General features: G+C 42.8%; 2 protein-coding genes and 1 non-coding gene across 7 annotated transcripts; 2 read left to right on the top strand and 1 right to left on the bottom strand.

The window, feature by feature from the left end:
• The first annotated feature begins 68956 nt into the window (after nt 1-68956).
• Nucleotides 68957-121026, top strand: Nhsl2 (NHS like 2). 4 transcript variants are annotated; one of them, XM_027920161.2, is made up of 8 exons: nt 68975-69024; nt 103588-103743; nt 105809-105936; nt 106227-106419; nt 108735-108866; nt 110369-112681; nt 115290-115422; nt 116217-121026. In XM_027920161.2, exons 1-8 carry the CDS (start codon nt 68997-68999, stop codon nt 116536-116538), a joined length of 3405 nt encoding a protein of 1134 aa, XP_027775962.2. In that variant the 5' UTR covers nt 68975-68996; the 3' UTR covers nt 116539-121026. The 4 variants fall into 4 exon arrangements, with proteins under 4 accessions (XP_071462750.1, XP_027775962.2, XP_071462748.1 ...); XM_071606647.1 differs by lacking the exon at nt 108735-108866; XM_071606648.1 differs by lacking the exons at nt 105809-105936; nt 106227-106419; nt 108735-108866.
• On the top strand, nt 80779-80850 carry Trnav-aac (transfer RNA valine (anticodon AAC)). Its single transcript has one exon. It is a non-coding gene; the product is annotated as a tRNA-Val (tRNA).
• Nucleotides 98456-103477, bottom strand: Rtl5 (retrotransposon Gag like 5). 2 transcript variants are annotated; one of them, XM_071606004.1, is made up of 2 exons: nt 99473-103477; nt 98456-99042 (listed from the first exon to the last, which is right to left on the bottom strand). In XM_071606004.1, the coding sequence occupies exon 1, from the start codon at nt 103048-103050 to the stop codon at nt 101074-101076; it is 1977 nt and encodes a 658-aa protein (XP_071462105.1). In that variant the 5' UTR covers nt 103051-103477; the 3' UTR covers nt 98456-99042; nt 99473-101073. The 2 variants fall into 2 exon arrangements, with proteins under 2 accessions (XP_071462105.1, XP_071462104.1); XM_071606003.1 differs by having other exon boundaries at nt 99499-103477.
• Nucleotides 121027-144179: the final 23153 nt, after the last annotated feature.

Here is a 144179-nt window from a genome sequence, read left to right as displayed (position 1 = left end):
CCAGCCCAAGTATCCATACTTTTGGATTGCAGTTTCACATTTCATTGGCCATACCCATTCACTCACATACATACATACTCCTATGAACCCAGTGTAACAAAGGGCCTAAACACTTATTAACATCTGGAACATGTCACTTAACCTAGAGGTACCTTGTTTAATACGCATTCCCACCCTGCCACCAAGTATTATTATTTCCATTTTTCAGGTTTGGATGTTGAACCTCAAAGAGATTAAGTCACTTGCCCTTTGTCCTAGACCTAGGATGTGCTAAAAATCAGCATTCCTAACCACAGTGACATGGTGTGATTCCCTGGAGCCCTCCAACCCAAAGATCAGTGGTCAGATGGACTTTGTTCTCTTATTCTATGAGTATCCCCTGAGTTCCTGGAGTGGGCCAATCTCTGTGACAAGCAGTTAGTGCTGAAAGGGATGGACTGCACAGAGCTGTCACTTCAGGGAAATTAGAACTGCTCTGGTACCACCCAACTTGCTTCTGGTCCCCATCAAGGAACAGTCACTATGTATATTGAGTATACATAGTGCAACCCTTATTCAGTCATTCCATCTTTTATTCAAAAATCATTCAAGTGTCCTTCATGTGCCAGGCCTTGTTCAAGAAGCTGCAGATTCAAGGATGAGGAAAACCCAGTCTCTGCCCTCAAAAAAACATGCAGTTTAGGAATAGAAACATACGCACATGATTTAATACAATGGGTAAATGACAATGATGGAGCACTGGATAGTTGCAGTGACAATCTAGAGGATAAAGTTCCTGATTCTGCTTGCATGAGTTAGGGAGCTTCCATAGGATTCAGGTGGGTCTTAATGAATGGATAGATGTTTTCCAAGTGGGCTGTTGGTGGCATTCCATGCAGAGAATAGAACAAAATCAAATAAGGGGGTGTTTAGGGAACTGTAAGCAGCTGGGTGTAAATCAGGGATCCACACAGAATGCTGAGAGGGTCCAGAAGTTCACATAATGAGTGAAGCAGATCATTTATGAAGACCCACATGAGCATGACCAGCAGCCCTCCACACCTGAATTACCCGGTAGAAGTACAGGGACCAGGGTAAACTGGAAAAATCTGTGTCCTGACTAAGGGAACAGCTGCTTCTAAGCCCTGCCACTAGTTGTCACATGGAATTACTGCCCCAGTGTTGCCCATTTGCCAGTTTTTCAAGAGATGCCAGAAACCCAGATTTTTTTAAATGTAAAATATTTCCACTTTTCAACATTGCCAACCATTTCAAAATTGTAAGGTCTGCCATCACAGGTCTGCCTGTCATTCCTCTGCAGCCTGTAGCATGGAGTGCAGAAGGGGTTGGAATGGCGGAGATAGGAAGGTCGCCCTGTCCTTCTACTTGGGCAGACAGCCCAAGCTGTGGGAGGTACAGAATTCATTTACCGGACTTTCAGAACATGCTTTAAAACAGAGCCAGATGTGGTGGTGAACTCCTGTAATCCTAGCGGCTCAGGAGGCTGAAGCAGGAAGATCACAAGTTCAAAGCCAGCCTCAGCAACTTAGCAAGGCCCTGAGTAACTTAACAAGACTAAATGAAAAATAAAAAGGGCTGGGGATGTGGCTCAGCTGGTGGCACACCTATAATCCCAGTTACTGGGGAGGCAGGAGAATTACAAGTTTAAGGCAGTCTAGGCAACTTAGAAGGACCTCATATCAAAATAAAAAGGAATGGAGATGTAGCTACATTCGATCCTGTACAGAAAAGAAACAAACCAAACAGAAGACAACACAAATAAGATCCAAGAAGTTGAAGAAGAAAACTGGGAAAGGGTTTTGTGGTACGTCCTTCTTTCCCTTTCTGTGTCCCAAATTTTCTTGTGTAGCTTATTCATACATCTGATTCTGGCCCCCCAGCTATTGGTTTTCAGACAGCCAGGCCTGGGCTAGGATGAAAAACAAAAAGGATCATACGAAGGGTATGTCAGGGTTGTCCTCTGGGGAGCTGCCCATGCTGAATACTGCTCACTCACACAAGGTCTGCCAGCCCAGACAGAAAGAGCTGTTATGGATCCCAAGTAGTTTCTTTAGGGGATAAACTGACCTGAGTGGAGTAGAGAGTGGAATAGTCTAAAGATTTGCCTGAGGACAAGGGCCTTTTAGGAATCCTGGATGAAGCCACCCTTTCAGGCCCTATTGCTGAGAGTTCTAATCTCCTCTCCCAATCTCTGTCTTTTTCTTTCTTTCTCTTTCTTTCTTCCTCTTTTTCCCCCCACCTTTCCTGTGATTTAACCATAAAATATCTAGAATGTGTTTAAACCACAGTATCACTAGTCTTTTGAAACAAAAGCCTGAGGCTCTGCTTACTAGGCTATAAGTTCAGGTGGTGAAGCAGCAGTGGGCAGTTCATGGCACTGCATCAGTGGAATATTGCCACTTACAATTCACACCCAATAGGACTGGACAGTTACCAGCTGACTTGCTATACTCACTGTTTCTCAATTCCTTATTCTGCCCCCATCCACTTCCTCCTTGAAAACCAGGCTTCATTATTCTCAGTTTTGTTTTTTTTTTTTTACTTGTAGACTGGTCCTAACTACCCCTGCTTTTGTTGGACCAGTAGATGCCTGGGCTGTTGGGTCCTGGAGCTAGAAGGAGAAGTTAGAAAAAACTGGACCATTAGGAATCAGTCATAGGAGGAGGCTTGAAAGGGAAAATTTAAGAGGCAGAATCTTGGGAAGAGGCTGAAATTAAAGCTAAACAGTTTCCAGCTGAGAAGACAGTCCCTGAGCCAACAAAAGGAGCTGCAAGGAATTTGTAGAGTAAGTGGGAAGTCTTAGGCCTGGGTTGGGGTATAGATCTATTGTGTACATGGTAGGTGCTCTATTAAATAAATGAAGGAAAGAAGAAACGTACTGGATATAAACATGTAATTCAAGGCTTCAACAGATCCATGTCAGGTAGCTCTCCAGGTCCAAATTCTTTGGTTATCCTCTGACCCTGACTCCTCCATTCTGGGCCATGTTTGGGATAGGTACACAGGGAAATGAGGTGAAGGACAGGGGAGCTGGGACTCAGTAATGCTGCTAGAGTACCCACAGTTGACTTGGGGAAAGTGGGCCTGAACCCAACATGATATTTCCCTACTTAAGTGGTTCTTAACCCCATCATACCAATACCCTTTATAAACCCAATTGACTCTATTTGCTATCCTAAAATGAAATTCCCAGAAATTATAACCCTCCCCCACACAAAATTTCCCCTAGAAGACATTCCTCAAATTCAGCAAATTCAACTAGATTAAACTTTGGGTATCAGGATCAATCACATCTCAAATGATATTAATTATATTATTAATATTCATATATGCCATTTATTGAAGATGTTGGGTTTTTTTATTTTTAATCTTTGTCCTAACTCCTTGATGTGGGCAATGTTACCATCCTTGTTTCACACATGAGGAAATTAAAACTTTCTTTAGGAAATTGCTCAAAGTCACACAGTAATTGACAAAGTTGGGATTTGATCCTAGAAACTCAGGCTTCAACCCATCCTCTTTTCATTACATTTTACTTGTTTAGAAACAACTTCTAGGCAGCTGATCATGGTGGTGCATGTAATCCCACAGCTCAGGAGGCTGAGGCAGGAGGATTGAGAATTCATAAGCCAGCCTCAGCAACTTGGCAAGGCCCTAAGCAACTCAGCAAGACTCTGTCTCAAAATAAAAATAAAAAGGGATGGGGATGTGGCTCAGTATTTGAGTGCCCCTGGGTTCAATCCCTGATACCAAAAGAAAAACTTTAGTGTAGCCCTTTTCTCAGGTCCTGCCATGCATTAAAATCCCCTGTGGCCTCCTCTTGGTTCACTGTGGCCCCTGTCCCTTTTAGGCCACACACAGTTGATTATTTTGGCAAATATTTACTCTGTTTAACCTGGGACCTACTTCTTAAGCCTTTGTCCCTCCCCGACTCCAGGAAAACACAAATCCAAGTTTTATGTAGGCTCTTTCTTGGAGAGGAACTGAGATTCTATGAGAACAAAATAAACTGGCCAAGCAGTATGGAAACCAGGTTGGTTCTCATCTTGGACCTTAGTGGATGTATTTGCTTTGTCAACACTTAACATAACTTCTTTTGTGTTACAAACTCCATATATGATGCTGGTGATATAGAGATGAATGAAACCCAGACCCTGTTCTTAAGGGGCTACCAGACAATAATTGAGAGTGTTGTTGGGAGTGGATTTCAGAGAGAAATGACTGGTGCTATGGTCATGGAAGATAAAAGGTCAGAGCTAAGGAAACAGTTTTATCTTAGGCCCAGTAGACTGAAACTGAAGGCAGGGCTACTGGCATAGTAAGCAAAGTGAGTGCAAATGAGGAATCCTAAGGAGCAGAAGTGCATATTCAGGGCCAACACGGTAGCATTAGAGGACATTTTGGCTTTCTGGATTCTAACATATTTGGGGCTCACCTGAAATAAGAAGAGACCATAATTTAAGACAGCTGACTAAATCCAAATTCTACCCATTTTTTTAAAAATTTTCCTCCAATCAAGTGATAGGCAGGGTCCTGCTCCCTAAATAAGAACTCAAGTCCTCCTTGGCATTAACATCAGCCCTTATCCTTGGCAGGTTCTTCTTCCTGCCTCCCCACTCCCAGCATGATTTGGGCTCCACAAAACTCTGGAGATTGCTTAAGAAGAATGGCACAGAGGAATTTCCTATCTAATGTTAGGAAATGGCTTACACAGCATGCTGGAAAGCTCCCATATAGAGGTATGAGACCACAAAGGTCCCAGCTGCACTGAGCAGAGAGGCCAGGGATAAATATGACCTAGGAAACTTCATAGCATCTAGCACACAGTAGGTGCCAAAATTAAATCACCCAAGTCAGGGCACTAGTCTAGGGGTGTAGCTCAGTGATAGAGCACTTGCCTATCATATTTGAAGGCCTGGATTCCTCCCCAGCACTGAAAAAGAAAAAATAAATATAATGTCAAGAAGTCAAGAGTTGGGCTGGGGATGTGGCTCAAGCGGTAGCGCGCTCGCCTGGCATGCGTGCGGCCCAGGTTCGATCCTCAGCACCACATACAAACAAAGATGTTGTGTCTGCCGAAAACTGAAAAATAAATATTAAAAAATTCTCTCTCTCTCTCTCTCTCTCTCTCTCTCTCTCTCTCTCTCTTAAAAAAAAAAAAAGAAGTAGTCAAGAGTTAAAGGGCTATGGGAAAAACTCAGGGCCAATTTGGTAAAGATGGCATTACATGAGGAGTACAGGAGAGAAGGGTGCAATCGCAGTCCTTGGCCTAGAAAGGAATCTAGTAGCTTATTCCACAGGTGCACACATTATCTGGGATGGGGATGATAAGCAGAGTCCCAATGCTTACGGGTAGAAAGGATAGAAATCTGCCAACCTGGCTTTCCAATTGCCAGCTGAGACTCAGGACCATGTGACAGGTCCTTCATGGGTGGAGAGACCAAAGACCCACATGCTGTTCAGGAAAATGGAGTCAGTGGCAGGGATGGAGCATTGGTGGGAAGTAGAATCCCCTCCCCAATGTGGCCAGCTTGTTTCCAACCTCAGATGTAGCATGCCCAGGATAGTAGAGGCCACTCAAGCCCTCCTTTTATACTCCTTCCTGAGGAGGGCACCCCCCCCCCAAATGCCCCACAAGGCTGGATTTCCCATTGATTCCAGAGCTGGGCCAGGTTGAGCAGGAAGAAGGTCTTTCACCATCCCTGCTAACTAGAACATGCCTGGGACAGGCAGGGACTGACATATAACCAGATTTTTTGTTCCTTCAGGAGTTTAAGATGATCTTGTTATCTTCTTTACATATGACCATGATATGCCTGTGGCCTGTACAATTTGGATTTGCAAATGTCTGCTAAACTGCTTTAGTTTTCCTGATGTGACAGAACTTCCTAATGCCAAAGGCCCAATTGGGAGCTCCTCAACTTTTCTAAGACCCTTTCAAGGACAGGTATAAACACCTAAACAGAGCTGCAGGCACTGTTCACCCTCCTCCCCTTTCAGGGAGACAGCCTCGTGTTCATAGCCAATGAGAATCAAGACTGCCTCATGGCAACAGAGGGGTTCGCCTTTCATTGGTCCTGAGATGTTGCCAAGCACTTTCATTGGACCTTTCTCCTAACTTCTGGATCCTGCATTCCTAACCTTTTAAGGTTCCGGAGGGTTTTTTTTTTTTTTTTTCCCCTGCTAGGCCTGCCCACAGTCTCATCTGATAGGTAAAGGACAGAGTCTCTCAGACAACACCAGATAGCCTGTCTTCCTGGGCAAACATTGAATGGCACTAGACTCTGAAAATCCATCTTTAAAATTCTAATAGCTGTAGGCCACTGCATATACCTAGAAGAGGGATCCACCAGGCCAAGTGCTGGAAATGGCAGAAAGCTTTGTTTCCCAATTCTTCCATCTTTAAAACAAGGAGAAAAATACTCCTTGTGCCTCCTGAGGGTTGATGTGAGAACTAACTAATCAGAGTGATCACAATGCACTTGCCAATGTAAAAGCAAGCTAGCAGTACTCATTATTGCCAAGGAATCTGGCCCATTTCCTCCTCTTCCTGTGGTTATGATTGCAGAAAGCTTATTAAAGTTGAGAGTCTGGTGGTGCTGATAAATGATGGGCCATGCCATCTGGACTCTGGGTTCCAAATCCTGGGCTGAAGATTATGCTGTCTTCTCTGGGAACATTTCAAGGGCAGAAACTGCAGAACAAGTGTTCAAGGATCACCTTTGCTCTGTGTTTCTGCTTCTTAGTGTGTTTGCATTGTTAAATCCCTGCTGTTGGCCTATTGTAAGATTCAGATGCAACAAACAAATGCGTGCTTCTGTGTCAGACCCTGAGCTAGTTTTGTTTCTTCTTTCTTTCTTCAGCACTGGGGATTGAACCCAGGGTCTTGGTCATGCTAGATGGTCTAATTTTTAAATATATATATATATATATATATATATATATATATATATATATATATATATATATATATATATTTCATTTCAGCTCCAAAACATTGCTAATTTGGTATAGTCATTACTATTACCAGCATTGCACAGGTGGGAAGACTGAGATTCAGAGACGTTAAGTGACTGTCCAACGTCACACAGCTAATAAGTGGCAGAGTTGGGATTTAAAACCCCAGTTTGGGGACTGGGGTTGTAGCTCAGTGGTAGATCACTTACCTTATGTGCATGAGGCACTAGATTTGAAACTCAACACCACACAAAAATAAATAAATAAAGATATTGTGTCCATCTACAACTTAAAAATAAATAAATAAATAAATAGAACCTCGGTTTTCTTTCATTCAAAATCAAGTGTGGGGCTGGGGATGCATCTCAGTTGGTAAAGTGTTTGCCAGGCATGTATGAGGCCATTGGTGATATGCACACACAATAGCTCTCATTCACCTTGAAGGGGGTGAAGTTGAAAATATGGTCCCATACTTAGCTCCCCCAAGTCCTTCCCTGCACCTCAATACCTCACTTCATTATCCTCTTCACCCACTGTTCTGAAACCATACCCAGGAGCCTAGTGCCATCATACTTTTCTCCAAAGTGTTGCCACAATTATGCTCCCTTTACTTGTGTTTGTGTCTTTCTTTCTCAGTAGTTGTTGATGGTGGGTGGGAGGAGCAAGAGGAGAAGAGTTGGTACCTGTTGTGTTTTCATTTTTTAAAAAAGTGACTTTATTCTGTAAATTGTTCCACCCAGCCATCAACATCGGAGACTGACTCCCTGTGTTCCCATTCTCAGGGTCTGTGCATTCTCAGAGGGAACAACGTTTCAATGGTGGAACTTTTGGCAACAGCCACTGGATGACAGAGAACACACTTTAGGGTCTTTTTATTTCAGTATTAGGAATGGAACTCAGATCTTGCACATGCCAGGCAAGCACAATACTGCTGAGCTAGATGCCAAGTCTCTCTGATTTCTCTCTTGCCCCCCAAATCCTATCTTCCTATCTCAGTATTTTTCTCTCAGTAGTTGTCTGTGCAAATTGAGTTCTAGAGTATCCATACAAACATCCCAGGATGAAAACCATTTGTAGATTTCTCCTAGTGTGCTGGGCTGGGTATGGAGAAGGTCAGCCTTTCAGAAGCCAGCTGTTAATGCCAGCAGACCTTGGGACCACCCAGTCAGTTCGGATGGGTGGAGCAAGTCTAAATAGGGGAAAGGGGAAGGAAGATGGGAAGCAAAGAGTATCAGGATGCAAGGGTTGCCAACTCTGCATTGCAGAAGGATATACTCTGAGGAGTATAGGAGCCAGCCTGGCTGTATCCAGAAGTCTTCTTGAGAGGGCCTCCATCCTGGGACAAACTCTGGTTTCACAAATATACAACCCAGACCTGGTTGTTCAGACTGATTTTGTGCCATTAACAGTTTATTACCCTTCACATTCATGATGATAATAATGGTTTACATTTATTGAGTGCCTACTATGTGGTAAGCACTAAACATTTTATATTGATTAACTGACTCAGTCCTCATGACAGCTCTTTTAGGAAGATACTATTTTCCCCATAATATAGATAAGGAAGTTGAGGCGAGAGACATTAAGTGACTTTCTCACCATTGGATTCAAGGGAAAGATAGTTATCAGGACGGAAAATGATCCAGAGTGGGGATGAATAAGGGCAGCCTCTAGAAAAGATGAAGGACCTGCCATCTTGAGAGAGAGGAGGTCATGAAGGGGCAGGTGCAGATAACTTTGTTGTGGGGGGGGGCGGTGGCAGAGTGACAGGGCTCTTGTCCAAAGATCCTCCCCATATTCTTAGAATTAGGAGGCTTCATTCTCTTTCTTGAGAAAAGGTGATACGATGCCACAGGGATCCTAAGGAGGGTTCTGATTTTTGTATTCCCACTGTTGATAATGCATGTGCCCCAGCAGACTTGAAAACACACCCTGGGATGGAGAGAAAGGCTTTCATTTCTCCTCCATAATGACAGAAAAATGTCCTCAACATTTCCTTTAAGCAACACCAGGGGGTGCAGCAGCTTGTTTCTGGCTTCTAGCTTCTTGAATTTTACTTGACCTGTTGGGGACCGTAGGCAAGCCTCCCTGCTCTGTAGAACAGAGTCTTTGCACATATTAGTCATAATTCACCCAAGAACTGATGATTGTCTGTTGGTTCAATCGATCTTCCTGTTAGAGACAGTCCTGCTGTTGTCCAGGGCAAGGTGGACTGGCAAGAGCTGTGAAGGAGGGATGGCAGGGTGGTGGCAGTGCTCCCAGCAGGTGATGATGGGCTGCCAATGATGGTGGGCTAGATGGAACCTGGTTGTCCAGAATGCCAATCTGGGGGTCAGGGCTGCTGTGTACAATTGTGCAAGTTGTGCTCTGTGCAAAGCCACACAAGTGACTGGGGGACTAAGGTCCAGCCCAGTATCCAATAACCAAGCCCTATGTCCTGGGGCCACTTTTCCCTAATTCTTTCTAAAGCATTATAATTTTCTAAGCTATACAGCTAGCACCTTATGAGCCAGCTGGACCCAGTGGGGACAGGACCCCATCTCTCTTTTTCACTTTGCTTAAAAAAAACCCACCCGTATTAGAATTCAGGGCTTTGGGGGAGGGGCCACTGGGGATTGAATGCAGGGCTTCAGGCATACTAAGCAAGGGCTCTACCACTGACCTACACACCCAACCCCCGAGAATATTCAGTTTTTGAGGAGCTTTTTGTTCTTCCTAGAGCCTCACCTCTCTATAGTTCTATCATCCTCTTTTTCTTTTTTTGCTTTATTTTTTACAGTACTGGTAATGAAACCCAGGACCTAATGAATGCTAAGCAAGTGCTGCCACTGAGTTACACCACTCATCCAGCCCTTTTTGAAATGTTATTTATTTTTTTATGCAATACTGGGGATTGAATCCAAGGGGTGCTATACCACTGAGATATTTTATTCCCACTTTTTTTTTTTAAGAGGGACTCTGTGTGTGTGTGTGTGTGTGTGTGTGTGTGTGTGTGTGTGTAGTACTGGGGATTGAACACAGGAATACTCTACCACTAAACTACATCCCAGCACTTTTTGAAATTTTATCTTGAGACAGGATCTCACTAAATTGCCCAGGCTGGCCTTGAACTTCCTCTTGCCTCTACCTCCAGAATAGCTGGGATTACCGGTGTGAGCCACCATGCCCAGCCATCACCCTTTCTTCTGCCAATATCTCAATTCCAGTTCCTAGCTTGTACCCAGGCAACAACAGAAATTCACTAGTAACATGTGAGTGCTTATTTTGTACATTTGAAATATAATCTTGAGCAATCAAGATGACAGAGTTGGGGACAGTGAAGCCTCCTTCCTTCTACTCTGTGCTATTCACTGCTCCCTTTCATTCACTCAACATATTTATAGAGCATCTATTCTGTGCTGGGCACTGTTCTAGGTGCTGGGAACACAACAAAATAGACGGGGGGGGGGGGAAGGAAGAGGGATGGGAATGGGAAAGACAGAAAGAATCAGACATAACTTCCCTATGTTCATATATAAATACATAACCAGCATAACTCCACATCATGTACAACCACAAGAATGGGAAGTTATATTCCATATATGTATGATACGTCAAAATACATTCTACTGTCATGTATAACTAAAAAAGAACAAATAGAAAAGAGTCAAGAATTTAAAAACAACTAAAAATGTAAACATGCATGGAAAAAGTTAATTTCTCAGTAAATTGCTCTATTTTGAAGATAGCTATTAAATATATGAATAAATATCTCAAATTTTAAAAAAATTAACAAAATAGCCACAAATCCTCCCAGAGATTATGTTGTAATTCTAGTGAGTTCCATGCTCTCTTCAGTTTCATCATCCTCCTTTCTTGGTCTGATGCCCTGAAAGCCCTCCTCCTTCCCCTCCCTTCCTGATGGCACCCCCTGGACCCTGGTGAAAACTGGACCTGCCACTTTGGCTGTTCTTGGACACCCTGCAGGAATGAGTGGTTTCTTGTGGGGAACATATGTGTAAATTTTGCTCTCCAAGTGCCTTTGCATCCGGATTTGGCAAGAGCTCCAAATCATTGTTCTCCTCCTTGGGTCACTTTCGTGCACTATTTATTTATTGTTTTCTTGATTAAGCCAGTAAAGTTGGTAGGGGCCAAGGGTGGCACTGAGCCCAGGCTCTAAGATATGGCATTTAATAAGAATTGCAGGGTCATTTTTCCTGTTATTTTTCCTGCTGTGACTGTGGTGTCATTCAGTAAGGGTCTGTGGGCTTCTCTCTGCTAGATGCGGTAGCACTCAACTCTGTCTTTCATTCCTCCCTTCTTTTCTTTTTTGCCTAAAAAATGCTCAGAAGCTGGGCATGGTAGTACATACCTGTAATCTCAGCAACTCAGGAGACTGAGGAAGGAGGCACAAGTTCAAGGCCAGCTTCAGCAACTTAGTGAGACTGTGTTCCAAAATAATAAGGGCTGGGAATGTAGCTCAGTGATAGAGCACCCCTGGGTTCAATCCCTAATATATAAAAAATGCTGGGCTGGGGTTGTGGCTCAGTAGCAGAGCACTTGCCTTGTACATGTGAGGCACTAGGTTCGATCCTCAGCACTAAATAAAAGTAAACAAAATAAAGATATTGTGTTCATCTGTAACTAAATAATTTTTTTAAAAAATGCTAAGAAACTTGACATCAAAAAAAGTCCTGAGGAAAACATTCAGAAGATAATATAGCAAATGCCCATGTATTGTCCAACTAAAATGAACAAATGTTAATTAACATTTCTATCGTGTTTGCCTGCATTTTTTTCTAGGAAAGTAAAACATTGCAGCTAACATTGAAGTCCCTGTGCTCCCCTCCCCAGTCCTATTCTATATTCTTTGGCCCTGATACATGTCCACATCATGTTTATGTGTCTGTGAATGGTGTGTAGTATTCATTTTTTTTCTATTTAAAACTTGTCATGTGCTGTGTGGAACAGCTTTCCAAGATTTGCTTTCTTCACTCAGCATCATATTATTTGGTATCTATTTCTTTTACATCTATTGATGTAGTTTGCTGATATTAACTGCTATGTAGTATAGATAAATAATAAAAATCTGTTTCTTGGAGCTGAGGATATAACTCAGTGGTAGAACACTTGCCTAGCATGGGTTCTACAACAGAAGATAAAATAAAATAAATAAAAATAAAATCTCTCTAACCTCTTATTGATAAAAATTAAAACAGTTTCTACTTTTTATCATTACCAATTATGCTGAAATGAACATTCTGGTAAATATTTCCTATTATGTGTAAAAATTTCAACTTTTTATAGATGGAAATCAATTTGCTAGATTGTGGGTGTGTATACATAACTGAAAAATTGCTCTTTAAAATGGTCATACAAAGGCCAAGCTCAGTGGCACAGACCCATAATCCCAGCCACTCTGGAGGATGAAGCAGGAGGATTGCAAATTTGAGGCCAACCTCAGTAATTTAGCAAGACTCCATCTAAAAGTAAGATAAAATAAGGTCTCAGTGATGGAGCCTCCTGAGTTCAATCCCAGAATCCCCAGTACCTTAAAAACAAACAACAACAAAACTTGTCTGAATGACACTTTCTCTGAAAGTCTCCCCAGATACCTCCAGGCACCCCCAGCTTCCACTGTACTATATCTCTTCATTATAGTATTTATCCCAACAGCTTATACAAATTAGACATGAAGCCTCTTGACTGTATTGCTTGGAAAGCAAGTTTGGCCAACACAGATCTTGTTTTCCCTTGTTGCTTAAAATTCTTTCAACAAACTAAACAAATATGCATTGCATGCTACTCTCTGCCAGGTGCTGAGCAGTGACAGTCAAATAAGGTCTCTGCTTTTGTTGCACTTCTGGTGTGATGGGATGAGGAGCAACAGGCATGGCTATCATTCCTAGAAAAAGTTGGACACCTTGGTCCACCAGGACTGTCTGGATGCTCAATTCCTAGTTTTTCCCCAGTGCCTGGCACCAAGCAAGGGCGAGGCTTAGCTTGCTTACATAGCAGGTGGAGCACTGAAAAACCTGGGAAGTTAAGGAAGGAGAGCCATGCTTCAGTGAGGTCCTAGAGGTGCCAGGAGGCCAAGTGATTATGATCTTCAAGCCAACTGCCCCTAGAGATGCCTGGGAGACCACACAATTTCTGGAACAAGGTCAGGGGTCTGAACTGAGGGAGATGGGCTTGGGAGTGAGGGAAAGGATGAGACAGGCACCTAGATACTCTCCAGTCTTCCCTACCTATTCCTTTCCCATGTCAGCTTCCCCTTTGTGCCTTTCCCATTCCTCTCAGAGCCCAAGACACTGTCACCTGGGCCTAACCCACTTGGTTTTCAGATGTGTCATTTCCTGTCTGTGAGGAGGAAAGGCTCCCCTCCAGATTGCAAATGGAAAAGGCAAGTGGGGGCCTCTCCCTGTCCACCTTCTCCAGGCTTTCTTTCCACATTACTTCAGCAAAAGAGCTCAGTGAACATGGCTAGCTCCTCCCCCAGCCCCTCTGTTGACACCTTCTGCAGGCTGCTAGCTGAAAAGGAGGATTTTCTCTCTTATTTGCACCTGTTGAAGGTTCCTCCTCCTACAGAGGATTTCCATTTGCAAAAGGCAAAGGGAATCTGATGGGAGCCTGTTGTGGAAAAGTTTCCTGCCATTTCCCAATCGGATTGGCACCTTATTTAAATAGACAACAATAAATTCCCAGTGGGGGAGTATGGAAAACAGTATCCCTCCGTGTTGAGAATAATGTAGTGCCAGAAGTGAGTGTGACCCCTCCTTCATGAGGATTTGAGAACTGCAAACCAGGAATTAGGAACTGGATCTCAAATCTAATTGGCTGCTTCTTCCCCAGGCACCTCAGGCTTCTACCCCATTTCTTCCAAGCTGAGGGCCTCATTCCCTCTCATTGGATTCTCAACATAGTCTCCTGAACAGTTTGCCTGCCTCCATTCTCCCCGCTGCCTCCATTCTCTCCACTTGAGTCTTCCCCCTTCCAGGGATAGAGCTCTTGGTGGCTCGTTATTACCTTTGATAGTTTCCTAAAATGTGGAACCAGCACCACACAAATTAAAATGTCATCAAAAGGCATGGTTAAACTTTTATTTTTATTTGGATGTTTACATATTTGTTTCCATATATATATTAGAGAAAAGTATAACCAACATATCAAAACTATGATTTTGCAGAGGCATTATTTCTGAGGATGAGGCCAAAGTTAAGAATCATAGGCACAGCTGAAAAGAGCCTAAGAGATTATTTCCCTACACACCTATTTTCCTTCATTTCCAATTTTCATGCCTTTCCTGATTACATCTCTGCCTCCTGAACTATTCTCACCCTTCAAAGTCCATCTCAAAAGCTGCTTTTTTTCAAAAGTGGCAGATTATTTCCCTCAATAGACTGGAAACTCTTTGTAACAAGCTCCTCATTTGTAGTCCACTCCTCCACCCCCGTCTCATTCCCAGGACATAATGGGTCTCAAGCAATGTTTGTGGGAAAAATTAATTAATCATGCAACAAAACAAAATAAATCTGCTTCCCATTCCTAGAACCTAAACTTGGATAGACAGTCATAATGGGTTCCCAGTGAGGACTCTGAGAAGTTGAGTCCCTTGAAGGCTGCTTGGGAACAGGGACTCCACCTAAGGACTTGGTCATCATGAAGAGACCCTCAGACTCTTCAACAATCCCTCACTGAGCATCTGCTTATGCTGGGCCAGGCTCTACAGTAGGTTCTGGCAAGACTCCATGATCCTTTCCCCAAGGAAATTCTCGTATTCCTCTCTCTACACTATAGGGGAAGTAGAGGCCTTCTGCTTGCACATGTCAATGGCAAGTTCCAGTACCATTTTTGAGAGCTTGTTCTAAAGTGATTGCTTTTAGATTAGTGCAATAATATTTAGGAACCCCTCTATTCCCCTCTTCCCAGTGAAATAAGCAGAACATTTTCAAAATTATTCCTTTCCTGGGTCATGTTTTATCTCTTTTAATTTTATTTGGTGGGGGTGGGAGAGTACTGGGGATTGAACCCAGGTCCCCCAGCTTGCTAATAAGCAAGCACTGTATCACTGAGCATAACTTCCTGGCCCTCTGAGCTATTTCTGAATTTGTCTGAACTAATTCACATTTTGTAGTGCTTAATAGCTTCCCTTTCTATTCTCCTCCTCTCTTTTTCTTAAACAGATTTGTGTTCCTGATTAGAAAGTAAAACATTTATCTTTTTATTTATTGGTGTAGAGCTCATTACTTAAAGCTTGTTATATAATAAAGATATTAATCTTTTTCCATCCCTTACTGCAGATATCTTTTTCTTTCCTAGTTGGTGTTTTGAATTTGATTTCTGGTTTATTATGTTTTGGGATGAGCTAACATGTTTTACAAATCTGCCAAATATATTGACATTTTCCTTTGTGATTTTTATGCCTAGAAAGTCTTGCCTCCTTCCAGATAAATACTCATCTATATTCTTCCCAAGTGATGAGGGTGACATGCATTGACCTCACCCTATTCTTTGGGATTCCTCTTTTTTAGCCTCCAAGCAGCCCTTCCCCCTGCAATTAACACAAACTTTCTTCATTGGTGGCACAAAACAATCAATTAGGCTGGAGCTTTAACTATGCTAATAAGGTCAAACACACACACACACACACACACACACACACACACCCTTTAGTTTGTCCCCAGTAACTACCTCTTTGAAAAAGGACATCTTGAGCACTAGTGTAGAACACTTGCCTAGTGTGCACAAGGCCCTGGGTTTCATCATCCCCAGCATTAATAAATAAATAAATAACAGATTGGAGTGAATCCCTTCTCCTATTTTCTTATAGTAGGTTGGTGGGGGGTGCCGGGGATACAAACTAATTTCAATTATCAGTGATTGCATAGCATCACCCTATTTCCATTATACACTTTTCATCTCTTCTCAACAACTTTAGTGACGTCCAAATCCTGAACTCCCAGTTAATGGAAAGTCCCCAAGCATCTAAAATCTCAGACTTGAGCAAAGTCACGAGGCCAGCAGCCCGAGTTCCCCCAGCAACGGCCAGGCCAGCCCCTGCATCTTCTCCATCCAGCCGGCACTGTTGCCATGGGAACACAAGCGCTAAATTGCCTTGTGTGTTCAGAAGCTGAAGACCTCAGCACTGACGCACATAGTCCAGAAATCGATTGACCTCCAATTAGGTTTCCGTTGTTTTCTTGAGGCGTCTTTCTGCTTGTGTCTTGCCTGTGCCTCTTGAGATTCAATCATTTAGCTCAACTTTTGTTAAAAAAAATACACACACACACACACACATTAATACATTGACTTATTCCAAAAAGATGTTAAGGTGGCTTACGAAGATAGACCAGATGCTTGGAGAGAGCCAAAATTAGATATAAGGGAGAAAGATCAGGCAAAGAAAAAACATGGATAACTGGTGAAGAAGTAATAACAAAAGGTGAATGTCAGGAAGTCCGCACTTGGTAAATGTGGGTCCCAAATGTGGCTTTAACCTGTCATGGCAGATAATAAAAAAGGGAAGGAATAATCAATTATATGAGTCACAGATAGGGCTGGGGGTAGCTCAGTGGTAAAGCACTTGCCTAGCATGCTTGAGGCCCTGGGTTCAATCCCCAGCACTGAAAAAAAAAAAAAAAGTCACAGATAAAAGCAAAACAACTGCTTAATAGAAGTGTTCCCAACCTTGAAACTAAAATTCTGCTTTTATTCTGGTCTCTAAAAATGATGTCGTCTTACTATTCCTATCTTTAAAAAAAAAAAAATTACTGTTGCTTTTAAATGATTAATACACATTTTTAGTGATGGCAAAATGTTAGAATACTATGCAGCTTTAATATAAGGTGACCATATTAAATGAAAAATGTTAGGTGCAGAATAGTGTTACAGTATGATGCCACCACTGAATTTCCTGCACAGAACATTTCTGGCAGGATGCCCAAGATAAAGGACTAGGGGTCAAGGAGATTTTCTTTTCCCTGAATTCCCTTTTGTTCTCCGAATACCATACATATGCATTAATTATTCAAAAATATTTAAAATGAGTAACACATATACACTAGAATGATTAGAATAGAAAGATAAAAATATAGAAAAGAAAAATCTTGATAGAATTTTTAACATCTAGATCTGAATACTGTTAACCCTCCCTATTTTTAGGCAGCCTATTTCCCATATAAGTCAGTACAAACTTTCTTCAGGGCAGTTTCGCAGTATGTTTGAAAGACTTAAAACTGTGTATATTCTTTGACCTGGCAATTCTACTTTTAGAAATGCCTACTGAGGAGGCTGGATGTGGTGCTGCATGGCTGTTATCTGAGCAGCTCCAGAGGCTGAGGCAGGAAGATTGTGAGCTCAAAGTCACCCTCAGCAAGGGCAAGGTGCTAAGCAACTCAGTGAGAGCCTGCCTCTAAATAAAATACAAAATAGGGCTGGGGATGGGGCTCAGTGTTCAAGTGCCCCTTAGTTCAATCCCCAGTACCAAAACAAGAAAAAAAGCATACTAAAGAAATAATCAGACAAATGCCCAAAGATGCATATACAAAAATGTATATCAAAATGTTGGTTGTATCTGGTTGCAGTGGCACATACCAATAATCCCAGAAACTCAGGAGACTGAGGCAAGAGGATTGCAAGTTTGAGGCCAGCCTGGGCAACTTAGCAGGACCCAATCTCAAAATAGAAATAGAAAGTTCTGGGAATATTGGTCAGTGGTAGAGCACCTACAGAATGCAGAACATTCTACATACCCTCTAATAGGGGGTTGGCTCAATAAATTATCATCTGTCATGACATAGTGGAGCATTGTGCAGCTATTGAAAGCAAGGATGGAAATTTCTGTTTACCAACAGGCCTTTCAGACTATATTAGTAGTAGTCTTGTTGGTATACTTTCTCAGGGTCCTATACCCCTATTTCATTGCAGTTATTATGGTTTAACTATATATGTATTTGTGTGTTTATTTATTTATTTATTTTTGGTATTGGGGATTGAACCCAGGGATGCTTAACCACTAAGCCACATCCCCAGCCCTTTTTTATATTTCATTTAGAGATAGGGTCTCACTAAATTGCTTAGGGCCTAAGTGGCTGAGGCTGGCTTTGAACTTGTGATCCTTCTGCCTCAGCCTCCCAAGCTGCTGGGATTACATGCGTGCACCACCCAAGCCCAGATGTGTGCTTATTTAATATCTACACACACACACACACACAGATGGGCAGGTCCATGAAGCCACCTTGAAAATTACACCATGGGCATTACAACTGTTGTGGTAGTCATTATATTCATCACCACTACTCACTCTCAGAAGAAGAGCTACCAGTCTTACTGAAGAGTAATTTGTGGTTTTTTTTTTTTTTTTGGTCGGGGGGAGTTACTATGTACTAGGGATTGAACCCAGGGGTGCTTTACCGATGAATTACATTCCCAGTCCTTTTTATTTTTGATTTTGAGACAGAGTCTTGCTAAGTTGCCCAGGCTGGCCTCAAACTTGATATCCTGCTGCTTCACCCCCCAACTCACCCAGTAGCTGGGATCATAGGCTTGTAACACTGCACCCAGCTTGAAGACTAGTTTTGACAGAGCGGTGAAAATTGTTAATGTTATTAAATCTTGATCCTTGATTTCATGCCTTTTTAATATCCTGTGTGACCAAACAGGAAGAACACATAAAGCACTTTTGCTACATGCTGAGTATGGTCATCTCTGGAAAAGCACTGAGCCATTGTTTGAGGTGTGAGCTCAATGGGCCTCTTTTTTTCATGGCATATTTTTAGTTGAAAGAATGACTGAAAGGCAAACTGCAGTTAGTCAGACTTGGGTATTTAGCAGACATTTTTCTCCAAGATGAATGAAGTGAGTCTGTGCTTCAAAGAAAAGAGCTGACCCTATTTGTTACCAATGAAAATTTGAACTTGCAAATGAAAACTTGAATTTTAGAAAATGTATTTCTGCTACTAGGGGCTTGACATTTTTCCAGTATTAAGGCTATCTCTGCCTGCCCCTTCATTCTCAAGGACCTCTTGGGATTCTCAAGTCCCTATTCCAGAAAATCCAGAATTCCAAGACTGCTCCCTGGCCTGCCTTGCTAGGACTCCACTCAGGAGAGAGTGCATGCACCACCTTTGTCCACCACAGATCTCCTTGGTCTGCACCTCAGGGAGCTTCACAAATGTTGTACTGATGCATCGGGAAATCTGCCATCATGGAGCAAGGCAGACACACAAAAAGTCATAACAAAAACCTTTCATATCATTGCTCTCCTTTCTTCCCATTTTCCTCACTCAATCTGGACCATCTTATCTGCCCATGGGTTTCATACATAGTTCTGAGAACTGATGACAACTCCATTTAAATGTCAATCTCTGACCTCCTCTGAGCTTCCAATCATGGAATGCCACTGCCTCCTGGATACACGCACCATGTCCAAGCCAAGCTCTGACCTCACCATCCCAACAATGCTCTTCCAGGGCTTCCTAACTTGGAGAGTGACACCATTAGTTTAGTGGCACACCATTAGTTTAGTGGCACAATCTGTTCTTTCTCTCCAGCCACCCACTTCACACCAGGGCAGGCCCTCATTAATTCTCAACGAATCCCTTCCACAGCCTCCTGACTTCTCTCCTGGCCCCTCTCTAGTCAGTCTTCCACACTGTAGCTCCCATGTGGATTTTTAAGTCACTCCCTCACCTGGCAGCTTCCATGACTCCCTAACTCCTTCAAGATAAAATCCTAACTCTTACAGTATTTAGGGTCTTCGTAGTATAATCTCATCTGCCTCTTTTTCTGCCTGATTACATCAAATTGCTTCTTTTCTCCCCAAACACCAGCAACTTTCATAATTTACATTCTTGATCAAAATGACCTCTGCCTAGAATGTCCTCTCTCCAGTCCTCATTTTATTGGCAAATGTCATTTCATTTTTTAAAAACTGGTTTCAAGGGGCTGGGGTTGTGGCTCAGAGGTAGAGTGCTTGCCTAGCAAGTGTGAGGCACTTGGTTCAATCCTCAGCACCACATTAAAAAAAATAAAAGTAAAGGTATTGTGTCCATCTACAACTAAAAAATAAATATTTTTTAAAAAACAAACTAGTTTCACATCATCTTTGTTTTTTTTTCTTTTTGTTCTATTAGGGATTGAGCACAGGGACTCAAGCATGTACATACTAGGCAATCACTTTACCACTAAGCCTCATTCCCACCACTTTTTAAAATTTTTACTTTGAGACAGATCTTGCTAAGTTTTCCAGGCTGTCCTTGAATTTGTGATCGTCCTGCCTCAGCCTCTGGAATGGCTGGGATCATCAGCATACACTACAGTGTCCTTCCCCTATCAACTTTTCTTAATGCCCTCCCTTTCCTCTGATAGAAGAAATTCAACTCTGGGTACTGGCAACCAGCAATGAATGGATTCGGATGGCTGGGAAATGAAACCGAATTGCATCAAATGAGGACTGGAGCCCTTGAGGTTTCAGAATTGGAGCTGATGCCTAAAGGGAATCATCTTAAAAGTAACTAACATGGGCTAGGGATGTAGCTCAGAGATAGAGTAATTGCCTAGCATGCACAAGGCCCTGGGTTTGATCCCCAGTACCGCAAAAAAACCATCAAAAGTAACTAAGACTTACTAAGCATTTACTATGTACCAGACCTTGCTATATGCAAATTATATGCTTTCTCCTCTCATCCCTCTAGCAATTCTAATCAGCATTATGCTCCCTTTGGAGATGAAGGGGCTGGGACCCAGAGTCACATCAGTGCTTTCTGGTCTTCACGTAATGGCAGTTTGTCAATCTGCTGCAGAATACTTTCTTGATATAAATGGCAGAATAGGGACAGCGTCTAATATCCTTTGCAATTATGTCTCTTCTTCCCACAAAGGGAAAACAAGTACATTTGGCTTTGGAAGCATGAGGCCAAGTGGTTAGGCACAAAGGCAGTAACACCAACTCAAGTCTAGCTGTGAGATCTTGAGCCAAATCTGTAACCTCTCTGAGCTTCAACTTCCTAATGCATGCAGTGGGGATAATAATAGCTCCTTTGCTGGTTTGTGGTACAGATAAGATATGAGAAATGTAAAAGAATCCAGAACAGCTTAGGTACATAAGAGGGGCTTAGAGCATGATTCACTTTCCTGCCTCCCTAGTGCCCATAGAAATAAGTGTGGTATGATGGTATTCATGATACATCAGAAGTCAAGAGAGCTGTGCTCTGACCCTGGCGCCACTAAGGCTGTGCAAATTTCAGCAAGTCACTTTCCCTCTCTGGTCTTTTGTTTTTTTCCTACACTTGTTATGGAAAGGAGTTTTGTTTTACAACAGTTCAATGTTTCTATTTTTTCTTACTAGCTAGCTACTTCAAAATGAAAACAGGAGGGACTGGGGGTGAAGCTCATGGCAGAGCACTTGCATGGCATGTGCAAGGCCCTGGGTTCCATCACCAACACTGAAAAAAAAAAATAGAGGGAAAAAAACCTACCCGGGAAGAACCTGGAAAAAAGTCAGTCATGCCAACCTGTAGTGCTGTGTTTTGTGGCATTTAGGCGTCTGAGGAAATAGTTACTGAAGACACAGGCTTTGGAGTCTGGTGACCTGGAAGGGAACTCAGGGCTGCTTATCAACAGACACAAAACCAGCTACTCCCTCCCACCCAGCCTGTGGGGGCATCCCCACAGGCTTGGGCCTCTCTGCCAAGACAGGCCTTGAGCTGATTCAGAGGCCCAGCTGCCTGTTGCCATGGCAACATTCCAGTGCGCTTTGCATAGTGACAGGGATGCTAGGCTTTGCTAACAAAGTGCTCTGTAAAGAACTTCATGTCTTTGGCAGGGACAATTCCGCCTTCTTTTTCACATGAATAACTCTGGGGGCTGTGAGGAGGGATTTGGCAAGTTATTTCCCCTGTCTTGGCCTGCACCCTTGGGCTTTCCTTGAAGGCACAAATTGGCAGCTCTTTTTCTATTTCCAAATATACCATCATCACCCTCCTTCTGTCCACTCCCCCTCCAAAGAAAGAATGGTTTTCCCTTATCTAGAACTAGGCTGAACTCGAATATTTATGAAAATGGGAGGAATGGATGGTGCTAATCACTTATATACCCTTGGCTTATCACAGGGTCAAATAGTCCTCCATCCCTTTTCCTTTGTTGGGAATGCCCAGGGATTTTTCAGGATTGAAACAGGAAGACCCTGTAGTGTCCTGGTGAATGATTCCTTGGAGCAGGAAATGGAATTCAAATTCTGAGAATGCTGGGAAGGAAGCCAGGGGCCCTGGGTGAATCCTGCTTTCATCATTTACAAGCTATGTGATCTTAGGCAAGTTTATTGAACCTTGGCCTTGGTTTCCTCATATGGGCAATGGGGAGGATAATAGAGACTTTGCATTACTAGAGGATTGTGATGAGGTTTAAATATGTATCTTGCTTGCCTTTTTCTCCATTTTTCCTTTGCTCTGATCCTAGTCTGTCATGCCAATATAATAACTTCCTGACTTTGCCATTTCTATTGGATTACCCTCCATCCCATCATCCTCAAAGAAGACATATAGAACATGTAGAACATTTAAGTCATACCCTAGGGCTAGGGCTGTAGTCCAGTGATAGAGCACCTACCTAGTGTGGGCAAGGACCTGGATTCCATCCCCAACACAGTTAAAAAAAATCACATCCTGTCACTCCTTAGCTTTAAAATTCTCTAATGGCTTCCTATTGCACTTCAAATAAAGCCCACCCTTCCCCCCTCAACTTCCTCCGCTCTAGACATGCTGGCCACCTTTCCATTTCTCAAAGATACTGATGTTCTGCTTCTCGACTCATGGACTTTACACTTTCTGTTCTCGCTGCTGGCTCCTTCTGCTCAGTTTTCACTCAGAGATACCTTCTCCAACCAGTCAACCAAACTTGTTCCTCACACCTCCTTGTCCCTCAATAGCATATCACCATGCTGATTTCCTTCCTAGCACTTCTCACACTTATTTCCTTTCTAGCATTTCTCACTTGCTTTGCTTACCCCAGCCTACTTCCTATTTCCCAAATGGCCCTGCCCTTCCTGACCTTTGGAGGCATGTGCATTACCAAACCTGGGAGGGTTTCCTTTGCAAGTCTCTAGCCCTGCCTTGATTGTTTGCATATTTGGTTACAGTTTGTCTCCTCTGCTTGGATTGTAAATTCTGTACTTCTGCTTCATTTATCTTTTTACACTTCCCAGTGCCAAGCACAGTGCCTAGGTATAATAGGATCAATAAAATCTGTTGAATGAATAAATGAGACAGGCAGAGCATTGAGAATAAAGCCTGAAAGATAATAGAGCACAATATATGTTTATCCCTTTCTTTTTGACTCCTATCATTTGGCTATAATGCACTGGGATTTTTTTCTGGACCTGTGGCCTCCAAAGCAAAAGATGCATCATTTACCAGGGTGCAGGAAAAAAAAATATTAGAATTTCTATTAACACTCATTTTTATCACGTCTTATTTTCATGTTTGTGTTTTATAATTTATAAAACTGATAGCACATTATTCCATGTCTCTACTTTATTTATAAATACACATATCTTAGAATATAGGCTCAAAAAATACTTGGAGACCAGAGGCAAACAGGAAGACTGTTGGCAAAATGTAGCCTCCAGGTAGATTGATTTGGGCTAGCAAAGAGATTTCTTGGATTGGCAGTTGAGTGCCTTGGGAACTGAGTTGGGGCTGGGTAGTAGGCAGATTCCACATCTCCCCAACTCCTTATTGCTACCTTGACCTACTTCATAAATTCTCTGTTGTTCCTGACCTTCAGAGGCATGTGCATTTCCAAACACGGGAGGGTCTCTTGTGCAGACATCTAGAGAACCTTCTACACTGGACCGTGGTGCTGGTCTGTCTCCAGGGGCAAGTGTGTGGTAAACACTGAAACCTGGAAGCTTGAGGTAACCAGAAAGGTGCCTGGAATAAAATGGGGCTCAGATCACCTGAGAATGCACTTGTTGACTCATTTCAGTTCATTAGAAAACCCTTGAGCCAAGAGGAGCCTCAGGGAGCAATTGGATTCATAAGTTTCACTGCCCAGATAGAAACTAAATGGAGCTTGGAGAGGCCAGGATCCACCCAAGGTTATGAAGCATCCAGCAAGCAGTCTTTCCCCTCTGCCTGCCTCTGCTTAGCCTCTGGGATAGATGCTTGTTTATGATCTAGACCTTGGCGGGTTACACCCCCTTGGCTTTGAACTTGGCTTGCTACTCATAGTGCCAGCTCTCAGAAGGTACTCTTTCTTAGTAAGAAAAGAGCCAAAAAAATAAAATATGTCCCAATTCTATATCACAATTCTATAACCTCCTGCCTCTTGCAAACCCACTTTATACATATCTGCACCTACCCCTTCTCTGGATATTAATAACATCAGTGCCCTTCTCATCACTTTGGTTTCAAATACAAAATGTTCAACTTCTCTTGAGTGAAGATTTCTAGGTGTCAGACATCTTTTTAAATGTAATTATTTTGTGTGTGTGTGTGTGTGTGTGGTACCAAGGATCAAACCCAAGGGCACTTAACCATTGAGCCACATCCCCAGCCCTTTATTTTATTTTAAAAAAATGTTTTTAGTTGTAGATGGACACAATAACTTTATTTTTTTTATTTTTTTAATTTTTTTTAGTTTTCGGCGGACACAACATCTTTGTATGTGGTGCTGAGGATCGAACCCGGGGCCGCATGCATGCCAGGCAAGCGCACTACCGCTTGAGCCACATCCCCAGCCCCAATAACTTTATTTTATTTATTTGTTTTGATGTGGTGCTGAGGATCGAACCCAGTGCCTCACATGTGCTAGGCAAGTGCTCTACCACTGAGTCACAACCCCAGCATCCCCATCCCTTTATTTTTTAATTTTTTAAAATATTTTTTAGTTCTCAATGGATCTTTTATGTAATATATTTATTTACATGTAGTGCTGAGGATCAAACCCAGGGCCTCACACATACCAGACAAGTGCGCTACCACTGAGCCCCAACACCAGCCCGTATTCTTTATTTTGAGACAAGATTTCAATAAGTTGCTTAGGGGAAGTTGCTGAGGCTGGCTTTGAACTTGTCATCTTCCTGCGTCAACCTTCCAAACCACTGGGATTACAGGGGTGCATCACTGTGCCCAGAAATTTTAAATGTACTTTTTATGGGCAAATGATATATATACCAAAAAGGGCACACAATGATGAATGATCAGAATCTACACGTCCATCTACTGCCCCCCCCCCCCGCCAGGTCAAAGAACGACCATGACCAACTGGGATGACAGAAGCCCTTTTCAAAGCAGTTTTTAACCACCATTGCAGCTCTTCCCTCCAATAGTCCTATAACAAAAGACAAACATAGTGTAATCCAATTTACACATACCAAATTATTTTTCTTTAAACCAACTCATTTAATTCTGCCTCAAATATTCAAGAAATTAAAACTTTTCATGCACTTGGTTTTTTCTTCTAGTTGTGATTATAGTCTAATATGCATTAGAATAAATATATAACTGTAAAGCTTAAAATTATCATCTAGTATCTCTAAAGTTCTTCCTCATACTGTCAGCTAGTACCACTAGCAAAATGTATACCACATTTTGGGAAACACTGTACTGTGAGAATTGGCACAAGAGGTAGGCCATTTGCTTTTAGGAATATATAAAAGACTTTGAGCCAGACCCGGAGGCATATGCAGTAGACCTGAAATCAGTGGAGAGGATATGACCATGTAGAGATGAGTTCAGTTCTGGCTCCAAGGCTCCAAAAAAGCATCATAGAGAAAGGGATATTTGGGAGAGTCTTTTTTATTTTTATCTTTTGCAGTATTAAGAATTGAACCCAGGATCTCTACCACTGAGCTATATCCCCCACCCTTTTCTTAAATATTTTTATTTTTAAAATTTATTTTATTTTTAATGTTTTCATTAGTGCATTATAGTATACATAATAGTGGAATTCATTTTTACATAATTAAACATGCATGGAATATAATTTGCTCCTCTTGAATCCCTAGCATTTTTCCCTTCCTTCCTCCCTCCCCCTGTTTATGTTTTTAATTGGAATTTTATACACATACACACATATACACACATAAAGATGGAATTCACAGTGATATATTCACATGTGTAAATAGCATAATTTAGTCAGTTTCATTCCACAATTCCTCTCTTTTCCCATTCCTCTGCCCTCCCACTCTAACCCTTTCCACTAATCCACTGTTTTCCTTTCTGGTCTCATGATTCCCCCCCGCCCCCCCCCCTTTTTAACCTTACCTCTAGCTTTCACATATGAGAGAAAACAGTCAACCTTGACTTTGAATCTGGTTTATTAAATATTTTATTTAGAGGGTCTTGCTAACTTGTTTAGAGCCTTGCTAAATTGCTGAGGCTGGCTTTGAATTTACAGTCCTCCTACCTTGGCCTCCAGAGCCTCTGGGATTACAGGCATGTGCCACCATACCTGGCTGTTTTGGGTTTTGTTGCTGTTGTTTTTTGCTAAAACTTTTTGGAAAAACATTATAATCAAAAGTTGTAGCTGAGCTGGGCGCAGTGGTACATGCCTGTAATCCCAGTGGCTCAGGAGGTTGAGGCAGGATGATTGCGAGTTCAAAAACAGCGTTGGCAATCGTGAGGCACTAAGCAAATCAGTGAGACCCTGTCTCTAAATAAAATACAAAATAGAGCTGGGGATGTGGCTCAGTAGTCGAATGCCCCTTAGTTCATTATCAGGTACCCTCCCCCAAAAAGTTTTAGACCACATATTTTATGCCCTGGTGTCTCTTTGCACTTTTATGAATGTAGGTTCACTTGGACATCTTTTTCCAAAAGAGTCCAGCTTCACCACAGTGGAAGACTTTCTTTGAATGGGATTCTTTCTTCTGAATCAATTTCTACAACTCTGCCCAGAAGTGGCAGCAGCTTCTTCATTGGCAGACACAGCCTTTCCAGCAATTTTTATACTTTTTAGTCCAAAACTATTCCTGAATCTGTGTAACCATCCCTTACTTGCAATAAATGGCTTGGTGTTACACTTTTCAGGAGATCCCTTGCTGAAGTCTTCATATAAGCTCAATGCTTTCTGGCACTACATATACAGAAATTAGAACATATTTTCTGTTCATGATTTCTACCCACAAATTTAATTCCTTTCACATGAATTTCTTCTTACTCTGTGGCCATGGAGCACACACCTGTAATCCCAGATATTCAGGAGGCTGAGGCAAGATAAATTCAAAGTCAATCTCAGTAATTTAGCAAGGCCCTAAGCAACTTAGAAAGACCTTATCTCAAAATAAAATTAAACAAACAAATAAATAAATAAATAAAGGGACTGAAGATGTGGTTCAGTGGTTGAATGCCCCTGGATTAAATCCCTAGCACCAAAAAAATAATTTCTTCTTCTTCATTTACAATTTTATGGATAAATTTGTTATTATTGTAGGTCTTAGCAACCTCGGCCTTCAACAAACTTTTTACCTTTTCACTTAAAGGAAGCACTTTCAGTTTCTCTTTAACATTTTCAAATTGCCAACATTTTCAAATTACCAACATTACTACTCTTGTGCTTTGGGGCCATTATTAAGTAAAATGAGAATTACTTGAACATGAGCTCTGTGATACTATGACAGTTGATCTGATAACTGAGATGGCTAATAGGTGACTAACAGAGCATACAACCTGGATACATTGGACTTATGTCACTGATGCAGTGGATTAGGATAGTGTAAGATTTCATTATGCTACTCAGAATCTGAGGTACAATCTAAAATTTATGAATAGCTTATTTCTAGATTTTTCCACCTAATCTTTCTGAACCTTGGTTGATCACAGGTAACAAAAACTTCACAAAGCAAGACTATAGATGGTGCAGGGGAAACTACTGTAGCTTACAAGTTATGCATTTTTATCCCACTCTTAGTATACAGAGGAAGGAAAATTGAGGCTGGGGATGTTAAGTAATTAGTGCAAAAGTTTCCACAGGAAGAAATGGCAGAATGAGGATCTGAATTCAGGTTTCTCTGACTACAAAGCCTTTCCCTGATCACTTTACCATAATGATAAATCACAGGGATGAGATAAGAATAGAATGGGGAGCCCAGATTGAGTGGGCAGAGGAATATGTTTCCAGGAAAAGAGAGAAGGTTAGGAGGTAAAATGGTGCTGGTTCTGAGTATGGGCTAGAGATCATGGCCTTGACAATTTAGACAATAGATCAGTGTAAGGTTCCAAATAGTAGGGTGATGATTTAGTTTAAGTTTGTAGAGCTGGCTGCTATGTGATGAACAGATTATAGGATGAAGGAATAGAAGCAAGGAGTCCATTTAAGAAGATGTTCATTGCGTAGTCCAGGGGAGAGAAAATGGTGGCTGGGACCAGGGTGACAGAAGTGGAAGTGAAAGTAAGAAGTGCTCATATTTGATAGTTCTAAAGGACAATTTTCAGGGCTCACTGAATGGATGGGGAGGGGGCAAAGACAGTGTTAAAGATGTCTCAAAGCATTCCCTGTCTACTTCAGATGATAAAGAGGGATGTGCTGGAAGAAAGAACTGAATTTGGAAGTAGGTAGACAGTGGTCCTGTGTCCCCAGCTTTCTGTTACTATAATGGCATACCTGAGATAATTAACATATAAAGAGAAACAGTTTATTTCATCTCTCAGTTTAGGAGATTCTAGTCCATGATTTAGTATCTCCATTGCTTTTGGACCTGTGACAAGGCAGAACACTTCATGGCAGGAGGAGTGCATGGTAGAGCAAAACCACTCACCTCATGGCCAGAAGGTGAAATAAAGAGAAGGAGATAAGGTTTCTGCAATCCTCTTTAAGGACATGTGTCCAATGACTTGAGGACCTCCCACTAGGTCCCACTTTCAGAAGGTTCCATTACCTCAGAAGCTTTTGACACATGGAGATCAATCATTTAACACATGGGCCTTGGTGGGTGGTGGACATTTGAGATCCAAAATAGCAGGTTCAAATGCTGTCTGCCTCATGTACTAGTTGGGTTCATTTAGTCAAGAAGGGGCTTGTGTGACCCCCATTGACAAACAAAGCACAGAGTTGAGAAAAACTGCTAAAGCATTTACTGACATTGATGCTTGAGAGAAGAAAGCTCCAGGGGCAAGGAGAGGGGTTATCAGGGCTCCAGTATGGCTTATAGAAAGGAAGAGGCAAGGATGTGGGAAATGGAGTACCAACTCCCTATATGAGAAGAGGAGAGAGAGGAATGATGAGGTAGAGAGGAGGCAGGGAGAAAAACCTGCTATTCTCTTGGTTTTTTTCTCAGCAAACAACTTGCGCATATGTAAAAGACCAATGATAGAAGCCAATGGGGACCTTGGCTAATCTGCCTCCCCTTTCTTAGCCTCTATTTGGGTATCTGTAGAGTGGATTTGACTAATATCTGTTGAACAGGGCTGTTGAAAGAAGGATCTGCAATGAAGGTTTTAAAAGTGTTTTGAAGGTCTGGAGGTGTAGCTCAGTGCTTATCTTGCATGTACAAGGCCCTGGGTTCAATTCCCATCATTGAAAAAAAAAAAAAAAACTTTGAGGATGTCTTCTGTTGTAGTAGTCCTGGTCATGCGTTCAACTTCTTCTTTTTTTTTTTTTTTTTTCTGCATATGAGATGAGGAATGAGCTAATGGTCACAACCTGAATATACCTGGGCACTGAGTATACATGTATATTCAGGTTGTAACCATTCACTCATTCCTCATCTCTGCCCACCCATCTCCTTACTCCCCAAACACTTCCATTATCTGCCTATTCCTATTCAAGCTTCCTCACCTGGTCCCTGTAAATATAATCCAGGGTCCCAACTGTACATCCTCATTGAATGTGATTCTGTTTTGACTTTCAGGATGTCTTACACATTCTATATTCATCGTAGGATGTCATAGCTCTGTCTTTTCCAGTAATTGTAAGCTTTTTTTCAGTCTATGTTTATAACTTTAAACCTACCAAGACACATAATCTGTTCATCCTATAATTTGTTCATCACATAGGACCTATCACAAGTGGATAAGAGTACAAGGACCAAATAATCCCCAAACTTCAGTTATTCGTTTGTCACCTTTGAGGTTTTTGCCATGTTCACTAATCTATGATTTTTACCACATTCATAAATCTCTTTTTCCTAAGACTTCACTCCTAGCCTTTCCCATTTCCTCAGAGATTGTTATTTCCTAAGTCCTCTTTTCTGGCCTCAAGTTGGTCTCCTTAGAGGCATCCTGCCATATTCCACAGTGAGCTAAAAAGCCCATGTGAAGGTCACGCCATCCTGTGATTTCTGTATATAATTATGTCTCTTTTGCTAGGCTAGGAGAGCTTGACGTAATAGTTTGACGGTCGGTCGTTTGTAGAATTGTTGAAAGAAAGTGAAGAGACCCTTGAAAGCTAGGGGCTCAGCAGGAGGGTTCCTAGTAAGAGTAGCATTCTCTGTAGTTACTATTATGCCCTTCCCCTTTCTGTTTCTGGCTAACTCTTCTCCATTCTGCATGACTCAGTCCCAAGTGTCACTTCCTCTGGGAAGTATCTCCAGCCCATTCAGACTGAAGAAGTTTTTCTCTGATACTCCCTGAACATTGTTGATCCTCCTCTGAATTGTCATGATCTGTGGATGTGTTGGTCACCCCTCCTAGATGGTAACTTACATCTCTTGTCCCCAACACTAGTACAGAGCCTGGCTAAGAAGATCCCTGGGAACTGTTGACAGAATTACTACATGACTGGGTGGGTGAGCTTGTGGATGGATGGATGGCCAGATGGATCTCACTTTAGATCTCTTGCCCCAAAGTCAGAAAGCTCTGCTTCAGTCTGCCAGGCTGAAGTTCTAGCTGGACACACAGCTGTGTTTTGTGGCTATGACTATGACAGACATATCCCCTGTCCTCATGAGTGCGAGTCTGATGACATCAGCACTGAGCAGTGCCAGACTCGCCTGAGTAAATGAAGTCACTTAAGGCTGTCTAGCTTGGGCAGAGTTGATTCCAAGAGCTGTAGCTCTTGTTCACTGCCATGTTGTTGGAGCTGGAACAGGCTGCTGAGCCAGCACCACCTGCCCCTTGTCACTTATCCTGCAGGGCTGCAGCACGAGTGGCAAGCAGCTGCGTGTGCGCGAGAACGAGAGTGCGCGTGCGCATGGATTTACTGTGGGACTTGGAAGAAGCCCTCTCATTGGCTGTGGAGGGTCCCAGTTTCAGTCTGTGAATCTCTGGGCTGCTAGCTCTTCCCTCCCCTGGGAAGGCAAGGCAGGCAAGGGAGGGGAGAGTGGAGTGAGGCTTCAGGTGTGTCTGACAAGAAAGCAGGTACGCGCATTGGGCGTTCCTGAGGCATTTGGCTGTGCAAGTTCCAAACCTGCAGCCTGGCAGCCTCGTGCTCTGCCCAAATTTCTCCAGGTTTCTGTCAGGACCAGAGCCCAGAGCCCATTGGCAGCTGTCACTTACAGAACTGGATCCGTCCCCCAGTGGAACAGGGAGCTGTGTCACTTAGAATTCCTGGGTAGCACATTCCTTCACTGGTCCCTGTCACACTCCCGGATTAGGCTCTGTTATTGGCCCCTCGCTCCTCCAAGCTTCTGCAGACCGAGCGAGGGAGCGGCGGCAGGAATGACAGCGCTGAGAACAGAGGCAGCCAGGGACGGTGAGGGCGGGCAACTCAGATCGTGGAGGGTGCCCAGGCTGGCTCTGCATGCAGAGGCATATGAAGAGGGGGCTACACTCGGGGCTCGCTAGGGTTCTTTTTGGAACCTAGGCTGCTCGACCTGAGTGAAGCACTGAGCAGGGGGGAGGGGAAAAGGGAGGGGAAGAGAGAAAGAGGGGGGAGAGAGAGAGAGACTGACTGAGAGACTGACTGAATGACTGACTGAGAGAAGCTCCTAGCAGGCTTTAGTCCAAGGGAGAGGGTCAGGTCTGGACAATTCTGAGGCAGTGGCACAAGTAGGATTTAGAAGAGCCATGTGTGAGAAAAGCAAAGCTGAGGTGATGTAAGCACCTGGGGAGGAGCACAGGCGGAGGAGGAGGAGGAGGAGGAGGAGGAGGAGGAGGAGGAGGAGGAGGAGGAAAAAGAGGAGGAGGAGGAGGAGGAGGAGGAGGAGGAGGTGGTGGTGGCGCCGGCGGCAGCCGCGGTAGCTGCCAGTCCAGAACAGAATGATGGGCAACTCTCACCACAAGCAACCGAGGAGTAAGAGCCAAAGCAGGATGCATTCAGCAACAGGTACTCTCTTCCTTTCCCTCCTTTTTTCTGGGGCTCCTTCAGCCAGGGCCTCCCCCAACCCACCTCGCTGCTGCCGCGCTGCAGGGCCCCTGACCCTCGGCGCGACTTGCAGGGGCTGGCAGGGGGCGGGGAGAAAGTCTGAGGGAGATGCGGTGAACTCCCAGCTCCCCTGCTCCTGTGCCAGGCTGAATTGCATAAGTCTGAGCTCCCTGAGCTGGCAGGAGCTGGCTCCTTCTCCAGCAACCCCGTGTAGCCTCTGGAGGGTGGCTGGAGTATCTGGGAAGTGAGCAACGTGCCAATGACTGAAGTTTATTGCTAGGACTGTGATTTCTCGCTGGATCCAGTAGGCAGAGTCTTCGAACCATGCATGGCTTATCCTTTACAAGCCTCCTTTGTTATTCAAACCTTCGCCTCCCCGCAGCCCCCATGCTCGCCCCGCACTTATACACCTACACCTCTCCTGGCTCTTTATGTCCTATGCTGCATGCACAGAATGATCCAGACAAATTCGTTTCTTGCTGTGTAATGCCCTGCCCCCCATCTCCCTACCCCAGCCCTGGCAGAGCTCTTCTCACTGCATGGACAAGAGCATTGGCCAGCCTTGAGTTTTTTGCCCTCCTACCCCTTGATATATTCTGCTTTGCCCCTTGGGCCCCTTCAGACATGGGCTCAAGGGTGCTGACATAGTTTTCCCCAACAACTTCTTCCTGGATGCTCACAGTATGGAAATTGGGGTCTGAAGACAACTTTTCTTAGTTCACCTTTGCAAGGTGGTGCAAGAAGGACATGGTAGCAACTTCACTTGTTCCATTCACCCTGGCACCTACCCCTTGGCCACTCAGAAGCACCTTTGATTGCTACCTGGGGTCAGGCCTCATGTACTAGGACCAGTGCACTTTCTCTTCATGCTCTCCTTCCTCTTCCATGGTGTTCTCTCTTCCTTCTCAGAGGCCCTCCTCACACAGAGTCCTGGAGAAGCCCAGAATTCCCTTTCTGATCATTTGGGAAATTCTCATTCACCACTGAGGCCAGTGGAAAGGAAGGAAAAGTTTTGCCAAGTTTAACTCAAGTTTACCACAAGAAAGCAATAAATGAATTGGTGTTTTGCTGAAAGCATTCCATGCTCAGGTCCCAAGGGTTGCCTCTGCTTCTTCTTGGGGACTCAGCTGGACATGCACTTGAGAGCAGTTGTCTAGAGCCAACCAGTCCTGGGGTAGGGGGCATCACATGGTGTCAGGGAGAAGGAAACTACAGGAAATTCACTTTGGGATGTGCTGGCAGACTGGGTAACAACTGCTGGGGGTCCACCTGTCAGAACACAGCTTTGTTTGGCTTCCTGAGTGGGCTGAATTTGGGTTCCTGTGGTAGACTGAGCCAAGGACAGATTCTGTTGAAGTTTCTTTGGACTCTTGGGGGAACACACTCCTCTAAGGCCAATATTAGTAGATGAATGTTACCTCATAACATCCTGCTTCTCTGCCAGGGAACTGGAGGCTTCAAGCCTTACTGGTGTTACACAGCGATGCTCTTTGCAGCCTTATCTGGGAACTTGAGGATAACTTTCCACATACTTGCTGGTGTGACAGGTTGGGACAGTCATTGGCTGCTGCCATTTCTTAGATGTTGCTTTGTATCTTCAATGGCAGCTCCAGTCCAGAGTCATCCTGGAGGCAGCAGCTATGGGAACAGTCTCTGGTAGCAGGAAGAAGTGGCCTCATGACCACTTCTCCTTCCCTCTCCCTTCCATCTCCTGGCCTTCACCCCCAACACAATGTCTTCTCTATCACATCCCTAGGCAGTCTCAGAGTCCCTAGTAGAGCACTCACTCCCACTGGACTAACTTAGAGAAAAACAATGGTTATCCTTCTACCTACCAACTGCCCATAGGATGGTCAAAGATGGAAGACAAACCAGGTATGGTGGCACATGTCTGTAATTCAGCTAATCAGGATTCTGAAACAGGAGGATATTGAGTTCTATGCCAGCCTGAGCAACTTAGACCTTGTCTAAAAATAAAAATAAAATAAAATAAAAAGTGCTAAAGATGCAACTCAATGGTAGAGTGCCTGCCTAGTGTGCACAAGGCTCTGGGTTTGATCTCCAGCACCAGGAGCAGGGGCTGGGGGTGGAAGGGAGGGGCAACCACTGGAAATAATCAGCTCATGGTCTCAAGGAGAGAGTGACCCTGACTATAGGATATATTTCTGTCCTGCAGTAACTAGGAAAGGCTTTGTGGATGAAGAAGCATTTCTTCCTTTGCCCACCCTTTTATGCAAATATCCTTTCCTCAGAGTTCTCTTAGGCTTGTGACTTTTCTCTATACCCTCTCCCTTAGCAGTGCAGGCCACACCTGAGGAGACCACCTCTATAGGCATGGCCTCCAGATCTCTCTTTGCTGCTCAGACTAACTAACATGGCCAACTTCTCCATCTCCACCTGAATGCCCCACAAGTATCTCCCACTAAACTGAGCATATCCTGTCCCCTTTCTCTCTTCCATTTTCTTTTAATAGCACTACTATTTTTCTAGTAACCCAGACTAGGAACTTGGGAATCATGTTCACTTCTCTCTCTCCCTCACCTCACACCTACAGTTTTAACTCATTCCTTCACCCAGCCATTCATTCATTATTGAGACTCCCTCTGAGACACAGTTACTCCTCCTCTTATTCCACTGCCAGCATCTGAGTTGAGACCTTTATCCACACTTGCTTATTCTTAAACTGGCTCCTTGCCTCCACATTTGTCCTAGCCATGCCTAATGCAGCAACCAATGATCTCCCCGGCACTCTCTTGCTGTGAACCCAAGCCCTGTTAATTTGGGTCTAGTGGGTCAAGTTTGTTTCCCAGGTATGGAGTGGATCCCAGGAGGCCCAGAAGATCACTGTATGTGGTAGAGAGAAAACTCTTCTTACCTTTTAAGGTTCTGTTATATTAATACATATTTTAAAAATACAGCTAGTATATCAAATATACAGATTCTCATATATATTTTTTATTGGGAAAAGGTTAAGTGTTTTTAAAGTCTTTTTGAATAAAATAATTAGATAGTAGTACATGTGGTGCATGAGAATGGCAAAGGTTGAGAAACTGAAACAACAGTGCTTGAGGTTTGAGAAGCACCAATTACTAAGGTAAAGTGGGTGTTCCTTAATCATTTTTAGAGACCTGTGACCAGACTCTGCCTAATTCTCCAGCCTCACTTGCTATCACATCTCACCTTGAACTGGATGGTCTAGCCATATTGAATGACTTGTGGTTCTCCAAAATTCCCCATTCTATATTTCCATGCCTGAAGCACCTCCCCCAAACCCCATCTCCTCCTGGCAATTTCCTATTCATTCTTTAAAACCCTTATCCAATGTCACATCTTCTCTTCCATAACTGACCTCCTTCCTCCATACAAAATTAATGAACAGAGTCCATCACTCCTTCTTCTGTTCTAATCTGGTACCTTTTATATAATTTTATCAGTGCTGATATTGTCATTTTTGTAGTTATTATTGAATGTTTATCTCCTCTAGGAAAACATGAGCTTTTCAAAGACTGCAACTTGAAAGGGTGGGGAAGATGAAAGAGTTGGAAAGAGCCTTTAACCAGAACTCAGAAGGCTTGGCTTCTGGTCTCTCTTGCCTGTGAACCTGCAGGGAGAATCTTAGGCAAGTCATTTACCTGTTTGACCTCCATCCTTTGGCTATAAAAAGCTAGGAATCCTTAGGCGGGTTCCTTAGCATGATTGCAGAATGTTAGGAGAATGTAGTGTGAGCTAGCTAGGAAGAAAGTTGAAATTACTTTTCAAGTGAAGAAGAGTGATGATGATTGCAGATGGGGGAAACACTGTGGACCTTTGCCCTGTGGTCTGGAGCCAGAAGTGGGCCTGGCATGTTTGAAAAACCACAGGGAGCAGCCACGTGAGCTGAGCCTAGTAATGGTGCAGCTGGATGGGGTAAACAGCTGCAAACAGCAGGAGGGGGTGGGGGAGGAGGTGGGACAGTTATAGCATGTGAAATCCCATCAGGGCGACCTTAGAGCACAGGTTGCTTTAAGGCTGGAAAGCCTTATCTGCCAGGCTTAGAAATTGGAATTGATTTCTCACTCACTCCCATAGCCCCTTTTACCTCTTGGGTATGTAAATGTAGCCTTGTCGCCCTGTGAATCTGTATGTATTATGGAAGGGGATGTGTGCTAATGTCATTGCCACTATCCAGCATGTGCATAGTTGTGCATATAGGAGCCATCTATTTGAACTAGTATTCCACAGAGAAGAAAAAGGGAACCAATATTCGTCACACACCCACACCTATTGCATACCCACACTTTTTTTTTTTTAGTACCAGATTGAACTCAGGGCCCCTCAACCACTGAGCCACATCCCCAGCTTTATTTTGTATTTTGTTTAGAGACAGGGTCTCACTGAGTTGCTTAGCACCTCGCCATTGCTGAGGCTGGCTTTGAACTCGATAGCCTCCTGTCTCAGCCTCCTGAGCTGCTGGGATTATAGGTATGCACCACTGTGCCCAGCACATACCCACACTTTTCATCCGCCACTTCACTTACCACTCAGAACAGCCACCAGACAGGGACTATAAATGCCATTTTACAATTGAGAAAACTAAGACTCAGAGGGAGAGCTGCCCCATGATCTGATAACAAGAAAGTTGTGGAGCCAAGATTTGAAGCCTAAATCTGTCTGCCTTCCAAGCCTGTGCCTATTGCACCATGCCATGTGCTTTTCAGCATCTTTGCAGCTGTGGAAGGAGTTAGTAACACTGGAGACAGGGTGTGGTGGAAGTAGGGGACCATGACTCTGTTCTGGTATGTTGAGCAAATCTCTATAGCAACTGGGAATGTGATCCCCAGCTTAGTAGAAGTCCCACATATGTCTGTTTGATGGCATATTTGTATTGTTGGAATAATTGAATTCATTGGAGGCTCTGTGTTGAGTCCAGAAGCTAGAGTGGGGGATGCCTGAGCTAGTGAGAAAGTGGAGGGTTCTTGTATTTAAGCCTAAACCTGGTGTTATCAGAGGCTTCAGATCCAGAGAGAACTGGTATCATGCTGATTTCCAACTTCCTCCTCCCCCCAAGCAGATGCACCAGCACTGTGAGCAAGGTGACCTGTGCTTCAGTATGAAAATGAGTCCCCAGTCTCTTACCCATGTCTAAATAAAATGAAAGAATCACCTCATTGCATTTGCAAGGCATTTTGACAATTGACCTGGCCCTGTCATTGAATTTCTCACCAACTCTTTTTTTTTTTCTGCAGTACTGGGGATTGAAACCAGTACTCTACTACTGAGCTACATCTACCCAGTCCTTTTTATTTTATCTTTATTTATTTTTATTTAGGTAAGTAATGGAGATTTTTTAAAATTATTTTATTTTTTAGTTATAGATGGACAATATTATTATTATTATTATTATTATTATTATTATTATTTTACATGGTGCTGAGGATCGAACCCAATGCCTCACATGTCCTAAGTGAGTGCTCTACTACTGAGCCACAACCCCAGTCCCTGTAGTAACGGAGATTGAACCCAGAGGTATACTACCACAGAACTACATTTGCAGACATTTAAAATTTTATTTTGGAGATAAGATCTTTCTAAGTTGTCCAGGCTGGAATTGAACTTGTAATCCTCCTACCTCAGCCTCCTGAGTCACTGAGATTACAGACATGTGCCAACTGTACCTGATAATTTCATTTTTAATAGCAATATAATGGAAGCTGAAATGACAGAGAGAAGGAAGTCATTTGGCCCCTATTCTTCTGGGGGCTTTCTTCCTAAAGATATAGCTACTAATCAGATTTAATGAGTCTATTGGAAGTTATGGAAGAAGTTAAAATTCTAAGCCCCCAAATTATTTCCTAGTGTTCCTTACCTCCCACAACTGTCAGTCATGCAGTTAATTGTCCCTGTTCCCCAGGGAACATGTCTTTTTCCTAAAGACATATTTCCTAACCAAACTTAATGAGTCCATTGGAAGGTATAGAAGAAGATAAAATTCTAGACCACCAAACATCCTAAGGGTTGGGGTCAGTCATGATACCCCTATATTTTTTAGGCCAGAACTAGAAGGAGGCTAACAGTGGGTGTACAAAAAATGGAATGGTCACCCTAATGTCAAATTACAGTGGTATGGCTAAGTAAATATGATATATACAACCTCACTGAAATATGGTGAATGTGCTGAGGATGTGGTTCAGTGGTAGAGCACTCACCTAGCCTGTACAAGGCCCTGGGTTTGATCCCCAGCCACAAAAATCATGAAATATTGATGGAGCCATGTGAGAGCTAGTTATGAAGACTATTGATCAACATGGACAATGCTTATAAGAAAGTATAACATACAAAAGCATAATATAAAACTGTCCCTATGCTGAGCTATACAAATCCTGCATATAGTCAAGAATGGGAAGAGAATTGTGATGAAATGAACTTGATTGATTATGGGTTGCAGGTTTGGTGGGTTTTTCTTTCCCTTATATTTCTCTTAATGTTATAATGTTGTTTGTGCAAATAATAATAAAATAATTAACACAGAATAATTTCACTGGCAAATCATTTTATCAAACAAGCCATATCATTTGCTTGAATCAGGAAATATATTTGAAAGACCTCAATAAAAATTAGGTGTCTTTCAGCCAGGTGCAGTGATGGACCCCTGTAATCCCAGCAACTTGGGAGGCTAAGACAGGAGGATCGCAAATTCAAAGTCAGCATCAGCGATGGCAAGGCATTGAGCAACTCAGTGAGACCCTGTCTCTAAATAAAAAATACAGAATAGGGCTGGAGATGTGGCTCAGTAGTTGAGTACCCCCAAGTTCAAAAACAAAAACAAAAAAAAATTAGGTGTCTTACTTTGTGGAAAGAGGGAGCCACAAAGAATGGGGAGATGTGGTGAAATGAGTATAGGGTCTTTGGAGGAAGTTATTTCATTCTTTGTATCCTCAGTTTTCTCATCTGCAGTGTGAGGGTGATAATAACCACAACCACCTTAACAGAGCTATGTCAGGAAGAAATGCTCTAGAATACCTACTTTGTTTGTTCGTTTGTTATTGAGGTGGGGTCACACTATGTTACTTAGGTTGGTCTTTAACTCCTGGGCTGAAGCTATTCTCCCATCTCAGCTTTTCAAGTTCTGGGACTACAGGTGCACAATACTGCACCTGGCTTGATCCAGGGTATTCTAAAGGAACTTGCAAGGTGTAAAATGCTCCATAGCATAAAGCCTTACTGTAATGTGTATACAAGTACTTTGAAACAAAAGTGCCAGATACTGCTATGGTTTGAATATGGTTTGAGTGTATACCTCAAAGTTTCATGTGCTAAAAGGTCAGTGTGGAGGTGTTGAGGTGGCAGAACCTGTAAGAGGTGAGACCTAGTGGAAGGTGGTGAAGTCACTGGAGAGACACACCCTCAGAAGGGATTAATGTACCTCTCATGAGACCCTAGTTAGTTCCTATGAGAATCAGTTGTTACAAAAGAGCAAGCCTGGACCCTGAATCCCTCTGGTTTCCTGTCTTGCCATGTGATTTATTCCTATCGCACATGTTGCCACCATAACAACATCTGCCATGTTGTGATGTAGCTAAGGAGACCCTCACCAGAGGCCAAGCAGATGGGGCCACCCAATCTTGGACTTTCAGCCTCCAAAACTGTGAGCTAAATAAACCTCTTTTTCTATACATTACTCAGCCTTGAGTATTTGGTATTTGCAACAGCAAAAATGGACTAATGCTGGTAATGTTCAGCACTGCTCCCCCATAGATAACAAAACCAGCCTGAGCCTGTGCTACCAGGTGGCTTCAGGTAGCAGCCACCCTGTCTTCTCTGAGTGTAGGTGCCATTGAAATTTGATGAAGCAAGTGAAGCTTTCTACTTCTAGTCTTGGCTGGGGAATAATCAAGAAAATATTATGTTTACCTCCTCCTCTGAAATGCTTAACCTCTGTGGAGAGATCAGAATGACTTATTAAGAACATGGTGAAGGGGCTGAGGATGTGGCTCAAGCGGTAGCGCGCTCGCCTGGCATGCGCACGGCCCAGGTTCGATCCTCAGCACCACATACAAACAAAGATGTTGTGTCCGCCGAAAACTAAAAAATAAATATTAAAATTCTCTCTCTCTCTCTCTCTCTCTCTCTCTCTCAAAAAAAAAAATTAAAAAAAAAGAACATGGTGAAGACTTCCACTGCTGCTCTGGTTCTCAGTGACTTGGACCACTTATAAGTCATGTGTTTCTTTAGACAACTGGCCTAAGAAACTCTTAAAGCTTCCATTGCCTCCTTGGTCAGCATAGGACGATTGTGAGGATGAAAATGCTGCATGTGAAGCATCTGCTATGTAGTAAGCAAGGGGCACTTGTCTTGTGAGCTGCCATGTTATGCCTTAAGACTATCAGAATAGAAGTGTCTCTAGGGATCACTTGATCTCAACAGGAGTTGAGGAGGATGTGGAGGGACCCTTGGAGGAGCACAGTGTGTTTATATGACCATGACTATCATTATTTTTGTGTCAGCATTGAAAAATCTTCAATGTAAAAAGCAGACTTTTTGTCTCTATCATGTTGGAACCTAGGTATTTGATTTATTTTATGTGGGGCTGGGGAACCCAGATATTTTAATAAAGGTGAGGCATATGCTTAGAAATCATGAACCTCATTTTATAGCCACACAGAGAAGATGTGATATTCCCAAGATCACCCAGCTACAGAGATTAATGTGGGCAACATTTTAGTTGCTGTCCTACAACTACTGCCACCAATGACCCAGAGTTGTCCTTGTAACTTTTGGGATTTTCTCATTACTGTGGTAGAAACCCCCTGGACCACATGGCCATGACTGTGACCGTTACCAACCTGGGAGAAACGGACAGGGTTCTGACATTGCAAAGAGGCCACGATATGCTTGAAATGACAAAAAATATATCCCTAGTAGGAAGTCCTACACAATAACGGGTGAGTTCCTCATCACCTGTAGGTAGTACCTCCAAATGATCTGAGCTTGTATGACCTCCTAAATGCCATCTGCAGCCCTGAGGAGTAAATGAGCTTAGATGAAACCTTCATTTCTCTCAACAACAGATTTTCTATTCCAAAAATCAGTCTCCTGTCAAGTTCTCCCAGAACACAGATGGAGGGAGGTGTATGGAGTCCCAGGAGCAGGATGAGACTCCCACTTGCCCCTTGCCATTTGGTTGAAGTGTTTTTTGAGTTCTGTTTCTGGCATTGGGGAGGGTGGGCCAGAGCTGCCTCTTTAAATTCCTTCTGTGGCCAGGACAGAGGGGTTGGGTGGTGCTATTCAGGCCTTTTAAGCTTATCTCAAAGATGTGCTGTGACCCCCTTGCCATATAAGAGATAAAAGGCACGTGCCATCCCTAGCACAGTGCTCCTTTGAAATATTCCTACCCATCTGCTATGTAAAGCACCTGCTATGTACAAGCAAGGATTGCATGTGAGCTACCTTCATTATCACTGAAGACTCTTAGAGCATTTGGGACTTAGCTCCTGCTTCCAGGACCTGGCTTTGGGATTTTCTGGCTTCCTAGCCTCACTCTTCACACTTCTGCCCCTGGCCCATGGCAGAACACTGCTGCTGCTTCTATTCGTTCCCCTACCAGACTCAATAAATCTACCCCTGCATCATGATTATCTTCCTGGATATCTGCCCCAAACTTTAATTCTGTCACCAGTCCCCTCCTCTTCCCTGGGCGGTCCATGGCCTAGCTTGAAGAACAGGTGCTGTCTACTTAGGACAAGGAGCAAAGTTGAAAAGGTTAAGATCTCTTTTGGTGGCCAACCACAGAGCTAAAGGTCACACTGCTGGGTCTAAGGATCATTCCCACCATCATCTGGCCTCCAACCTCCCCAATAATCAAGTCCATGAAACTTACACCAACTCTTTCTACACCTAGGGACAGTAGTTTACCCAGAGATCAGTAAAAAGAACCCCAAAACTTGAGTTTGAGTGATAAAAGACAAATATTGACTGAGAATCTAATTTGTAGAGTCTTCAAGTCTCAAATAATGTGACTCTGGCTATAAACAATGACAGTTCCCATTACAGTAATAGCAGCCAGCCCCAACCCAGGGGAATCTGGAGTGAGAAGTGACCTGGGAGAAGGATGACAAACTCAGGCCTAGATGAAGCAGACCAGAGGGCAGAGCCAGTGGGAGACCCAAGCTAAGGATAAGGCCAGCAACATTTTATAATGGAGGCCCTCCTGAGCCCTAGGTGGAGGCCCAAGATATTGGTCAGAGAGGCAATAGGAGGGACACTAGAAAATGCAGATATTTCGTAGGTATGAACTCATTCAGTCCATACAACAACTTTATGTTATATGTTATATGTACTTTTATTGTCTCCTAAAAGGGATATATAGATTAGAAACTGTAGATTATATAACTGCTGTATAGCTCATGAAGGCTAAGTAGCTTGCCCAAGGGTACACAAGCAGTAAATGGTAAGGCTGGGATTTGAGCCCAGGCAGTAGGATTCCCAAGGCTGTTGTTTTAGCTTCCATGTTAATCTGACAATGGCAAGAGGTAAAACATTCAGGCTGTCTTTGCCCTCTGCACTATCTGGGCTTTATACTAGATTTCAGTCCCTCCCAAGAATTAGGAATTAGCATAATGATTCTCAACCAGGGGAGATTTAGAATAATATATATCAATGCCTGTGCCCCACCCTTCAGGAATTTTGGTTTCACTGGTCTGAGATGAAGTCCAACATGCAAGGAGCACAGAGAATAGGGTGGAATAGCAGTTTTCACAGAAGTTCCTCAACTTGAAAAAATGCACCATCTCTCCCATTCTGACAAACATCTAACTCCCATCTGCAGCTCTGCCTCTCCCTCCAGCTATGGCTCTTTCCTCTCTAACCACAACCAGATTTCCTGAGAGGTGTCTCCAATCCCCTCCCATTTCCCTCCTTAACCTGCTGCAGAATGGCCCCTGTGAAGCCATCTTTGCCAAGGTCACACCCCCACCCCACCCCATCCCTATGTTGCTAAAGTCATTGCTCAGGATCCAGCCTACTACTAACATTCTTGAATGTGATAGGTGATGTTAACTATTTGTTGCCCCTAGAAACTCACCCTATCCTAACCTCAGAAACACAATACATTCTCCTTGTCAGGAGATTTCACCTCAGTCTTTTTCTGATGGATTTTATATTGTGTCTACAAATGCATTCTAAAGGTGAAAGATCCATATGCCCTAGCCCTGTCCTCAAATAATTGAAAGTCTTATTAATACAGGTGGTTTCCCCCAGGGGAACCCTCAGATTCCTTCCCTCAAGCTGCTTCCCTATCTATCTGTGCCCTGGCAGAGACAGAAAAGAGCAAAGCTCATGCTGAATCTCTTTCCATTCTGTTAGCAAGAACCAGCAATACCTCCCTTCTTATTAGAAGATGGTTACTGGAACACAGGCTCAGCCCCTTGGCCATGCTCATTTCACCAGTATAGTCATTTAGTACTGAGTAACAAAGATTCTGGCATACATAACTTGTTTCTTGGGTCCTTGTCCATCTAAACATACAGAAACAAATTTGAACAAGATATATTTTCAGTGTTTTAAAGCCAGTGATTCTCTCATGCTTTGTGCCCTAACAAATAGACTTTGCTAGAATCTGCAATCCACTGACCAGGGTAGGGGTGAGAGAAGCAGTTGAGGAAGGTCAGCAGGTTGCTTCTCATGTACTGCAGAGCTAGGTTGGACTCCAAGACTCATTGTTTTCTAGCTGTTGGGTCTTGCAAGGACCCTCCCATTCCTTTATGGGCCGCAGTTTTCTCCCCTGTTAAATGGGACCAGTTGTCTTGGCCCATGGCTAGCATGATAGGAATGAGATGACCTCTACATGCTGTCAAAAGGCCCTCTCTGAGTGCTGGAGAAATGAAATTGAATTGCATCCAGCCATAGTTCACAGACTTGTCCCAGGCTAAGAGAGAAAGTGTATATGCAAGAGAGACTTGCAAAAAACAAGGCCTATCTCTGTGCACGTCTCTCCTCTGGGAAGGAAGGGGCCTGTGCCATGACAATAGACTAGGGGCGCTGACTCAGACGGCCAGTTCCTGTTCATTTCCCCTCCCTGCAGGACAGCAGCTGAGCAGGAGGTCAGCCCTCTGTGTGCTGCTCTGACTAGGGCCTTTGGCTGAGAACTTTACCTAGAAAAAGATAAGCCCAACTCACAGATAGCTCCCCTCACTGGTCCCGCTGTAACCAGGGACACAGGAGCAGCGTGGCCGTGGGTGTAGAGTGGGGGGAATCTTACTTTTTTAATTAGGTCTTGCTGGGCTGCCCAGGGACAACTTCATCAGGCAGAGGAGCATGTGATTGATGGGATCAAACTGACCCGGCCGGGGTGCTGGGAAACAGACTTCAGGAAGAGTCCCTAGGCACCCCACTGAGGACCCCAGGGACAGGGTTTGGAACAGCGTAGAGCCCTGTCTCCAGTGTGGACCGGCAACATACTTTTCTGTTGCATGAGGATTGACTGGAAGTGGATTCTTGGTTATCCACACTGCTAGGATGGAGAGAGCCGAATCTCTCACCCTCTTCTGGAGTCGGGGAGGTGAGTGTTTGTGGAAGAAGGGTTTCGTGCTCAGCAGAGGGAAGAAGGGAGGAATTGGAGTTCGAGGTAGAGGTGCTTTCTGCAGTCAGAGCTGTGGGGCAGCAGCCTGGGCTGTCTTGGGAGGGAGTGGGTCCCTTAGAATTAGAGATATAGTGTATAAAGAGGACAAGGAGGCCACTTGGCAAAGATGCTGTACAGGAGGTTCACAGCTGGGTGGCTGTGGAGGTAGAGAGGGTGGATATGTTCACATCCCAACACAAATATTCTGGGTCCCTAAAGGGATAATAAAAGTGACTGAGGAATTGTTTGTATATGCATGCATGTGACTATCTCTTACTTTCTATAAGTCAACAAGAATTCTGTGGCCTTGTCCCACAAATGGATCTTGGTCTGTCTTGGGGTTTTACCTATCTCCTGAACTCCTGCAAATATGCTAAATGTTTTTGCAATCCAGAGGCACAGGAGTAAGGAGTGGCCAGAATGGGGTGCCTATTCATGGTCGTCTCTGCACACAGGTTACTTCCAAGGAACCAAGTGCTTTCTAGTCACAGTTCAAGCCAGACATTCTGGTACTAAGATAGAATGGAGTTCGGGGTCTTCTGCCATACCATGACCCCTCTCTGGATTCTTGTGAAGAGGATAAGCCAGGTTGGGGGAGATAATGACTCAGTTATGTTCCTGGAAATGTGCAGGAAGCTATTATGGTGGCAGAAATAGCCATCAGGACATATTATGAGTCCATGCAGTGTCTCTGGGTTTCTAGGTGGTCCTTTATGGCAAGAATATGTTCAAAAGGCAGCTAAAGCCATTAGAAAAGCTGAGTGATGAGATCAAAAACAAAGTCCTGTGATGAGCATATACTGCGTGGCATGGAGAAGAATCAGGGGAAAGAAGTATTTAGTCTTCAGGTCTTTGAGATGCTGTCACAAGGTGAAGTGAGTAGATGAAGTGAGTGGAGCCTCCCGTGGCAGAGCTGGGGCCTTTACACAAGGAAGAACTTTCTAACAGACTCTACAGGGATTCAGTGGGTGGCCTTCAATAGAATGAAAGCTGTGGGTACCTTTGGGCACATTGTCTTTAGTAAAAAGAGCCCGTGAGAAGATAGGGGCATGTGTAAGCCAGCCTTTCTCTTCTGAAGGAGAGGGAGACAGAGAGAGGGAAGAAGAGGTAACCCTCACCTGGAATGAAGGCCCAGCCTCACCCTCCATTTCCTCCTTCTACCTTCACAGCTTCTCCTTTGGTTCAGAGATCCTAATCCCTCTCCCTTTCAATGGGCCCCCTGTTCCCACTCTCCAGCACATTCTCCACTATGCAACCAGAGTGAATCTTTAAAAAAACAGACCTGACTGCTCAAAACCCTTTACTGGCCTCCCATCACCCACTGTTAAAAGTCCCAATTTATTTCTCTTCTCTATTGCCTCCTTTCTACTCTAAAAACAGAGCAGAGATAAGATCGTTTCTCACTCTAATACAACTCTGACATTTCATAAATCTATGTCCCAGACAACTGGAAAGGGCTATATTTAACCTTCCGTCTTGTAGCTTTTAATGGAGGGACTTGCTGAAGGCACTGCCTTCTAATGCTACAGGAGACTAGAGTCTTGTCCTTGTTGTCTGCCAGCCGAGCCCAGCCACACCTGAAGAGGCCAAACCTGACCTCTCCCTTCAATGTCGTGGTCAGGCTTCTTGGCCAGCCTTCTGTCTCTAGGTGAAGCGGGTCACTGTTCCACACTCCAGAGCATGTCCTCTTAGCTTTCTTTTTTAAAATATTTTTTAGATGTAGATGGACACAATGCCTTTATTTTTATTTATTTATTTTTATGTGGTGCTGAGGATCGAACTCAGTGCCTCACACATGCTAGGCAAGTGCTCTACAACTGAGCTACAGCCCCAACTCTTAGCTTTCTTATCTACAGATACTTGAAAGTCTTTCAAGTCTTCATTGACACCATAGCTGGGATTAGTGGGTAACTTGTGAGCACAAGGATAGGATGGACAGGGCCTGCAGGTATGACAGGGCCAGGGAGCAGAGAGAGAAGAAAATGTGTTAAGAGTCTGGTCATGCCACAGGAGGGGGAGAGGAAGTGATGCTGACTGAGGTGGCAGGCCCTGTATGAGAAGTATTGAATATATTGCCCTATGTGACCCTCACAACAATACTATGAGGTAGATACCAGCATTACTCATATTATATTCCAGTGGGAGGCTGGGGTTCAGAGCAATTAAGTGACTTATCCAAAGTCATTCTAGCTAGAAAGTGATAGAACTGAGATAGAACTCAGGCCTGTCATACTACAGAGTCTACTTGTTTGCCAAGGCCTAGGATGTCCCTGGCTAAATTGATACTGCCCTTTGGAACAATTATTATGTGCTAGCCTCCCTTCTTTCCTTGGGTTTCTTTTGTAAACAGGAGTGCTCCTGGCATGCTCTTAACATACTGCCCCTAACCTAGGGCCCTGGCCTACCTCAACCTTTGCTAAGGAGCCAGCCCAGTAGTTTGAACTTCTTGATGATGTTTCTGCTTTCAGAACCCATGGGCTTGTTTCTCCTGTATTCTGTTCTTTTCAGACTTGCAGATACAGCTACTAGTACCAGCACTAAAGCAATGAGCTATATTATCCTTTTTTTCCATATTGGTCTCCCTAGACTGCTAACACTAATCCCTGCTTCTAATGGCCTGGGGCAAATTGTGTTCCAGCTGTAAAATGGCAAAATTGGAGATTCTCTAAGGGCCCTTCCAGTTCCTAAAGATAGGATTTTCAAGGTTCTGCATCTTTTCCCAGCCCTGTCCTTATTGGCTTCTCACCTACAGTGTTGGGGTGAGAGTCACAACAGGCACAGAGTCGGAAACCTTCATTGAGCCAAGCAATTCCTCCAGGGCCAGTGGGCAAAGCAAGTGACAGAATAGTGATAACAGCCATAAATGCAGGGCTCTTTATTATTTACCAACTTTTCACAGTAGGCAGTGGTAGGCAGAGGGACTCCAAGGTGATTTCAATGGTACATGCTACAGCTGTAAAGAACATTGAATTGTATAGTGAGAAAATGATTCTCTTTCCAGCTTTCTGATTACATCAAGGAAAAATGCTCAGTATGGTGCTATTCTTCAACCTCTCTAATGCTTCCTTAATCTTCCCTAACCAAACCAGAACAGGTGTCAGGCTCAAAGATATGGACAATTGACAATATTACATAGAATTTGATTATTCTTTTATGTTTCCATTGTATTTCCTTTTACATTTATTTTCTTTCTTTTTTGGGAGGAGGGGTTACTAGGGATTGAACTCAGAGGCACTCAACCACTGAACCACATCACCAGCCCTATTTTGTATTTGTATCACTGAGTTGCTTAGTGCCTCGCTGTTGCTGAGGCAGGCTTTGTACTTGCACTCCTCCTGCCTCAGCCTCCCAACCCGCTGGGATTACAGGAATGCGCCACTGTACCCAGCTCCTTTTACATTTATTTTCTAGATGTGACAAGTGATAGTTCTTTTGCTGTTGTTGTTTGGGTAGTGCTGGGGATTGAACTGGGGGCCTTAGCCTTTGCATATATTCTATCACAGAGCTAAATTCCTAGTCCTTTGTTTTAGTTTTTGATTGCCAAGTAAAATTCCTTTTTTTAAAAAAAAACATTTTTAAAAATGTCTTTTGTTGTAGTTGGACACAATACCTTTATTTTATTTATTTATTTTTATATGGTGCTGAGGATTGATCCCAGCACCTTGCATGTGCTAGGTGAGTGCTCTACTGCTGAGCCACAACCCCAGCCCAAATTTCTTTTAATATAAATGTATTTAATCGGAAAAAAAAAGAGATTCATTTAGAGAACAAGATTAAGTGAATAGTAAATAAAACCATTAGGGCCTAACCACGACAAAACTTGTTGAAGTGGAACCAAAATGGCTGAAGTTTGGCCAACACTGGAATGTGCCATTCATTTCACAGATGCTTCCTAAGCACCAAGTTGCTCAGCATGGTATAGAAAGCCCTACATTGTCTGCCCCTACTACTGTCCCAGACTTTGTTGCCTCCTACTCTCACTGAAACCCAACACACTTTTTTGCTTTCCAGCATACTGTACTCTCTGTCTAGAAAGTTTCTTCCACATCCCTTGGCAGACCATCAAACCCCATCTCATCTTTCAGGACTTACTGGCTCCTCCTCTAGGAAGCCTTCCTTCAATGCTCAGGTGGAGCTCAGTTTAGCAATAGTTCCTTATATCTGTTATAGCATGTCTCAAATTGCTGTAATTATTTGTTTATAGGCACATATCTTCTACACTTTTAGCTCCAGAACCATTTTGTAGGAAAAACTTAGAGAATAGGGTAGGGATAAAAGTGTAACTCTGAGTGAGACCCATGACAGGACTGGGCCATGAGGATAGTCTCAACTCCTGGGATCACTTGGAATAGTCTTCCTAAATGCCATGCCAGAGCCTTCTTAGGTCACAAACCCAGCTTGGGGACTGCCTTTGAATGATTCTTGCAGGTCACATATAAGAAGTTGATTAGGGTGACTTTGGCATCAACATCTTGAGTCTAATGGAAAGATGCAGTATAGGTTTCAGGGAGAAGTTGAGCTGAAGTGCCACTCTAATGACACAGTTTGGCCCAACCCCTTGAGTAACTTTGGAACTAGGTTGAGCTTTCCCATGAGGGGACCAGTTCTTAGATGTAGATTATATCCCAGGAGGAAGCACAACTTGGGCAAGGAAGCTCTGTCTGAGCAGGGGGCTAGACATTTCCCAAGGAGGGTTTTCAGCTAGCAGCATTCATTACTGGCTAAGGGAATAAGGCCTCCAATCCTGAAGAGGAACCTGGGTGACACATCACAGTGTTGCCCACAGGGATCTGGTCAGAGCCCTAGGAGCTTTAGTGCTAGGGAGGTGGTGAGAAGAGAACAACAGTTTGAGGAGGGCAGAGTGTGGCTATCAAGCGTATTGGTGGCTGGCAAGGCCTACTAAATGTAATAATGGCTGGGTATGATATTCCAGTCACTGTGCTTAGAGGATACAGTGGCAAACAATTCGCCAGGAACTTCTGGTATAACTGGGGCAATAGATATAGAGAAAGACTATTCTAGAACAATATAATAAGTGCTACACCTATGAAGTGTACCAAAGACCAGATTTCCTCAGTATTTTGTTCTTGCTTCTCCCTTGGAGGCTTTATCATCTGAGCCTTCCCACAACCCTCTAAGGTACAATTTATTGTCTCCAACCTACACACGTGAAAAGTAAGATCCAGAGATTTGCTTTAGACCTCACTGCAGGTCAGATTCCCCCAAGCTGGGATGACCCCCAGCAAGGTCTAACTTCATAGCCCGTGCTCTCTCCCCTATACCACCAGCCCCCCTCAAAGACACATGCAGTCCTTTGTAGTTTGCAAAACGCTTATTATATTATATATATTTCATCTTGACACAGCTCTGCAAGATAACAAAATAAGGGTGTCAAAAGAAAGAAGGTTTTTACCTTTATTTTCTTAACCTGCCTGGCATGCTTTCAGAAATAGATATATTCAGATCAGATTTGTATCAGTGACATTTTTATACTGGTTTTCTTTTTCCTACACATTCTTAACCACCTGTGAAATTCTGCCTTTGCACTCATCTGTTCTTCCATATTTTGTCTCAAAAGTGAGAAAATTGTGAACAAAATCCAGTTAGTTCCTTTGGAGCTGTGAGGGGGGAAATAGAGGTTTTTGTAATTTTTCAGCCTTACTCAAAAAGCAAAACATTCTTGGTTTGAAACATGAAAAATTTATGAAACCAAGAATATGTCTGATTTTATGTGTTATTACTACTCTAGGAGGTATATTTTGTTGTTGTTGTTGAGGGGGTGGAGGTATAGTCTGAAGAAAAGGCCACTTAGAGACAATTCACTCTCAGGCAGGGCAGCTGTTCCCAGTTCCTACTCCACCACCCATCAGCTATGTCCTCTCCCCCACCTTTGTGCCCACCGTCTTCCTCAAATCTAGGCCACATCCTTTTTACCCCTTCTTCATTTCCTACTTAAAAGATCCCTCAAGGCCTCCTTTACTGTTAAATGCCAATAAAGGTGCATTTTTAGGTGGAACAAAAAGAATTCTACTGTCTCTCCCAATAGGTTTCATTGTGGTCTGCCTGGTCTCAGATTTGGCCTAAAGCAAAGCATTTCTCTAGAGTTTTCATAGCAGAAGCTATCACACTGTAGAGATCTAACAGTTGTTCTGTGTTGTGTTCCAGAGGAGAAAAGTCTTCATACATTCTTAGCAAAAGCAAAGGTACACATGTTCTGTGACCACACCTGATCCTCACATGACTTCATTTCCCATCACTATCACAGGACCATAATTAAAATTCTCTTTCTATTTGGAACTACCAAAATGCCATGCTGGCTTTATCTATTCAGCAAGGGGACCTTAATTTCTACTGATTTCCTTTACTTCCTTATAGGGAGTATGAAATAAGTAATGGGGGCTAAAGTAGAGAGCAGTAGTCAACTTTAGGCTTTAGAGATTAGCAAAGTAATCACCCTTATCAAAATATAGTTTTCAGGTATTGAAAACATGACTCTCATTCAAATATACAGTGATCACTCTATGTATGTATGATATGTCAAAATATATTATAGTGTCATTGTATAACTAAAAAGAACAAATTTTAAAAATTTTAAAAAGAAATGTATATAGTGATCAGATGTTAAAGAATTTTTAAACTCATTGATGAGGGAAACACTATTATAGTAAAACTGGTTTTAAGAAAGATATGAGGGTCTGGGGATGTGGCTCAAGTGGTAGCGTGCTCGCCTGGCATGTGTGCAGCCCGAGTTCGATCCTCAGCACCATATACAAACAAAGATGTTGTGTCCGCCGAAAACTAAAAAATAAATATTAAAAAATTCTCTCTCTCTCTCTCTTTAAAAAAAAGAAAGATATGAGAGTTAAACATGGAATTACCTCAAAAAGTTAAAAATAGAATAACCATAGAGCCCAGTAATTCCACTTCTAGGTATATACTCAAAAAAAGTGAAAACAGGGACTTGGAAAGATACCTATGCATGAATGTTCATAGCAGCATTGTTCACAATAGCCAAAAGGTGGAAACAACCCAGATACACTTTATCCATACAAAGGGATATTTTTCAGTCATAAAAAGGAATGAAGTTCCGACACATGCTACAATGTGGATGAGTCTTGAAAACCTTATGCTAACTAAAAGAAGGCAGACATGAAAGAACAAATTTTGTATGATTCCATTTACATGACTATCTAGAATATGCAAATTTATAGGGGCAGAAAGTAGATTAGAAATTACCAAGGGCTAGAAGAAGAGAGGATGGGAAATTACTGCTTAATGGGTATAGTTTCTGTTTGGAGTAATGGAAAGTTTTGGATCTAAACAGTAATGATGGTTATACAACATTGTGGGTCTCATTAATGCCAGTGATTTTTATACTTAAAAGTGCTTAAAATGGGGGCTGAAGGTTTAGCTCAGTGATAGAGGGCATGGCTAACATACTTGAGGCTTTGGGTTCAATCCCCAACACCCTCACCAAACATGCTTAACATGGTAAATTTTTGTTACATATATTTTACCTCAACAAAAATATTAAAAACAAAAAAAGATATGAGAGACTTCAAAAGAATTCTAAAATAAGATTTAAAAGTTGAATACAAAACTGGATTGTACTGTGGGGTAATAGAACTGTAACTTTGGGGCTATCTTTCCCACTGAAAATAATTAATTTTAATCTCTATTAGACAAAAATCATTTGCAACTAATCAGTCTTCTACAAGTGAACTTCTGACTTCAAAATCTGGGCCTTAATCAGTAATGACTGGTAAGTTCAGCATGGAAGAAGCTCTCATGTTTCTTCAAGTGTGCTCAGTGGTCTTTTGTGCCTTGTTGTCAAGCCTCAGATATTTTTCTTAACACCTTAAATAATACATGACAAAGAGCAACTCTTGTGGGTCTCCATGAAAGAGCCTTAACTTTAGTTTCAAGTCCTGACTCTTATGGGCATTAGCATCTTGATGATCTGAGACTGCTTTGCAGGGACACTTAGGTCCATATTGCACTTCATCACCAGACTGACCTTTCAAAGCACCATTTTCATTGTGTTCCTTCCACACACAAAAACAAAAATGACTCCTGATCTTGCCCCTACTTTCTAGACAAGCTCTCAGAAAGAAGCATCTGGAATCTAGCCTGGCTAGAGATTTGGAAAGGAGCTCTCAAGTGTCCTTCCTCTGGCTGTGCCTCCCCTGTTTCCACACCTTTGCTCAAGTGAGTGATAATGTCCCCCCTGTGAATGCCCCTAGCCCATCTCTTAGACTGACTGGCCTATGGCTACGGTTCCTAAATTTCAATCATCTATGTGCCACAGCCACAAATTTTGCTTATTAACTGTACTATATTATAACTTAAAAAAAATTCTTCTAAAATTTCTTGCCCCAGGCTGCTGAGTTGATATGCTAGTTAAAAAAAATTATCTGTGTACTACCTCACATGACCTTCATTTCCTACTGATTGTGTTCTAATAGTTTGGTATATCTGGCCACCCAGGAAAATGGTGGCCTTTTTCTACCTGCAACATGCAGCCCTGACCTAAGCACTTGACAAGATCTCACTACAAACCCTTTGGTTGATTGACTGTCCTGTCTTCTTTAGCTTCCCATCAGAGTGCTAATGGCTTTCACTTTGCCCCTCTTGTGTGCACAGAAACATTGAAAACATAATTCCTGTCCTCCAGGAACTTATGTCTTGGCTGGGGAACAAAAGCAGGTGTTCTAGACAAGCCAAGCCTAGGTCCCTCTTGGCCACTTTCTTCTCAAATCACCATTAACAAGAAGCTTCTCTACCCCTCATTTTCCTCATCAGTGAAATAACAATAATGCCTGCTTTGCTACATAGCAAAGGGATATTAGAATGATGCCATAGTTGTGCAAGTACTTTGTAAACAAGAAAGTCATATCCACATTTTAGCTAAATAATTCCCTGAAAGTTAAATAACAAAACAAGATTGTCAAATAAAGTATGCCACAAAGCAGTTTTAAATGAATCCTTATGATACTCCAGGCAAAAGGATTCCAGACAGCTAGGTCATGAGACATGAGTGCAAATTCAGCAATTTGGGTGAGGTATGGGGAGGACCTAGAAGCATGAAGGAAGCAAAATGAATAATGGGGAGACATTATTTAATTTGCCACCCATTGCTCAAGGCTGGTAAGGCAGCTAGTTGGGCTCTAACAGAGGAAAAGTATGAACAGGCAGTGGGAAAGAAGGCCATGTGAGCCCAACCTCTGGAAGCATCTAGTGCCAAACCTAGTTGGCCTTTCTATTGGAAGAAACTACTGAAGGATTTTTTTTTAGTACTGGAAATTAAATCCAGAGCCTCACACATTATAGGCAAGCACCTGCCATATTTATTTTCTTTTGAGATAGGGTCTCGCTAACTTTCTCAGGCCAGCCTAGAACTTGCTCTCATTTTGCTTCCCTAGTAGCTAAGATTACAGATGTGTGCCACTGTTACTGGCTCACTGCAAGCTCTTGAATAGAGAAATATGTGAAGAAACCATTTTTTAAAAATATTTTTAGTTGACAATGACTATTTATTTATTTATTTATATGTGGTGCTAAGGATCAAAGCCAGGGCTTCACACATGCCAAGCAAGTGCTCTACCACTGAGCCACAACTCCAGCCCCGAAGAAACCAAATTTTAGAATGCAGATTCCTCCAAGACCAGAGCTGCTTTTTCTACTCATAATTTAATTATCAATTAAGTGCTTTATTACAAAATAAAATATAGTCACTCCTCAATATCCTCAGGGGATTGGTTTCAGGAACTTCCCCAGATACCAAAATTTGCATATGCCCAAAAATGGTGTAGTATTTGATATAACCTGCACAATCCTCCTAAGTACTTTGTCATCTCTAGATTACTTATAATAGCTAATGCAACATAAATGCTATATGAATAGTTGTTATACAAAGTAATTCTCCCACTTAACCCTAATCCTCCATCCCTACTAAAAGTTCCCCTCTCAAGAGGCAACCACAGATACCCATTTCTTATGTGTCCTTCCACAAATGATCTCTGTATATGCAAGTGGGTGTGTGGGGGAAAGAAAGAGAGTAAACATAACTGGTAACAACTCTACATAACATTCAGTGTCTTGCTCTTTTCACCTAACACTATATCTTGGAGAACATTCTCACATATTTTAGCTATATAATTCTTCTAAATTGTTTCAGAGTATTCCATGACATGGCAGAACCACAATTTATCTAACCTGTCCTCTATTGAAGGGGTGTCGTTGCCAGTATTTTACTATTACACATAGTACTTCAATGTATATCTTTGTTCATATGTTTTTCTTTTTTTTTGTGGTGCTGGGGATTGAACCCAGGGCCTTGTGCAGGCAAGTCAAGCACTCTACCAACTGAGCTATATCCCCAGCCCTATTCATGTGTTTTTCTATGTAGTATGTCTATAGTGTAATCTCTAAAAGTGGAATTGGTGAGTATAAACAGGAATGTGCATTTGAATCATTTATAAATTTGTTTATTTATAATGTAGTAGATAATGATTTATATATTTATGGGTGTTTTATATATGATAATTTGATAAGTGATTACATTGTATAATGATCAACTCAGGATATTTAGGATATCCATCAGCTCAAGTGTTTGTAGTTTTGTTTTGTTGTTTTGTTTTTTGTTTGTTTGTTTTGCAATGACAACATTCGAAATACTCCCTTTTAGCTCTTTTGACTTTTATTATACAATATTTTGTTTTATTTTGTACAATGCTCCTAGGTATCTAATCCAGGGACTTGCATATGCTAGGCAAGCACCCTACTACTTAGCTACAGTACCCCAGCCCATATGATACAATATTATTAACTATAATCATCCTTCTATGTAATAGCACACTAGACTTTATTCCTCTTATCTAGTTGTGTCTTTGTATTCCTTAACCAATCTCTCTCCATACCTCTTTCCTCTATCCTCCTCAGCCTCCAGTAAACACTGTTCTACTCTCTACTTCTATGAGCTCAGCCTTTTTAGATTCTACATCCAGGTTAAATCACACAGTATTTGTCTTTGTATGATTGGCTTATTTCACTTATAATCTCTAAGTTTGTTCATGTTACCACAAATGGCAGTAATTCCTTCTTTTGTAAAGTTGAATGATACTCCATTGTGTGTATATACCACGTTTTCTTTATCCATTCATCAGATGATGGACACTTCAGTTGGCTTCACACCTTAGCCATTGTGAATAGTGCTATAATAAATATAGGCATCAGTGTACTGATTTTATATTATTTGGATATAAACCCAGTAGAGGGACTCCTGGATCATAAAATAGTTCTTTTCTTTTTTTTTTTTTGGGGGGGGGTACTAGGGATTGAACTCAGGGGCCCTCAACCACTGAGCCACATCCCCAGCCCTATCTTGTATTTTATTTAGAGACAAGGTCTCACTGAGTTGTTTAGTGCCTCACTTTTGCTGAGGCTGGCTTTGAACTCATGATCTTCTTGCCTCAGCCTTCCAAACCATTGGGATTACAAGCATGTGCTACTGTGCCCGGCCAGATAGTTCTGATTTTCATTTTTGTGAGGAACCTCTATACTGTCTTCCAAAATGGCTCTACTAATGAACATTCCCACCAATAATGTGCAAACATTTCCTTTCCTCCACATCTTCACCAGGATTTTGTTCAGTTTTTATTTTGAGACAGGGTCTTGCTAAGTTACTGAAACTGGCCTCAAACTTGCCCTTCTCCTGCCTCAGTCCTCCCCAGTTACAGGAACTGCAGGCATGCACCACTATATCAGGCTTCATTGTGATTTTAATGTGCATCTCCCTGATGATTAATGATGTTGAACATTTTTTTTTCATGTATGTGTTGGCTGTTTGTATGTCTTTTTGGAGGTGCCTATTCAGTATTTTTACCTTTTTTTCCTCTAGTGCTAAGGATGGAAACCAAGGCTTCTTGAATGCCAGGCAATTACTCTACCTATGTGCTATATCTCCAGTCCCCTTTTTCTTTTTTTGAGACAGAGTCTCACTAAGTTGCCCAGACTGGCCATGAGTTTGTGATCATACTGCTTTAGCCTCCTGAGTAGCTAGGATTACAGGTGTGTACCACCAAGCCCAGCTTCTGTCCATTTTAAAATCAGGTAATTTTGTTTTTCAGGTGTTGAATTATTTTGAGTTCCTTGTATATCCTGGATATCAACCCCTTGTAAGATGTGTAGTTTGTGAATATTTTATCACATTCTGTAGGTTGTCTCTTTTCTCTGTTGATGATTTACTTTGCTGGGCAGAGGCTTTTTGTTTGATGGAAACCCATTTGTCATACATCTTTGACAGATAATGCCAAATTGCCCTCCAAAGAAATTTCTTAGTGACGTTCCAACCAGCCATGTAGGAAAGTGCCTGTTCCTCTATATCCCCTCTCTCCATCACAGTCTATAATAAACCTTTTAAATCTGTGCCTAGATAACAGGATGGGAACCCAAGGTGGTGGATGTACATACCAGGGCAGGTAGAGGTCATATGGTTGCTCTCCATGGGTCTGGCTGTGGATATAGCCCAGAAGCCTTGTGTCCTCAACACCTTAGGTAGCTGGTGGCACTCAGGAGTACCCACAATCAACAAACTCACATAGGTAAAGTCTTGACAGCCAGAAGAGCTTCTTTTGGTCTTGCCACCCTCTTCCAGCTTATGCAGAACTATTTCTGGACCTCTTTATGTGCACTGAAAGCCAGGACCAGGAAACTTAGGTGGCATTCTGTTGGCAGAGCAGAACCTCCAGCAAAACATATTTTTATCCATTGTCCCCACATTCACACACACACATACACACACACATACACACACACACACTCACCAAGAAAACCAAATATAGATTCTAAGTCCCAGGTTCAGGACTGGGATTGCAGTTCAGTGGTAGAGCACCCACCTAGCAAGTTCAAGGCACTGGGTTCGATCCTTAGTACCACATAAAAATAAATAAATAAATAAAATAAAGTTATTGTGTCCATCTACAACTAATTTTTTTTTCAAAAAGAACCTAGGGGCCTGAGGTTATGGCTCAGTGGTAGAGTGCTTGCCTAGCATGTGTGAGGCATTGGGTTCAATTCTCAGTACTAAATATAAATAAATAAAATAAAGGTCCATCAACAACTAAAAAAAAAATTTTTTAAAAACCTAGATTCAGAAGTACAAGCCCATGTCTGTGAAGCACAGCTCTGTGTGGTCTGGGTCTCCAGGGGGCTGTGATGGCCTCTTTCAGTTGCAAGAACAGGGCTATGCTACAGTTTCCTTGCATAGCAGGGTATGAATGTAAGGATTCATGCTGTCACCAGCAGCCACTTCTCTTCACAACTGATGCCTCAGTAGTGCTGAACAAGACAAGCACATCATTGATCACTTCTACCCTTCACCCCCTCTTTGTCACAGCCTCTCCTGTTGCTCTCCCACGATCTGGCTTTCCCTACTCCCTGTGGCTTCCTTGCATCTGGTCTCCCTCACATCTCCTGGCTTCTGGGCCACCTCACGGCACATGTTCCTTTGTATGTGTCATATCCATGTTCCCTAAGAGAGGGACTCTCATTCAGTCAACTGGTCACTTTGTAATCGAGAACATCCTTATCAGCCTGTATTCTCAGTGCAGAGCACCTCATAGTCCACTGGGTACCCTCAAAAACAATTGAAAGATGGCTACCCTTGACTTAGATATAGGCTCTCTGGTCTGTTCATTTGTGACCTGAAAAATAATGTCTGAGGGCTGGTGTTGTGGCACAGTGGCAGAGTACTTGCCTTGTACATGTGAGGCACTGGGTTCAATCCTTAGCACCACATGAAAATAAATAAACAAAGATATTGGGTCCGTCAATAACTAAAAATATTTTTTAAAAAAATAATGCCTGAGTTGGGTGCAGTGATGCAACCTGTAATCCCAGCTACTTGGGAGGTTGAGGCAAGAAGATCTCAAGTTCAAGGCTAGCCTTGGCAACTTGAAGACCCTGTCTCAAAACAATTTTTAAAAGGTCTAGAGATATAGGTCAATGGTAGTACCCCTGAGTTTAATCCCCAGAACTACAAAAAAAGCAAACACAAATAAAAGACTTGTGCACAGCACAGAGCATAGTGCCTGCCACAAAGCAGTCACTCAATAAAATACTTACTGAATAAGTAAATAGTAATCCAGAATTAAGGAGTCAATTCTGTCCATTTTGTTCAGAAGGGAACTATGGGTGAGATAGGTACTTAGAACATTATAGGATTCCTCTATGATAAATTAGGCTGGCAGCCAAATTCAGCAAATTAGGTAACTGGGTTTCTGTTATTTTTCCATCTCCAAATTGAGGGGTGCAGTATTCAGAACACAGGCTTTGTCACCAGACAGATCTGAGTTCAAATTCTGACTATCACTAACTATTCAGCCTTGTCCAAGTTCCTTGACCTCTCCACTTTTGTTTTAGTTAACTTCTGCATTTCTGCGATCAAAATACCTGACAACACAAACTAAAAAGTTTTTTTCTCAGCAAAAGAAACAATAAGAGAGGTAAATAGGGAGCCTACATCCTGGGAACAAATCTTTACTCCTCACACTTCAGATAGAGCCCTAATATCCAGAGTATACAAAGAACTCAAAAAATTAGACAATAAGATAACAAATAACCCAATCAACAAATGGGCCAAGGACCTGAACAGACACTTCTCAGAGGAGGACATACAATCAATCAACAAGTACATGAAAAAATGCTCACCATCTCTAGCAATCAGAGAAATGCAAATCAAAACCACCCTAAGATACCATCTCACTCCAGTAAGATTGGCAGCCATTATGAAGTCAAACAACAACAAGTGCTGGCGAGGATGTGGGGAAAAGGATACACTTGTACATTACTGGTGGGACTGCAAATTGGTGCAGCCAATTTGGAAAGCAGTATGGAGATTTCTTGGAAAGCTGGGAATGGAACCACCATTTGACCCAGCTATTCCCCTTCTAGGTCTATTCCCTAAAGACCTAAAAATAGCATGCTACAGGGACACTGCTACATCGATGTTCATAGCAGCACAATTCACAATAGCAAGACTGTGGAACCAACCTAGATGCCCTTCAATAGACAAATGGATAAAAAAAAAATGTGGCATTTATACACAATGGAGTATTACTTTGCATTAAAAAATGACAAAATCATAGAATTTGCAGGGAAATGGATGGCATTAGAGCAGATTATGCTAAGTGAAGCTAGCCAATCCCTAAAAAACAAATGCCAAATGTCTTCTTTGATATAAGGAGAGTAACTAAGAACAGAGTAGGGAGGAAGAGTATGAGAAGAAGATTAACATTAAACAGGGTTGAGAGGTGGGAGGGAAAGGGAGAGAGAAGGGAAATTGCATGGAAATGGAAGGAGACCCTCAGGGTTATACAAAATTTCATACAAGAGGAAGTGAGGGGAAAATAATACAAGGGTGAGAAATGAATGACAGTAGAGGGGGTAGAGAGAGAAGAGGGGAGGGGAGGGGAGGGGAGGGGAGGGGGGATACTAGAGGATAGGAAAGGCAGCAGAATACAACAGACACTAGTATGGCAATATGTAAATCAATGGATGTGTAACTGATGTGATTCTGCAATTTGTATACGGGGTAAAAATGGGAGTTCATAACCCACTTGAATCAAAGTGTGAAATATGATATATCAAGAACTATGTAATGTTTTGAACAACCAACAATAAAAAAAATTTAAAAAAATACCTGACAACAACAACTTAGAGTAAGAAAAGTTATTTGGAGCTCACGGTTTTAGAGCTTTCAGTACATTGATGGCTGAATCCATTGCTCTGGACCCAAGGTGAGGCAGCACATCATGGCTGAAGGGTGTGGCAAGGAAAACCATTCACCTCCTGGTGGACAGGAAACAGAGAGTGGGGAGGGAAGGAACCTCAGGGAAGATGAACCCTTCCAGGGCATCATCTTCCTCAGGTACCACCTCCTCCAGCCATGCCCACCTGCATACAGTTCGCACCCAGTCATTCAAACTAGGATGGATTGAATAGTTATAGCTCTCACAATCCAATCACTTTGCCTCTAAACATTCCTGCATTAACCCAGGAGCTTTTGGGGGACACCTCACATCCAATCTACAATAATTTACCAATAAAGTGAAGTTTATAATATGTACTTTGTAGTGTTGTGAAAATCAGTCTAGACAAAGTGCCCACTGCAGCACTTAATGCATAAAACATCCAAAAGCTATTATCTTTTGTGATTTTTTTTTTAACTAGGGATTGAACTCAGAGGGACTTTTTACCACTGAGCCACATCCTCATCCCTATTTATTTTTTATTTTGAGACAGGGTCTCAGTAAGTTGCTGAAGCTGGCTTTGAACTTGTGATTCTCCTGCCTCAGCTCCCAAGCTGCTGGGATTACAGGCATCTGCTACCATGCCCAGATCTATTGTGATACTTAAAGTAATCTTTTACGTTAAACCTTTTGGTTTGTGTTCATTAAGGTCCCAGTAAATGGAATTAAGGAGTCAATTCTGTTCTATTGCTTGCATCTCTAGAGGTAAATTTGGATTTCTTGAGTCAATATACAGCCAAGTACCACAAACACTTCCACTTATTGATGTTCATGACTAAAGGGAAAAGCTTTTCCTTTCTGCTTGTTGTGTAGCTTTGAGACAAGCCAGACATCTCAACAATTTCCTAATGTTTCTCTCAAATAGTCACCAATTCTTTCTCCCTCTGATAGTTCTTTTTTAATATTTATTTTTTAGTTATAGGTGAACACAATATCTTTATTTTGTTTTTATGTGGTGCTGAGGATCCAACCCAGTACCTCACACATACTAGGTGAGTGCTCTACCACTGAGCTACAACCCCAGCCACCCCCCATCCCCGATAGTTCTTTAACCTGAGTTTTATTCTATTCTCTGGACTATTTCCCCATTTTTCTATGAGTCATTTGCCAATAAAGGTGCCTTCCCCACATCTGTAGGGCTCTGACCAGGTCCCCACTTGAGTGTATTGAGAGTATCTCCATCTAATACACAGGCAGTTATGAGTCACCTCCTGGGTACCAGATCTTATTCTGTAAGCAACATTATTTCTTCAGTCCAGTAGCAAAGGAGGTAGCTGAGAAAAGACCTGCTTTAACACTGCTTGCTCCCAAAGTCTATGGTATTCTATGGGGCAGGTGGTCCACAGGTTATTTGTCTGCCCCAATCACCATTGATCAACATTGGGGACGATACCAGTTTCACCCTATTATGAACAAGGGGGCACTGAACATTAGCATACATTTATTTGTGTGTGCATATATGAATATTCCCCAGTATAGCTTTATGAAAGTGGAAGATACTGGGTTAAATAGTGTATGTAGAGTTACTTTCAGTAAGTCCCAGAATATTGCCCTCAATAAAAAAGGCTTAAAAGCTTACACTTCCAGGGCTGGGGATGTGGCTCAAGTGGTAGCGCGCTTGCCTGGCATGTGTGTGGCCCAGGTTTGATCCTCAGCACCACATACAAACAAAGATGTTGTGTCCGCCGAAAACTAAAAAAATAAATAAATATTAAAATTCTCTCTCTTTCTCTCAAAAAGAAAATATTTAAAAAAAAGCTTACACTTCCAGCCAGGCATGGTGACACAGGCCTGTAATCCCAGAAGCTCAGGAGGTTAAGGCGGGAGGATTGCAAGTTCATAGTCAGCCTCAGCAACTTAGCAAGGCCCTAAGCAACTTAGCAAGACCAGGTCTCTAAATAAAAAAAATAAAAATGACTGGAGATATGACTCAGTGACTAAGCACCCCAGTTCAATCACCAAAAAAAAAAAAAGAAAGAAAGAAAGAAAAGGTCACACTTCCACCCTTACTTCAACTATTGCACGCCCACATGTATACCATAGAGAAACTAATGTGGTTGAACAATGGTGGCACATACCCATGAATATTGTTTTGTTTTTAGTGCTGGGGATTGAAACCATGGGAAATCTGCTACTGAGCTTCATCTTCAGCCCTTTTTATTTTTGTTATTTTGAGACAGAGCCTTGCTAAATTGCTGAGGCTAGCCTCAAACTTGCAATCCTCTTGCCATAACTTCCAGAGTTGCTGGGATTACAGGAGTACGCCACCATGCTCAGTTGAATATTGTTTTTAAAAGCCAAAAAAATGAGAAACATGAATGGATAAATAAAATTGTTGTAGATTCAAACAATGGAACACTACCTAATATCAACATGTCTAAAACACAGCTACCTATAGCAACATATTTCTCACAAACCTAATGTGGAGCAAAGAAAGCAAATTGCAGAAAGATATGTCCAGTTTAGCTGGGCACAGTGGTGCACACCTGTAATCCCAGCTGCTTGGAGGCTGAGGCAGTAAGATCATGAGTTCAAAGCCAGCCTTAGCAAAAGTGAGGCACTAAGCAACTCAGCGAGACCCTGTCTCTAAATAAAATACAAAATAGGGCTGGGGATGTGGCTCAGTGTGCTCCTGTGTTCAATCCCTGGTAATCCTCCCCCCCCAAAAGATAGATTCAGTTTGATGCTTTGATGCAATTTACAGTTTAAGAACATGGAAACCAATACTATATACCTTTTTATTTATGAGCACATGCACAACACATTCTAAAACATTGAGGTGGTTCCAAGACACCCAATTCAGGGTGAGTGTAAAAGAAAATTTGCTATTTTCCCACACTACTTGTCCCCTTCCTCTGTGGGGTAGGAGAACGTGAATGGGGAGATACAGAAGCTTCAACTGAATCTGGAATATTTTCTTTTTTTAGTAAAAAAGTTCAGGGGCAAATATGGCAAAATGTTCCTGATACTTCTTTGTATGCTTACAATAGTCCATCATCTAAAAATAGAAAAGAAAAGCAGGGCAAAGATTGCTGCTGCTCCTTCTTTGTAGATGAGGAAACTGAGTTTCTGACAGGTTCACAGCTCCATGGGGGCCCACCCTTTTGCTCAGGAGCACCTGGTACATTCAAGAGATACATAACATCCATAGAAAGAGACTTTACACCCCAGTTCATTAAAAGCCTCTTCTCTCCCAGACTCTGGAATAGACACTTGGGTTGGATTGATTGGGTAAAATAATTCTTGGCTTCTAGGTCTGCAAAGATGACAACTGAATTTTTGCTGTGAAGCAACAATGTTGCAAAGCTCTTTCTGGAACCAGAATTTGGCCATGATGCTTACTGCAAGCAGTGTTGCCCGATTAGATGACACAATGGGAACATCAGGCCTTATCAGCACCACTTGGTCTGAAACAGAAACTAGGAAGGGTAGGAAGGGCTGTCTCTCAGTGCTTGGCCCTGTTGCCATGGCCCCTGTTGCCATGGTCCCCAAACACTTTTGCCTATGATTTCTCTCAACTGATTCTAGCATCCATCAGCAAGCAGGACCTAGAAGCTCTCTCAGGCAGACTGGGAAGAAGGCTGCTAACAGAAAAGATAGGAGTGAATAAGGGAAGTAATTAAACAAACACATAAAAAGAGTAGGTAGAAAGAATTTGGTGTGAGGCCCAGAAAACAGTTTGGTGATTTTTTTAGGAATCTTCTTAAGATGTGATTGAAGTGAGGTGGCTGGGTCAGAATTTGCTGAGAAGGCCTATTATGTAGCTGCCATCTGGTACAGGTAGGACAACTCTATGCCCTGGATTTTTCAGAAAAGTCCCAGTTTCAAGTATACTATTTTATTGGTCAGACCAAGAATCCTGATTTGCAAATCAGAAAATAAGGTCACTGTAGTTAGAGTAGCTCTCTAAGTCATCCAGGAAAGCCTGATTTAGAATCCACCCCCTCACTGGTTGGCAAGGAATTCCCACAGTGCCTGCCCTTAGGCCCCAAAGGCCTGAGTGAAATGGCCCTTTACACAGCCAAGAAATAACAAAGTACTTCTAGATTCATCATTCCTTTTGCACTTCTGTAGCTGATAGCAGAGTATAGTCACAAAGGCATGAGATTTTGACCTTCGCAGACCTGGATTTCAATATGCACAGGCAATACTCTGAGCTTCAATTTTCCCCATCTGTAAAATGAGAACAATAATACAATAATAACAGGGTTATTCTGATCAACAAGTGAGGTATTCATTATCGTTGAAGCACTATAGGAATGTGTGCTGTCAAAAATCAACTACTTCACTCAATAAATACCACGTCTACTATATGCTAGGCACAAGGGCAGGCTTGGGGACACAGAGATGAGCAAAACAGACAGGGTCACTGTTGGCATGGAGTGTTCACAGCTAAATAATCATCCCATGCCAGGTCCAAGCAGGAGAGGAATATAGCAGAATTACTTTTTTTTTTTTTTTAAATAAAACCTGACTATTCAGGCTCAGGGCTTAGCTCAGTAGTAAAGTGCTTGCCTAGCACTCATGAGGCCTCAGGTTCCATCCCCAGTATTGCAAAGCAAATAAACTTACTGGATGCTGTATGGAGACAAAAAGGGCAGGAGAGGGGGCTGGGAAGCCACTTAGGAGGCTTCTGTCAATGATAGCAGCTTAGATTAGGGTGGTATTGCCAGTGGCAAAAAAAAGTTAGATTCTGGAAAGATTTTAGAAGTAGAATCAATGGAACTTGGTAATGGTCTGGATTTTGGGAGTAAGAAAGAGGCAAGGAAGAATCTTAGCTAGCTGAGTCTAGGACTTGGGTCACTTGGAGCCACAAAGACAATTCAAAGACTGCCAAAGGTCACTGAGTGGAGGGTTTCTATTTCTCCCTTCTCTCTTCTGTACAACAGTGTGAAGTCAGCACCACATCCAGAAATAAGTTGTTAGACTTGATTGGGTTTTTATTTTTTATTTTTTTTTGTAGTTGTAGATAGACAGAATGCCTTTATTTTATTTGTTTTATTTTTGTGTGGTGCTGAGGATTAAACCCAGTGCCTCACGCATGCTAGGCAAGCGCTCTACTACTGAGCTACAGCCTTAGCCCTAGACTTGATTGTTTTGTTCTGTTTGTGGCACTGGGGATTGAACACAGGGTTGCTGTATCTCAGAGATACATCCCCAGAATATTTTATTTTATTTGCATCAAGGCCTTGCTAAGTTACCCAGCTGGTCTTAAACTTGAGATCTTCCTGCCTCAGCTTCCCAAGTAATTAGAATTACAGGTGTGCACCACTGCACCCAATTTAGACTTGATCATAAGTAACCATTTTGTATTTAAAAATTTTGCTTTTGTGTAGAAAAATAAAGCTAACTACACAGCATTCTGGTTTTATATTGAGTGCAGATTTCTCCTTAAAGGTAAATCCTTTGTTTCCAAATATTGAACAGGATGTTACTTTAAAAATAATAGTTTTCATTAACTTAGGATGCTGGAAATATTCTTCAGTCTGTGTGATCTGGGGACTAGTGCATGTTCTTTGAATTGGATTCTTTTCAAACCTTTAACCCAGTAGTTTTTAATCCAAGAAACCAGAAGAGAAGAGGGCCTGAATTAAAGGGGAAGAGGGGAAGGCCAAAGACAAACTTGAGTTTCATAACAATTAATCATGCTTAACCCCAGTAAACCATGCTTTATGGTTTCCAAGAGAATTTTATACAAATTATTTGTTGTCATATTTTGCAAGTTCAGAACTACAGTCATCCCCTGACTCCCAGTCCAGTGTTTTTGCTCCTTCTTAAACTGCTGGGTCCTTAAAACTTTCTTTTTTTGGAGAGAGGAGGGGGCAGGTTTTTGTAATCAACAAAAAAAGTTCCAAGAGACATTCAAGTCCCTTCTTTATTTGAAACAATTTATTCCATGTGCATTGAGAATGAGTGTAAAAGAAAATTTGCTATTTTCCCACACTACTTGTCCCCTACGCACATCAACAGGGCTTTCATTTCTCAATCCTTCCAGGCCCACCCTTCAGAAACTATTATCTACTTGACAATTGGCTGAGCCCTCTTGTCTTTTTTATTCTCTCAATTAAATTCTAAGGACTGAGGTTCCCATCTGCCTTAGAGCAAACAAATCTCTTGTTTTACCTGTTTCCCAGAAGCTAGAAAGCTCTTTTTCCTTTCTCCAACCTCTATAGTTTTCTTTTTCAGAACCCTTGAACCTCTTAGTGATTTTTAACTGCAGGTGGCAATTAAATTGGTTTCCCCAACTTGGACCAAGTCATTTCTCCAAAGCTCATTGCATATACCCTGCCCCCACTCACCCCTGAACCAAGAAAGAAAAAAAATCACATACTCATACCCACTTTCCTGAGCTATTTTTCTCTCTCTAAGCAGGCCTGTGTTGGCTGGGGATATAGCTCAGTTGGTAGAGTGCTTGCCTCACGTGCACAAGGCTTTGTGTTCAATCCCCAGCACCACAAAAAAAAAAAAGGAAAAGAAAAAAAAGCAGCAGACCTATGTTAACATGAATGTGGCAAAACTGCTAGGGAGAAATGATAGCACTGGGTAGGTAGATCTCTCTACTGTTGATAGGGCTAACATGGCCGTCTATGATAGTGATCTATAATTGAGTATTAGATGGCAACATGGCACCCTTCCCCAAGCACTCCTATAGGAAGACTGAGGTAGTAGAAATTCCAAAGCCTTGGGGAAGCAAGGAGTGAACAAAAGGGAATTGGTCCCTGATTCACAGATACTTGTGAGTTTTTTTTTTCCTTTTTTCTTTTTCTGTATCAGGGATTGTACCCCTGTGTACAGTCCCTTACACTGAGCCACATGCCCAGCCCTTTTTTATATCTTCTTTAGACACAGGGTCTGGCTGAGTTGCTTAGGGCCTTGCTAAGTTGCTGAGGCTGGCTTTGAACTCATGATCCTTCTGCCTCAGCCTCCCCAGCTACTGGGATTACAGGCGTGCTCCACCATGCCTTGCTTGCTTATGAGTTTTGAAGGTGAGAGGAAAGAGAAGGAGAGAGAACAGAAAATGGGTAATAAAGAGGAAAATGAGAACAATGTTTGCAAGTGGAGGAATAGAAATAAAGCTTTAGACCAAACATCATGATGCATCCACACAATAGAATGATATGCAATTATTAGGATGAATGAAGGAGATCTCTATGAGTAGAAATGGGAAAACTTTAGAGAGTTAATGGTAAGTTTAAAAAAAATGGCAGGGGCTGGGCATAGTGTGCACACCTGTAATCTTAGATACTCAGAAGGTAGGTAAAATAGAAAGTCTAGCATCACATTTTCAATAAAAGTATTATGTGAGGTACAGGAATGAAGCACATATAAAATTTTGCATTTTCTAGTGGTAGCCACATATTCCTCCCCACTGATTTGAAATGCCACCTTTATTATACCCTAAATTCCCATATATACATGAGATTGTTTGTTTGGGATTATGTATTTTATTTCATTCATATATTTGCCAATTCTGGCACCAGTATCCCCCATTTCTAGTAGCCACACTAAAAAAGTAAAAAGAAGGCTAGGGGTTTAGCTCAGTGTTAAGAGCACTTGTCTAGCATGCATATACCCTGGGTTCAAGCCCTAGCACTGAAAAAAAAAAGTAAAAAGAAAGAGGTGAGATCTAATTTTAATAGCATTTTATTTAATACAATATATAAAAACATTTCCACATATATTCAATAATAAAAATTATTAGTGATATATCTTATGTTCTTTGTCCATGTTAAGTCATTGAAATCTGGTATATATCTTACACTTCTAGCACATTTCAATTCAGAATGGCCAATTTCAAGTTCTTGAGAGTCACATGTGTCTGGTGGCTACTATAGTGGACAGTGGAGGTGGAGCAGGCTGAGTTTAAAATGTCACCTGGACTGTGAGACTCTATGGTTGGTGAATTAGGAAGTCATGTTGAATTAGGAGGTCAGATGCTGAGGATTAAAAAAAAACTCAACTTCACCATTAGGGGCAACTCCTGAGGCCTCTTGAGGTGTGTGGATTTGTTGACCCCAGTAAACATAATGTGCTGGTAGGTGCAGAGCAGAACAGCCAACTCAAGTACAAAAAAGGCCCTAACTCTCCATGTGCCCTAGTTCTACTGGCCACAGAGATGAGGAAAGAGCCTGGAGGTTCAGGAGATGATTATCTGAGGCCTGTCACAGATTCCGCTTTCTCTGCCTTCTAAGTGCCTCTTTCACAGCTTCTTCATGCACTTCTCATTGTACTCAAGACCCAATGCCCATTTCCTTTTTTTCAAAAGCAGTGCAGTGTGGCAATGAGGCTCTGAGGAAAGCCCTGGTCGGGGAGGGTGTGGTGGGAGGAACCCACATCACAGCTTACTCAACTGTGAGATCTTAACTAGGTCGGCTCCACAGCCACTGTGGTCCTGGGCAACAGTGGTGACAGCCATGGAGACACAGCCTAGAGCCTGGAATGGTGAGCATGGGCATAATTGCATACTGTGAGGGGATTTGATCTTGGGGTTTGGCGTCTGATGGGTGCTGGCAGTGTGGGAGGAGGCAGGTGTCTGGAGAACCCTGGAGACAGGGCAGCCAGCTTTGCCCTGAGCTGAGCCAGCCAGGCCAAGTTTGAGAAGCATTTGGACTCCACAGCAGGCTTGAGGGCTTGGCCCCCAGGGGGCTGGCAGGAAGCTGAGAAATGTCATTATCCCCTGCAGGGCCACATGCTGTCTCTGACCAAAAGCAGTGGCCTCATGCCCACTGCTTGATGATTTCCAAACCAGCTGTCCCCCAGCCCGCCCTCCACATCTGGCCAGCTACCAGAACTGAGCTGGTGGAGCAGCCAGAGACCAGCCAGGGATTTGGAGCAGCTATGCTGCAAGAAAAATGAATTTCTTCTTGTGGAAGCCTTGGAGAGCTCTTTTGTCAGCAGCCCCACCCGCAGTTTCCCCCATTGCCTCCGCAGTGCCTAAGGGTGGGGCACCAGCATTCCTTTTTTCATTCCTACTGCTGCCTCCTCCAGCCTACAGCCTAAAAATTCTCAGTGGTACCAGACTTCTGAAGCCCAGGCAACAACTAACTGGCTTCCTTTTACCTGGTCATATAAGTTGTGGCCTCCCAAAGAATCAAGCTGGAGCTCAGAAGTTAGAGCAGTTTCACAATTACTCAAAATCTCATGCACATGGCAGCCTCACCCCACCTTCTGCTGCTCTAGCCCCCCTCTTTCCAGCTGGCCAAGGGGCAGAAATACTGCTGATTAAAACACTGCCCTGCATGTTGGTAGGTAGCTAAAAATCTAGTGTAGAGCCTGGCAGGTACATGAGAGCTTGCCAGTAGAGTTCTCTTAGATGGATGGATATATGCATGCATGCCTGAATGCATAGATTAACATGCTCTGGATACTGTCTTTACTCCTAAACCTCTAAAACTAAAACTTATTACCTCATCACTTTCTACAGCAGGCATATATGCACCCATTGATCTCCACTGGACTAAGAAAAAGTCACAAGTAAAGCCAGCCAGAACCATTCCTGAGGCTAGGTTAAGAAAATGGTCACCCAGCTTTATCGCTCTTCACATTATTGCGTTTAGGATCTGGAAGGCTGAATCATCCTACATTAAGAATCAAGGGTATGTAGGTTGGCATCAAATGGGCTCAGTTCAACTAAAGTCATTATTTCTTATTTACATAACCTTAATCAAAAGTCATTTTACCTCACCATGATTTAGTATTTTACTCTGTAAAATGGGGCTAAAATTTTCCACCAAGGAGTATGGCAAGGAATAAATGAGGAAATGTATTAGGTTGAACCCTATTAAATTGCTCAAAGTAATTGGATACCAGCAATTTCATATGGCTCAACCTAATATAAAAAGCGCCTTTATAGAGTTTAAAGTACTGTTATAACTAGCCCTAAGTAAGTATTCATTATTCTTAGGAGATATAATTTGAAAGTCACATAATTTTTTTTTCAATAAGCAACTAATCCCTTTCATATGAATGCAGGTGAAACTAACATAAGAAGCTGCTTCTCCACTAACTACAGACTATAGGTATTACCTGGAGCATTTTGACCTGAGAAATGGGGACCAGGTATTTTTAGGAGACTAGACCAGTTCACAGAAAGCAAAGGAGGTGAGCAGCAGGATGGCTCATGATTGCTCCTACCTAAAAATGGCTTTTTCACCAAAGCACAGGAGGAGTTAGCACATTCTCCTGCCCCAGGTGGGAGTTCTCATTCCCTGATTCTGGTTACAAGGCAAAGGCTGCCCAGGTCAGGCCTTCCTTGTTGGGGGCCGAATTACAAGGGTCCCAGGCTACCATGCACTTGGAGGAAATTGAAAACATTTGGCTCTCAAGGTGACTACTCTCCCTGGTGGCAGTAGCAGGTACAGGTAGCTCCTCTTGACCTAGAAAAGGCTCAAGTCTGACAAAGCTTAGATTCAGAACTGATAGATATAGTGGCCACAGTAGTGGGGGGACACTTCCCCATCCTATACATCTGCTACTCAGTCCAATGCTAGCTATAAAAGTCATTGGGATTTCAGGCCAGAGAAGACTGAGAGGGGTTGAGAAAAATGCCCACCAATTGGCCCTGACTTGGGTGCCAGCATCCCAAGCTAACGAGGACAGCTGAGGCACTAAGCAAACATCTAGAGTGTCTGTTACTCAGTGTTCCCACCAAGGGCACATTGTCAATTTGAGAAGACAGTCCTACAGGGGCTGGGGTTGTGGCTCCATGGTAGACTGCTTGCCTAGCATGTGTGAGGTGCTGGGTTCGATCCTCAGCACCACATAAAAATAAATAAATAAATAAATGTCCATCAACAACTAAAAATAAAATGAATAAAATAAAGGTATTGTATCCAACTACAACTAAAATTAAACATTAAAAAATTTAAAAGATAGTCCTACATTATATATGACTGTCCTATGAATTACAGGATATTTTACATTTCATAGCAAGATAAGGGTAGAGAGTAGCCTGTGAGCCTGAGAGATAGAATATCCCCAACTCCCCAACTGCCAAGGATCAGGAGAAGAGACTGAGCAGAGTGGTGGCTTCTCCATAGCTCCAAATGGCTTCTTGGAGGAGACTGCTTCAACTAGATGCTCCATAAAAAGCTGGATGGTCATGGGCCTGATGCCTGGGTAATCTTGATTTGGTCAGTGGAGATAAGTAAAGTCACTTTGGCCTGGGACCAAAGATAGAAAGGCCAAGGAAGACACCTTCTGGGCCCAAATGTGTTCTGCTTGGGGCAGGCAGTTAGTGAGATCTGCTGATCTGGGCCCCCAAACCTGGACAACCTGTGGCAAAAGATCTATAAGGAAAGTGGGGTCAACTTGGCCAGATGCCAAAATGCTGGTTTCCCAGCATCCATCAAAATGGGCATAGGATGTATAATATTTATTTAGGGAAATACAAATATCCAATCAGAGCTACAGTATAGATTGCCCATAGCAAAGAGGTGCTTGGCCAGGATTTTGTATACTTGGATTGGGAGGAAAAAAAAAATGGCTTTATCTCTGCTAACCTCTAATTAGAGTTTAGTTTTCCTTTCCATTATGAACTCAGGCAGGGCGCCACAGTAGCATTAGCAGTTCTGTGACTTTTTCTCCAATAGGAACCACAGATATTTTTATATCTCATTACTGCTGCTGCAGGTATCTTGAAATCCTTTTCTACCCACGACTCTTCAAAATTGTGACAGTTATTGGACATGCCACTAGATCCTGTTACCTAATGTGTTAATAATGAAACATGTTACTATGTCACAAATTTAAAGACAACTTTAAATCTAACTGATGTTCTTTGTAATCTTTTGTGTTTTATTTATGCTTAGAAACACATTTCGAGAAGGAGGTCAATAGGTTTCATCAGACCCTTGAATGAATCCAAGTAATAAAATTGTTAAGAAATCCTGGTTTAGAGGTTTGGCAGGAAATCCGGCTGATGTGGGGTTCAACAGGGAAGGCCTTGAATGCAAAGAGAGGAAGCATGTACTTGCATTCTGTAAGCACTGAGGAGATGCTGAGAGATTCTGAGCAGGAGGGTGCCCAAGATGACGGATTACAGAGATGGCAATAGCATTAACAGAAATAGAAGAGTTGAGAGGGCTAGGGTATTAAGAGAGAGTTGTCTTAAATATGTTAAATTTGAGACTAAAAAATAAAGACACCCAGGTAAAGATGTCCCCTGGGCTCTGGGAAATGCAAGTGAGCAGACTGAGAGTGCAGCCATAGCAACAGGAATGATTTGGGAGTTATTCTTTGAGATGATCATGGAAGAATTTGGAGTAATTGTAGGGCAGTAAGAGAAAAGAAGCCAAGGCAGGGGACTGCCATAGACGAGCTTCTCCAGGAAAAGGATTCCTAGACAGAGACTTGCATGCTGGAGGTTTGTTGGACAGTGCTTTCTAGATCAGTCCTTGTGCGGGAGCAAGAGAGACTGAAGCAGGAGTTGAATTGTGATGTGTTTGCACCGTAGACCTCAGCCTAACCTGCAGGGTGCTGTGGAGCTGAAATGATCCTTTGGATGGTCCTAATTGTGACCAGGCAGCTGGGCCTTTCTTCTGTCTCCCCTACAATCTGTTGACTAGATTTTGGATGCAAGCTGGTCTCCAGGAGAGGGGTGTCACCTTATAGAGAGACTCAACTATAAGTCCCACCCTGCCACCTATATCCAGTAATAGGAGTCTTGGGGTCAGGGAGCGGGTGCTAAAAGGAATTTGAGTCTTTAATACCCATAATTCAGAGTTCTTAGCATCTCCTCCAACCTCTACTATTTGGGGCTAAGCTAGGTGGGATGGGGAGAGGAGAAGTTAGAAGGAACTAAGCTGTTGCCATCTTCTGCACAGTGTGTTTACAAGAGGTTACCAAGCTAAGCAAGCCAACCACCACAGAAATGCTCTGTGGCCTCTGTGGCCCTCCCTTTCTGGGATGTCCCCCATCTCAAAGAGAGGATGTCACCACATTGTGGTTAGAGCCCTGCTTTCAGGGCCTGTGGGTTGCCCAGGAAACCTGATATTGTTAGAGCCACCAAGTAAAAGGAGGTTGGGCTTCATTTTCAAAGAGAGAACTGTAAAAACTTGGCTTTTGATTTTGAATTTCATGTCCCTACACCAAATAGCAACTGAACTAATTAGGCATAAACTTCCCCCAACCTTTGAAATATAGGAAGCTTGCATCCAGAAAATTTCATTTGTTTGTTCATTCATTCATTCATTCATTCATTCATTCATTTCACCCACTCATAAAATGATAAGCAGAAAGACTAAGTGTTGCTTGAAGGCCAGTTTTTGTTGTTGTTGTTTAGATTAAAATATAAATTTAAAGATCCGGGTGGTGTCTCTCAGTGGTAGAGTATGTGCTTAGCATCAAAATAATCAAAATAAAAATAATTTTATTTGCCAATGCCTTTTACTTTGTTTGGTTTGGTTTGGTTCGGTTTTTGTAGTGCTAGGGAAGCCAATGTACTTTTTTAAAAATCTGCAAGATCTGGCCACAAAGGAGGCATCAGCTAAAACTGAGGCATGCTGCCCTCTTGTGGGTGGGCATGAGGTTCACCTTGGGGCCCCATTCAGCCTGTATCTCTCCTTAGGGTTACCTGCCTGGGCCCTGTCAGCTTTGGCGCTCAGGAGCCTAGACTTATTTGAGCTGGATGCTGGGGCTACAATGATGCACCATTGTTATCATTCTGCTCACAAGACTGTCTCTTTTACCCTCTTGGGATCACTGTGTAGTATGGGATAAGAACCTATGTGCAGGCTGGGGATGTGACTCAAGCGGTAGCGCGCTCGCCTGGCATGCGTGCGGCCCGAGTTCGATCCTCAGCACCACATACAAACAAAGATGTTGTGTCCGCCGAAAACTAAAAAATAAATATTAAAAAAATTCTCTCTCTCTCTCCTCTCTCTTTAAAAAAATAAAAGAACCTATGTGCATCCATAAACAGAAGACAGTGTTATGGGTAAAGGAGGAGCAAACATAGTCAAGCAAGCAAAGTTGGGAAAACTTTACAGAGATGTTAGGAGGATGGATAGACTGCTACTAGGTGCAGGAGGTGGCAGGGGTGGGAAAAGGAGGCATTCCAGTGCAAAGGAATAGTTAGAGACAGGAAAATGGTGCTTCTAAAAGTGGCATGTGTAAAGTGGAAATGCAGGAAAAAGGCTAGATTGGGGAAGCCTTATCTGCCAGGCCGAGGAACTGGCATTTTACCCTAGTGATCTTTTTTTTTTCTTTTTGCAGTACTGGGGGTTGAACCCAAGGGGGCTCTACCACTAAGCTACATTCCCCCTTTATATATCTTATTTTGAGGTAGTATCTTGCTGAGTTGCCAAGGCTGGCCTCGAACTTGTGATCCCCCTGCCTCAGCCTCCCAAGTAGCTAAGATTACAAGTGGGTGCCACAGCACCCAGCAACCCTGGTAGTCTTGAGGCAGAGAGTGAACCGATCTGATTTGTATGTCTAGAGGATGACTCTGGTGGCCTCATGGAGGCTGGGCTGCAAGAGAGCAAGATTCTAAGGAAAAGCAGCAGGTAGGAGATTCTTGCAAATGTTTAGATAAAAAGTAATGAGGCTTTGATTTGGGAAAGTGCTAATGAGTGGAGGAAGAAATGGATTCTAAGGGGATTTCAGAGTTCAGATTTATAGCTCTTGGTGATTCCTCTAGGTGGAAGGGGAAAATCTGCATGCCATGCTACATGAACACTCATGTAGCATGAGTTCTGTGATCCTAGCCACAGCAGTAGCTGCCCTGTTTTCAGGTTTATGTGACATTGATAGCACTTATTTATCCATTAACTCACCACAATCTCAAAGCCAAAGATAGCCCACCTGGCCAGGCACAGTGGTGCATTCCTGTAATCTCAGCAGCTTGAGAGGCTGAGGCAGGAGGATTTCAAGTTCAAAGCCAGCCTCAGCAACTTAGTGAGGTCCTAAGCAACTTAGCAGGACCCTGTATCTAAATAAAATATAAAAAAGGGCTGGGGATTTGGCTCAGTGGTTAAGCTCTCCTGAGTCCAATCCCTGGTACAAAAAAAAAAAAAAAGATATCCCACTACTTCTTGTCTACAAGATATCTTGCAGGGCTCACTAGGTGCCAGGTGGAGGCCTAAAACATTTCCCTCAGTGTCATGCATAGAATAGTCACAACTGCCCTGGGAAATAGATACCATTCTTTTTTTATACCAGGAATTGTGCACAGGGGCACTTAACTACACAGCCATATCCCCAACCCTTTTTATTTTATTTTTTATTTTAAGACTGTCTCATGAAATTGCTTAACTGGCCTTGAACTTGCAATCTTCCTGCCTCAACCTCTTGAGTCACTGGGATTATAGGTGTGCACCACCACACCTGGCTAGATACTGTTCTTACACTGTTTTATGAATGAGGAAACTGAGGCCCATAGAGAGGTGATGTGATTTTCCCAGAATCACACAGCTTATAAGTGATACAGCAAGAATTTGAATCCATGTAGTTTCCTTCAGAGCCTTCCATGTAGGCCAAAAGAGGGGCTACAGAGCACACAGACCTTGGGCTGCCTAGCCTGAGCTAACTGCAGCAAATTAGTGGCATATCCTGTTCCACATGCTGCTCTAGTGAGCATCTAGACTTGGAACCTCCAGGCCTCAGAGGGGTGATCAAGTTCTGGGAAGGAAATCCTGAGTTCAGGTTGCTGGCACTGCTGATAAAGAAGGAAATAGTCAGGGCATACTGCATCTCATCTTTGTCCCAAAACATAGACCCACCAAGAGATTTCAGTTGTGCTGAACATCAAATCCAAGTTCCTGAACACAGCCTGCAGGTTCTTGAGGTAATGAAGCTCTTGCTGATTCACTGGCTCCTTTCAATCATTCTTTCCCACCTCAGGGCCTTTGCATTTGCCTTTGTTCTTGCCAGGCATATCCCCCCACACATACACTTTAACTCTCTTCCCTCTCTCCTTTTTTATTTTATTATTAATTTTTTTGGTACTGGGGATTTAACCCAGGGGCTCTTTATCACTGAGCCACATCCCCCAGCAACCCCCTTTTTTTGAGACAGGGTCTTGCTAAGTTGCTTAGGGCCTTGCTAAGTTGCTGAGACTGGCTTTGAACTTGTAATCCTCCTGCCTCAGCCTCTCAAATCACTGGGATTATAGGTGTGTGCCACCATGCCCAGCTGTTTTTTTCTCTCTTTATATCACTGTTTCCAACTCATTCACATTTCTCTCATTTCAGTGTGAACTCTATGAGGGCAGAGAGTATCTATCTGTCCCCTATACCATTGAATCCCCCAATGTCTATGGGCCTACAACACAGAGCTCAATAGGTGTTTGTAGAATCAATGAACTCTATTTTGTCACCTACTGTGTGTCTGGCCCTTTACAAATACTAATTCATTCAATCTTCAAAATATCCCTGAGTTTGTTATGATTTTTATTCCCATTTTGTATATGAAGCAGAGAGGTGATATGACTTGCCCTAGGTCACAGGACTTAGAAAGACACAGAGTTGAGATTTGACTCCTGTCAGGCTGTCTCTCTTATAACAACTACTCCAAAATATGCATTCAAGCAGGATTTTTTTTTTTTTTTTTTGCAATGCTGGGGATGGAACACAGGGCCTGTTTCATGCTAAGCAAGTGTTCTACACTGAGTTACATCCCCAGCCCCCAAGCAGGGTATTAATTGAGAAGATCCAAGGTTCCATCTTCCCTGAACCAATTCATATGAATGATTTAGACTTCCTCAGGAAGGACTTGAAGCAATTCTGCCTCTCAGCTGGGGTTGTTAACTACCCTGCTTGTTCCACTTTTTCATTCTTGCTTATCACAAACCCCAAAGATCTATAGAAGTACTTCAGAAAGCAAAGCAGAATTCCTTGCTCAATGAGAAGTCACCCTATTCCAATGGGAGATGTGGCTGAAACCCACAGGACTAAGCATTCCCCAGAGGATTCAGGGAACAGAGGGGCAAAATGCTTCCCTCTTGCCCCTGAAATGTTTTCTCCATCAACTTCTAATTTCCCTAAATCCTTGCTACTCAAAATGAGATATGAGGACCAGCAGCAGCAGCAGCAGCACTAGAGAGCACATAAGGGATGCAGAATCTCTGCAAACACACCCCTCTCCACCTACTGAATCACAATTTGCATTTTAACAAGTCCCCTTAGGGTTTTGTTGATTCCTATGCCTAAAACGTTTGAGAAGCACTGGCCTAGGGCTGGGGTTATGGCTCAGTGGTAGAGCACTTGCCTAGCATATGCAAGGCCCTGGGTTTAATCCTCAGCACCATGTAAAAATGATTAAAATAAAGGTATTGTGTCCAACTACAACTAAAACATAAATAAATTTTTAAAAAAGCACTGGCCTAGAGTACAGCCTCTGAGCATGACTTCATCACCAGACTGCGGACAGGGGCTGAATCTTGGTATTGCATCCCCAAGACCCCTGCACATGCCCACATACTCCTATACCAACACCTAGTAGGTCCTCAGTAATTTTTGTTATTTGTTTTTGGTACTGGGGATTGAACCCAGGGGCACTTAACCATTGAGCCATATCCCCAGCCCTTTTTTATATTTTATTTAGAGACAGTGTCTCACTGAATTTTTTAGGGCTTCGCTAAGTTGCTGAGGCTGGCTTTGAACTCACGATCCATCTGTCTCAGCTTCCCGAGCTGCTGGGATTACATGTGTGAGCCACCACGCCCAGCAGTAGTGTTTGTTGAATGAGTAAACGTGTGAAGGAATCTAGTCACCTATAGCCAGCTTAGGCACAAATATTATGTACACTGTGTGGCCCTTCCCCTCCTATCACACTTCCTATAAACTATCCAATGAAGAGACCCAGCCCCAGGACTCCCCTCCTAGCCTGTGGTTCCATGAGGGAGGCCCAGTGACAGGGCATTTGTTTATATAGGCCCTAGACTTCAGATGACTTTGAACAGGCTTGTACCTTCCCTGTTCTTCCATCCTTTTAACCCCAAACCTCCAAAGAAGAACTTCTGAAGTGCCCATGATCTATTATTGTTGTCCTCATTTACAGTGTGGCCTTCTCAGCATACTTGGCTACCAAGGTCCCTGTGCCACTTCTCAAATGGCCCCCTGGAAATCCCAGTCCCCCCCACAAGGTGCAAAGGGTGCTGGCTATCAAGCCCTTGCTGCATGCAGAACCAAAATAAACCCCTGTTGATATGGAAACGGGTCGAATTATTTTAAGAAAAAAAATTGCTCCTTCATTAAGTCGAGTTGTTATGGCAACCAGAATTAGATAAGTAACTTGGCCGTGGAGGTTATGTGCAATGTTTGAAGACTGAGAGTTTTCAGAATAATGGAAAACAATTTGTAAGCATATCTCCCTGACCCCTGACTCTGCCCTGTGAGGGATGTGAAGGCCAATTGAGGATTCTACTGCCTCACCTTAGTTTATGCAGGGTGGCTGGAAGCCACTCTCCAGGGCCCTGCCTGTGATGATGCAGGCTGAGGCCACAGGATTATATAAGAGGAAGTCAAGGAGGGCTTTATACTAGAGGTTCAGCACTATCTCAGTATGCTAGTGAACCCTACACTCAGCTGCAGAGGAACCTTTCAAGTTCCCAAAATTAGGGGAACGCAGGCAGAGGCTCAAATAAAAATAGTGATAGCTACTTTTTTTTTTTTGTACCAGGGGTTGAACCCAAGGTGAGCAACTTTTCCAGCCCTTTTAATTTTTTTTTAAATTTTTGAGACAGGGTCTCTTTAAGTTGCTTACAGCCTCACTAAGTTGATAAGGCTGGCTTTGAACCTGCAATCCTCCTGCTTTAACCTCCTGAGCCACTGGGAGTACAGGCATGTGCCATGACACTTAGCTTTCTTTTTGTTGTTTTGAGATAGGGTCTTACTAAATTACCCTGGCTGGGCTCAAACTCACAATCCTCCTAACTCAGTGTCCTGAGTAGCTGGGATTAGAGATGTACACCACTACACTTGGCTATAATAACTGTTCTTCATTGGGTATTTACTGTGAGCCAAACCCTGAGCTAAGTAATTGATACACTCACCTTTAATCTTCATCATAACCCTGTGAGGCATTCTTATTATTTAAATTTTGAAAATATGGAGAATGAATCTTTGCTCAGTAAGGTGACATGTCTGAGGTCACACAATAAGTGCAGAACTGGAATTGGAATCTTAGGTTCCACTTGTGGCCTCTGCTGCAAAGTCAAGGGACTCTTAAGCTGACACACTGAGCCAGACTATTATCTTATATCCACGTTCATACATTCACTTATTCATTCACTAAAAATCCTTTACTGAGTACCTACTCTGTGGCAGGACCTGAGGAAAGCCCAAACATATGACACTTGCTTTTTGTCTTCAAGGAGTATAAAGACTCTTCTGATGGGGAAAAACTATACAGTACGGTAAATATGATACAAATCAACTGGGGCAAGTTGCCAGGCAGCCTAGACCTAGCACCAGAACCATATGAGCAGCAGACCTCCTTAGAGGGGCTGAGGATCAAACCCAGTGCCTCGCACATGCTAGGCTAGCACTCTACCGCTGAGCCACAACCCCAGCCCCTTAGTCTCATTTTTAAAAGCAAATTTGTTGTAGGAATCAGAGATAATGAATTCACAGGGTTTGCTTAATACCTGATGTATAACAGAGACTTAATAAATGTTTTCAAGACTCACCTGGGGAGCTTTTAAAAACAGCCTGTGTTGAGTCTAACTCCAGACCAAGTAAATTAAAATCCCTGAAGGTGGAGTCCAAGTGTTGATATTTATACATCCCCTGGATGGTTCTAAGGTTCAGGCAAGGTTGGGAACCCCTATTTACCCACAGGTGCATGCCCACACTAGACTCCCATTTGGGCAGAGAGGTAGGCATGCTTGCAGAAGAAATCGTATTGTATAGTCAAGCATACAACAGTGCTTCCTTGGGCACCTACACCTGGAATGTCTACATGACATTCCAGAATGATGCCCATTCCTCTACCCCTCAAGAGGTTCCCAACCAGTGGAAAGGATAAAAGTCATCAGGAAGCCACAGTTCTCTGTGGCCATACCTGTAGCCCTGGGGTTAGGATCAGGTAGCAGCTGACACCAGGTAGTAAATGCTATCAAAAACTAAATAGAAACCTTGGTATGGTGGTACACACCAAAATCCCAGCTACTAGGGAGCTGGGGCCAGGAAGATCACAATTCAAGACTAGCCTGGAAAACTTAGCAAGACCCTGTATCAAAATAAAGTAAAAAGGGTTAGGGATGTCGCTCAGTGGTAGAGTGCTTGCCTAACATGCAAGAGGCCCTGGGTTCAATTCCCAGTACCATGAAAAAGAAAAAGAATAAGAAGTGGATATTTGTAAAGAGAGTTGACTGAAATAGAATTCATTCAGCATGTATTTACTGAGCACCTATTGTGCACCAGGCACTGTGGCTATGCTGGTGATTAAGACAGACAAAGTTCCTGAACTTGGGGAGTTTATAGTACAGTGTAGGGCAAACAGAAACAGTGAAACTGATAAACAAGTTTTAAATGTTGGTAAGCACTATAAGAAAGCAAGCAGGGCGATCTGGCTAGGGTGATGAGGGTGGTGACACCAAAGGAGGATCAGAGAAGGTCACTTTGAGGAGGTGATAGTTGAGCAAAGATTCTAATGAAGGAAAGAAGCAAGCAATTGTGACCATCTGGTGGAAGAGTGTTCCAGGCAGAGGGAGCAGCAAATACAAAGATCTTGAAGCAGGAGTGGGCCTGGCATGTTTGAGGAGCAGCAAGAAAGGCTCCTGTGATGGCAATAGCACAAACAGAGTGGTAGGTGATGAGGCCAGATGGGGTGGGGGCAGAGGCCAGATCACTCCAGCCTTATAGATCATGGTAAAGACTGCATTTTAGCCTAGAGTGATGGGAAGCAATGGGAAATACTGTTGTGCTGGGGAGTAATAGGATATGATTTTTTTCTTTACTAACAGGATTATTGAGATATAATTCACACACCATATGACTTACCCACTTAAGGCATATAATTCAATGGTTCTTAGAATATTCCCAGATATATGCAACCATTACCACCATTTAATTTCAGAACATTTTCATTATTCCAAAAAGGACACATTTTACTTATTAGCAGTCGCTTCCTACTTCTGCTAACCCCCAGCCACTCCCAGCCCTAGGCAACCATTAACCTACGTTACCTATTATGGACATAACATATAAATGGAATCAGACAAATGTGCAGCCTTTTGTGACTGGTTTCTTCCTCTTAGCATAATGTCTTCAAGGTTCATCCATGTTGTAGCATGTATCAGTACTTCATTCCTTTTTATTGCCAAATAATGTTCCATTATATGTATACACCATATTTTGCTTATCCATGATCTGTTCAATGGACATTTGGGCTGTTTCTACCTTTGGGCTATTACGCATAATGCTGCTGTACTTTTGTGTACAAGTTTTTATGTGGACATAGATTTTTGGATCTATTTGGTAGATATCTTAGTAGTGGAATTGTTGGATCATATAGTAATTCTATGTGTAAACCCTATGTTTAATCACTTGAGGAACTGATAGGCTGCTTTTCAAAATGACTGCAACATTTGACATTCCTCCCATCAGTATATGAAGTTTCCAACTTCTCCACATCCTCACCAACACCTGTTATCATCTGAATTCTGATTCTAGCCAAGCTAGTAGGTATAAAGTGAATGTCATTGTGGTTTTTTGCATCTCCCTAATGACTTGTGATGTCAAACATCTTTTCATGTGTTTATTGACCATTTGTATGTTCTGTAGAGAAATATCTATTCATATACTTTGCCCATTTTTTATTGTTGTCTTTTTATTTTGAGATGTAAGAGTTCTTTATTATAGTCTAGATTCAAGTTCCTTATCAGATATATGATTGGGAAATATTTTCTCCATTTGTGTGGATTGCCTTTTCATTTCCTTGATGGTGGCCTCTGAAGCACAAAGTTGTTTTTTTTTAAATGAAATCCAGTTTATCTAATTGTATTTCCTTTGTTGCTCATGCTTGCTTTTGGTGTCATATCTAAAAATCCATTGCCTCATCCCTGAATGACTTTTGCAAACAAAATTCCTCTGATTGTTGTTTGGGGACAGATAGGAGGTGGAACTACCAAGTACCAAGCAAGAAGGTTGATCTATGCACAGCTTGCTGATTCCTCTGAGGATCAAGTGCAGAACGTCAGCCTCCTGATTGAGAGCTACGCTCTGAACCCTACAAGGTGGCCTGGACACAGACAAAAACACTGATATGCTGGTTTCATTTCTTTTCTGCAAATCCCATTTTCTGATTTGAACCTTATTGGGGCAGCTCATGCATTTAGAAAGACAAGACTCAGGGCTAGGTCAGAAGATGATGTGGATGGCCTCCAGTGGCCATGTCAAAATCCCTGTCATGGTCATTCAATGTGGGACCTGAGAAGAGGTCCCTCCTCTGGGCCTCAGTTTCCACATCTCTACTGCATAAGGGATCTGGACTAGGGTCTGTGGTAGCCCACAGGCTTTTGAATTCTCACTTCCCCATTCTCACAGGTGGCTGAGCATGGCTGTCAGAAAATATTTATCATGGTAGCAAGGGAGAGTTTGAGCAAACCACAGGATGATATTTACAGTCTGATCCCATCTTTGTTTGGCATAAGAAAACTTCCAGAAAGATAATACCCAGGGTATCAACAGTGGTTGTCTCTGGTGTGTAGGATTATGGATGCTATTTTCCTCTTTCAGTTTGTTTGTATGTTCTGATTTTCAACTGTGCTAAATGTGTTTTGTGTTTGGAATAAGTACAAAATGAAAAGCATAACAGAAAAAAATTAAGACTGGAAATAACTTATTTATTTATTCTGTACTGGGGATTGAACCCAGGGCCACTTTTTTTTAACTGAGCTACATCCCTAGGCCTTTGTATTTTTTCTATTTTGAAACAGTCTTTCTGAGTTGCCAGGCTGGCCTCAAACTTGTGATCCTTCTCCTGTCTCAGCCTCCTAAATAACTGGAATTACAGGCATGCATGACTGCACCTTAGTTTGACAATTTTTCTTTAAAGAGTTGTGTGGGGATCAATGGGAGAATGTGTGTCAACATGCCTTTCACACTGTGAACCAAGGGAAGTTGGATGTCCCAGGAAGCCAACTCTGAGGCAGTGGTTAGTGTGCAGGAAGTTTTTTAGGGAGTCTCTTGAAACCCTCAGCTGTTCAGTGGGTGAGGAAGTGGGATTGTGCAGAGCCTAATGTAAACTACAATACAGCCCTAACAAGGGCTTCTGTCAATTGGTCAATCAGAGGGGGAAGCTCCGGAGGTGGGCCAGCTTCTCTCAGTTGCCCTGAGTTGGGGTGAGATTGCTATTGGAGTAGGAGGTATGACATTGGACAAGGCAAGTTCTAAAGACAGTTGACAATAAAGCACCTTCTGGCAGCTCCACTGGCTGTTAGGAGAGTAAGTCATTTATCCCTGAGGTGGAATCTGGGTGGCACATAAGGTAAACGGCCTGGCAGACATGACCTCCATGAAGGCCAAGGATATAAGCAGATATGGGGTGGGGGTTAAAGAGGAAAGACTGTTTTTTTAATATTTATTTTTCAGTTTTTGGTGGACACAACATCTTTATTTTATTTTTATGTGGTGCTGACAATCGAACCCAGCGCCCCGCGCATGCCAGGCGAGCGCATTACTGCTTGAGCCACATCCCCAGCCCTGAAGACTGTTTTTAACTCAGAGGCCTGGCTACATGTACCACTTTGAGTTCTGATCTTCATTCCTGATTTGTGTCCTTAGCTCATGACTTTTAAGGGTCAACAATGGGCCAGCAACCATTTGGTGCTCCCCAGGATCCAAACATTATTTTGGACCCTCTAGTCCTTTAATTGCAGACAAGGTAGAAGTACTCCTGGCATGTTTATCAATGAGGAAACCTAGGTTCAGAGAGGATGCACAACTAATTCTATTGAGGCAGAGCCTCAAAAACAGATGTCTGCAACTCCAAGTATCACCTTTTTTTCCCCCTGGAAACACAGCTGCCCAAACATCTCAGTGATTTTTTTTTTCCTACTCAGATGTACAAAACTGTTCTTCCTTGTTGATGTTGAATCCGTTAGTTTCCAGTGCTCACTTATCAAATTTCAGATGAGCCAGGTTCCATCTGCAGATCACAAAACCAAGTTTGACTTAGTTGATGCAACTTACTCTCTAAAGATACCCTCACTCGCCCAGAAGGCTGCTCTCTTTGGAGGAGGACAGAGCCTTCTTCCACCAAGGAAAAGCCTTAACTTCCTCAAGTTTGGAGGGACAAAGGAGACTGTTGGCAGTCTGACTGAGTTAATCTTTAGTTAATCTTATTAACCTGTGAGATCAATTGGCTGTAGGCACCAGGCAAGTGACAGCGTGGGCATTAATTCAGTGGTAGCAGGGGCGGTGTGGTGGCCAGGGACTGATTTATCAGTCCTTTTAATAGATGGGATTGCATTTAGTTAACTGAGTCTGAGGCTGGCATGAATATGACAATCCCCTTGTGATGTTGAGCTGCTCAGTGGATGCCCTGCCAGTTCAGAAAGAGGGATGAGGGAAGGAAAAGAGAAAGGCACATGACAAGTAATTCCCCCTTCCTGACCACTATAAGGACAGGTTTGGTTTCAAGGTATCTCTGACCCATATGCTATCATCAGGGGCAGCATAGTGTAGGAAAGTAGTCTTCAAAAGGTGGTCCTAGTACTACAGCATCAGTGTCCCTTGGGGACTTGTTAGAAATGCAGATCCTGGGCACTACCCCAGGCCACCTCACTTGAATTTCTGGAAGTGGGGCAGAATATTCTGTGTTTCAACAGGCCTTCTGGAGAATTCTGATACATACTAGCATTCCTCCCCAGCCCCCCCCCGCCCCCGCACAAGGAGTATAAGCACAAATTTGGGCAACAGGCAGCCTGGATTATAGCTGGGTAATCTTGGACAAGCCCTCTAAATTCTGTGTCTTAGTTTCTTCATCTGTGACATGAAAGAAATAATAACACCTGCTTCATAAAGCTGTTCCCTCAGCGTGACAGTAAATTTAACTAGATACTAATGTTTCTGTGATTTGATAGGTAAAAAAATTAATGGTACAAAATTGTCTTTACTGTGATTATACTTATGTAAAAATATGTCTGCATATGGACCTGGGTGATTTCTTTCTCTAATCACAAAATTCTGAATTGTGATTAAGGGTGGGGGTGTAGTGTGGTGGTAGAGTGCTTGCTTAGCATACATAAGGCCCTGTTTTTGATCCCCAGATGAGAGAGAGAGAGAAATATGGTTAAATATATCTTTGGAATACAAATATTAAATAAATTCAGTTGGAAAAGAAAAAATATAATGGATTGTGGATAAGCAACTGGTAGAGTTGAAGTAAAGATTATTCTAGTATCCCCATGATGTAGGACTGCTATACATGAGTCCCAACTCCGCTTGGGTGGGAGATTGGTTCCCAGCTCATCAGGTAGCATCGGAGCAGAATCAAACCCAATATTCCTCAAGATTATAAGTGCAAGAGATGTGACCTGGAATCTGGTCCACCTGGGGAAGCTTAATAACTGTAGCAAACATGGCTGGCCCAGTGAGGATAGCTTGGGGGTAGACATGGGGCTGGGAGATGAACTCATCTCGGATAGGGAAGAATAGTCCAGCTAAGAACCATGTGGTCTTGCAACCTGTATGATCTTGCTGGCTGGTTGCTGCAGAAAAGTCTGAACTATTTGTTGAGAGCTCCAAGTAGAGCTCTATCTGCAAAGGTAGAAGTACAACTAGCCAATCAGTAGGCTCTGTCTCCATCTTGCCATCTTCATATCTATAATTACCAGGTCCTAACTGGGTAGTGAACTCCTAGCACAGGGCCACTATAGCTGATTGCAAAATTCAGAAGCCAGATCAGCTAACTGGAATGGGTATGTAGTGAAACTCTAACCATGTACGCTACACTCAGCCCCACTTTCCCTTTTAAACTATGATCCCTAGAAAGTAGACACTCTAGTAAGTTTACTAAGACTACAGTGTTATGCTTTATGGTATATTTCTTTGCACCCCAGTCACCATGTTACTTTTCAATGGGTATCATATCTGTTAATACATGTGAATATCCCAAATCTGTTTGGGATCTACTCTGACAAAGTAGAATGTTTGCGGTTTGTCACATAGCTGTCCTAATCACATGTTGTGAACTTGGGATTTGATTCTTCAGTATGATATTGTGGTATATTTATGACTCACCAAACTTCTTTTTTTTAATTTTTATTTTGGTACTAGAGATTGAAACCAGGAGCACTTTACCACTGAGCTATATCCCCAGCCCGTTTTTTAATTGTTTCCATTTTGAGACAGGGTCTCACTAAGTTGCCTAGGGCCTTGCTATGTTGCTGAGGCTGATATTGAACTCGCAATACTCTTGCTTCAGCCTCCTGAGCTGCTGGAATTACAGGTATGTGCACCACTGTGCTCAACCCAAACTTCTTCTTCTTTTTTTTTTTTTTTTTTGGTACCAGTTTTATTGAGACAAAGCATTCATACACCATACAATTCAACACTTAAAATGTACAATTCAGTGTATTTATATTATACTAAACTAAATTCAGAGAATTGTGCATTTCTCACTACATCAATTTTAGAACAATTTCATCACCCTAAAGAGAAACTCAGCGGCCACTTTCAGTCACTCCCCATTTCCCCGCAAGCTCCTCTCTAGCCCTAGGCAACCACTGATCTACTTTCTGTCTATATGGATTTGCCTATTCTGGACATGTCATAGAAATGGAACATTGACTTTGTGGTCTTTTGCAACAAACTTCTTTCCCATAGCATGATGTTATTAAAGTCCATCCATGTTGTAGAATGTATCAGTACTTCAATACTTTTTTATGGCTGGATAAATTCTATTGTATGAATAGAACACATTTTATTTACTGATTTATCCACTAACCAGTTGATGAACATTTAGATTGCTTCCTCTCCTTGCCTCTGGTGATTAATGTGGTCATGAATATTCATGTACAAGTTTTTGTGCGGACATATATTTTCAAATCTCTTAGGTGTATATATAGGAGTAGAGGTGCTGGGTCATAAGGTTACTCTCTATAACATTTGGAGGAACTGCAAGACTGTTTTCCAAAGTAGCTAAACCATTCCCACCAGCAGTGTATGAGGGTACTAGTTGCTCTACGTTCTCACCAGCATTTTTTTTTATTATAGCTATCCTGGTGTGTGTGAAGTGGTATCTCATTAAGATTTTTGTTTGCACTTCCCTAATGACTAATTATGTTAAGTATCTTTTCATGTGTTTGTTGGCTGTTTGTATATCTTCTTTGGAGAAATGTCTTTTTAGATACTTTGCTGGATTTTTACTTCGATTATTTGTCATTCTAGTATTCATTTGCAAGAGATGTTTTTATGTTCTAGATCAAAATATCTTATCAGACATGATTTGCAAATATTTTCTCATTCAGTAGGCTGCCTTTTCACTTTTTAAAAATAATTTTTCAGTTTTAGATGGACACAATATCTTTATTTTATTTATCAATCTACCACTGAGCCACAATCCCAGCCCCCTTTTCACTTTCTTTTTTAAAAAATATCTTTATTTATTTATATGTGGTGCTGAGGATCGAACCCAGGGCCTCACACATGTGAGGCAAGCACTCTACCACTAAGCCACAATACAGCCCCCCTTTTCACTTTCTTGATGGTATTATTATTATTATTATTATTATTATTATTATTGACCTCTGTCAGTTTAGGTTTTTACCCATTTATTATTTGTTTGTTTTTTGGTGTTAAGCTTCTGGAGTTCTTTATATATTCTGGATATAGATGGTATTATTATATTTTTTTTGGTCCATGGTACTATTAGTGTCATATCTAAGAAATCACTGTTTAATGCAAGGTCTTGAAGATTTATGCCTGTTTCCATCTATATTTATAGTTTTAGCCATTAAATGTAGATCTTTGATCCATTTAAGCTTATTTTTATGTGTGCATGAGAATGAATTCCAACTTCATTCTTTTGCATTTGGATATCTAGTTGTCCCAGCATCACTTGCTAAAAAAACTATTATTTCCCCCATTGAATGGGATTAATACCCTTATCAAAAATTTACTGGCCATAATTGTGTGGGTTTATTTCTGGAGTCTCAATTCTGTTCTATTGAGCAATATATCCATACTTAAGTTAGCAAAACACTATTTTAATTATTATAGCTTTGTATACTATTTTGAAATTGGGAAGTGTGAGTCCTCCAGCTTTGTTATTTTACAAGATTGTTTTAGCTATTCTGGGCCCCCTAATTTTCCATATGGGTTTCAGAATCAACTTGTTGATTTCTACAGAGAAATTTGGATTCAAATAGGTATTGCGTTTGGATCAATTTGAAGAATATTGGCATCTTAAAAATATTAAGAATTTTGATCCATGGACATGGAATGTCTTTCCATTTGTTTCCATCTTTAATTTTTCATGTATCATAGTTTTCAGTGTACAATTTGTGCCCCACTTTTGTTAAATGTATTCCTATGTGTTTATTCTTTTGATGATATTATAAATGGAATTTTCAGGTTGTTCAGTGCAAGTATATAAACATACAATTTTTATATTGATTTCATAGGCTACAACCTTATTGAGCATGTGTATTAGTTTTAATAGATTTTTAATGGATTCCTTAGAATTTGCTATATATTTGAAATCATGTCATCTCTGCAAATAAAGTTTACTTCTTTGTTTCTAATCATATGCCTTTTATTTCTTTTTCTTATTTGATTGCTCTGGCTATGACCTTCAGTACAATGTTAAATGGAAGTGGTGAGAGTGGACACACTTATCTTGTTCCTGATCTGAGGGGGAAAGCATCCAGTGTTTCATTCTTAAGTGGGATGTTACTGTGAGTTTCTCATACATACCCTTTGACAGGTTGAAAAAGGTTCCATCTATTTTTAGTTTGTTGAATGTTTTTATCACAAAAGAATGTTGAACATTTTATCAAATACTTTTTCTGTGCCTACAGAGATGATCATGTTTTGTCTTTTTCTATTGATATGATGTATTATATTAATTGATTTTCAGATGTTAAAATGACCCTGCATTCCTGGGATAATCCCCTTTGGTCATGGTATATGATTATTTTTATATATTACTGGATTTGGTTTGCTAATATTTTGTTGAGGATTTTTATATGATATTGGTCTGTAATATTCTTCTGATTTTTTTTGTCAGTATTAGTATCAGGATAATAGTGGCCTAACAGAATGAGTTGAGAAGTGTTATCTCTCCTACATTTTGAAAGAGCTTGTGAAGATTTGATATTAACTCTAAACATTCAGTTGAATTTACCAATGAAGTCATCTGTATCTGGGCTCTTCTTTGTGAGTAGTTTTCGAGTTTGTTGTTGTTTCGTTTTTGCAGTACTGGGGATAGAACCCATGGCCTTGTGCATGCTAGGCAAGCACTCTACCACTGAGCTGCATCTCTAGCCTGTGAGTAGTTTTATATATATTTAATTGTAGATAGACACAATACCTTTATTTTATTTATTTATTTTTATGTGGTACTGAGGATCAAACCCAGTGCCTCACACATGCGAGGCAAGTGCTCTATCACTGAGCCACAACCCTGAACCCCTGTGAGTAGTTTTGATTATTGATTTGATCTCTTTGCTTGTTATAGGTTTATTTGGAGTTTCTATTTCTTCCTCATTTTTTAAAAATATTTATTTATTTATTTATTTTAGTTTTTTTCGGCAGACACAACATCTTTGTTTGTATGTGGTGCTGAGGATCGAACCTGGGCCGCACGCATGCCAGGCGGGCGTGCTACCGCTTGAGCCACATCCCCAGCCCCTCCTCAATCATTTTTGATGGTTTTTATCTTTCTAGGAATTCAGGCTTTTCATCAAGTTGTCTAATTGTTGTCATACAGTTGTTTATAGTATTTTCCTTTTTAACCCTTTTTGTTTCTATAAGGTTGATTTTAATATCATCTCTTTCATATCTGAATTTCCTAATCAGAGGTCTTATCTTTCTTATTCTTGGTCAATCTAGTTCAACAAAATTTTTCTGAATTCCCATTTCCCTCTTAGCCTTCTTCTGCCTATGTTTGGGAACCTTGGCCAACCTAAGAACATAATTTTGTGTCTTTTATAGTCAAGAAAATAAATCTTCTCAACATTCCTGTTTGTGGATCTCTCAGCCTGAACCCCAAAGCATATTGTTCTGTTCCTTTTGCTACCTGAAGTAAATTAATTCTGAATCAGCTTCTTTACTAGCCAGTGGCTATGGTGTACATGATTATCACACTCCCACCCTCTCATTGTAGAAAGTAAGCCGCAACTTTTTTAGTACATGGCTCTCAGTTGAGTGTTGTTCATTTCACAGTAAATATGAGAGCCTGGAGAAGAGCAGAAGGCAATGGATCCTGGCTAGGGTCCAATGAAACCCCTAAGCAAGGCATGTGGGTAGGCCTGGGACCTGGTCTTCACGAGCATTGCTCACCATTGAGGCTTGAATGGAAACAGAGACAAAATAAGAAAAGCCAAGACTTCCTGCTGTTCTGACCATATGTCTCAGTGGTTATACTAGTGCCCAGGACTGTGCTGCCCTGGTTGGCAGGAACTCTACTGACAGGTGGGCAAGTCAGGAAGCCAGGAAAAAGCATTTGGGATTTTGGGCAAGTACCAATTCTGACTGGTATTCTGGGGTGCCTGACCCAGTTGGTAATCTTTCCTCCTCTCTGCAAGCCCTAAGCCTGGTTGGGGTGCCAGGGTAAAAGCATTCATTAATTCAGAAAATGTCTTAGAGCCAACAATATGTCCACTTCAAGATTATTTCCAGACTAATGGGAAATCTGTTTGTGCAAGCAATTTTAAGATGGAGCAAAATCCACCAACATTTCCCTGGCGAGGAAATGGCAATGAAATCAACTCTTTGGGATGGGTGCGTGGTGAGCTTGAAACTCAAACCAAGTGTGACAGTCTCAGCCCCACCCTGGGCTGCTGACTCAAGACCAAGAGGAAGAAGGAGCTGCCAGACTTTATGATTTTTGTAAACAGTTCTTGAAAGAGAAACCACGCACTTGTCCCTCTGCCAGCCCCTAGCTTATCCCCATAGCTGACAGGGAAGCCATTGTCTTTTCTCAGACACCCTAGGGCAGAGCTTCTTAACTTGAGCTCCTTGGACCTCCAAGTGGTATTTGGAGAGAACTTAGGGGGTCTGTGAACTTGGATGGGAAAATTATTTGATCTTTTCTCAACTAACCACAAACTGAAATTTAGCATTTCCTCACTTTAGGAATGTAGGCAACAAACCATAATTGTGTTAATAGTATCTGTGACTCTATCACCAACAGAAATCACAAATATTTTCAAATCTCATCGCAGTTGTTGTAAGTATCTTAAGAAAGCACTTATGGGCTGGGGGTGTAGGTCAGTGGTACAGCACTTGCCTAAAATGTGTGACATCCTGGGTTCAATCCCTAACACCACACACAAAAAATTATTTCTGCTCATCAATTTGCAACATTTCTAATCTACATGCTTGCTACTAAATCTTGTGAGTTAATCATTATTAGATCATGATATAACTGGACCAAAGAATGATAAAAATATTTTATAGCAACTTCTGTATGATTGGTTTTCTGTGTAATTCTAAGTATTTTATATTTTGCACATAGAAACATTATTCTGAGAAGGGGTCCAGAGGTTTTTGCCAAACTGCCAGAAGGATCCATGACCTAAAAATGGTTAAGTCCCTGCCCTGGATCTTGGGCCTCATTCCTGAACCACAGAGCTTTGACTATTTTACTGCAAGATTCAAAAGAACTTGCATGCTTGTGCTAATGACATTGGGCAGGTTCAACTTCTGGGCCATTTATTTATTTATTTACTTACTTACTTACTGGGGCCTTGCATGCTAGGCAAGTGATCTACCACTGATGTACCTCCCCAGCCTGTGCCTCGTTTCTTAATATACCAAAGGAGAGGTAATAACACTATTTACCTTATAGTGTGATTGTGATGATTAATATATGTAAAGCACTTAGTGCCCCCCCATTCAGTGCTAACAAAGTACTAGCTATTTTTGTTGTTGCTAGTTCATATAAATGAGCTTATAAATATACTTTATTATCACTTCCATTTTCAGACAAAGGAAATTAAGGCTTAGAGAAGTAAACCAGTCAATTCAAGGGCACACAGCAAGGGAATGGCAGAGCCAGGTTTCAAAACCAGGTCTGAGTGACTCTCAAGCCCAGCAGAGGTCATTCTCTACTATACCACTGAGAGGGGGTGATGACTTCCAAAGAGATGGTGGTCATCAACAGGGAGCTCAGCTGGTAAGGAGCAACCTATTCTGTAAGCTCCTGCTTCTTCATCCCTGCTCATCACTACTATTCACACTGCCAACATTTTTTTTTGGGGGGGAGCTCCCATCTTTACTTGCATACCATCATCCCTTGGCCATCCCATCATCCCTTGAGGTCCTCCGGCCTCAGCCTCCCGAGTCATGGGGATTACAGGCATGTGCCACCATGACTCGGGAGGCTGAGGCCAGAGGACCTCAAGTTCAAGGCCAACCTCAGCAACTTAGCGAGACCCTGTCTCAAAATAAAAAAGAAACAGGGCTGTGAATGTGGCTCAGTGGTTAAATGCCCTGGTTGTTTCAATCCCTGGTACCGAATAAACAAATAAACATACAACAACACCAACAAAAAAGCAAGCTACTGTCAATGCAGCCTCCATTTGTAAAGGAGACAAGACCACATTCTCACACTTTAACATTGAATATCAGCCTTGTAGCCATGAGCTTACATTGTAGTCATGGGCCAGCCTCTGCACCCAGATTCCCTAGTCTGGTCAAGCCAGTGGGACCAGTAGGACCTGGAGGTAGGGGGCTGAGTGGAAACTCAGAAAGGATGGGGCTTTTCTGCAGAGTAGAAGCAGCTTCATGGAAGAAGCTGAGAAGATTGCCAGGTAGAGTTGTCACAGGAGGAGAGGTTTCTCTGAAGAAGATCCAAGGAATTCCCTAAGAGACTTGACTCAGGACCAGTGGTGTTCTTGACATATGTGACAAAAAAGAATTTCAGCACAAGCCATTCACAGGCATAGAGAGAGGTTCTTTTAGTAAAGTAGAATGTATTCAAGGGAGAATTGGAGTGATCTCAAGGGAGATGCCTTTGGGGGTAAGGCAAGGAATACACATTCAAGGGAGAATGCAACGAGGACCATCTCAAGAGTGAGAGATGCATTTTTGGAATTCATAACTCTTCTTTTAAAGGAAACTGATGAGGGGTGGGTATGGAAAGATAGGCAGGAATGATCTGAGTCCAGTGATCTCAAGACAGCTTCTGGCGGTCTAGTGAATCTAGGATCCTTAGGCTGAGGTGGTCTTCATTATCTGACCAATAGATAGCATTGGAAAGTCCCCTAAATTATAGGTTTTTCAAAATGTCTTTTTTTGCTTATTCTATTTAGGTGGGGAGGTAATTAACAGTGCACAGATAAATTTACAGACTTCCTAAAAATTTAGGAATAACGGGCTTGGAAGGGAGATAGGCTCCAGGAGTGACAGGTCTGGAAAAGTATGCTGAACTTCTGAATTAAAATTCTATTTTATTGCCAGAAGTGGTGGTGCATACCTGTAATCCCACCTATTTAGGAGGACTGCAAGTTGGAAGCCAGCCTTGGCAAGTTAGTGAGACCCAGTCACAACTAAAAATTAAAAATAAAAAGGGCTAGGGATGTTGCTATATTCAATGATAGAGCTCCCATCGGTTCAATTCCAGGCACTGCAAAAAAAAAAAAAATACTATTTTCTTGTCCTTCCTTTGTGTAACCTTTCTACCTTTTATTTATTTTTTCCTTTTTTTGTGGTGCTGGAGATTAAACCTAGGGCTTCATGCATGAGAAGCAAGTACCCTACCACTGAGCCACATCCCCATCCCTTTTCTACCTATTTCTTATTTATTCTACTTCAGAATGGGACCTGTGTTTGGAATCTCAATCTCTCTCTCTCTCTCTCTCTCTCTCTCTCTCTCTCTCTCTCTCTCTCTCTCTCTCTCACCAGTTCTCACTATATTGCCAAGGCTGGTTTTGAACTCCTGGGCTCAGGTGATTCTCCTACCTCAGCCTCCCGAGTAACTGGGACTATGGTTTTGCCCAGAATATTTGTGAATTTTTAAGGCAAAGGGAATGGAATGTGCAAAAAGAGAAGCCAGAGGGCCTGATATATGAATTAAAGAAGGAACTCATTCATGGTGTCTGAAGTTTGGACTAAAGAGAAAGGAGGATAGCATGGGCAGATGAGACAGCATGGGTGGTTTATGACCAGATAGTGAAGAATGCCAGAGTCTGGTCCACAAGTCTTCCTCTGAGGAAGGGGAGCCATTGAGGGTTTTGTATAGGAGCAACAAGCCCAAATCTGTGAATTCAAAGGACCACCATAGCATGCCCCCAACACCACCACACAGGCATATAGAAGATACATTGATTAGAAGTAGAGATTAGGGGCCAGGTAGACTAGCAGGGAGCTACTTTAATAGTCCAGGAGGGAGAGGAAGAGATGCTGAAATAGGAAGAAGTCTGGAACTTCTGGCCACCTCCACAGTGTCCCATGCCCAGACAGGTCTCATCTCTGTGCAGTAAATGGGTAGGAAGACTAGACTTGCTGAGAACACTTGCCTTCCTCATGTTCTGTTGTGTGGGTTCTACAAGATGAGGCTTCCTTGGGCCACAAGGCCATTGCCAGGAATTCACACCTTCCATTTCAGCCTCTTTCTCACATTAACAGCCCACAGTGAGAGCAGAATAAAAAGCCAGGGCCCTGCTTTCCAGAAAATACACACCCCACCCCCATCCCCATTAGAAGAGTTGCTGAGATGAGGGGCCCCAGCTCTACCCATATGTGTGGGGCTGACAGGAAGGGGAGGAGGATGCAGGGAGCAGGTCAGGGCCTGCTCTCTGTCAAAGGAAATATCCACCCTTTTAAGCCTTTAAAAGACTGTTTTCTTCCAAGTAGGTCCTGCTGTTACCAGGGCAACCAAGAACTCTGGGCTTTGTGTTTCTGCATGGAGTCCCCAGGGAGAGGTGGCCTGCTGAGCTTTCCCTAGTCTGGGCAGGATGCAGGAAGTGCTAGCCCGAGGTGGACCCCCCCCATTTGAGGGTAGTTTCTGGGCTTGTTAATGCCTGTGCTTATCCCCCAGAGGAACCCACACAGCCCCTCCCACAGCCTCATGAGCCAGTTCTGGAGGTCAAGGGCACAAGCTTTGGCTCCAATGGACCTAGTTTCCCAAAACCAGACTTTAGCACCCACCCTTTGTCACAGTTTCTCTCAGGAGGGTATTAGCAGCTATCTGAGGGATGTGTCCAGGATAGGTGAGCTTACATCAGACCATGGTACATGCTGGGGAATCTTAGCACATTTATTTCTCAATCACTTCCTAGGTTGATGGGACTGGGTCTCTGGGCTGGTTCCTGCTCTGGGAACTGTATGGGAAGGCTTAGAACCATTGAATGTCACCTGGGCTAGTTAGTCCCCCAAGTCTTTGTTCTGCCTTGGGCTGGGCTGAGCATTAGAATTGTCTAGAGAGCTTTATAGAAATAGAAATTCCTGGAGATTCTGATTCTTTCAGCCTCAGTGGGGGTAGAGGGTAGAGTTTAAGAGCACCAGTTCTGGATGTCAGACTGCTGGGGTTCAAGGTCAAACTCCAGACATGAGGCCAGTGACTTTCAGCCAGTTGCTTGGCCTTTTGGCTGCCCATTTCCTCACTTATAACAAGGGTGATTACAGCAAACTAGCCTGCTTCACATGTTGCAAGATATTCTCTGCCTTCCCCCAGCCCGTGGGAGTAGACTTGGGGACCCCTCACCCTTCTGATCACCCTTCCACTGCCTCCCCCTTTCTCTCATTCTTTTCTTTGATTCTGGTATTTCCTTGCTCCTCAATGCAAAAAGGTTCCTGCTAGGAAGGCAGGACCCCAGGTGGGGCCTGTTCACCTCTAGGTGCTTGCAGCAGCCCAGGAAGGCATTAGCATCTCTAATCTGCCAGTTCATTCTCAGCCCACATACACTCGCATTCTTTTTCACATGCTTCTAAGCCATGTCTCCCCAACCCCGGCTCCTGCAGTTGGATTTTGAACCTGAATGTAAGTTCATGTCAATATATCCCTCCAGGTGAGGGAGATACTTTTTAGCTCCTGTTTCCATTTTGGAGGGAATCCTCTAGTACTCCCTGCAGATGCCCTTAGCAGGCTTCCTCTAGGTCTCCATCCAGCAGCCTGTTTACTCACATTTTCATTTATGTGCCAGACTAGTGTTGAGATCCTACTGTGTACCAAGCCATGTGCTGGGTTCCAGGGTCTCAACAGTGACAAAACAGACGAAACCAGAGAGCGGATCGGACTGTTCCACGATCCCAAATGGAATCAATGGCAGGGATGGACTAAAATCTCAGGCTCTCTTCCCTAGCTTCACAGGACTTCCAACTGAAGGATTGAGATAAGGATTTCTATTTTTCTTACCTGCCCTGATTGGTCCTTATACCACCTGGACTCATTTATTCCTACCTGTGGCATCATGAGGAATCCCAGCAGTGATTGCTGGAGACCTTTTCTGACCCCCTGAAGCCTTAGTGGGAGCCCCAGTGCTCACTGAGGCAGCTCACAGCTCCATAGCCCCATCCCTCTTCCAAAAGTGTAGACAGCCACATGTTTAGCACTGCCACTAGCCTGCCTTCCTAGGCAAGCCCTTCCCTGCAGGACAAATGACCACCTTGCTGGTTTTCCTAGAGGCTCAAGAGCTAGTGCAATTGACACATACTTGGTTTCTTTGGCAAGATTCAGAATGCAGTTGGCCTGCGATTGCGCTTGTCAAGAGGCTTTCCTGGGAGACAGCATGGTGCACTAGAGTTGAAAGCATGGATTTGTGAGTCACAAAGACCTGGAGTCCCCCATGGAACCTAAAATCTCAGAGATTCAGATCCCTCAGCTCTAAAGGGAGACATTATCTGTCTCACTGAAATATTTTGGCAATGAAATGAGGTGAAAGGGCCCAACACGATCAGAAACATGCTGGTTTCCTCCCTCCTTTCCTCCTTCCTTACTCTAAGGATGCAAGGCAAATGTGCCTCAGAAATGAGAGCTGTATCTCCACTGGAATTCTTCAAGCTGGAGAAAGAGGCAGGGCAGGGCAGAACCAGACCAGCCTGGCCTATTAGACAGAAGGACCAGTGAAGTAGGGGCTGAGGTGGGGCTAAGTGTCTCAGGAGCTAATTAGCAACTGTGGGGCTGTGAAGGAGCCATTCAGTAGGTACCAATGAGGCAGTGACTTCTCTCCCTATGCCTGTGTCCTCATGTCCAGGATGAAGGTGAGAATAGTGCCTGCCCCTCAGGATGAAGTAAGATGATAGATGTGAAGCACCTGGCACAGAACTAACAGGGGCCTAATGAGCATTCCCTACCCACTTCCCCAGGGGAAAAAATATCTGGGAAACTTGGACAAATCCAAGAATGGGCTTGAGTTTCTTCTGACCCCACAGTCTGCAAGGAGCCTGGAGATCTTGCTGGAAAGCCACTGCATGAATTGCTCTGGGGTTGTGTGTTTCTAAAGCTTCACCAGCTAGCTCACTGGCGTCTCATATCACCACCTAGTGCCACAAAGTGGAAGGGCACTCTTCCCTACTCACTTAGCCTGGCTTCCCTCCCTTCTTTCACTCAAAGTGGCGTTGTGTGTGCATGTGTAGAACTAATGCAATTTTTCAAGATGCCCCATGTTTCTACTTCCCTCCCAACAATTTCTGCCATCCAAAAAAGTTTGCTCATCTAAGAATTTCAAGGCTTCAGGCAGGGGTTCCAGGGTGCCTAGAAAGTACCTGATGCCTACTAGGTACCCATCTCTGCTTGCTCAATAACACAGAGAGACACGATCTTTACACACCCTTTATATTTTTATTGAGGAGAGAAGCTTTAGCGTACAGAGCAATTTCTTATCTTCACAACACAGTAGTGCAACAATAACACAATAATAACAATAACACATTTATTCAAGGGGGTTTCCTCCCGAGCCTCTGGGAATCCTTGGGCTGCCTTCATACCCCTGCATGCATTTCCCACCCACCCCCCACCCCTCTTTCAACCCAAGGAAACACCCAAAGCTCATAGTTCCTCTTACAGCTCTTGTGGCTGTCACATCACAACAAATATTGAAGATCTGGGAAAGCGGGGAGAGGGTCAAAGGGAAGCCCAAGCCCCCTCTGCCCCTAGAGGCCCGGAAACCAGCTCACTGCTCATCCACTCTCTCCCTGGCTGAGGCTGCAAGGGTTCAGGGTGAGCACCATGGGAACAGGCAGGGCCTGTGCTGAGGGGTCCCTGGAAGTGGGGGTGCAAGGCACCTGTCCTTTGCACTTCTCCACAAGTTCATAGACAGCAGGGCCAGCATGTTGACATCAGCAAACAGGATCCACAGCCTCGATGAATAGCTGTTCCCCTTCTGGAACTCTCTCCCGAGGAAATAAGCTGAAAAACAGATAAAACTATCTTTACAAGGTTGTTTACTTCTCCCCTGGTGGGAATGGGGAAAACCAGACAACTGACATGTCTAACAAATTAGGAGGATTCTTAAATAAATTATTCAGTATCCATGATGGCAGAGGTGGCAGCCATTTTAAATCCTGCTGATGGAGAGCTAGCAGGATGATCTCAGCTTTGAAGACACAGGGAGCACACACTAGAATGAAAGGCAGCAAACTGTTTACAGTACTTGCATCCTGCATGTTTGGGATATTTTTCCCTTAGGGTTTTCTCCATTTTCCAATTTTCCTATAATGACTATGTATTATTCTTTTCTTTGGGGAACCTTTTTTAAAGGTAGCAACAGGTTATAGGAACCTGACCCCACTGATTCCCAAGCTGAGAAACAAAAGTGATAAACAAAAGGGCATCTTACCTCCCACTGATGAATAGAGATCTCACCCGAAACCAGTCTGAGGACTGGATCTCTGTGACTCCTCTTCCTCCAGCTCCTTCCTCTGGCCTCTAGGCCCCAAATCCCAAGGCTGGGCTGAGGTTATCTTCAGACTCCGGTGTGGAACAGACACTTCATTCACTGTTTTCTTCCCTCTGGCCACAGACACTTTGGCTGCACTTGCCCAGCTGCCAGGCACTGTGCAGAGAGTTCAGTGTCCAGGGGCAGTTCAGGCAAGGAGTGGATTTGGCTGGCATTTCATGGCCAGAGCTGACATAGTAAATGTGTATTTTTCACTGCAGAAGCAGTGTTTTCTGGACCCAAGGCAAACAGCAGGTCTCTCTATAAGGGCACCTGTCTGGATTTGTACTGAGGAGTCCCAGGAATGCCTAAGAGGCAGCACCACCATCAGCCTTACTGTCCAGTCAAAGTACAGCAACAGCCCAGAGACTCACCCCCATGTGAGAGCCAAGCAGGTGTCCAAGATGCAAGGCTGCAGTGGGTACAATCTCTGTAGAGGCAACCTTCCAACTCTCCTCCTTAAGAGTTGGAGGAAGTTAAGGAGCAGGCCGTTTATCTTGGAAGGGAAGGTTAGTGGGGTGCCTCTAGGACAGAATGTTGCTGGCAGAGACCTTTGGCTGGGGAAGGAGACCCTCTTCCCTAAGGAAATTTACTCTGTAGGATTTGAAGCAGTCATGTGGTTTCTCCCTCTTCCTCCTCCTATTCCACCACCCCAAATGCCCCTTTAGGCACCATCAAGGAAAGGGGTGGGGCCTGCCATGTCAAGCTGTATTCTGGGGATGTCCAGGAGGACAGTGTAGTAAGAGGAGAAGGCCCCAGATTTGGCCAAGCCGTTCCAAGGGCCCTAATATAGGAGTCTGAAGAAAGATGAACTCAAGTGCTGGAAGTGGAGGCAGCTTGCCACAGTCAGTTAAGGACAAACAAATCTCAAATTGTCAATTTTACATGTGGCTTTGCACACTCTCACTGGGCTACATGTAGGTCCTCTTCCAGGCCCTTCTGCTGGAGGTGTAGCACAAAACAAGCATAGCCTTCTAGGCACATTTCCCGGTGTCGTCCTGCTCACTGTCCATTATATTTAGTAAGTGGCCTCAGTGGCTTTAGGAGTTCAATGTAGCTTGTCCTTTCAATCATTGGGGCAGATCAATGAGGCATTGGGTGAAGTTCTGGTGAGCCAGTTGGAGGATAAAACTGTAGAACACAGGGTGAATAAACGCAGGAGAGGCTGGGCACAACTAGAGGGGAATACAAAAGGGTGACCAGTTCATTCACGAGAACAGGCCCAGAAACCTGCTCTCTAGCTTGTGGCAGGACTGAGCAGAGTATATGCCAAGAGGACAGCTTTTGCTATCCTATCCTTTCCCAGGTGGCCTTGGCTGAGCACATGTCACTCTCTGATCATGGTTGCAAGACAGTCTAGAACTCTGCAGGTCTTCTTCAGGTTGGGCAGGTCTGGAACTCCCTTAACGACTGGTCAGTACATGGGGCAAGTGTGGCAGCAATAGCAGGGGCAGGGGACGCAGTAGAAGGGTGTGTTCCAGGTGGCCAGTTTGCCCCATCACTCACACGCGAATTCGGCCACGAGCAGCTCGGTGGCCCCCCTGTCTTGGAGTAAGGCGGAATAGCACCGGGGGACGTCTTCGAATTTGGCGTTGCCCCAAGCGACCGGCACGGCGAATCAGTGGTGGAGAGCTGTAGAATGGTGAATTGGTACCTGGAAGGCCCTCCAGAAGTGGGACTCGATTCTGGTTCCTCCGTCTGCTGGGCTGTATTATGGGAGGTGATGTACCCAGGAAATTCTCAGCATGGTAGCCAATGGTTGTGCTAATCGTCTGGGTTGAAGTGTCAACAAGAACAGGCTCCTCCATCTCCATCAGTTCTTCTATCACATGGATCCCATTATGGTGGTGGTGGATGTGGTGGTGATGGTGGTGCTCATGGCCCATCTCACCAAACATCTCCTCAAACAATGGCACCCTCTCTTGCTCCTGTTCTGGCTCCTGCTCTGGTTCCTGGCTCCCCACCTCAATTTCATCTTCTTCCTCATCCTTATTCTCATTGTCATCCTCATTCTTCTTCATCTCCTCCTCCTCTTTCTGTTTCATCTCCTCTTCCTCCTCCTCTTCCTTCTCATCCTCCTCTTCCTCACCCTCCTCATTTTCATCCTCATCCTCCTCATCATCCTCATCATCTTCATCATCATCATCATCGTCGTCCTCCTCTTCCTCTTCCTCATTCTCTTTCTCCTTTTTCATTTCTTCCTCTTCCTTCCTCATCTTCTCCTCCTCCCTCATCTTCTCCTCCTCCCTCATCTTCTCCTCTTCCCTCATCTTTTCCTCCTCCCTCATCTTCTCCTCCTCCTCCTCCTCCTCTATCACCTCTTGCCCGAAAGCCCTTATGTCCTGGTCCTTCAGGGAAGAGCTGTGCCTGCATATCCCATCTTCATCATCCTCATGGTAGCGCTGTTCATCAATAATATCTTCCTCATCAGGGGTGGGAGCAAAAGGAGGGACGACATTGCGCACCCCAGGGAGCTTGATTGGCTTGGGGATACGCACTTTTCTTTCTATCTCCACACACTCAAGAATCAGCTCATCCAGGTCGGCCATTTCAGTTGACCATAAGAGCTCCTTTCGGAAATATTCCGACAGGCCTTTGAGGAACTGATTTTGGAGGCGGCAGTCATCCCAAGACAAGAATTGGGCCAGGAACTGAAAAGCATCTGCATAGCTGCCCAGGGTACAGTCTCCCTGCTTGAGCTTGCGTATGGCCTTTCTAGCCACTCGTGGGGGTATGGGGCCACGGAATTCCTTACGGATTTCATCCAGGAAGCGCGGGAAGTTGGCATGCAGGGAGCTTCCTTCCTGAGTGACAGAGATGGCCCAGTCCCTCGCTTCACCAGTGAAAAAGGAGATCAGAAAGGCCACCCGCTCAGCACCCCCAGGGAAATGATCCTCATGGTCAGCTATGAAGGTCTCTAGCTGCATCAGGAATTCAGCCAGGTAGACTGGATCGCCAGAAAAGAGCCGTATGTTAGGCCTCTCCAATGGTGGCAGAAGGGGCTGGGGCTGCGGCTGCGGCTGGGGCTGGGGCTGCGGCTGCGGCTGCGGCTGCGGGGGCGGCTCCTTTGACGCTGGGGGTGAGGGCTGCTCTGGCGGGGGTGGGCTGGGCGGCAGAGGAGGATCACTGACCCCGTCGGGGTTGCTGTAGTCCTGGATCACGTTAATCAAAAGATCATCCGAGACATACTCGGGATCTGTGCGTGGGGGAGGCCAACACAAGAAGGGCACCTCTCCCTCGGGAACGGCGTCGATCTCATTGAGCGGGAAGTCAAAGTTCTCCTCCGCAATAAGGGGTACTATGGGCACTGGCCAGCGGACGTAGCTGGAGACATTGCCCCGCAAGGAATTAACCTCGGCCAGGGCTCTTCCCAGTTGAAGGCCCAAATTGGCATTCTCCCCGCGAAGGGCATTTAATTCTTCTCGCAGGGCCACATTCGCCATGCGGAGGCTATTGAGATTTCCTGCCGCCTCGGACATCTTGACTAGCTCAGGGGGGCTCGGTCTCCGGCGGTGGGGGCGGGGAGCTAGGGGCCAGGGGAGGAGGCCGAAATGTAGCGGAGGCGAGCGAGAAGAAACCGAAGTGCAGTAGTAGGGCACAGGGCAGGCCGGGCCACACCCACCGGGGCGAGCACTGAGGGAAGGCGCTCGGGGCGGAGGGCCCAGCGGCTTGGCCCTGGACGCGTTACCTCAAGGCCGGGGTCGAAGAGAACAAGCGGGAGCGGCGGCGCAGGACCAGGAAACACAGGCAGAGGACACGGGAGACGCGGCGGCGGCGGCGGCGGCGACTGCCGGGAGGGCGGAGGAGGGTGGTGCGGGAGGGAGCAGACTGCGGCAGGATCTGTCGAGGAAAAATATTGCGGACAGCGAGTCCCTGCCTTTTAAGCGCAGCCTCACACCCCCTCCCCCCCCCCGGCAGGGGCGGGTCTTCAGGAAACGCGGGCGCCCACTGGCCGAGGCGCGCCGCTCCCCGCCCCCTCCTCAGCTGCGCCTCTCACTGACTCTCTCCTTCCCTAGCTGCAGCTAACTCGAGTCGGGAAAATGCGACAGCGACTGCCCACTCGAGGTCGTCATGGCGACAGCCAGTGAACGTGTTCCTCTCCTCTGGCAGGCCCCCGAGTGTAGAAGAGCTGCTTCGCGAGGCGCAGCTCAATCTCCAGAGCGTGTTGCAAGGTACTGAGAGGGAGGGGGGCTGCGGCCGGAGCCCAGAGGCGAGCTGCGAGCTGCGCAGCAGCAGGAGAAAGGAAAAGAAGAAAGGACAGGGACCAGCGAGAGAAAAATGAACAGTTTCAAACCTATCAAAAAACCAAGCACATGTTCTCTATCTTCACCTTACATACTGATTATTCTTAAACATTCTATTTCCATGGCTGTCTCCTGCTCCTCTGGTTTTCAGTTCAGTAGTCCATAGGTGCTGGGATGGACAGACGCTAAGGCAAAGCAGTGGGGCAAACCCTTCATAAAGAGATCTTGGTGGGAGACTCCCACAATGCAGGCCCACATTCCCTCCAACCATCTTCTTGACTCATCGCCCATGCCTCTGGAATCCTGGCATCAGGAAACAAAGGGGGCATCTGTGGGGTCTCCCATTCTGGGCTTCACTCACTCTGCTCTTACAATAACTTTGCCCACATGCCTCCTGCTTAGCAACTACCTCACTAGTACCTCACTAGCCCACTATACAGCACTCAGAGTTCCCCTGTTTTGTACTCTTAACCAGACTGAGTTTCCTCTCCATGTGAATCACATCTCTGGGCTGCGGATGTAGCACATTGGCAAAGGCTTGCCTAGCATTTGCCAGGTCCTGGGTTCTATTCACAGCATCTCAAAAAAAAATCACATCTCTTACTACTCATGGGTTTCCAGAAGCCCCTGATGCAGGATCCCCCAAGACATGTCTGGTGGATGCTAAATGCATAGAGGTCTTGTGTCAGCTCTTGTTTATCCATACCAACAACAGTTAATGCCAATGAAGAATAAAAAACAGCCAGTGGGCCTCCCAACTGGACTGTAGCCATAACCCCCACTTCCCTACTAGGGCAGTGGTGACCTTAGGGAAGCGAGGTGCTGAGGGACACCATGAGCCTTGTGTTCAGATAACAAGAAGCTGCCATGCAGAAAAAAAGAGTCGGTGCTCTCTGTGTTGCTGCCATGGGCAGAATTAGGACCAGTGGTTAGAAATTCAGAGGGAAGCAGATTCCACCTCCAGATAAGGAAGAACTTTTCTGATATGCTTGACTGCCCCAACTGTCCATGGAAGGAATGAGCTGCCCTTGGGAGGGAGGGAGTTCCCCTTCCCTGCAGGTGTATGCTCTGATGCTGAAAGAGCACATCGGGGCTGGGGTTCTGACTCAATGGTAAAGTGCTTGTCTCACATGTATGAGGTACTGTGTTCAATTCTCAGCATTGCGTATAAATAAATGAATAAAATAAAGGTCCATAAAAAGCCATTTAAAAAAAGAGCACATAGAAGGGCTGCTGAGGAGGAAGTCTGAGCACAAAACTGAGTGTTGGATTAAAGAACCCTAAGAGCAAGCCCAAGTTTCCATGATTCTAAGTCTTTGTCCAAAGTATAGAGAGCCATGAATGTTTGTTCTTTTACTGTCTCTTCCTTCATTTATTCATCTGCATCATCTCTTCAGTCAAATCCATTCAAATCTCATTCATCCTTATTCCCTGGATGCCCCTGAACTTGGCCCTCTTCTATGCTGCTACCTTCTCCTTTCCTCTTCTTCCCCTTAGCCTTCCTAGACATGACCCCACCCACAGTGGAAGCAGATCTATACAAGCTCAAGTAAGAATTCTTGTCATCCAGGAAAGAGCTCCAGACAGGACTTTCCAGTTCAAATCTCTCCTTGCTTCATGTAGATCTTTCCTTGCTAGAGTTGCGGAAAATCTGAAGAGCTATAGGGCTTCAAACAAAGGACCTTGTAGCAAAAGGTATCTGCATCCTGAGCCACTACTCTGATTTGAGAACTTAAGGTAGAGGCCATCAGATGAAGACCTGGTGCCTGAAGTGAAACAGCTCAGATTTATTGACTTTCTTTTCTCCTCTGCCCTCATGGAAGCAGGCATCTTTCTATTTCCAAATCCAGTGGCTCCAACACCAGGAATAGTCCAAAGAAAGAACATGAGTCAGGCCTGGCAGCTAGTGCAGGAGCCCTGGCTTGTGGTCCTCCCTGAGCCCAGTGCTTGGCCTTGGCCCCCTAGAGTATGTCTCCACTGTGCTATTTTTCAGAAGAATATGAGGAACAGTACTCGGAGGCCAGACTTCTGGGGCAGACCTTCCGCTCTTCTGATGAGGCCCCTGAGCCCACACCCAGCTCAAGGCCCCAGTCTGCCAAACGTCTGGAATTTGTGTTGATGGTGAGTTGCCTCTTACCCCACCTGGGAGAGCCAGCCTGCTTCCACTGACAGGGGACCTCCAGCTGCTTACATTGCCCACTGGAAGCTACTGCTCACCTCTGCTCACCAGCAGAGTTCTCTGAGGCCCCACTGGATGGGCCCTGCACAGCAGGCAACCTGCAGGCAACCTGTCCACGCTTTCCTGCCTCCCAGATGAAGTCTCCAACCACTCTGCCTAAACAGTCATCCTATGGGCTCTGGTTCATCACCAGTCTGTAGCACACCCTTTCCATCACCTTCTCTCCCAACAGCCTACAAAACGGCAGCTGAGCGAGGATGAGACTACCACCCAGGGTGTGAGGGCCCCTGAGGCCTCCCTGAGCCTGTCTACAGCCGACAAGCCAACTGCCTGGAATGGCCCCTTCCCTCTGCCCATCCTAGAGGAAAAGCGGTGGCTTCAGCCCTGCTCCACGCAGTCTGATCTTGTGCCCATCAACATCTCTGGTAGAGTTGCTTAGCACCACCTGTTTGCTTCCCTCCATGCCACTACAGCCCATCCTCTCCAAATGCACTGGGTTCTGGGGAGGGAGGGCCACTGTCTTGCTACTGGCTCACCCTGCACTGTCACAGTCACAGCTCTAGGGAATGGAGGCATGCAGAAGGGGGACTCTGGCTGCTCTCCTTCACTCCCTATCGTCACTGCCACTCTAGCTGATGCCATTTGATAGCAAACAAAATTTTCTTAACAGAAAGCTCTAAAACTTTGTGAACTTGGATGTTCTTCAGAGCATATACGGAAACTTAAAGTTTGGGAGTTCTGTTTGGTTTGGAGAAAGACAATGTCATGTACCCAAAGCTAGGTCTGGAGTATAGACTGAAGGCAGAGTGGGAGGGTAGGAGTCAAAGGACTGATGGTAAGAGGGGAGGGTCACCCAGGCACAGACCAAAAGCCCTTTCCCACACACTAGGTCTTCTGGCAAGGTGGGCCTCCTCAACTTATTTGGCAAATTTTTCAAGAGAAGGAAATAGTAAGCCTGGCACAGTGATGCACACTTGCAATCCTTGCTACTTGGCAGGCTGAGGCAGTAAGGATCATGAGTTCTAGGCCAGTCTCAGCAAGTTAGCAAAACTCTGTCTCAAAACTAAAAAAAAGCAAAAGGGCCAGAGGTTGTAGCTTAGTGGTAGAATGCCCCTGAGTTCAATTCCCAGTAGCACAAAAGAAAGAAAAAAGAAAAGGATGTAGTAATAGAGACTAAGGCAAAAAAGACCAAAAGGGACCCTGGGACAACCTTGAGAGTGGGGAGGTAATCTTTATAGCCCAGCTGGCTGTGACTCTGGGGGTCTGTGGCATCCTCTGCAACATTGGCTCTAAGGGGAAGAGGAAGAGAACCAGTCATGACAGAAGAGACAGGGCCAGGGACCTGATGAAATCAAGACCTTAGTGACCCAAAGGAATCAGAGGGAAACTTCAAGCCAGCACAAGCCCTGCTATGCTGGAACAAGTTGATGAAGACAATGAGGACAGCTCTGACCACATGTGAGGATGTTCCCTGGATAAGGGAACATCCTTTGCAATTAGAGTCATCTTGGGGAATGAAAGGCAGGAAGTAGAGCCCATCACCTAGGGAAATAAGCCAGAGGAAAAAGGGCTGATGAGGAGAGACTCACAAAGTGATATTGGGCACTCTGTTTCTAAATGACTATCTTACTGACCCTGAGTTTTGCCCACAGAGCCACTTGTTGCTGTGTATCTGTATGTTTGTGTGTGTATGTGCATGCACACATGCACACTCACACATACAACTGTGTGGCTGAGAGGGGACGATCTACTGAGCCAGTTACTGAAAGAGAGACAGGGAGAGGGGAACTGCGTACCTGCTTCCACAGCATTGCCTCACCCCCACTTTGCCCCAGCAATTTCGCAGGAGCCAAAGACTGACCCAGAACTTTAAGAGAGCTAGGGCTCAGCTGGGTATGGCGGTGCACATTTTTAATCCCCGCTACTCAGGAGGCTGAGGCAGGAGAATCACAAGATCAAAGCCAACCTTGACAACTTAGTGAGACTCTGTCTTAAAATATAATAAGAAAGTATAGGGGTGTAGCTCCTAGAGTGCTTACCTAGTGCAAGACTCCAAGTTCAATTCCTAGCACTGCAAAAAAGACCATTGCAAAAAACAAAAAAAGAAAAGAAAAAAGAGCCGGCGCGGGTGTGGGGGATAACATCACCATGCAGCAGCCAATTTTGGTAAAATGTGACCAGGAGACTGTGGAACAGAATATCAGGCTGTTTCCTAGATGGTGGAGGGGGAGCAGTGGACAGCTTCTTGGAGACACTGGCCTCACCTGGCCCCCTATAAAGACTTTCTCACAAGATATCACAGTCAAGCAACATCTAATCTCAGTCAGTCACTCTGCACTAATGGTTTTCACTCCTGACTATACATCTGAGTAACTGCGGGAGGGGTTCTAGAAAATACTTCTTTCTACTTAGGCCTTACTCTCACAGAGTGAAGTAAGTGTTCTAGAGTGGATTCCAGGCCTTGGAAGATTCAAAAGCTGCCCAGTTTATTTCAGAATGAAGTCAGGGTTGAAAACCATTGCCCTAATCCACCTAAGATTTAAAGGTGACCTGGATGCAGCCTGTGAAACAGCATGTGTCCCTTGCACCAAATAGGGAAGGATAGGGAAGAAGTGCCACCACCTGGATGCTATTCATGCTCATTGCTACTGCCGTCATCCCTTCTCTCTACCTCAGGCCAGTTTCACTGTACTTTAAAGAGAAACCAGGATGCACCCAAGTGTCTTTATTTTGGCTACAGGACAGCAGTTTGATAAACACGCAAGTTTGCGACACTCGTTGTTTAACACAGAAACAGCCGTGAACCCCAAGTCTACCCTGAGGCGGAGGCGGACCATTATTGGATTCTCTAACTTTTCCCAGCGAGACCAAGGTGACCCCACCACAGCAATCCCCCAGAACCTTCCCCTCTTCCACTTCCACTGGTCCTGCCACCCAAGTGGCATTGTGGTATTGGGGAACAGTAATAATTCAAAGGGGTGGGACTTTAGACATCCTGAGAAAACCAATGTGGTAATTAAGGATAGCCAGGAGAGTCTTGTCAAGGGCATCAACTGAATAAGGAGAGCATGTTCCCAGAACTCATTTGCTCATTACATTATTGTTTTCCATTATAAATGTAATGTATCTGGGTGCGGTTGTGCACACCTGTAATTCCAGATGCTCAGGAGGCTGAGGCAGGAGAATCGTTAAGTTCAAAGCCAGCCTCAGCAAACGTGAGGCGCTAAGCAACTCAGTAAGACCCTGTCTCTAAATAAAATACACAATAGGGCTGGGGATGTGGCTCAGTTGTCGAGTGCCCCTGAGTTCAATCCCCAGTACTCCCCCCACATAAATAAATAAATTAATTAATGTAATGTAATGTGACCTCATATGCCAAATTTAAACAAATAGATAAACAGGGTGGGGTGGGGGATCACCACCAAAACCACCTCTTCACTGAACCATTATTACCAAATGCTTCCAAAGAGCACAGACCCAGACTGGGAATGTCAGTGGTAGAACACTCACCTAACATGTGCAAGGCCCTCAGTTCCATCCCCAGAGCCACAAAAAATAAAATAAAACACACACACCAGAAAGATGGATGTGATCACTTACTAACTACAAGGCCTTGTCCAAGTTACACAACCACTCTGAGCCTCACCTTCTTCATCTGTAAATTGGGGATAATGATACTGACCCAGTTGAGTCATTATGAGGATTAGACTTTTTTTGTGTAATCTGCCTAACATGTACCTGGTATATAGTCAACTTTCAACAAATGGTGGCTATTTGTATAAATTCTAGCAGAAGTAATAATAATGATACAATAGTCATAATTGAGAAAAACCTCTGGAAATTTGCAACACCTGAGCAGTTTCCTCACATCTATAGGTTATTCTGAGTCTTTTGTGTTGCAAAGGTAAAAAACAACAGGTGCCAAAAATGCAGGTAGGCTCTGGGCATTCCACCTATGGCATATTCCACACTCGCTGCTAGAGCTGCAAGTTACACAGTTTAGTCAGTTTGGAAGCCTTTGCTCTCATGTCAGGATTGACAGACACTGGGGGCTGTGATGGTTTCATGAGCCTGGGGAGAAAGTATGGGAAAAATTCAAGGTGTTCCCATGGGATTCTTCCCCGCTAAAGAGAATCATCAAACCTGGAAAATCTTTGACAGCATCTGGACGATTCAGGGGTACCCTGACTCACTTGTGGCCATGGGCAGGAACCCAAATTCCCCAGCATCTTCATCTATGAAAAGGAAGAACCAAGGAATTGTGAGCAAGCTGTTGGTAAATGCTTCTTGGCAAAAAGTTGGTGCTCCTGTCTCAAAACAGCTGATGGGGGATCCCTTGCTGTACCCCTAATGTTCTGTGCTTTCTTCCTCCAGGTCACAGCAACGGCCCAGCAGGCAGTGTGGCTCGATCTATCACCTCAGACACCAGGCCTGGTCACTCAGCTCCACAAAGTGTTCATGGAAGAGTTGCTGTTGGGCAGGAAGCTCGGTTCCCAAATCTCTCCTCTCCAGGACTGAGAAATCCATCTAGTGAGCCCAAAGACCCTCACCAGGCACATAGTGGCCCAGACCCTCCTGGCATGGAGAGCATGGGAATGGTGTATAGTGTCCCCAGTTCTTGCAATGGACCAACAGAATCAACGTTCTCTGCTTCCTGGAAGGGAGATGCTTTTACCTACATAACTCCAAGTGCCACCAGCCAGAGCAGTCAAGTCAATGAAAATGGAAAAAATCCTTCCTCCGGGAATTCTTGGGTCTCTCTGAATACACTTCCACCTCTGGTTCCTAAAGAGGCAGCTTCCCTTTTTGTCACCCGCGATAACCCAGCAGGGTGCAGTGGGTTAACTGGCTACTCTGAGCACCCTACTCAACGAAGGCAAGTGCCGGAAAGACCCCCTAAGATTGGCTTTCTGACTGGTGGTACCTCAAGGCTTGAGACAGGCCCAGGTGGGACCAGCAGATTTCGGGAGCGGTCATTATCTGTGCCCACAGACTCAGGAACCACAGATATAGACTATGAAGAAGAACAGAAGGCCAGTGAGGCCTGTGCTCTGCCTTATGCCAGTACAAGCTCTGAGGGCAGTAACAGTGCTGACAACATTGCATCCCTTAGTGCTGAGCAGGAGGCCCGTCACAGAAGGCAGAGATCCAAGAGTATCTCACTCAAGAAGGCCAAAAAGAAGCCTTCTCCACCAACACGCAGTGTCTCACTGGTCAAAGATGAGCCAGTCCTCTTGCCAGAAGGTGGATCAGCATTGCCCAAGGACCAGAGGCCCAGGAGCCTTTGCCTCTCTTTGGAACACCAAGAACATAACCCATCCCATCCAGATGCTCAGGGTCACCCAGCTGTGCCAACCCTCAAAGATTCAGAAGGTACACAATTCTCCCACCACTGGTATCTTACTGACTGGAAGTCTGGTGACACCTACCAATCTTTGTCTAGCTCCAGCACTGCCACTGGCACCACAGTCATTGAGTGTACCCAAGTTCAAGGCAGCTCAGAATCTCTTGCCTCTCCTTCCACCTCCAGAGCCACGACACCTTCCCAACTCTCCATTGAGGTGGAGGCCAGAGAAGTATCCTCCCCAGGAAGGCCCACTGGACTGATGTCACCTTCCAGTGGATACTCCAGCCAGTCAGAGACACCAACACCCACTGTCTCCATGTCCTTGACCCTGGGCCACTTACCCAGTTCAAGCAGCAGTGTCCGGGTACGTCCAGTGGTACCTGAAAGAAAGTCATCACTACCCCCGACATCACCAATGGAGAAAATTTCCAAGTCACGGCTATCATTTGACCTACCATTGACCTCTTCAGCCAATCTAGATCTGTCTGGGATGAGTATCTCCATCCGCAGTAAAACCAAGGTGAGCCGCCATCACTCAGATACCAATTTTGGAGCCAAGCTGGCACAGAAAACTAGTCCCAACCAGCCAGTCATGCCCATGGTTACTCAGTCTGACTTGCGTTCTGTTCGCCTGAGGTCAGTCAGCAAGTCTGAGCCAGAAGATGACATTGAGAGCCCAGACTATGCTGAGGAACCCACAGCAGAAGTCTTCACCTTGCCAGAAAGAAAGGTGAAACCTCCTGTAGCTGAGAAGCCTCCACTGGCCCGAAGGCCTCCAAGCTTGACCCATAAACCACCATCTGTCCCAGAGGAATACCCACTAACTTCACCTGTGACCCCCAAGAATGCCATTCAACCTATGAGGCCGCTCCCCCAAGACAGCTACACGGTGATGCGGAAACCAAAGCCCTCTAGCTTCCCTGATGCCCGGAGCCCAGGGGAGTCAACAGGACCCTCATCTCTTGTTTTCACGCCTTTTGCCAGTTCCTCTGGTGCTTTCTTCTCAGGAACACAGCAACCTCCCCAGGAATGTATGGGGGACGAAGGCCTCAAGGTGAGAGCCCTGCCTGAAAGAATTAGCCTCCAGAGCCAGGAAGAAGCTGAGAGAAAGACAGGCAAGATTCCACCTCCTGTACCAAAAAAGCCCAGTGTGCTGTACCTGCCTCTCACCTCTCCAGTAGCTCAGATGGAGGCCTATGTGGCAGAACCAAGACTGCCTCTCAGTCCCATCATCACCCTGCAGGAAGATACCAAGTGTCCCCCAATCAGGGATGACCTGCCTGGTAAAAGGACAACTTCAGCTCCAAAGTTTGACAGTGAAAAGGAGGCAAGCTCTCTGGGTTAGTAAATTGTCCATGGGCTTTTTCTGTCAATCACAGGAGGGATGTGGGTGAGGTTGGAGTACCCAAGGAAGAAGCAGATGCTCCAGAATGCTTATCCTCATCCCAGGATAACCAAATCAGTAGGAACACCTCTTGAGGATTTGGGTTATTCTGAATAGGAATTGTAGGCAAGTAGGCCTTACTGTCCTTGGGGTCAGGACTGATCTAGGGAAGATCTCCAAAGTCAAGTCTGGGTGAGTCTACCCTTGATTCAGGTGCTGAGATAATGAAATCAAACTAGCCCCTAGGACACTAGGACATCAGGATCTACTCACCAGGCATGCATCCCCTGCCTAGCATTTTATTTCACTGAACAGTACTTTTCTTTACCCACTAAATGTAATTTCATGCAGGGGACTCAGTACACTCACAGATCAAGTTCAAGTGCCATGGCTGGCATGCAGGCTTCTAAAACAATGAATTCTATTACCACCAGTACCCTTTCTTGGTGCCATCGAGAGGTATCCACTTCCTTGGAACCATAAGAGCTAGTTAATGATTCACATCCTTTTTGTTTGTTTCTCACTTTTTTCTTTTTTGCACTAGTAGGAATTGAACCCAGGGGTTCTCTCCCACTGAGCTGCATCACAAGTCCTTTTTTTATTTTTTTTATTTTGAGATAGGATCTCGCTACGTTACCCTGGCTGGCTTCAAATTTGCCATCCTTCCTGTCTCAGCCTCCTGAGTAGATGGCATTACAGGCGTGTACCATTGTACCTGGCTAATTTCCACCTTTTAGTTTCAATTGTAAAATGCACATAATATTTACCATCTTAAGCATTTTTTGTGGTAAGTGAGGATTGAACCCAGGGCCTCAAGCAGACAAGGCAAATACTCTACCACTCAGCTACATCCCCAGCACCCATCCTAACCATTTTTAAGTATGCATTGATTTAGGGTTAAATGTATTTGTATTGTTGAGCAACCCATCTCCAAAACCCTTTTCATCTTGCAAAAAACGAAAATCTATACCCATTAAACAACACTTATTTTCCTCCTCCCCCAAGGCCATTGCAACCACCATTCTACTTTGTGGGTCTATGAATTTGGCTACTCTTGATATCTCATAGAAGTAGAATCATACAGTACTTGTCTTTTTTGTGACTGTCTTATTTCATTTAATGTCCTCAAGGCTCATCCATGTTTCTCATCTTTTTAAAATCCTTAACAACAAATCTCACAATCTCATGACCTTCTAAAACAAGCAAATAAATCAAAGTCATGGGTTATTTTAGAATGTTACCTCAAGCTGGGTATGGTGGCACATGTCTGTAATCCCCAGCAATTCAGGAGGTTGAGGCAGGAAGATTGCAAGTTTGCAGCCAGCCTCAGTAACTTAGCGATACCATCTCAAAATAAAATAAAATAAAAAGGGATGGGGATGTAGCTTAATGGTATATCACCTTTGAGTTCCATCTGTAGTACCACAAAAAAATGAAAAAAGAATATGCTTCCTCATACTCCACAGGTTCCTGCTGAGATTCAGACAGGTCCCACTTTCACCCACTGGATAAGAGTCATTCCTTAAGCTTGCTCTTAGTTCCTTGAGTTTTAAAAATGGAGAGCATCATATTAAATAATATAAGCTAGACTCATAAATACAAGGGTTATATGTTTTCTCTCATTTGTGCAAGTTAGAGAGAAAAGGGATATCATGAAAATAGAAGGGAGACCAATAGAGTAAAGGAAAGATCAGGAAGAGAGAAAGGAATGACAAGAGGAGGTAATAAGGATTTCAGTTGATCACATTGTGTGATATGGCCAGGAGCAGTGGTGCACACCTGTAATCCTAACTACTTAGGAAGCTAGGGCAGAAGGATCACAAATTTAGAGCCAACCTGGGCAACTTAGCAAGACCCTGTCTCAAAATTTTTAAAAAAAATAAAAGGGCTGGGGATATACTTCAGTGATCAAGCACCTCTGGGTTTAATCCCGAGTACCAGAAAAAATGATGTAATGTGCATGTATAAATATGCCATAATTAAACCCTTTATTCTGCATAATTATTACACACCAATAAAAAATTATGTATTTAAAATGAGAGGTGCCAGGGGTGTAGCCCAGTTGTAGAGCACTTATCTAGCACGTGTGAAACCTTGGGTTCCATCCCTAACACTGGAACAATATATATATAAATAAATAAAAATTAGGCTGAGATTGTTGCTCAGTGATAGAGTGCTTGCCTAACATGTATGAGGCACTGGGTTCAGTACTCAGCACCACATGAAAATAATAAAATAAAGATATTGTGTTCATCCACAAGTAAAAAAAAAATATTAAAAAAAATAAAAATTAAAATAAAACAAGAGAATGCTTAGACCACCTGTTGTCATGAAAAAGGCACATGAGAACAGTGACCCAGAGCAATCTTCACCACTCACTCTACCTTGGGCAAATCATTCTTCTTCACGTTCCTTCTCTGCAAAACGAAAGCATTATAAATCTCCATCCTGCTGCCCTTCCATAGTTACTTTGAACATCACATGAAATAAACATATAAGAATGAATGTGATTTGTCCTATCTGTTGTGGTCAAAGTCATTCATTCCTTCTGGTTCTATGCCTAGGGAGTTCTGTGGAGCCAAGCACCGAAGAGAAAAGTTTAATCAGTGATAAAACAGCCGAATGGATTGCGGAGGAGGATGATGACGTGTTTGTGGCTTCACGCACAACTGAAGATTTATTTACTGTGATACACAGGTCTGAACCATTTTCCTTCATTCTATTGCAGTCCCTTTTTCTACTTAAAGAAAAACTGCTGCCTCTAAGCAGCCATTACAATTGCAACTGGAGACCTCATTCAGATACTCACATATGTGAGTGCAGTCCAGGGCCTCACATCTCAAATTTACTGACATCTTTGGGTAAAGTGGAGGAGGGGAAGGGAGGGGAAGACCAGGTGCTGAGTGAGAGGCCCCTCGTCTCCTAGCAACCACTTGGCCTATTGTGGCTCCATCTGCTCTCTCATAGCTCTGTCTACAGTCAGAGACATTTAACCCTTCACAGAATTCCTTGTACCACAAAATCCTATCAAGAGATGATGTGGGGCACTTAGGCAGCATATCAAAGCAGGAACTTAGGCAAAGGGGGAGTACATGAGGCACAGGGGCACAAGGCAGAGAGGGGCTTGGTGACAAGGAACCTGGAAAGAACCCAGTTACCAGAGCCTGAGCACCAGTTCAGAACAGAATCAGTCCCAAGACTGTCCTGATTCAGTCACCGAGCTACTAGCCTAGACTACTTGCATTTGTCCTTGGTCCCAGAACCTGGGCAGGACTGAACCTGCAGGCACAGGCCAAGGTTCAGTGGACATTGAAGGGCATGTGGAGAATGCAGGAGGGGCCAATCAGGGACTTAAGGGCTTAGAGGTAGGAGAGAAAGCCAGTCAATACACTTTCAAGACTACCATGTACACATTCTCAGTTGCATCACTATGAAGTTTTGGTAAATGTCTGCTCCCCAAATTCACTCAGACCAAGCTTTCTCTTATTTAGGTCCAAAAGAAAACTGCTTGGCTGGAAGGAGCCTGGAGAGGGCTTTGCCAGCAGCAGACCAAGCTCTCACTCACCGGTAAAGAACACAGCTGATTCTCCAATCAGTGAGTCTGCCACCATTGCAGGGTCAAGCGGCATTGCCAGCCTAGATGCTGGCAGAAATGATGATTTCAAGGCCTTGCTCCTGAAGAAGGGAAGTAAGGCAGCTCCAAGGTCCCGCCCCTCAGCAGCTGAACTGCTGAAGACCACTAACCCACTGGCTAGGAGAATTATTGCACAGTTTTCAAAAGACTATGAAAACACTGATAACTCCAGTACCTAAGCCCTGGGTTCAACAAACAGGGTTTACTTACTAAACTTGAGTAGAGAAGGGGGAAGAGAAAGGGTTATAAAAAGGAACCATGGAAATCACAAAAGAGCCTACATTTCTTTTACATTAACTCACACTCTGGCCAGCAGGAAAGAGCCTACTTCAACTAGAACTGAAGTTGTAAGGCGCTGGAATGGTCTTTAAACATTTTGCATTTCCATAATTACACCCTCACCATGACTGGTTACTGGGTTTCTTCTTATTTTCCCCCAGTGGTGTGCACTGACTAAGGAGGAATTCTCAGAAGCAAAGGTTGTGCCATCTTTTTCATGTCACCTTTTCAATTAATGTCCTGGCTGCTCCAGCCCTGGCTCCCGCCACTGGCAGCCGCAGTAGGAGAGCTGAAAAGGGGCTGTCAACCCCTTGGGGGTGGGGCCATCGGGTGCCATTGCTGATTATTCATTCTCATGAGGAAGCCTTGACAAACCTGTATGGAGATACAGAAAAACTGCGAGGCCTCCTTAACCACAGTGTGATTCCTCCAGTGAGTTTTACAGGTGTGCACTTATTTCGGCATGGGGTTGATTGGATGGCTTTTGTGGTGCAAAATATGAATGTGACTCTATCCTGAAACTTCATGCCTTTTTCAGTTTGATTGTCTACACGGAGATCAGGGTGATGAGTTTCAATAAATGTATAGGACCTCCCAACATTATCTAGAAAAGGTCCTGACTGGATGGATTTGGATGAACCAAGCTCAGCCAACAAACAAAGTAGCTGTTCCCTCAGATCTATCCAAGGTAACTCGCACGTGCGCCTTGAGGTCCTTCAAATGTCAGTCAACATGGATAGCCAAGATCTGTGCCCAGGTCATGCTGCATTCTAAGAATTCCTGTTTCATTTGCATATAGCATTCAGTACAGGAAGTAATTAGCTGAAGGGCCAGCATCATCAAAGGCTCAAGGAGAATAAGTGCATTTTTCCCCACACCATTCAATTCAGATGGCACTTTGTGGTTGGTTGGATTTTGTTTAAAGGAATTCTGACTCTATTCCAAAAACCAAGAACTTATAGATTAAAAGGATCTACCCAGAATCTTAAAGGCAACCTTGCAAGTTGCTATGGCCCATAATGCAAAAAGGGCTACTTTTTGCCATTTACAGTCTGCTGTTTGACCAACTTTCAGTTAACCATGCTCTGGGAGTACATAAGAACTTGGGTAAATGGGATACTGAAAGAGTTTTGGAACAGTGATTGCAACCCCTCCCCCATCCAAAGCTATCAGCTGCTAACTATTCTTTTCAGCTCAATTTTCTAAGCAGAGCAAGAGCAGTGATTCATTTGATTTCCATATCCCTAATTTCTGGGAGTTAAGGACAAGACAGGAAAAGCATTGAACAGAGAAAACCTACTGACCAATGTTGGAAAGTTTTAATTGTCTACCGGTCCCAAGAGGCAAAAAAGAAAGTCAAATGAAATTGTAGCCTGCTTCACAAAGAGGGTTCCCAGACCCCTTCCTCCTTTATGCTCACCCTACAGATTCATTTGTCAACTTCCTGGAAGATGCATCAAGAGTTCCAGTGACAAGCAGATCTCAATTTTGATAGGACACTCTTCACCAATGAGAAGCAAGTTCTTAGCTCAACTGTCCACACTCCAGTTGGACAGAGAAACTGAAAACCCACTTTAAGTGCTAAGAAGACTCAGGTTTCTCACACAGAAGCCCTAGGCCTAGGCTACTGGTTGGTCCAATTATGAATTCTAGACTAATGGGAACAGCCAGGCTCACCAACTCCCTTGCAATCAGCAACTCTCCCAATTTAGAAAGAAGCCACTGAGAATGGTAGACAGCTGGTCAAAGTCCAGTTGCTTTTGAAAGTATTTGAACTATCTGGTTTGAAGTTTCTGGGGGGTTGCCAGAAATGAAATAAAATAGATTCATCCTTGGCCTTAGTTTATACATGAATGCTACACTTATCTGTCCTGGACTCAGAATTCCAAATGATGGAAACATTTTGCTCTGGAAGGAAATGAAGGAGTGTTTGTGTTTTTGCCTAACAAAAGTGAAAGGCTGCCAGGGCCTGCTCCTTGGGAACCATTATGAACAGCTGAACTCTAAAGTATGAGAGTATAATGTAGGACTTATTACTTCTGCTGTTTTTTCTGGAAGCTTCTTGTTTGTGAGTTCTAGTGGGTTTTGCCTCTCCCTTTGCCTTGCTACCTATGGAGATATTCCCTAAAGTTTCTAAAGCTAAATGCCCAGACACTTTGGTGTTTTACAATTTCTGTGATCCTTGTTCTCCTCTACAGAACTCCATATGCCTAGAATTTTTTTAATATCTTTGCATCATTACCATGGCCCACACATGTCCCCATTAGCACAAGAGGATTTGGGAGCAGAGATTGTATGGTGAGAGACAACATTTAGGACTGGAAATATTCATTTAATATTTTGCAAAATATGGATCTAGTCCCCCAAAAACCAAACCGTAAATCTTCTACAATTCATTGATTTAAATAACACCAAGCATCTTTTCTTCTCCTAACACTCAACCTCTCTCCTGCCCTTATCACTTTTTTGTGGTACGAGGATCAAACCCAGGACCACATGCATGCAAGGCAAGTGCTTTACCACTGAGCTATATCCCCAGCCCTGCCTTGATTACCATAGCACCGATTCTCTCTCCCACCCAGGCATTTACCACCATGTTTGCCACTTTCTGGGCCTACTCTGCTGAGGCTGGAGAAGAGAGAGAGAAATCCCCTTCCAAGAAGGCTCTCAGTAAAGCTACTACCACTGCTATGACTATTATGAATAATAATGAGAATAATTTCCAAAAGTGGAATATTGAAGAGGTTGGAGGGAAGTGAAGCTGGCCCCAGGATGTCAGTTTCCAACTTCAACCCTCTTATCCCCACCAGTAGTAGTAGGTGGCTTTGGTCTTGTCATGAGCAGAGGGAGCCATCCCCAAAGAGGCAGTTAATTGGTATCTCAGAATGCTTTGCATGTAGTGGGGATTCATTACATATTTGTGGTTCTAAGGTGGACATTAGTAAGTTCTTAGTTCAAATGCAGGCTTTGCTGGTGCCTCCTCTCTTTTGCCTGTACTACTTGGACTGCCTGGGCCTCCCACCTGGCCCCAATTTGTCCCTCACCCCCAACACCCATGAACTGCAGCCCTAGATAATAGCTCAACCATGAAGGACACAAGGCTACAGGCAGCCAATAGTTCACATTGGTTTAATGACCACAAGTTGACCGGCTGATAATGATCTGGAGAAATTACCACGAATGAATAATGACAACAGAGTCTCCAAAGCTGTCCTAACAAGCATTTTTGTCTGACATCCACTTTAACTATCTAGACAACACAGATCCGATTGTACCTATCTCTCTGAGCAGATCTGCCCATAAACCTGTCTTCTTCCTCATCCCGGAACTAGTCAGGAAAAAAAACAAGTTCATGCTCAGTGTTGCTCCTCACTGGTTCAGCCTTCCATATTCACCAAGTCTGTGACACAAATGGTGAGCTTTCACTTTAATATGATTTGCCAGGGCCAGGACTAGGGTGAGGTGGGCGAAGTGCCAAGTAGGCGCCTGCCTGCTCTAAGGTCCTTGCAAGTGCCTTACCCTCGTCCAGGCCCTGTGATTTGCACTCTTCAAAGTGATATCAGTTTCTCTTCTTCCATGTATTGTTCTGATTTGGGAGGCTAACTTCCTATCTGTTGTTGCACCAAATGTTTTATTGGTATCTGTTCTTTCATTCACTGCTAGAAGCCTTTGTATGCCTACGCATCACAGAATCTTCAGAGTTATCAAAAAACATAGTTGATTTCTAAGTAACCTGCTCCATGCGACAAGTTAGCACCCATTTCAGTAGGGACAGCCCTTCAGAAAAATAGTGAATAAACTGGAGGTCTGCCCACGCCATCCTCAGTCTCCTTCTGCTCCCTTCCCCCAGCACCAACTCTCCTTAGTGCCTCCTGCTTTGTTCTCCCCTCTCTAAGAAAACATGCTCTCAGGAAAGGGATAAATTAATTTACTTTGAGATTATAAATAAGGCTTAATGCTACCTCTTTTGAGGGTTGCTTGCATTTTAACAGGGGAAAGCCTTAAGCCAAAGGAATGAAGTTCTACTTGCAGAATGTTAGGCATCAACTAATTGTAAAAGTGTATTTTTCACCATGGAAAGGCCAGATTCCCTGATGGCTAACTCCAGAGTATAGAAAATAACTTTATCTCCTGGAATAATTATAGATACTAGCTGATGGTCAACCAGATTATCCAGATACCCAGTGCTGTTCAGTATGGTTACTACCAAGGGACTCTCAGAATTGGCTACTAAAAGCCACTGAGAAGGCCTAGATCATTCATATTGTACATTAACATGTTATATAACAGAGTTAATACTACTTATCATTTGAGTAAAAGAACACAAAGATTTGAAGAGTTTGTGGAAATGTGTCCTGTTTGTGAAAGATTAAACTGTGCAACCCGTGTCCATCAATGTCAGTCGTCCAGTATTGGTAGTGATACTTATTGGAGGTACAACTTTATTAAACACAGGCCTCTACTCTCCCTCCCCCCATTTTACCTCTGTTATGTGCTATCACTTCAGCTTGGTGTGAGAATGAAACCATATTATTATCAGAGCACCCAGTCCCTTTAAAGCCTTTGCATGTATTTCAGCTATAAGTGACAAAGATATTAGATTTAAAAGGATGAGAGAGTGGGAAAGAGATACAAAGAAGTGCCTTTGTCAAAGGGCAGAAAACAGTATAATGATTTAAACAATGATGAAATAAGCAAAGTTTTAGAATACTTTGAAATAGGCTTATAGAGAACTATAGTAGTAAATGGTTATGAACACATATTAGGGGCACAACACTTTTAATACATTAGCAAAAGAAATTTGCATGAGCAATGGATTATGTAAGATAGGTATATACTTTTGTTCAGTAAAGCCCAAAATCTAGGCCAGTGATTCTCTTAAGTGTGGTTCCAGGACTGGCAATAGCAGCATCCATGGAGGAGAGAGAGAGGGAAAGGGAGTGTGTGTGTGTGTGTGTGTGTGTGTGTGTGTGTGTGTGTGGTCCAGTGATGTTACTCCTTCAAGGCCCTGAATCACTACAGCCACAACTCTTCAACTGATCCTAACCTTCCTGTTATTTTGGATGACATTACAGTGATCAGTTTCTGGCCAAAAGATGTATATCATCGTCTTAGTCAGGCATATATTTGTTCGGTGTTAAGAAATTATCAGATTGAGGGCCAGGGTTGTGGCTCAGTGGTAGAGCACTTGCCTAGCATGTGTGAGGCACTGGATTTGATTCTCAGCACCACATATAAATAATAAATGAAGGTCCATCAACAACTAAAACTTATTAAAAAAAAAAGAAATTATCTAATTGAGCCAGGTGTGGTGATACACTCCTGTAATCCCAGTAACTTGAAGGCTGAGGCAGGAGGATCTCAAGTTCCTGGCCAGCCTTGTCAACCTAGCAAGACTCTGTCTCAAAACAAAACAAAACAAAAAGCTGGGTGGTAAGTGTCCCTAGGCTCAACCCTCACTACCACAAAAAAAAAAAAAAAATACCAGATTGAATCAACTATTTAAACTACAAAACCTTTGATTTGACTTAGCCAGCACATCCGACCCGGTTTGGGTTTTAAAAAGAAAATTAACTCTGAATTTAAACAAAAAAAAAAAAAAAAAAGGAAAGGTGTTACACTTGTTTGGTATTGCCAATCCTTAAACAACAGTCTTCACCATGGTGGCTATTCTCCAAGAGGGCTCTGGCAGAAGTATATTTGATTTTAAGATATTTGCCTAAAGAATGGAGTTTGATAGCAATGAACTCCAAAACAAAATATGAACCGGAACAAACAGTTAACCCCCTCAGCCTCTTTGTATGCCAAGCTTTATAGAAATTTATTCCTTATGTGGTCTTGAGCTTTTTTATGTCCAATTTTATAAAATGTTATGCATGCAAACACAGCATTGTGCTCATTGTTCCAGTCACCTCAAACTCATACCTTCCTCTGTATGTGTGATGGTGAAGAAATATCAATATGTATGTTCTGATGTCTCCTGATCAATTGTAAATTGCAAACCTTTTCATTAATTTTTCAATGATATATATTTACTCTGTCTAGTAGTTAAGATTTTATTATTTTTATTATGTTTCATTGCTACTTTTTTCTACTAACTCCAAAACTTACTTTGGGGAATATTTCTTATTTCGAGATTGTTGTATTTATCTTATTTCTATATTTATCTATATTCACAGAATGTTAGAGTTGAAAGGGACCAACCTCTCTCATTCCATAGATGAGGAAACTGAGACCAGAATGGTCAAATAGCTTACCTAAGGTCACGCAGTGAGCCAGAGGCAAGGCCTAACCTCAATTCCAGGTCTCCTGCCTCTGGGCTGAATGTTTTGTCACTTAAAGCACTACACTTATAGAATACCCACAGCTTTCTTCTACTTTTATGACTTTTAAATTTCCCAGGTATTTCAATGAATTTATATATATATATATATATATATATATATATATATATATATATATATGCTTTAAGAAAAAATGCTCAAGAGTTCTTTAGTTCATGAATCCAAAGATAAATCTGATTTTTAGCTTAGAAACTTTTGTTCCCTCCATATTCAGTATCTGTGCCCTACTTTGTATAATGGATGTTGTACCTAAAAATTGTGTGAAATGGGTTTTTATAGATCAAATTTCATTTTTAGTAGGGAGGCTTCCTATATAAGGGAATCTTCTGGGGATTTCTTTTGAAAAACCAAGACTCCTCTTGTCCCTTAATGTCTCTATTTTTTTAGTATGAACTTTTGTATTTGGTGTTTATTTAAGTAGGGCAAACCAATATTAGCTTTCCTAGAATCTACTTTAGCCTTCCCTTAATCTTTATGAGAAATTTTCAGATTGTTAGATGTTCGTGCATTACTCAGCTGTGTTCTAGAATCTTCACTTGGCTTGATATTTTGACAATCCCTGGGCTCAAACCTCATCTTTTTCTTATTGAAAAATAATAGAATTCCCTAATCAGTACTGAGCTCTGCATGGAGTGTCTTTTTCAGAATATTCTTTGCCTAATGTTCCTAAATGTGGCTCTCTCTTTGGCTATCCTTGGACTTCCTTCCTTAGTTCATGCATACCTTACTATTCCTTGGACTTGGAGGCAGTGGACTTTGAGGGTTGTGCCAATCATATTGAATGGTATTTCCAGTTATTGTTATCATCCCCCTGTTTCTTCTGGACTTCCTCTGGTTTCCCTTTTCAGGGACCTCAGAGGCTTCTTACCAGAGATTGGTAGGATTTCCACCATCATCTAGACCAGGGACTGACAATCTTCCTCTGCAAAGGGCCAGACAGTAACTGTTGTAAGCCTTCTGGACCACATACAGTCTCTAACACATTTTTCTTTGCTGTTACTGTTTGTTCCTTCATTTGTTTTACAGCCCTTGGAAAATGTAAAAACAAGTCTTAGCTTACAGACCATACAAAACCTCAGGCTGAACTTGGCCTGCTTGTCATCATCATCACTATCTGGAACAGGTATTTCTGTGACCTGTCCCACGTGGTAAGTGGGTTGTGTATCAGATGATGTGGCTCACTGCCCTCATATTTCCTGCATCATCAGATCAGTCTGACTGCACATGGGCAGGGAGAGAGGGGCTGCATGTGCCAACCATTACATTGGATGTCCCTCATTAACTAGCTCTCATTACTGACTACCTCAGTGTAGAAACACTCGTTCTTTTCTGGATCTGTCCTTGTTCCTTGCTTTTAAGTGTTCCTCTGCCTCACCAGGTTGGAAGTAAGGTAGTAGGAAAGAATGAATTTCCGAGTTTTCTTATTTCTTTAATCTTGTCATTGCTCCCCACACCTTGGGCTACTCTCCCCTGCCCCATACTACCATCACAAGTTTAGGACTATCATTGGAAAGTCTGGTTGTTCAGGCCATAAATTCTAATCCAGTCTATGATTTCCTAGAGAAATCACCAATTTTCCTGGTTCTAAAGGCGGGTTTTAAAACTCAGAATTTCCATGTGTTTATTTCCTAAAAATGATTTGGACCTAGTACTAGACAGAGCACTCAGCTCTTACAAGAAAGCCAATGAGGTGCAGAAGGTATTCTGTGCCCAGTTTTTCTGTGTCCTGGGCCCCCAGATCCTGGGATGAGCTCCTTGGGATGCTCCATGCAATGCTATAACCAGCAGATATTTAGCCCACCACCTCCTGTTTTGTGAACCCCTAAAATGATTCTCAAAATTCCTTCACATTTCTTCACCTTGCTTCCATCTCCACACCTCATACTATTTGGGGGTCTGAAGCTCAGATTCACATTTTCACATTCACTTGTAGAAACATTGGGACATAGGAGTGGACGAGAAGGTATGTGCCTGTGTATGTGAGTGTGGTTTCTCCACCTGGACTGTGAGGGCCACTTTCACTAATGAATCACACGTGCGTACCACCTAGCTCCCTCATTGGTCTTCTGGTCCAGGGCCAGTTCTGCTGGGACTGATTAAGGAGAACAGGATGGTGGGGCTCCTGAGGTATCTCCCCTATCTTGTCTTTTTAGACCTTTCCATTGGTTTTCATCGGCTCCTCCTCAGGGAGCCATTTGAAGAAACTCCTCTGTGACACTTCTGGACAGGCCAGTGCACAGAAAGCCAGGATTTAAATTCAATGTGGACTCAGTCATTCGGAAATAGCCCTCAGGTTGCAGCCTTTTCTAACTCAATAAATTTGCTTCTTAGAGCCTTTAGTTTGATTTCTGTTACTTGAGCCCAGGGATCTATCCACTTACTGAAACCTAAATTTTTTAAAAATTAGAGACACAAGTAACTTTCAGGATTTCCCTATTTTAAAGCACCCATGACAGTCCCTTTCTGTGTTCTGTTCAGGATTTCCAGAATTAGAAAGGGAAACCAGGTTTGTGCCTTGGACCTAAAAGGAGTCCCCCGCCAAAAGCAAAGTGAGGACTGAGGATTGGCCAGTACTACTGTACAGAGCCAGGCGGCAGAATTTTGTTAAGTTAGCACTTACATTCAGTGCTTACTAAGTGCCAGAAATACACTTAAGACAAACAAGGGAGACAGGAATTTACAGATCAGTATCCTAACCTGGAAGGAAGAGGTAAGGTAATTCCCCCAGTGACAAGAATGTGTCCATGGATCAGAATTTCAAGAAGAAGCAGAAACTCAGAGAGACCACAATCCCAGTCTTGGTAAGATTCCAACACAAAATGGAAGGGAGCCCTCTGTGGGGTGATATACAAAGGGTTTTTCTTGTCTTTCTTTTTCTTTTCTTTTTTTAAAAAGCATTCCTTACTGGCTTGCTACCAGCAATTGAACTGTATTCTTTATATAGCTAGAGCTGTTTGTGTCTTCTTAAAATAAACTTTTTCGGTCAAATCATTTTCTGTTTCGCCCTCTGGTTTTCATTGAAGCAATGATGGCTTTATTCAGCCCCTAAACCTGATTCATGAGCATGTTTTTCTGACCACACAGGTGTATGTTACCCTACCAGGCCCATTTTGCCCACTGTACAGTATGCCAATCACTGAAGTAAAAATTTTGGTAAAACAGAAACACATTATTCATGAGTATAAAGTATGAGGAGAGAAAACACCTTCTGAAGCCAAAAAGTCATCCACTGGACACCCATACACAAGTGAAGAATCAGTAGTTTCAACAAAAGCAGCCTTTAGAACCCTGAAAAGTAAACTAGGAGACTGTCATCAACATGATCCACATGTCAGATTGTTACCTACAGCGAAGATAGTGAGAGACTAATAATGTATTGCTCAGCTATGTGATCTCCAAAAGTATTGATTTTTAAAGTCAACTAAAAGCAAGTGAAGCTGGAAGTTTTGATCTTCCCTCAGTTTCATGCAGGGCCCAGACAGATTGAATCTGATGCTCACAAACCCTAGGAAGCCCCAAACAAAAATGCGTCATACAATATCTTGCAGAATTCCAGCCCACCAAACCATAGCCTTAAGACATATGGGACTGGGGATGTACTTCAATGATAGTGTTTGCCTGGCATGCATGAGGTCCCTGTTTCCAACCCCAATAACAACAACAACAACAACAAAGGCAGGCAATCTGTGTTCATGGACTTCATTTCAAGGATTCAAGTTTGGCCTCTCATGAAGCCAGCAAGGGGCTACAAATGTGGCAAAGCTCTAGAGAAGTGGGCAGCCATCACTATGCTCCTGATGGGAGGAGGTGGCCTTAGCAAACATATTTCCTCTTTGTTCTCTGGCTCCATAAAGCCACCAGTGAGGTAGACCAGAGTGAGTCTGGCCAGGAGCAAAAATATTCAAACCAGATGTGGTCCAGATCAATTTCATCCTTCAAAAAGGGTGTGTTCTAGGGCTGGGTATGTGGCTCAAGTGGTAGCGTGCTATCCTAGCATGCATGAGGCACTTGGTTCTTTTCTCAGCACCACGTAAAAATAAAATAAAGATATTGTGTCCACCTAAAACTAAAAAATAAATACTTAAAAAAGGGTGTGTTCCCACCAATGCAGATGGTGACAGCCAAATGTGAGGGTCAACTCCCATCTAAAAGGGAATTTGTTCTCTGTTCTTAGCAAGTATGGGCTGTAATGCTGAGACCTTTGCAGCCTGCAACCCTATCTCTATAGGCCCCAGTGCTAGCTTGTGTCCCCTGATACCACCAGGCTACTCTTCTGAAAAAGACACAACAGAACTGCAAACAGCCTAATAAGCAAGCATGGGAAGGGAGAGGGGCCAGGGTTGCTCTCAGACAACAACGAGCATTAAAATTGAAGATAAAGGTCAAAGGAGGTGCCTCCTTGCAGGCAGTGCCTGGGTGTGATCCAACAGATCTGGGTCTGGGGTTTACCCTGGAAGGCTCAGAACCTCCTTAAGCCATAGCACCATGAGTTGGTGATGCATTTAGGGACTGACCAACACTGACCAAACTCACCAAAGACATGTAAAAGGCAGGTCCTGTTACCATAATTAACAACCTATCAAGCAAATGTCAGAAATGGAGTCTCGCAGGTTGAATTAAACACATCACCTATAGTACAATGTTGTTTGCCAATTTCTTCAAATTTAGATAGAGCACAATCTCTTCAATTGACCTAGTTCCCTACCACTCCCTAGTGGAGTTAACCCAGCCAACTTCATTTTCTGAAGGCCTTTAAAGGGTGTGACCCTTGCATTAAGGTGTTGTCACAGATGGGGTTCCCTGGAAAAGCTGACTCTGAGATGGAGTTTACCATGTGGAATGTTTTCCAGAGAGTGCCCTAGGGATCCACATCTGTGGAAGAGAAGGGAAGGAAAGAGGATTACGCAGGAGGAGAAGAGAACAGCAATATAGATGTGGCACAGCTTTTGCTCACTTGATGGCAGGCTCTGGAGTTCAAATGACCAGTCAGTTGTCCTATGCTAGGCCACAGGGCAGGCCTTCATACCTGGGCTTCAATGGATCATTGGGTCTGGGCAACCCCACTAAGGGTATAACCTTGGACAAGATATCTCTCATCATCTGAAGCAATCTCTAAAGAAAATGACAGCTGAAGAATGTTCTTTGTTGACAGAACTCCCAAGTAACACAAATTGTGTCCATCACAGGTATATTTTCTATGAACACTGCTTATTAAATACAAATTCTTATTTTCTGATTCCTTTTTTATAGACCTCACCTACTCCTTACCTCAAATCAACTATAGTTCATTTGATTAGGTTTATAGATTTCTTAAAATTGTAGTCACCAGTTCAAGGATACACACTGGCATCCTTAATTGGACTTTGGTGTTTCACAAGCCTCATTAGTACCCACTAGTAAAACCTTTACAAGGACATGTCATGCCACATATGCAAGTAAATCAATTTATCATAAAATACCATGAATGAAATGGTGCTAATATCTATCAAGCACCAGACACTGCATGCACCTCCAGCTACTTATTTTATTCTTCCATTCAGCACATGTGTATGAGCTCCTGTGACATACCAGACAGAACATTAGGTGCTGAGCATAGAGCAGTAGCCAATGTAGACATCATGCCTGCCCTCATTGAGCTTACCATCCAATAGGACCATTCTTGGGAACCAGAATCAAGAATCACCTTCCTGTTATCTAGTAATCACCACCATGGCTATGAACTCCTCTGGTCATCTCTTTTCTCTCAGCATTTACTCCACACTGTTCTAAGCCTCCACTCTGCTACCCCTCCCCTATGTCTTTTTCAACAGTGCCCACTGGAACCCCAGTTCTAGGGATTGGTAAGTACCCCAATAGCCCATACAGAAAGCTCCCCTCAACACCTTCCTTCACTGAGACTCGTTTTTTCCTGGGAACCCCACTTATAGGTTCTCCTCCAAAACTGCTTCCCTCCCCAAATACTTCTATGTCTGGAGATGGGCCAGGCCTCCTCTTTGCTCCCCACTGCACCTTCCAGACTATGGCTGCTGCACCTCTCAAGCACTCTCCTTCATTCAGTCATTCTTTCCACCTGCTAGCTTTACCAAAACCCAGGTCACTTCATCGTTTATGTGGAAGATCTGTTTCACATCCCTGGTTTCTCATTCCTCTGGCTTCCTCACTTCTGATGATCACTTTTTCTGCTCCATTCACATACTTGCAGGGCCCTGAGTAGACCATTTTATGCCTCCAAACTCATGTACCACTGAAATCTTAACTTCTTCAATCCCTCACAACCTCTCAACCTCTCTTCCAACCTCTTTCCAACTCTCATTCAATGACTTCATGACACTGTTCAAACTTGTTGAGACTTTGGGTCCATCACAAAAGAAGAAATCCAAATGTTTAATAAACACAAAAAAGGCACTTAACCTCATCTATTGACAGAGAAATGAGGAGTGACAGAGGATAGAGCATGAGGAAAGAGCGTGAAGAAATTTGGGGGGGTGATGAATATGTCCATTATCTAGATTGTGGTTCATCCACCAGAATGGCAAATTTTTTTGTAGCTGTTGATAGACCACCTTTATTTTATTTATTTTATTTTAATGTGGTGCTGAGGATTGAACCTAGTGCCTTGCATGTGCTAGGTAAGTGCTCTACCACTGAGCCACAAAGAAGAGACACAAAGGAATATGCACAGTGATTTCATTTAAATAAAGTTCAAAAACAAGCAAAACTGAGACTGAGGCTGTGCTCAGAGGCAGAGCACTTGCCTAGCATGCGTGAGCCACTGGGTTCGAATCTCAGCACCACATAGAAACAAAATAAAGATATTGTGTTCACCTAAAACTAAAAAAAAAAGAAATATTTTAAAAGACACATGGGAGCAATGTATACATATATTAAAACTACATGATACTCCATTAATATGTACAATTTTAATATTTTTATTTATCAGTCAAAAATAAATTTAAAAAATAACATATGGGTCAGGGGCAGTGGTACACTCCTGTAATCCCAGTGGCTCAGGAGGCTGAGGCAGGAGGATTACAAGTTTAGAGCCAGCCTCAGCAATTTAGCAAGGCCCTAAGAAACTCAGCAAGACACTGTCTCAAAATAAAAGATAAAAAAGGGCTGGGGATGTGGCTCAGTGGTTGAGCTCTCCAAGGTTCAATCCCTGGTACCAAAAATTTAAAAAAAAAACTTAAAAATAAAAATTAAAAATGACCTAGGGGGAATTTGGGGGGTGCTAGCAAAGTATTTTCTTTTACTTGTTTGTTTTTCTTTTTTCTTTTTCTTTTCTTTCTTTCTTTTTTTTTTTTTTTTTCTGGTACCAAGGATTGAACTAAAGGGTGCTGAGCCCATCCCCAGCCCTTTTTTATTTTATTTTTTTTCATTTTGAGACAGAGTTTTGCTAAGTTGCTTAGAGCCTCACTAATTTGCTGAGGCTGGCTTTGAACTTGTGATCCTCTTACCTCAGCCCTCCAACAGGCCACTGGGATTATAGGTGTGTGTCACTGAACCTAGCTAAAGCTGTATTTTCTGACTTGTATGGTGGTCTTGCTGTTGTTCACTTGTCATTAGTTTTACAGGTGATATTGGCTTTAAGCACTTTTGGGTATACATATGACAATTAGAGAGTTTTCAGGTTTTTTTTATTTTGTTTTGTGTGCTACTGGGGATTGAACCCAGGGCCTCATGCCTGCTGGGCAAGCACTTCACCACTGAACTATACCCCCAGCCCACAATTAGACACTTTTTGAAAGATCCAGAATACAATTCTGAGTTACACCAAATTTCAGAGTAGACTGCAGAAAAGGTCGTCTCCTCAGAAAAGAGACAGGGAAGGGGCAGTCTGAGGCAGGCAGTCAACCACGAGATCAGGGTGTTAAGGAAACTCAGAGAAGACTTCTAAATTTCCAAGAGAATGGACAACAATGTCAACCCTTATCCAACCCTGCTCTGCGGGACACATCAAAGCAAGGTCAAGAGTCACCGGCCTGTTTCTTCATAGCTGTGATAAGAATACTCTTGCACAACAGAAAAAAATGAGCAAAGGCACAAACAGGCAGGAAGGAATACTATCAGGAGGCAAACATATGGAAAAAATGCCTACTCTCCCTAATGAGTAAAGACATACCCAGTTTAAAAACTGAATGACCATTTTTTGCCAATTATAGTAGCAAAAATTAAGGGGAGGTGGAAGAAATTACAATATGTCAGGCTGGAAAGAATACCAAATTGACGCATGGTTACTGGCTGCTAACACTCTGAATAAATACCGCCCCTTGAAAATAAAATCTGGCAATATGCACAAGGGAATTTTAAGTTCTCATGCCATTTTACTCAGTAATCCTGCTCTGCAAATCTGTTCTAGGAAAATTATGCAGAAGAAAGAAAAGGCTATATGAACAGGTCTTGGAAGTGACTCTCAGATGTCTCTTCAGCCCTATCCACTGCCCTGAGCTGCAGTTTACCTGTCATCAAAACTCGGATGTCCTGTAGGCCACTCAGGTTTCACATATAGAAGCATAATCACCAATTCCCCTGTCCCTCTCAAACCTATTCTTTCTGTATAATCACCATCCTAATAAATAGCCCCAGCATCCATGCACCTTCTGAAGTTCAAAATTAGGAATCATTCTTGAATCCTCCCTTTAGCTCATTTCCACTTCCAACTCCTCAGCCCATCATTCAGTTGGTTCAGTATTCAAAATGACCAAAGGCATCCACCGCACTTCTCCTCTCCTCTGTGAATGCAACCTTAGCTCGCATCACACCATCCCCCTGTCTGAATCACTGCAGTAATCTCCTGCCCTCCTTCTTGTGTCATTCTCAGCAGTCCCCCACACAGCAGCCAGAAGTGTTTTGTTTTGTACTCAAATCCTGGTCCTGAAACTCACTAGCTGTGTGATCTTTGGCAAGTTAATTTGTTTCCCTGAGCTTCCCTTTCTCCATAACACAAGTAACCAAGACTTCAGAGGTGGTTCCATTAAACTAGATAAAGTAATGTGCTTAGTATAATACGTGTCTCAAAGCATCACACAATAACTGGGATGGTTTAAAGCCCTGAGGCTGCATGAGTTCATCTGGGGAGTGTAAATACAGAAGAGAGCTCAGCATGAGCCCTGGGCTTGGCCAAGGGTTAGACATCAGAGAGAGAAAGAACTAGCAAGAAAAGAAACTGAGTTGTGAACTGCCACAAGAAAGGTTCTAAACTATGCCGTTCCCAAGTATCTTTGATCATAGAATCTTTTTGTCATGGTGCAATTTGTGCTCAGCAAAACACACTAAAGAAAATGCTAGCTTATGTTACTGAAAGTGGAAAAGCAAGCTACAAAATGGTATGCAAATTATGACTGCAACCATATTGGACCCTGTGCAGAAGATGCTTGGCACAAGAGCCCAGTAAACATTTGTTAAACGAATTAATGAATGAAAAGTAATATACATATGGACAGCCATTCTGAGGGAATAAACAAAAATAGCAGTAGTTGTTAGTAGTGAGATAAGATTAGAGGTAGTTTTTCCAAATTTCCTGCAATGTTTTGTCTTTTTCTAATGGGTTTTGCCAATCTCATGCATCCATCTGTCTCAGCTTGCACTCAACTGTTCCCAGACTCCCCATAGGCATTCACTCTGCCTGTTCTTTCATGCTTGTTTTGAAATCCTTGACAACGTTCCTGGCCTGTTTAATTTTAATCCCTTCAAATTCATCAACAAATACTTACTGAGTCAACTCCAGCCTATAGAAGTTGGAGAGATGATTAATATATGAGCCCCCTGCTCTCAAGTTGCTCACATTCTAAGGGGAGATGAGTCTAGAAACCTTACACAAACTTCACTTCCCTTCTGTCCCTCTTATTCAGACAACCCCAGGGCTTTGACCTTTGTTTGTTTATACATCTTGCTTCTGGTCAGTTTCCTTCAGCTTCCAGATTTCTAGCCCAACTCCTCCAACTAACCTGTTCAGATATTTAGTTAGGGTAAATAATCTCTACCAGCAAATTTCTGGAATTAAAAGTTATAGTGGCTGGGCTCAGTCTGTGGCTCAGTGGTAGAGTGCTTGCCTAGCATCTGTGAGGCACTGGGTTTAAACCTCAGCACCACATATAAATGGATAAATAAAGGTCCATCAACACTAAGAAAAATATTTTTTACAAGTTACAGTGGAATGTCCAGAACAAAGATGATTTCTCTGAGTCCTCATGTGTCTTTATGGACATTTATTCATTATTGTTAATTGTATCTCTGTATGTATGCACACACACACACACACACAAGATTTTTACTTCTTGTTTTTTGGAAGAGCTCCTAGGGGTTTTCATAGGTTTTGCTGGAGGGAGCCACCTTACACTGTTACACACTCCACCATCTATTAGGCCATCAGCTTGCATTATGGCAGTGGAAACATCCTGCCAAAAAAGAAAAAATGCTGGCTTGTGCAAACATAATCATTATTTATGTTTGTTGACAGTATACCATGTGTCAAGCATTGTTCTAGAATGCCCTATTCCAATTAATTTGCTTAATCCTCCCAAAAATTCTCTGAGGAAGACACTAGTATTATTCCTGTTTTATAGATGAGACCCAGAAATATTAACATCATTGTAATTGTTACAGCTAGGAGGTGGCAAAACATCAGATTCATACCAGACACCTGGGCTCCAGTGCCACCCTCACTATACTCAACTAAAAACTTATATATACAGATACAACCAACATTACTTTTTGTATTGTTTTAAGTCAGATAGCTTTGATTACCTGAGTCATGCAACCTCTTAGAGCAGGCCTAGCATAATTTCATACCATTATATTTGAAGGGGCAACTCTTTGAGACATAAAAATGATCCATTAGACGAAGTAAACTTCATATTCTTTTTTTGGGGGGGTGCTGGAGATTGAACCCAGGGCCTCCCACATACTATCAAGCACTCTACCAATAACCTGCATCATCAGCCATTTTAATTTTTTTTTTTTGAGATAGGGTCCCACTAATTGGCTGAGGCTGGCCTAAAATTTGCCATCCTCCTGCACCACCTGAATATGAAGCCAGGTGGGCACCACCACATAGGAGTGCACCACCATATCTGGCTTCATATTCATATTAATTTTGGAGAAAGAATTTTGTTGAGGTTACAAAAGAGTCTACTGTTGTGTTAAAAAAAAAAAAAAGTCACTGTCTTGATAGCCCACTACCTTGGTTCATGCTTATAATCCCAGCTACTCAAGAGGCTGAGGCAGGATGATCACAAACTCAAAGTCAGTCTGGGAAATTTAGCAAGACCCTGTATCAAAATAAAATTTAATAAAAGGGTTAGGGGTGTATCTCAGTGATAGAGTGCTTGCTTAGAATGTGTGTTTGATCCCCACTAACACACACACACACACACACACGCACACACATACACACACACAATTACTATCTTAAAATAATCTAGGCCTGGGGATGTGGCTCAAGCAGTAGTGCGCTCGCCTGGCATGCGTGCGGCCCAGGTTCGATCCTCAGCACCACATACAAACAAAGATGTTGTGTCTGCCGAAAACCAAAAAATAAATATTAAAAAATTCTCTCTCTCTCTCTCTCTCTCTCTCTCTCTCTCTCTCTCTCTCTCTCTCTCTCTCTCTCTCTTTAAAAAAATAATCTAGATACAATCCTGGTCTTGAAGGAGCATAGAAATGTTCACAGATTTATAATCTAGAATAAATCCCCCAAAGTTCAGTAATTAATTCACTTCACTTCGGAATACCATTTCAGCAGAGCAACTACTACCACATTGGCACCTTGCCATGGCACTGTTCCCTATAAAGCCAATTCAGTATCAGGTCACGGGCCTTGGATAGAATCCAAGAGGTTCATTTCTTAAATTGTCAGAGCCCGTTGCTAGCTGATATCTTCCTTTCCTGAGGCAACCCCATGGCCTGGTTACAGAGAAAAGTTTTATAGGAAGATCTTGTTCTATTGTTAGCTAATTGAGTAATCACGATAACTCCTTCAAGAACATCTTAGGGTTGGCACTATGGCTCAAGCCTCTAATCCTAGCAACTCAGGAGGCTGAGGCAGGAAGATTGCAAGTTCGAGGCTAGCCTCAGCAACTTAACAAGGCCCTGTTAGGTGCAGGACAGGCTGAGTAAGCTGTCTGCAGGGCATGCCAAACAAAGTTAGCTGCAGGATGGCCTAGCCTCTCAAACCCTCTGTCTGGTTCTTTATCAACTATTTGCTTCAAGCCCAAATGCCCAAGCCCCCACTCAAGGCTGAACACTCAACCCCCTGCTCAAGGCTGAACACATAACCCCGCTTGTGCCAACAAGGCAGCTTGCAGACCCAGAGACCTCATTAGATTTGGGCTATAAAAACTCCCCCCTGCTGGGCCCCTCTCTCTCTTGCTATTTCTCTTGCTTTCTCTGTCTCTCTCTTGTTCTCTCTCTCTCTCTCTCTCTCTCTCTCTCTCTCTCTCTCTCTCTCTCTCTCTCTTCTCTTTCTCTCTTTTCTCCTCTGTTGCACTGCTGCAATAAAGATCTCTTGGTTGCTCCAAGTGTTGTGGTCACTTTCCTTTCAGGCCCTATCTCAAAATAAATGAAAAAGGGCTGAGGATATAGCTCAGGGGTAGAACACTTGCCTAGTATGTGGGGGGCCCTGGTTCAATCCCCAATATGACAAAAAAAAAAGCATAGTAGGAATAACAGGTTGTTGGAAAAACAGGTATGGTCAGTGGAAGGCTGGTCTCTCCTGAAGGAAGTTTGAAGATTACTATCAAAATTCAAAATGCACATATCCTTTGCCCCAGCTGTTGCATTTTTAGAAATTTATCCTAAACACATCTCATATTTGTGCAAATATATGTTAAAGATGTTCATTACATCACTATTTGTCACAGCAAGAAATTAGAAATAATCTCTAAGTTAAACCAATAGGAAATGAATTAGATAAATGACACATCCATACAATGGAATTCTATGCAGCCTTTTAAAAATGAAAGAACATTCATATAATGCAATACTGAGCAATTTTTAGGAGAGACTACTGCATTGTAGTCCATTTTGTGTTGCTATAACAAAATACCAGAAACTGCATTATTTAATAATAACAGAAATTTATTTCCTCACAGTTCCAGAAGCTAGGATCAAGATCAAGGTGTCAGCACCTATTGGGGGCCTTCTTTGCCCCACATGGAAGGGCAAAGAGAGGGGAAGGAAGATAGGGAGGGGGGAGGAAGGAAGGAGAGAGACACACAGACACACACACATAGAGAAACAAAAAGAGAGGGGGGGATAGGGAGAGGGAGGGAGGGAGGGAAGGAAGGAGAGAGAGAGAGAGAGAGAGAGACGTTGAACCTGTCCTATAAGGAACACTCTCCCATAGTAACAAACTCCTGTGATAAACAGCATTAATCCATTCGTGATAGTGGAGGCTTATTGACCTCTTAAAGGTTCCACATTTTTTTTTTTGGTACTGGAGATTGAACCCAGGGGTGCTTTACCACAAACTATATTCCCAATCATTTTTTAATTTTTATTTTGATATAGGATCTCACTAGTTTTCTAAGGCTGGCCTTGAATTTACAAACTTCCTGCCTCAGCCTCCTTGGGCTCTGGGATTACAGGCATACACCACCATGCCTGGCAAGGTCCTACTTCTTAATATTGTTACAATGGCAATTAAATTTCAATACAAGTTTGGGAGGGGCATTCAAACCAGAGCATGCTGGGATTAACAAAAGGAGCTAGAGGACCTATGATATGTTTCAATTTACATGAAGTTTGGAACTTCCTTTTCCAGCCAAGATGGCATAATAGGAATCAGATTCATCTTCCTGCCTGAAACTACAATAGAATATGTGAAAAATATAATATACTTTTTGGTACCAGCTATTGAATCCAGGGCCACTTAATTACTTAGGCACATCCCAGCCCCTTTTGTATTTTTTAAATATCTTTTAGTTGTAGATGGATACAGTAACTTTATTTCATTTATTTATTTTAATGTGGTCCTGAGGATAGAACCCAGGGCCTCACATGTTCTAGGTGAGTGTTCTACCGCTGAGCCACAACCCTAGCCCCGCTTTTGTATTTTATTTAGAGACAGGGCCTTGCTAAATTGCTGGGGCTGGCTTTGAACTTACAATCCTCCTGCCTCAGCCTCCCGAGCCAATGAGATTACAGGCATGAATATGGTTTTCAAGACACTGGCTATTAGAAAAAGAAGTATGGTAATCTGTGAGAGACAGGAAACATACCAGATGAGCCCTACAATTGCTTCAGCTTACTACTGTGAGAGTTTCCAGGCCATGGCACAGGGAGGGGAAACCTAGTTGGAGTCCAGTGAACTCTCTGAGTTGAGTAAATATAGCTGAGAATCCAGGGAGACCATGGTAGTTCGACTTAGAACGTGTCCCAGAAAGATGATTGCTGCACAGAGTGAAGCCCAGAGATCTGAAGAGGGTATTCCTCAAATATTCAAATGAGTACTGATCAAATTGAAGGAAACTGCCTGAAAGGGGAAAGGGGAATGATTGCTGGAACTCATATAGAAAATATTTCATGTCTCTACCAGAAAGAGTTAAAAACACAAGTGGAATTGATTAGAGTCTTCAGAAGGTTACTGCCTCTATAGTGGAGTCAATTTAATTTTTCACTAAAGGACATTCTAGGTCCTACTTAACAAAGCTTAAAAATAAGCCTCAGAACCTGGGTGTAGCTTAGTGGTAGAGAGCTTGTCTAGCATACACAAAGCCCCCAGATTCCATTACCAGCACTGGAGAAAAAAGCCTCAAAGGAATCACTGTTTCCAAGCAACTTAAATACATCTGAGAACAATGCTCAAAAATCTTTATAAAGGAATACAAAAATATAACACGCACAACATAAAACTCAGTGTCTGGCATCCAAGAAACTATTAAGATTGTGTTAGGCAGAACTCAAAAATGGTTCCCCAAGACTTGCTGTCTTAATTCCAAAGACTGTGAATGTGATCTGATGATATGCCTACAATTATGTTAAGTTACATGGCAAAAGTGAATGTGGGGAATGTAATTAAGTTCACTAATCAGTTAATTTTGAGTAAATATAAAGAAATTATCCTTGTGGGCCCAATCTTATCACATTGAAACCTTAAAAGCAGAGTTTTCTCTAGCTAGTACCAAGAAGAATTTCAGATTTCGATTGTGAGTATGATTCAACATACCATATGTATGTGAATATATGTATACCTATATGTATGTGCACACACAAACACAAAAAAGAAATGAGAAGGGAATCTAAACAGTATATTACAAGAGGCTGCAGTTTAGCTCAGTGGTCAAAAATTTACATAGTTCAATTCCCATCACCACAAAAAATAAAATGAAAATTAAAAAACAAAAACTAGGGCAGTTGGTAGAGTGCTTGCCTTGCCTACACAAGGCCCTGGGTTCAATCCCAAGCACCACAAAAAAAAAAAAAAACTATATTGAAAATGTGACAGGATTAATTTATCAAGAAGACATAGTACTTCCAAATGTGCATGCACCAAACAATAAATGTAAAATGTGTGAAACAAGAACTGAAAGGAGTAACGGACAAATCATTAGTTGGAGACTTCAACAGCCTTCTTTCAACAATTGATGAAAATTCTAGATAGAAAATCTGTAAGTGTATAGAAGTAATTACCAATACCATCAACCAACAGGACCTAATCAATATTTCTAGGGCACACTACCTAACAACAACAGGATACACATTCTTTTTAAGTTTGCACAGATTATTCACCAAGATAAACCCATATCCTAGGTCATAGAACAAATCATAATAAATTTAAAATAACTGAAATCACACTGTAGGTCTTCTCTAACCACAGTGGAATCAAATTAGAAATCAATAATAGATAGATAACAAAAAAAATGTCAAATACTTGGATACTAACTAACATACTTCTAATTAATTCATGGATGAGATAGGAAGTCTCAATGGACAGAAAGCAAATACTAAACCGAATGAAAATACAAAATCAAAATTTATAAATCACAGCTAAGCAGTAGTGAGAGGGAAATATAGAGAACTAAAATGCTTATATTAGAAAAAATGAGCTGGGCATTGCAGCGCAATGCAATCATGACTCCTCAGGAGGCTCAGGTAGGAGGACTGAAAGTTTGAAGCCACTCTGGGTAATTTAGTGAAACCCTTCTTAAAACAAAACAAAATAGAAGGACTGAGGATGTAACTTGGTGGTAGAGTGCATTTTTTCCCCACAATACCGGGGGGCGGGGAAGGAAGAGAAAAAGGAGGGGAAAAGGAAAAGAAAAAATAAAAGATCTCAAATTAATAACATAACCTCCTGTCTCAAGAACCTAAGTTAAAAGAGCAAAACTGAGGAAAAAGAATAATAAATATAAGAGAAGAAATCAATGGAATCTGAAACAGATAAACAATAGAAAGTCAACAAAATGATTGATGAAATTGACAAACTTATAGCCAGACTAGAAAAAAATAATAGATAACTCAAATTAACAGTATTGGGAAAGAAATGAAACTTAGCACCACAGGTCATGCCGACATCACTATACATATAAATTTGACATTTATAAAATGGGCAAGTTTTTCTTAATAAAATTGTAATTTAAAACTCTTTCAAAGGAAACATCCAAATCCTACTGGTTTCACTGGTGAATTCTACCAAATGTCTAAAAGAATTAATACCACTTGTACATAATCTCTTCTAGAAAGTAGAAGACAGTTCCAAAAATGTATTTTACAAAATTATAATTTATCAAATTTATTATATGGAAATAAAGTAAATAAGACAATAAAAAAAGAAAGTAGAAGACAGAACAATTCCCAACTCATTTTGAGGTCTTGATACCAAAACCAGAAAACGAAAGTGCAAAAATGAAACTATGAATCAATATTCCACAGAATAGATGCAAAATTCCTCAGCAAAATATCAGTAATAGAATTTAGCACTGAAGTTTTATTTCAGGGATGCCAGGCTGGTTCAGTATGTGAAAACCAAAGAAGTTTGCCATGTTAACAGGCTAAAGTAAAATATAATAATCTTATCAATCTATGAAAAAGGGACATTTGACAGAATTCAATGCTAATTCATGCTTTTAAAATCCTCCAGAAAACTGAGAATAGAGAGGAGGACCTCCCTTAATTCGATAATGAACATCTTTTAAAAAAAAAAACAAAAACAAAAAACCTGAGAACATACATCAAACTTAATGGTCAAAGCCTAAATGCTTTCCACCTAATAGAACTGGAAGTCCTACACACTGTGAGAAATAAAAAGCATATAGCACCCAGCATGGTGCTGCACACCTGTAATCCCAGCTACTAGGGAGGCTTAGGCAGAAGAATCACAAGTTCAAGGCCATCCTGCGTGACTTAGAGAGATCCTGTCTCAAAATTAAATAAAAAGGACTGTGATGTATCTCAATAGTACAGCACTCACCTAACATGCATAAGGCCCTGGGTTCAATCCCCAGTACCACAATAGATAGATAGATAGATAGATAGATGGATAGATAGATAGATAGATAGATAACTTGAAGATGACTTGATGATCTATGTAGAAAATCACAAGGAATCTAAAACAAAGAACAAACAAACAAACAAAAAAACATCTGAGTTCAGCAAAGTCACAGGGTAAAAGGTCAACATACCAGTGAAACTCTGCATCATGCAAAAACACAAGAATGGGATCCTAATTAGAATACATTATTCTCCAAGTATGTATAATATATCAAGATACACTCTACTGTTACCTATATCTAAAACCAAATAAAAAATAAAATTAAAAAGGAAGCTTTTTAAAAAAATGGTCAACATACAAAACTCAATTTTTACATATATTACCAATGAACATGTGAAAAAACAAAATTAAAACCATAATATCATTAACAACACTCTAAGAAAATATTTAGGAGTAGGGGCTGGGGTGTCGTCCAGCGGTAGAGCACTTGCCTTGCACATGCGAGACCCTGGGTTTGATCCTCAGCACCACATAAAAATATACGAATAAAATAAAGGTATTGTGTCCAACTACAACTAAAAAATAAATATTTTTTAAAAAGAAAATATTTAGGAATAAATCTAACAAAACTTGTACAGGATTTTTATGCTGAAACTGCAATATTTTTTAATATTTATTTTTTAGTCCTATTAATATTATTTTATTAATATTATTTTTTAGTCCACCTATAGGTGGACACAATGTCTTCATTTTACTTTTCGTGGTGCTGAGGATCAAACCCAGAGCCTCACGCATGCCAGGTGAGCACTCTACCACTAAGCCACAACCCAGCCCTGAAACTCCAAGATTTTGATGAAAGAATTCAAAGACCTGACCACATAGAGAGTCATACTATTTTCATGTATCAGAGGATTCAATATAGTAATGATGTCAATTCTCCCTGAAATGCCTTGCATGTTTAATAGTCCAATCAGAATTCCAGTGAACTTTTTATTTCTGTAGATACAACAAGATTATTCTAAAATGCATACAGAAAGGTAAAAGGAAACGAAATAGCTAAAATTATTTTGAAAAACAAGAAGAAAGAGGGCTGGCCATAGTAGTGCATGACTGTAATCCCAGCAACACATCCTCCTACCTCCTCAGGTAGGAGGATGGCAAGTTTGAGTTCACAATCAGCAATTTATCAAGACCCTGTATCAAAAAAAAAAAAAAAAAAGAAAGAAAGAAAGAAAGAAAAGAAAAGAAAAATAAGAAGGACTTGGGATGTGGCTCAGTGGTAAAGTGTCACTGGTTAAAATCCCTTGTACCAAGAAAAAAATAAAAACACTCAATGATATTTTGTAATATTAGTTGGAAGGGTGGACACATAGACACAAAAGTCAGTGGACCAGAATACAGAGTCCAGAATAGACTCACACAAGTAGAGTCCAGTGATATTCAACAAAAATACAAAAGCAATTTAATGAAGGATAGCTTTTCCAACAAATAATGCTGTAACAGGCAAAAATATCAACTTTGATCCAAAACTCACACCTTATACAAAAATTAACTTGAATCATAGACTTAAATGTAGAATGTAAAGCTAAAAATGTTACAAGAAAATATAGAAGGAAATCTTCAGAACTAAGGCTTAATAAAGAGTTCTTAGACGTAATGCCACAAAATAATATATAAAAAGAAAAACATTAAACACTTTTGCTCTGCAAAAAAACTCTCTTTGAGGAGGAAAAGACAAGCCTGGATATTAAGAGAAAATATGTGCAAATCACACATCTGACAAAGGACTTGCGTCTAGAGTATATAAAGAGCTCTTGGAATTCAACAGTTTTTTTTTTTAAAGCACAATTTAGAGAATGGCCAAAAGACATGACATTTGTTTCATAGAAGAGGATATTCTGATGAAAAATAAATGTGAAAAAAAATATTCAACATCATTAGTAACTTGGGAAATGCAAATTAAATTCATATTAAGATATCACTTCAAACCTATCCAAATACTTAAATTTAAGAACGGGGCTAGGAGCCAGGCACTGTGGCACAAGCCTGCAATTCCAGTGACTCAGGAAGCTGAGGCAGGAGAACTGCAAGTTTGAGGTCAGCCTTAGCAAATTAGTGAGACCCTGTGTCAAAATTAAAAATAAATAGATAAATAAAAGGTCTCGGGATGTAGCTCAGTAGTAAAGCACCCCTGGGTTCAATCCCTGTACAAAAAAATACTGGGCTGGGGCATATTTCAGTGGTTTACCACTTTCCTGGTATGTGCCAGGCATGGGTTCCATTCTCAGCACTGCAAAAAATAAAAAAAAATAAAATAAAATAAAAAATAAGCTAAGTGCAGTGGGACATGCCTGTAATTACAGCTACTCAGGAGGCTGAAGAAGGAGTACTGCAAGTTTGAGGCCAGCCTTGGCAGCACAGCAAGACCCAAAATAAAAACTAAGAAGGGATGGGTCATGTATTTCAATGGTAGACTGTTCCTAGGTTTAATCCATGGTAACACAGAAAGTAAAAATAATTTTTAAAGACTTATAAAACAAAATTCTGGCAAGTAGGTGAAGAAACTGGATTATTCATACATCTCTGTTGGGAATGTGAAATGGTGTAATGACTGTAAATATAGCAGGCTTTTTAAAAAACTGAACATGCAATTACCATACATTCCAGCAACTGGTCTCTTGGGAAATGAACCCAAAGAAACGAAAACTTTTGTCCATACCAAAACTTGTTCGACTTTGTTTGCAATAACTCAAAACTAGAAACAACTCAAAGGGCTTTTAATAAGTGAATGGTTACACAAACTATGGTACATACATGTCTTGGAATACTACTTAGCAAAAAGAGAAAAAAAAAGGAACTGATACACATAACAACTGGAATGATTCTCCAGATGATTATGCTGAACTAAAAGAGTCAATTCCAAAATATTACATGCTGTGTGATTTCATAACAGTTTTGAAATGTTATGTCAAACTTATAATGATGGAAAACAAATTAATGGTTTTCCCAAATAAAGAAGAGAAGGATGAAGGCGGGGTGGTGCTATAGGTATAAAAGAATGACATGAAGGTAAATGGAATTATTCTGTATTTTGACTGTGGTGGAGGTCACCCAGATTTTCCATATGGTATGCAGAGAATTAAATGTATACACAGACATTTGAGTGCATGCAAAACTGATAATGTGTATATCATTGCTGTCAATTCCTTATTTGTGATACCATACCACTGTTTTCTGAGTTGTAATCATTGAATGGAACTGGAAATAGAGTACATATGAACTCTGTATCATTTCTCACAACTTCATATGAATCTATAATTATCTCAAAATAAGATGTTTTACTTTTATATTTATTTATTTACATACTTATTTTTTGTGGTACTGGGGATTGAACCTAGGTGCACTCTACCACTGAGCTATGTCCTCAGCCCTTTATTTACTTTGACACAGGTTCTCATTAATTTATTGAGGCTGGCCTTGAACTTGAGATCCTTTTGCTACAGCCTCCCAAGTTGCTGGAATTATAGGTGTGCACCACCACACCTGACTCAAAATAAAATTTAAAAAAAAATGTAATTAGAAAATGGGCAAAGGATGTGATGAGACATTTCACCAAAGTTATCTACAGATGGCAAATAAACATATAAAAATATATTTGACATCATTTGACATTAGAGAAATTAAAACTTAGAACATAAAAAACACACCACCTACCTCTTAAAACATCAGAAATGAAAAACAATGATACTACAATGATACTACACAA

This window comes from Marmota flaviventris, chromosome X (genome assembly GCF_047511675.1).
Source record: "Marmota flaviventris isolate mMarFla1 chromosome X, mMarFla1.hap1, whole genome shotgun sequence".
NCBI lineage: Eukaryota > Metazoa > Chordata > Mammalia > Rodentia > Sciuridae > Marmota > Marmota flaviventris.
Note: the sequence above shows the minus strand (reverse complement) of the source record. Positions and strands in the feature narration are given on the sequence as shown.

Coding starts and splice junctions, on each gene's coding strand:
- Nhsl2 (XM_027920161.2), top strand. CDS start 68,997: ATGGAGACACAGCCTAGAGCCTGGAATG. Junction 105,937..106,226: donor GTCTGGAATTTGTGTTGATG/GTGAGTTGCCTC, acceptor CTCTCCCAACAG/CCTACAAAACGGCAGCTGAG. Junction 115,423..116,216: donor TTATTTACTGTGATACACAG/GTCTGAACCATT, acceptor TCTCTTATTTAG/GTCCAAAAGAAAACTGCTTG.
- Rtl5 (XM_071606004.1), bottom strand. CDS start 103,050: ATGTCCGAGGCGGCAGGAAATCTCAATAGCCTCCGCATGGCGAATGTG.